This window comes from Anolis sagrei, chromosome 2 (genome assembly GCF_037176765.1).
Source record: "Anolis sagrei isolate rAnoSag1 chromosome 2, rAnoSag1.mat, whole genome shotgun sequence".
NCBI lineage: Eukaryota > Metazoa > Chordata > Lepidosauria > Squamata > Dactyloidae > Anolis > Anolis sagrei.
The window spans coordinates 111493125-111637303 of NC_090022.1; the positions used below are offsets into that span (position 1 = coordinate 111493125).

At 41.3% G+C, this 144179-nt stretch overlaps 5 protein-coding genes across 12 annotated transcripts in view; 3 read left to right on the forward strand and 2 right to left on the reverse strand.

Moving 5' to 3' along the window:
• The first annotated feature begins 22664 nt into the window (after positions 1 to 22664).
• On the forward strand, positions 22665 to 59775 carry PWWP2A (PWWP domain containing 2A). 5 transcript variants are annotated; one of them, XM_060764946.2, is made up of 3 exons: positions 22665 to 23566; positions 44061 to 45025; positions 52109 to 52275. In XM_060764946.2, the coding sequence occupies exons 1-3, from the start codon at positions 22794 to 22796 to the stop codon at positions 52234 to 52236; spliced, it is 1866 nt and encodes a 621-aa protein (XP_060620929.2). In that variant the 5' UTR covers positions 22665 to 22793; the 3' UTR covers positions 52237 to 52275. The 5 variants fall into 5 exon arrangements, with proteins under 5 accessions (XP_060620929.2, XP_060620931.2, XP_060620928.2 ...); XM_060764948.2 differs by lacking the exon at positions 52109 to 52275 and adding an exon at positions 57318 to 59775 and having other exon boundaries at positions 22666 to 23566; XM_060764945.2 differs by lacking the exon at positions 52109 to 52275 and adding an exon at positions 57318 to 59775 and having other exon boundaries at positions 22668 to 23566; positions 44061 to 45764.
• Positions 59776 to 61337: 1562 nt separating this feature from the next.
• On the reverse strand, positions 61338 to 77653 carry TTC1 (tetratricopeptide repeat domain 1). Of its 4 annotated transcripts, none has more exons than XM_060764952.2 (8): positions 77570 to 77653; positions 75266 to 75603; positions 71299 to 71359; positions 69477 to 69589; positions 68440 to 68476; positions 66787 to 66935; positions 64080 to 64134; positions 61338 to 61882 (listed from the first exon to the last, which is right to left on the reverse strand). In XM_060764952.2, the coding sequence occupies exons 2-8, from the start codon at positions 75575 to 75577 to the stop codon at positions 61746 to 61748; spliced, it is 864 nt and encodes a 287-aa protein (XP_060620935.2). In that variant the 5' UTR covers positions 75578 to 75603; positions 77570 to 77653; the 3' UTR covers positions 61338 to 61745. The 4 variants fall into 4 exon arrangements, with proteins under 4 accessions (XP_060620935.2, XP_060620937.2, XP_060620934.2 ...); XM_060764954.2 differs by lacking the exon at positions 77570 to 77653 and adding an exon at positions 77537 to 77565; XM_060764951.2 differs by lacking the exon at positions 77570 to 77653 and adding an exon at positions 77305 to 77328.
• A 14738-nt stretch (positions 77654 to 92391) lies between these two features.
• On the forward strand, positions 92392 to 115386 carry RTBDN (retbindin). Its single transcript, XM_060764943.2, has 6 exons — positions 92392 to 92792; positions 104444 to 104606; positions 106382 to 106466; positions 107987 to 108115; positions 110282 to 110390; positions 113693 to 115386. Exons 2-6 carry the CDS (start codon positions 104450 to 104452, stop codon positions 113993 to 113995), a joined length of 783 nt encoding a protein of 260 aa, XP_060620926.2. The 5' UTR covers positions 92392 to 92792; positions 104444 to 104449; the 3' UTR covers positions 113996 to 115386.
• Positions 115387 to 117833: 2447 nt separating this feature from the next.
• Positions 117834 to 127330, reverse strand: RNASEH2A (ribonuclease H2 subunit A). Its single transcript, XM_060764942.2, has 8 exons — positions 127046 to 127330; positions 125207 to 125278; positions 124908 to 125034; positions 122727 to 122814; positions 122505 to 122642; positions 121971 to 122058; positions 120389 to 120512; positions 117834 to 118220 (listed from the first exon to the last, which is right to left on the reverse strand). Exons 1-8 carry the CDS (start codon positions 127170 to 127172, stop codon positions 118082 to 118084), a joined length of 903 nt encoding a protein of 300 aa, XP_060620925.2. The 5' UTR covers positions 127173 to 127330; the 3' UTR covers positions 117834 to 118081.
• A 5584-nt stretch (positions 127331 to 132914) lies between these two features.
• PRDX2 (peroxiredoxin 2) overlaps positions 132915 to 144179 on the forward strand; it is a 14337-nt gene continuing 3072 nt past the window's right edge. The window contains exons 1-5 of the mRNA XM_060764941.2: positions 132915 to 133027; positions 139145 to 139250; positions 140855 to 141008; positions 142683 to 142805; positions 143961 to 144091. Coding sequence (XP_060620924.1) covers positions 139148 to 139250; positions 140855 to 141008; positions 142683 to 142805; positions 143961 to 144091 — 511 coding nt within the window. The 5' untranslated portion in view covers positions 132915 to 133027; positions 139145 to 139147. The remainder of the gene's footprint in view (positions 133028 to 139144; positions 139251 to 140854; positions 141009 to 142682; positions 142806 to 143960; positions 144092 to 144179) is intronic.

Consider the following 144179-nt stretch of genomic DNA (forward strand, 5'->3'; position numbering starts at 1 on the left):
TTCGCAATGAGCAATGCGGCCACACGGAGCCGCTTTTAAAGGGCTTGGGAGCGCCGGATTGGCTCCCGGCGCACCCAGCATCCTCCATCCCTAAAACGTCATTTCCGAAACGGGCGGAAGCTCGTAAAAAAGATGGAGGATGCCGTTTAGATATTTAAAAACACTTCCGGGTTTGAAAATAAGTTTTGTAATCGTTTTGTAATTGTTAAAAATAACGAATATTTAACTAATTACAAAATTAACGAACGAAACCGCCCAGGCCTAGTAGCAATGTCTCATTTCCTTCTTAGCAATGTTGTCTCCCATGATAGTGATATTGAAATAAGGATGGAAATGCATTGCTTCTCATAGTGACTTGACCAACTTTTCATGTTAAAAGCACTAAAACTTATGGAACTCCTTAAAGGCTAGAACATTTTATTTGGCAAAAACTTTCAGGGATTCTAGCCCATTTCACCAGATCCATGAAAGCTTATGCCAAATAAGGTAAAGGTTTCCCCTGACATTAAGTCTAGTCGTGCCCGACTCTGGGGGGTGGTGCTCACCTCCATTTCTAAGCTGAAGAGCTGGCGTTGTCCGTAGACGCCTCCAAGGTCATGTGACCAGCATGACTGCATTAAGTGCTATTACTTTCCTACAGAAGTGGTACCTATTGATCTACTCACATTTGCATGTTTTCAAACTGCTATGTTGGCAGAAACTGGGGCTAACAGCGGGAGCTCACCCCACTCCCCGGATTCCAACCGCCAACCTTTTGGTCAGCAAGTTCAGCAGCTCAGTGGTTTAACCCGCTGTACCACCATGCCAAATAAATGGTGTTAATATTTATGTTGCCACACGACTCTTTGTTGTTTTCAATGCAATGGAAGAACAAAGATACCCCTGGTAAATTTATGATTAAGTAGACACCTGGATTTTGTACTTGATTCGTTTTTAAAAAATGTTTACTTGAGCTTGACCATTACTAATGCTGCATCACTTTGAGACACTGTGACCTACATATCCAAGCTAACCTCTCATTTTGCTCTTAATTTTTCATACAGCAGTGGTGCGTAAAGTAATTTCATTTCTTCTATAGCCTCCAGTTTTGCTCTGCTGGTGGGAACTCAGAAAAATAAACATGTGGGAATAAAAGCAACTTGAGAAATAAAAGTAGAACAATAAAAAAAATCAGTTGATCCTTTTGCATAAGAGAGAAACTCTGGTTGGCTGTTACAGAGAAAACTGGAAAATCGTATATCTCCCTGTACAGAAATGCAGCATACATGAACTGGAACACATTGGTGCACAAAGAGATTATGCAGGATGTTCAAGAACAGCCAGTAGACAGTATTTGGGCCAGCTGGACTGGAAAATGAAAGAAATCATGGTTAAAACTTGTTTCTCTGGCTTGCTAGAAGAGAAACAAGCCAGAGGAGTGATTGCATCAGCTTTGGACAGTAGCGGGGAAAAAGCAGATAGAAGTCTGTGTTGTTTGAAGAATATATGAGTTTGTCCTAATCTGATATTCTGCTTAACTGCAGGTTCTCATAACAACCAAACTTGGACTCCTAGACTGGGATGGATTTCATAAAACAAGAACATTGTTGTGCTGTTTAAACTCATTTCATCTTTATACATCACAATTCAAGAACTGAAATAAATAATCATGCAAATATGGGGCTGGGGATAAACCATCTTCTCTCCTTCCTCTTTTAAAATACAGTATTGGGTTCATGCAACTGTTACAGACACTACACCTCTGTCAGGGATGGGCAAGAATGACTGAACCATGTTTGCCTCCCTTATCATGCAAATCAGACCACAGTGCAGGAAACAAAGGAGAACTGTAAACACAATAACTGCAAAGAGGAACTGTTCCTGCCATGTGCATTGGCTACCTGGGAGTGGAAGAAAGTTCTTATGAAGATATTATCTGCACGCCCAACAGATTTTCGGGATTCCTTCCTCTATCATGATTACACAATATAAATACAGCTGTTGACAAAGTAATTGTAAGGTCAATAACATGAGATCCAAAATATTGTTATTAGGATTACAACTATAGTTTTATATTTCTCATTCCTTCCAAACATTTCTTGGACATCTGTCATGTCAGTCTGCTCCCAGCACCTACTGGCAGCTTAAAAATAAGCCATCTTTATTTCTAAGTCTAATTTGGATCTCCTCTCCACTTTGCCACATGAATCCCCCAGTAGCCCATGCTAACTAGGGAATTTGGAGAGGCTTAGTCCCAAAAAGAGCTTTATGTCTGTCTATTTCTCATTGCCTACCATCCCCTAGAGAAATTTCTTCTGCTGTCTTCCTCCTATTCAGCCAGAGCCAATTCGCAGTTACACGTAGGGACTGTGTTAGCCTTTTTCTAGCATGGATCTCATGACTTAAATAACAACATTGCTGGAGGAAATCCAGCATATAGATTTCCCACCCCATCCTCAATCATGCCACCTGCATGCAGGGAGAACTTTCATTTGCTGTATTTCTATTTCTTGTGGGCTTTTTCTGGTTACGACATTCATTTTCACTCTCATCAGGCACTCCATCCTTCTGAGTAATACTGCTTAAGACCTTCTCCTGCTCAGCAGATGGTTCTGGCTCCAATCATGTTGGTACACTGTGCCAGGTGTCCTTTCACACAATGCAGTTAAATCATTATTGTCCCACTTCAACCGCTATGGTTCCATCCAATGGTATCCTACAATTTTCAATTTTGGAAGGAATATTTCAAATTCTCTGACACAGACCTGATGCCTCTGACTAAAGTACAAATCCAAGGATTCCATAGGAAGCAGCCTATGTCGATTAAAGCAGAATCACAGTACTGTAACTGGGCAATGGGAAAGGGCTCCAGCAGCCATCACAGAAATAAGATCCTCAGAGTTTGCAGATTTTGTGAGCTTCCTCTCATCACTACTACACAACCCTGGAAAACCTGCAGTGGATTCACAGGACTGAGGTGCTTTATGTTCCAGTTTAACAGATTTCTTTGTAATGGGTCTGAGCTTTGCTTAAAAACACCTGGAACTCCATGGTTTCCAAGAGCCATGGATTAGTGGGAGAGCCTTATCTACTCTGTAGCAGGTCCAGACTCCCAATTTGCCTTTCAAAGTCCCAGTTTCCTTTGTTGAACACCACCCCGCCCCCCGCCCCACCTTTCTTCCAAACCAGTACTACTAAAAGTGGTGTTCCCTGGCAAACATCAGTCCCTGAGTCGTTGGCTGGCAAGTCACTGGCAAGTTAACAGGAAAGAAAAATACAGTCATGCACAATGGACACAAATTTAGTGCTGGTTCCTGGCACATTGGAAAGCAATCATAGTTATCCCCCATTTTCACATAGCCTGATAAAACTCTGCTCCAAACAGTAAGCTGCTAATTACTTTGCACTGAATTTGCCCGGCAGGCGGCAGCTTGCCTTCCTGCTTTTGCCCAGCAGAAAGGGTGGAGTCTTGGTTTTCTCAGGAGAAGATTTTACAGAGACTCAGAGAGGTTGGCTTCAGCTTGTCTGAATACAACAGGAGTTATTTGTTGTTTGTTTTTAGAACCTGATCTTGTTGTTTTGGGGGGAGGACACCCTACACCATCACACTTCTTTTTCAATTGACCAGTACAAATCTCCTATAAGAGAACACAGACTTGGTTCAAAATAAAGGCTCTTTGACCATGAAACATTCCATCTAAACAGTCCATCTTCCTAGTCCAAGGTCTACTGTTAATCTCTTCTTTTTCTTTGTTTGTTGATGTTTGTTCTCTTTTCTTGTTATTTGCTAGCGGTTTGTGTCAAGTTCATAAATGCTATAAACGTCCAATGTATTATTACTACCCTACATGAACTAAGGCATTTTTCAATAAAGATTTTAAAAGAGAATCTTGTTTCTCTCCCAGCAATTTTCATTAACAGTGTAATCGTACATGTTGATGTTAATTGTGGTCAACTCAACTTTTAATCATAGCAACCTGAACAATGAGAGACCTCCAAGATGCCCTGTTATCAAGAGCCCTGCTCAGGTCCTGCGAGCTGCCTTGACTGAGCCTCACCCTGTTATACAGTCTCCCTTTTTTCCTACCACTTCCCATTTTAACAAGCATGGCATTTTTTCTAATAGGTCAAGTAGTTTTCTTAAACAATAGAGTCTCGCTTATCCAACATAAATGGGCCAGCAGAACATTGGATAAATGAAAATGTGGCCGTTGTGACAAGGTCCTTACTCCTGTGCAGAGGGCTGTAGTCTGAGTGGGGCATTCTAAAAGGCTATTGGAATGCATTATAACAATATTTTTTCCAGTCATATTTTAAAAAATAATAATTTAATTTATCCCCAAGAACTAAAAGTGTTGTATACCCTCATGTTTATCCCAATAAAAACCCTGCAAAGGCCGTTTGATCAGAAGTGGCTTGGTTCAAAGCAACCACAGGACGATGGTTGAAAGTGTGAACATAACGCTGTAACTGGAGGTCAGCTGTTACCAACAGTAGTGTGGAATTTGAAGAGGCACAAATAGAGGGCAAAAGGTAGAAATGTGCTAAGGCGTGTGAAGCTAACCCTTGTCAGGACCACCTTCCATCTGGAAATTGATGTCCTCACTGCAAAATATCATGCAGATCAAGAATAGGTCTCTACAATCACCTACGGACACACCGCCAAGACCCTACACTTGGAAGGCAGTAATACTTGGCCATAAGAGATAACCTATGGTGATGATGACAGTGAACTAGGACTGGAAAATATGCTGTAATTTTAGGCAGGGGATTTTGAATTTGCAATAATGTATTAACAATAACTATAGTGTTATACATCATAAGATAAAGGTAAAGTTTCTCCAGACACTAAGTCTAGTCATGTCCGACTCTAGGGGGTGGTGCTCATCTCCATTTCTAAGCTGAAGAGCCGGCGTTGTCCGTAGACACCTCCAAGGTCATGGGGCCTGACTGCATGGAGCACCATTACCTTCCCACAGAAGCGGTACCTATTGATCTACTCACACTTGCATGTTTTCGAACTGCTAGGTTGGCAGAAGTTGGAGCTAACAGTGGGAGCTCACCCTGCTATTTGACTTAGAAATGGAGATGAGCACTAACCTCCAAAGTTGGACACGGCTGGACTTAATGTCAGGGGAAAACTTTTACCTTATCAATATTAATATTAAGTCAGCACAGAGTTTATGGGATGTATGGAGTATTCGTGAGGCTTATTTTAAAAGTAATCCTCATGGGTACTAGTTAACTGAGGCCCCATCTGCACTGCCAAATAATGCAGTTTGCACTGCCTGATATGATCAGTATAGACCATGTGATGCAATGATATTACAGTGTAGATCCAATTGGAGAGTCTACTGTTTTGCTTTCTCTCTTTCACTCTCTTTGGCTGCTTTGTGGATCTAAAGAGAGAAACCTGGTGGCTTTGTGCCTCCCCTGTCTGTCTGACACCCCTTGCCAGGAGTACATTGCTCAGCAATTAGCCCAGAGGAGAGTAAACATTTCAGCATTACAATGGAGAGAACCGGAAATTTGCAGGAGAAAAGGGGAGGCCAGGGAGTGGTTAAGAGCACCATGGCAACCCTACAGGCTTAGGGCCTTTTTGTGCTTGGGAGCCCCTTTGCAAATGATCCTCTGCCTAGCTCTCTCTCTTGCTCTCAAGCCCATTTCTGATTTCGCTGACATTTCCATACCTGAAAAGCTGCATTCTTCCTCTTACTGGGCCCAGCCTGGAATGCCCTCCACATCAGAAATAGAGATTTAAGTCACCAGCAGTGCTCTCTTCAATGCCATTTACTAAAAAATGTTGTCATCCATTCTACAATATTTGGAATATTTTTCCCAGTTTTTTTGCATACACTAATCTTGCAGCTGTTGTTATTAAGCATATGGAAATCCTGTATTCTATTTCTTATTTTCCAGTAAGAGGAACAACTCCAATCTAAATGTTTATTTCTATTTGGGAAATCTTCTGCACCATTGCACTCCTTGTTAACCAAAAATTTCTTGGTTTTTTACAGGTCCACAAGTGGTAGAAGGACCCAATATGTTGCACTTCCAGCACTTGTTATACACTCCTCTGTCTGTCTGTCTGTCTGTCTGTCTCTCTCTCTCTTTCTCTCTCTCTCTCTCTCTATATATATATATATACAGTGAGTGTGTGTGTGTGTGTGTGAGAGAGAGAGAGAGAGAGCAAATTTATCAGAGACCACCTGTGCATCATTTTGTTTAAAAAATCATTTAAGATTATTATTATTATTATTATTATTATTGTCACTCTCTCTGTATTTAAAAATTAATCCTTCCCTTAAGAGTCTCAAGTAGTGTGCAACAGAAATATTCTAAAGTGAAAATACATGAGTCACAAGTGCTTTATTATGAACAATGCTCTTGCATTTTTCATTTCTCCATCACATTGCAGATATGTTCATATCAAGTAGAAATCAGGGTTTAACTGCTATGTGTGATTCTAGGTCTGATTCCAACAAAAAATAAATTTTCAGAGCTCTGGAAAGATAGGCAGAAAGAAACCTGCCTTGTTTAATCTAAGGCTGGATCTACACTGCATTATATGGAGGCCTAACCTCGGTTCTTGTGTTTCAAAGCACCATATTTACTCAATTCTAATGCTCACCTTTTTTTTTTTACTAAATTGCCTTCCCAAAATTTAGGGTGTGCATTAGTCACGTAAGGGTAAATACTTTTTTGGGTTTCAGGGTTTTTAAAATTGAGGTGCACATTAGATTTGATGGCACATTTGACTCGAGTAAATACGGGTAAATAGCATTGCATGAAAACATGCCTCCCAGTCAGTAGTACAGAAGTATACAAACAACAGGTAGACAAAGAATGCACATTCCCTTAGAATAACAAAAATACTTGTAAGGCCACAAAATTTGATTATAGCACATGCTTTTTGTGGCATTAAGCCCACTTGACGAGATGCATGAAATTTAATTCTCAGTTATCAGTTATTCACAAGTACCAATATTATATACATGAATATATGTGAATACATCTATGTGCCCCAAAACCTTGGAGAATGGTGGACAGTCAGAATTTTACTAGTACTAGGATCGATGGTCTGAATCAATATACGGCAGCTTCCTCTTTGATTATCCTTCACTGAAGCATTGCAGTGGAAGAACGTATAGAGGGAGGGGGCGGTATGTAGACTCAGAGTCTTTGAAATATCTGTAAACAAAGGTTGGATGGGCATCTCTATGGAGTGCTTCAGTTATGTACTTCTGCATGGCAAGTGATTGGATTAGATGGCTTTTGTGGGCTCTTCTATGAACCTTTCTTAAGTGAAACTCAAGAAACACAAGTATGAACTATGATATACCAGGTCCATGATAACCCTCATACTTGTTTCACTTCCAGAATCCAGATGGACAAGGGTGCAGATCTATTGATTCCCCTTAGCAGGCTGCTATATGTAGTTGTCCTGGTCTGTTTTAACAGCAGAGAAGCCCCAGGGGGGCTGACACTGGTATCCTAGGGCCTTATCTTTTATGGAACGGGCCAACTGCTTGGTGCCTCTAACAGACATTATCTTTGTCTTTGATTTACAAAATGTTCTGCCCTCCAAGCTAAAGAGATGTTATCTAGCGTTTGAAATTTATTTTTGCAAATTTTATTTAGATCAAAATCTTGCTATGCCAGCTGATGAGAAGATTTTAAATTAATCTTTTAATGAGGCCTGCTCCTGTGCATTTAACCACAGCAACATATAGAAATCAGCAAAGTTCGCAGTATATCTGCCATCGAATACAAACAAACATGTCCTGTGTCAAGCTGCTGTTTAAAGCACTGTCACAATGTCTAGCTGGAAAACTGGCAACCTGATTTGCATCCAAAGAGACTAAATAAGCGTCCAAATCTATTTCTCAAGGTGCTTATTCACTGCAAGAGACAGGCCTTTCTGCTCTGGCCATATAATAGAAAAAGCTTCAGGGTTTGTAACTGGCACATAGAGTAAAAACTTGTGGTGAAAAAGAGTCAAATAATAGAAGTATGTATTTATCTTTTTGTCTGCTCGGCCATTCATCCAGCTCTTTACCCACCTATCATTCTTTATAATCAGGGTTCTTATTAAATGGTGCAGGAAATGTGATGATACGCAACCATGTATAAATTATGTTTTATGTGGTGGTTTGTTTCTTCTGAAATTATACATGGTTGAAATCTCCATACTATAAATAAGAGTTTCTCAGTAGAAGGGAACACATTTTGGGCTGGATCTACAGTGCCACATAATCTCTGTTGTCAAAGGTTTTCATGGCCAGAGTTTCTCAAATCGCTGACATTTTTAAAAATGGCCAGAATCACTGGGTTGCTATAAGTTTTCCAGGCTGTATGGCCATGTCCTAGAAGCATTCTCTCCTGATGTTTTGCCCATATTTGGGTCACTGTAAACCCATATAATGCAGATTCAAACTGCACTATATGGCAGTGTAAATCCAATCTTGGTCTGAGTGAATTAACCTCTCTCTGCTATTCTATAGACCCTAATATCTTTTGCAAAGTAATGGAATCCCACTCTTTGTTGTTTATATGATACATCACTAGTTCCACAGCACTGCCCGTTAATCGTAAAATATTCTTCTGTACTACATACAACACTCTGAAGAGCTAAACAAGCTAAACAATGATCCCAAAGGACACAGGAAGCATCTTACATATGTATCAGAAATAATAATGTGAGACCTTATCACCATTGAGTTATATTACTCTTGTCGATGAAAAGAGTTACAAAATGGTTTTTTATTATTTATCGTTTGCATACTATTTTATTCTTGTTTCACTGCTATTGATAAGAAACCATAAACTGGTTTAGACATCTAATTTCAACACTTCTAAACAAATTCTAAAGCATGCCACAAGTTCTTTATCTTTCTCTTCTGTCACCCTTTCTCAATCTCCAGATTTCCTTTCACATGATTTAGTATGTTGACAAGGGAGGAACTATAGTCAATACTACTGCCAAAACATGACTTAAAGCAGAGGTGGTGAACTGCAGCTTTCCAGAGGCTTTTAGCATAGCAGCTCCAGCCTGAGAGGAGAGGAGAGAAGTGTAATCTTACCCTTTCCAGGAGCTCAGGTAAAAACAAAATGCTGCATGGGCTCCTAGTTTGTGCACTCCTCTTCATACCTTTTGTCATACTGACCACATTCTTCATCACACGTGTCCTCATTTTCACTTGTAAAATGTTGGAGAGGATGATACATCGGACCTCAGCTGTCATTCAAACATGTCAATATTAGTCCATTTGAATCTAACAAAATCAAGCAATGACATGGCAACAGCTGGCCCAATGAGCTAAACACAATCTCAGTATAGTGGCAAATACCAAACATTAATTATCTAAAAATAACCTCATTAAAAATCAGTTTTTAACTGAAGATAGATGCAAGTTTTTTTTAGCAGGGAGAGGGAAATAAACTGTGATGCTGAAGGCACACAAACAAATAACATGGATTTGACATTTATATATTTTTCTTCTTGAAATAAGATAAGTCATTTCAGTTCATATCAGGTGTTGACTTTAGACTGAAATTCACACCATGCCTTCCATTCATGCTTACTGGAAACAAAAGCCAGAATCCAAACAGCTATTTTAAGTAAGACCAAATTTTTGTTTTGCTTTGTTTTGAAAACATAGACAGTAAGTCTTTAAAAGTATTTTTTTCACCACAAACCCTTTGGACTTCCCCCCCCCCCAAAAAAAAAAGTCATAGTCTGCCAGGTGGCACAGAGGGCTGATGTTTTAAGAAACAAATGTTTTTTTTTTCTCTTTACTTACTTACTTAGGTGATCCCTTGTTGTCCGAGTTTGATGGCCTTCCAAGTGCGGTATCTTGGAAGTGAGTACATAGGTGACTGTGGTGCCCTATTCTTGACCCGTATGTTATTCCACAGTGAGGACATCGGTTTCCAGGTGGATGGTGGTCCTGGTCAGTGTTTCTCTTTATGGTAAAGAGGAGAAGGACATTTATCTAGAATTTTGGCTTCCTGGAATCTTGAGAACAAGACTGAGTAGAACATAAATAAACTGTTATAATAGACGAAACAGAATACAGAACTAACTACTTCTACACTTTGCTGGATGCTGGCTGTATCCATTTAATGATTCACAACTTTTCATATTGAGTTGAATTCTCAACACATGCTGATGACTGCAAGGCTAAATTATACAGATACTTTAAAGACTAACATATAATTTTAGCAAAACAAAATATTTATTTACAAATTCTGCAATACCAAATCTGACATACAATTAGCTCTCTAGGATTCCGCTTCCACAGACTCAACCACAACTTGAAAACATTTTTTAATCCCAAAAGCGACCCTTATTTTTGCCATTTTATATAAGGAACATCATTTTAGTACAACTTTGTATATAATGGGATGATTTTTGGTATTCATGGGGATCCTAGAACCAAACCTCAGTTAATACCAAGGCCACAACGAATCGATCTGCTTATTGCAAAGTGAAGCAAATATTTAGCAGCAGTCTTATTTAGTTCATTTTTAGACCAAAAAATCCACAATACTCATAGTGTTTAAATCAGTTTTATCTTATAGTTTTGATAGTTACTTGACAGTGGCCTAAATATAGCATCAGCCCAACACCTGTGGTCCTCAAGAACTAAAATATGGTCCACGGCCTCACCGTTACTACACCATCGAAACGAGAGCAACTGGTCTCATGAAACCTCCTCATTGTGCCAAAGCAACAGGGATGTTGGGAGGGGAGAGGTTGACTACCAATGAAAGGTGCGACAAGCCTCCTGATCGCCCCTTCTCCTCCACCTCTCTCTTCCTGCGCCTTTCTCCGGAGCTGTTCCATGTGGTGCTCGGAAACGGGGGCCGCTTGGTATCTTCCTTTATAGGCCTGTTCCTGGGGTTATTTGGGATGCTGATCCAGAAAATTGCATTGGATAGACCACATCATCTCTAGATTATTAATATGGTTTTCTGTGGGCGAGCAGATGGCAACTACTGGATGGCATATGTTCTATATCAAAAACTAGAGCTGATGTGGTCTATCCAGTGCAATTTTCTGAATCAGCTGCAAAGAACAATTTTAAGTTTCAAAAAGTCAATACTTTTGCAAGTGCAGGACTCTGCTTAATAGTGGAGGATACATTTTCTGGTACTAAAATAAGTGAGCTATCATAATGCAATGTTTTGTGTATTGGACTGGGACTACAGGAAACTAGGGTTCAAATCCCCACTTGGCTGTGGCATTCTATTGGGTGTCCTTGGGCAAGTCATGCATGCTCAACCTTGTGGGTGACAATGGCAAACTACTCTGAACAAATCTTGTCAAGTTAGAAATAAATTGGAGAGGCACAATGAAAATATGCATAAGCAATTTCTAGTGCCCTCAAAAGTAATCTCCCTTACTTTCTGTGTGGGAATCACTCTTAGGAAAGCATGCCTGGGATGTGTAGCCTTCCACATAAGAGAACTGTAACCTTGAAAGAAAAACATCCAGTACTCATGCAAAACAGATTGAAAATTGTGTAATTACTGAGCAAAAACAAAAACAAACCTCCAACGTACAAGGACCTTGATACATCTTGGCCCTTATTCTGTCATACTGACGTACTCCTGTTCTCACTGGAATTGAAATAACAGTAAGCTCAGTAAGTAAGATTTTCCTCAATACAAACACACACACACACACACACACACACACACAATTGGCAATTAAGCCACCCAAATGTAAAGGATATCACTTTTGTCGAAGGCTTTCATGGCTGGTATACACAAAATAAACCAAACGTTTTAGTAGCCCAAAAGAAAGCATACAACTTGCAGATCTGCGGGACATGAATAGTTTTGTGTTCACTCTCATGTACTGCAAAAGAAGTAAAGACTGGTGCGAAAGGGAGCATACTGAGTGAAGCCAAGGGAGCACCACATCCATTAGCTCAGTAGCTGAAAGAAGCCTTTTTCTAATTGACAGATTCTTGTAGGCTCAAAATTGATGGCCTCCCTCAGTAGCTTATGGAAGCAATTCCCCCCAAGCACTCCTGCCACATTACTAAACAATTTGAAATACATTGTTATTGAGTGTCCATCTTCTCAGATAGCTCAAATGGGGGGAAGCTTCACCACTGTGGACACTCCTGACATTCAGAGTGAGGCTAAAGTGACTTTAAAATAATAATAATAATAATAATAATAATAATAATAATAATAATTTATTTTTAACCCGCCCTCTCCCCCCGAAGGGACTCAGGGAGTGAATACAGCTTTGCAAATACATTTGCACACATTACTACTCTTTCAGGGTTTTGTTTTTTTTAAAAAAATGTCTGCCTATCCACCAATGCAATGGGGGCAGAAGGCAGGGAATCCCTAAAACTCAGGGTTTTTTTCTAAGATTTTGGAAAAATCATATAAAATAGATTGGATAGATTATTCAGATGATAGATGAAATTAACTAGATATATAATTTGGATATTATTTCAATTATGGTTTTAAGAACATATCTAAACGACTGTTTAGGACACAATAAAATCTAAAAGCATGGACTCCTCTAATACTACCATTTTAATTATGTGTATAAATTGTTCTAGGTTTAGGCAGATACTTTAATGTTTTTTGTTGTATCATTTTTGTATCAAAAATTGTTATTGTAGTTTGCATGTGGATGTCTATGTATGGCTGTGTTTATCTCTGATTTAGTTTTGTAGTTAGTTTTGTAGTTTTACACATTGTAGTTTTACTCTTAGGAGGGCAAGTTATAAATAAAGTGTTATTGTTATAATTTTGTTGTTCATTTGTTCAGTCGTTTCCGACTCTTCATGACCTCATGGAATAGCCCACGCCAGAGCTCCCTGTCGCCCGTCACCACCCCCAGCTCCTTCAAGGTCAGTCCAGTCACTTCAAGGATGCCATCCAACCATTTTGCCCTTGGTCGGCCCTCTTCCTTTTTCCTTTTTCCTTCCATTTTCCCCAGCATAATTGTTATAATAATAGTATTATTTATTATTATATATTATATAAATTTGGGTTTGTTTGTTTTTTACTATATTTTCATTTCTTCTGAATAAACATAAACACTTAATTATAAAAAAGAGCAACATTTTAATTTCAGTGCTAAGGAGTTTTTCTCAGCTCCCTGCTCAACATCTTTTTGGAAGAACAAAGGGTTTTGCAATTGAAGATGGACACCTTCACTCCTCTCTTCATACATATGCTTACGCTTAGATGTAATGGCACACACACAGCCCCATTCTTCTCCAAACACATAGAGTCTTAGTTTGTGTTGAGTTTCACTCCAAGATCAATGTGATCTCAGTACTAAGATGATTCATGAATAATTATGTCCATTTGGACCATCTATGTCAGGAGTGGGAATCACTTGGCCTGTAGGTCAAACATGCAACTCCCCACTCATTTCACTGAAAGTGCAGAGGCAAAAAGGGGTGCTCCTTCTGAAAGGCACCAGAAATGCTGGTTCCCCCCCCCCCTTTTTTTTTAAAGTGCCATCACATAAGCTCATGTTTGCCTTCTCCTCTGCCCCAAAACCATTTTACAAAACAAGAGGTATGGTTATGACTTTATCTAGATTTGTTTTGAGTGGAATACAGAAGAGAAGCACTGGGGCCCTTTTTACATTGCCATATAAAATCCAGATTATCTGCTTTGAACTGGATTATATGACAGCATGGACTAATATAATCCAGTTCAAAGCAGATCATGTGGATTATCTGGCAGTGTAGAACAGGCCTAAACACACTAGGGGAGCAGGCGGTGGCATTACCTGCCCTAAACTGCTATATACCTATACAGGAAATTAAGATGTACAAGAGGTTTTCCAGGGTACATAGCATGCAATTGAGGCAGATTTAACAACAGAGCTCTGACTTCTGAACAAATACAGAATTCCTCTCCCATGCCAGTGTAGGGGGGGGTGGGGGGGGGGTGCTAAGAGGTTTTTTAAAAAAAACCTGACTTCAATTCTAAAAAAAAACCCACTATACTTCTTTGGCCCCATCTGCGCTGCCATATAAAATCCAGATTACCTGCTTTGAACTGGATTATATGGCAATGTAGTCTCATATAATCCAGTTCAAAGTAGATTGTCTGGATTACCTACTTTGATAATCTGGACTATATGGCAGTGTAGATGCAGCCTGTGTTCTCCTGTCTCTATTCAGTTTCACTGAAATTTGATACAGTGTTTCTTTATCTTCCACAGCCTTAATATGTGTCCTTTCTTCTATTAAGCTGTGTGTAGGCCTCTCCACTTGGTGTTCAAAATTAGAACCGGCTGGCTGTCCATTTGGACAAGCAATTGTTATTTTTAAAAAATCCTTACCTTCATTTCTAAAGGACTTAACCAGCAGCATTACTGCTTTCTGAAAGTGAGCCCAGCAAAATATCTTTAGAGTAGGAGCATGTATGTATATCTGTTAGAAATGCTCTCTTGAGCAGATTTCCTCTAGAAAACATTCATAAATACAGTCATCATCATACCAGATCTAGATTTCTTATCATCTGTCACCCACAGACTATGATTGTATCCTTCAAGGATGTACTTATCTGAGCAGGCATGGCAACTGCAGGAAGGACAGCAGTCGACTGGAAATGCTGGATTAGTCATTCATGTGATTCTGATTTGGTGATTAAAAGGCTGATCCAGTAATTAAAAAAATACGAACAAAAATTAGTAGCCAATCAGAGACATAAGTTGAAATCTGACTTTTGTTTTTGGAGTAATCAAAAGATACCTCTAACCAAAACAAAACCTACTCTCCTAGATGTCTTTATACATTCCACTCCATTCCTTTGGCTCTGAAATATACTATGGCCACAATATTCAAATAATGATCTTGGACATATACCATGTTTTTATGCATGCAAGTTGGAAGCTATGGCCTAAATCCAAGTCCTAGCTATACGAGACCACATAGTCAATGGAATTTACAGAAGTGTTGATTTAGCAATTGAGTCCATCAGAATTTGTTTGGAACTAACAATATTGATTTAGACCAGTGGTTCCCAACCTGTGGTCCCTGATCCACCAGTTGTCCACAAGAATGACAATATGGTCTGCGTAGTCACCATTACTACACCATTGCCTCAAAACCACACAGCAATAAGCAACTAGTCACATGAAACCTTCTTATAGTGCCGAGACAACAGGAATGTTGGGAGGAGAGAAGCTGACTACCCATGAAAGATTACAACTACCACATCAGCTCTAGATTATTAAATATGTTTTTTTGTGGGATGACTACTACTGGATGTCATATGTTCTGTATCGGAAACTAGAGCTGATGTGATCTATCCAATGCAATTTTCTGAATCAGCACCCTAAACAACCAAACCAAATCTAAAGTTGACCAAAAACTGATTCATAACTCTTTTGGTACTAATATTGGAGAGTGGTCCCTAGTCAAAGTGATCCCTGGTCAAAGTGGTCTTTGCTCAAGTGGTCCCTGGTTAAAAAAAAAAAGGATGGGAACCACTGCTTTAGACCCATGAGACTTACTGGGGCTATGTTCACATTTATTATTTAATACATAGTATTAAATAATACATAGTATTAAAGGAAAGGAAAGGCATGACCTTTGAGAGATCATAATCTTTTGGAAAAACAGAATCTCCATAGTCTTATGGAGAAAAATGGCATTCACAACCATATGAAAATCATAACCTTTTGTTAAAGTATAATCTTCCAGAGAAGAGCCAAAAACTAATTTGTGTAAAATCTTCTCTTCAGTGTTATATAATCACATGCACTTATGCAAGGCAATTTAGTTTTCAGTTGTTAGACTGACAACCAAGTTGTCTCTGATCTGTTAGGAACAGAGATTATGTCAATGTGCAAGATACAGCCATACTTCAGAAGTGTTCTTTTCAATGCCCCAAAACACCTACTCTTCCATAAAATATCTTGTTTCTATATCATGCTCTCAAGAGACAAAAATAAAGTAGACTTTGTTAAAAGTAAGATATCTGGTTTACTCACAACCTTCATGTATTCAGCATACAGGTACATAACTTGTCAATCCAATTACAGATAAGTTTAGAAGTAGTTTCTCTGTGCAGATAACATGGGGCATCTTTCTTATCATCAACAGTCCAAAGTCTAAAGCATCTCTTTGGAGTCTGTGCTCTAATGGAGTCTCAGTCTGAATAGTCCCAGATCTAGTCACATGGTCTGCAGTCTCTCGCACGACCTCAAACAACATACAGTTAAGGGGAGAGCTGCATATCAATATATACATACAATATAGTAAGCAATCACAATTATATACATAACAAATAACTAGTATAGGAGGCTTGTAAAAGGTTGCCATTTCCAATATCAGTTGCAGAATGCTTTTTAATTTTTTATTTCAAAATTACACAATCTATTTCTATTTAATATTATATAGATTGATACCCCTTCTCTGGAAATCCAAATTTCTCAAAAATTGTTCACATGAGTGGCTGAGATAGTAACACCTTTGCTTTCTGATAGTTCAATGCACAAAACTTTGTTTTATGAACAAAATTATTAAATCAATTGCATATAAAATTACCTTGAGGCAATGTATATAGGGCATATATGAAACATACCCCATATTCTCCTGTATAAGTCTAAAATGTTAGTGAAAAAATATTGACACAAACAACCTGGATCAACTTATCTACAGGTCAATGTTTGGCCTTTTTTAATGCTTGGGTAGGAAAATGGCAGCAGACAGAGGTTGTCTTCTCTCTGAAGAACAGCCCTCAACTAATGTATATGTTGTGTTGACAGTTATGCCTATGTTTTTGTTTTATATTGTATGTTTTTGTATTATTTTGCATCTGTTGAAACCACTCTGTCCCCTAGGGGAGATAGGGCGGTATATAAATAAAGTTTTATTTATTATTTATAACTTGTCCACAGATCACATCAGAATCCACAATTTTGGCCCCAAACCTGTCCTCGATTTGTATATACCAGTAGGTATATATAACAAATGAAATTTGTTTTTAGACTTGGGTCCCATCTCCAAAATATCTCTTTATGTACATGCAAATATTTAAAAAAACCAAAATACTTATCCCAAACATTTCCGGTAAGAGATGCTTGACCTGTAATACAATCTTGATTCATCAAACCTAGGTATAACTACACATTTGAAGCCAGTCTTAATACAGACTGTGTTCTAGTGATCATTCAGAGAAAGAGCAAAGGGTGAAAACATTGTGTCTTCTTCATCGTCTCCCAAGTTGGTGCTCTCCAGCTTGCAGGGCCACTTGCCCCATTGACTGAGAATCGAGAGGAATGGAATGATCCGCTGGAAATGGCCCCTGCTTAGTGTTATAGCATAACTTACAAGACGATATCAATATCAATTTCCTGGGCAGGGCAGCCCAAGAATCTTTTATATTTAAAGTCACAAGACAACATCCATCTGCAAAGCATATTGCAGCAAAGATCTGTTATTTCAAGGGAAAAACAGCTAATGATGGGCTGAATGTTTTTTCCTCGCTTTTCTCCCATACATACTGTTGGAATTCACTGCCCAAGTCTCAAGTCCTCAATGAGGTACAGTTTAGTTAGCTTAGAATAGTCTAAGGATTTCCATGTCTTCTGTATGACAGATGCAAATGTATCTTTTTCTTCTCTCTTTCTGCTCTCATTCTGATTGTGTAGAATTGATATTTTTCTACTGCAAGCCTTTACTTCTGTTTTCTTACATCTGAGTATGTGTTATGTACTTTGAGATCTCTCTCTGTTTGTGTGTCAAGAGACATGTAGTGATAGGTGTTTTTTCCCTCTCTTGAAACTTTAGAAGAGATGGGTGTTGTAGACTTACTTACTTAGAGATCCCTCGTTGTCCGAGTAAAATTGTCCTCCAAGGTCGGTGTTCTGGCGGTGGGTATGTAGGTGACTGTGGAGCCCTCTTCTTGACCTGTATGTTCTCCCGCAGTGAGGGCATCGGTTTCCAGGTGGAAGGCGGTTCCGGTTGGGGTTGGCTTGACACACCTTCCTCTTGGCATGTTTCTCTCTTTTGCCCTCCATCCATGCCTCTTCAAATTCTACAACACTGCTCGTCACAGCTGACTTCCAGCTGGAGTGCTCAAGGGCCAGGGCTTCCCATTTCAGAGTGTTAGAGTATCTCAGACCCAGTTCTTTACCATGAAGAAATGCAGTTATTTATTATTGTAAACAAACCTTTTGTGAATTTTTAAGATTGGACTCTGCATCTTTGCCTGCCTAAGCTCTAAATTCTTTACAGCCACATCACATTGCTTTCTGCTGCCCTGGAGACTAGGACGTGGAACAATGGCTTCAAACTACAAGAAAAACGATTCCATCTGAACATTAGGAAGAACTTCCTAACTGTGAGAGCGGTTCAGCAGTGGAACTCTCTGCCCTGGAGTGTGGTGGAGGTTCCTTCTTTGGAGGCTTTTAAGCAGAGGCTGGATGACCATCTGTTGGGAGTGCTTTGAATGCAATTTTCCTGCTTCTTGGCAGGGGATTGGACTGGATGGCCCACGAAGTCTTTTCCAACTCTGATTCTACATGGCACTTCACATAAATGAGCAGATGGTCAACATTTTGTATCCTGTTTGATTTTTGGATGCTCTTCTATATTTTAGGGTAGTTTTCCCTAACGCATATAATATTCTAATCAGAATTAATTTATTAATGCAAGCTCTGTGACATTTGATTAATTTTGTTATGGGTGGGTATTATTAGCAGAGTGCATGCTCCTAATTTTCAACACTCAACCTGTACTGGAAAAAATGAAAATGTTTACATCTTGAAAATAAAACAACAGGGGAGGAGTGGAGAGAAGGAGACTATGAACAAAGCAAGTTGGCTCATAAAAAGCAAAGGCAGACAAATGAGGCCAGGAGAGAAAGAAAAACAAATCTACATTTGGGGAATCGCTTTATTAGAGCCAACAAATATTTAACAATATGAAGCAGGTAAGCTTTTAAGTCCTCCAGAACTCTCCATCAAGGTGGGAGATACAAACAGCAGTGGAAGAAACAATCAATCAAAAAACAGGCCCAATACTGTTGCTATGAGCAAAATGGAGACTGAATCCGTCACTGGGAAAGTGCTGCAGGCATCAGATTACACCTAGGATCTGAGACAAAGAAGCCATGGATGAGCCGCCTTAACAGCAACAAGCGATGAATATAGGCAAATGGGAAACTAATCTGTAAGGCTCGGGATAGAATTGTTTCTGTGAGGCAACGCATCTGTCCCCTTCTACAAATGCAGAAGCAGGCACCATGTTTAGATGGATTTGCACACCATTCTGCCTGCCTCTGTGATCTTGATCCCTTTTTCAGGCTGCTAAAGGTTGTTTCCAAACTTTCAGCAGCTGTGGTCTGAGCAGATCCAGCTCTTCTGCATTTTTAGGTGGATAAAGAAGAACATCATTTTTTAAAAAAATAAATAAAGCTCAGTTCACAATGCTGCTGCTATACAATTTAGACTTAGCATTGGCAGGTTTGACTTTTGTGGAGTTGATTATTCCCATATTTGAGAATCCTATCTCTAGGATTCTCTAGATCAGGCGTGAACAACCTTTGGCCCTCCAGGCGTTTGGGACTTCAACTCCCACCATTCCTAACAGCCCCAGGCCCCTTTCTTTTCCACATCAGCTGCTTAAGTGGGAAAAGGATGAGGCCTGAGGCTGTTAGGGATGGTGGGAGTTGAAGTGCCAAAAACCTAGAGGGCCAAAGGTTGCCCAGGCCTGCTGTAGAATGAATGTATCCTGACAATTATGGCTCAAGGCTATGGAATCCTGGGAGTTGTAGTTTTACAAGGCCTTTGGCCTTCTCTGCCTAAGAGGGCTGCCCCAGCAAACTATCAAATCTAATGATTTTATAGCACTGAGAAAAGGCAGTTGAAGTAGTGTCAAACTGCATTCATCCTACAGCGTAGATATGTACAAGGGGTTCGAAAGCTTCTATAATTTTATTTCACAAACTGAAGCATAATCCAGACAAGACAGCCACAAGGCTGATTGGAGCATAGGGTGGCAACCTGTGCTCAATGGGGTTACACTCCTTGAGGACACAGATCCGCAGTCTGGGAGTCCTCTTGGACTCAGCGCTGATGCTTGAGGCTCGGGTGTCGGTGGTGGCCGGGAGGGCCTTAGCACAGTTAAAACTTGTGCGCCAGTTGCAACCATACCTTGGGAAGCATGACTTGCCCACGGTAGTCCATGCCTTAGGTAAATCCTGGTTGGATTACTGCAATACACTCTAAGTGGGGCTGCCTTTGAAGACGGCCCAGCAACTGCAACTGGTGCGAAGGTTGCTAACTGGAGCCAATTATAGGGAGCGGACGGCCCTATTAAAACTGCTCCACTGGTTGCTCATAAGTTCCCGGTCCCAATTCAAAGTACAGGTCATCATTCAAAGCCATAAGCAACTCAGGCCCTGCCTATCTTTGTGATCACATCCCCCCTATGTTCCTGCACATGCATTAATAATAATAATAATCATCATCATCTTTATTTATACCCCGCCACCATCTCCCTGAAGGAGACTTGGGGCGGCTAACATGAGGCCAAGCCCAAAATTACAACAAAATACAATACAAGTACAGAAAAATAAAATACAAAAATAAAAAATACAATCAAAATAAATACATAACATAACAAAATAAAATAAACAATGTATTGTCGAAGGCTTTCATGGCCGGAATCACTGGGTTGAAGAACTCACAACCTCTGAGGATGCTTGCCATAGATGCAGGCAAAACGTCAGGATAGAATGGCTCTAGAACATGGCCATATAGCCCGAAAAAACCTACAACCCATAAAATAAACAGTTCCAAAAAGACATGATAGAATAATGGGACACAGTGGGTGAGTCAAATGTACTAGAAGTAAAATTGATGCTTGTCATAGATGCAGAATAAATTCTCATCCAGAATTGATAAGACCCTGGATAAGATAACTAGAATGTGTTTCTGAGGGAGAGTGTGTTTCTGAGGGGGGAACTCAAAGATCTGCCAGGGAGGCCTTCCTCATAGTCCAGCCACCCACCATCGCAAGCGTGGTTGGTGGGGCTGAGGGAGAGGGCCTTCTCTGTGGCGGCCCCCCAGCTTTGGAACGCCCTCCCCTGGGAGATTAGGCAGGCCCACACACTCTCCTCCTTCTGGAAGAAATGGAAGACTTGGATGTTTAGGCAAGCCTTTGAGAATGTCTCCTCCCGATGGTCTGCAATTTAATGCCACAGCACTGCACTTTCATCCCATGCCTCAGTTCATTAGCTAACATTTGCACTGTTTACAGTTGGCTATGTTTTACAACAGTTCTTATCATAGGTTATGGGGCACTGTTTTGAGCTTAAACTTTGCTTTATTTGCTTTTGGTTTTATCTTGTATTGTATTGTGTGCACATTTTATGTGTTGTTTCAGTCACATTGTGCCATATGTAAGCTGTCCTGAGTCCCTTCAGGGAGATGGAGGCGGGGTACAAAAATAAAGTTATATTATTATTGTTATTTGAAACACAAGGTGAGTCCGCAGCAAATAAGATCACTCTGCTGGCTGTTGTGTTGGATCACACGTTGGACCCTTCCTAGGACTGTGTGATGTATTGGTGAATAATGTGTGCAGATCCCAGTAAGGTGGCCTTCTGCAGCTGGCAGATGGTAATTTTGTTAGCGCCGATTGTGCTTAAGTGCAGGCCAAGGTCTTTAGGCACTGCACCCAGTGTGCCGATCACCCCTGGGACCACCTTGACTGGCTTGTGCCAGATCCTCATATTGTGTCAGCTTTTCCAGTTGTTTCTCTTCAATTCTGTTGCCTGAGATTGCAACATACTTTATTATTATTATTATTATTATTATTATTGTTGTTCATTCGTTCAGTCGTCTCCGACTCTTCGTGACCTCATGGACCAGCCCACGCCAGCGCTCCCTGTCGGCCGTCACCACCCCCAACTCCTTCAAGGTCATTCCAGTCACTTCAAGGATGCTGTCCATCCATCTTGCCCTTGGTCGGCCCCTCTTCCTTTTGCCTTCCACTTTCCCCAGCATATTATTATTATATTATTATTATTATTATTATTATTATTATATATTTATTATTATTACTATCTATTCAGTCAATAAAAATTGGCAGACCCTATATAGCACAGGCATGGGCAAACTTCAGTCCTTCGGATGTTTTGGACCCTGCCATGCAGGAAAGGCACCATCAAAGCACCCCTGTAACTATGGAAAATCCCACGTGCTACTTTGTATGCCTCATCTTCATGGTTTTGGGGTTTTCCTGCTCCCTTTCCGCCGGAGCGCGTATTGGCTCTCCCAGTTGGGCTTTCCACTTATCCGCCTGCCTCTTCCCAAGACCCCTCTCCTCTCCTCTCCTCTCCCCTCCCCTCGAGGCGCGCCGTGCAAAGGACCGGCTCCACATCGCGGCGGTCTCCCCATGGCTGCTCTCAAGCCCGCCTTTCGAGAGACACCGCACCCGACCAATCAGCAGCCGAAGCGAGGTGGGCGGGGCCAGCGTCCCCGCCCTTCCCCGAATGGGAGGCGAGCCGCTTCTTGAACCTGCCCCCTTTTGATCTTTCTCGACACAGATACCGGAGGCCCCGCCCCTCCTTTCCTTTCCACTTCCTGCCCTCGAGACCCAACGTTTCCTCCCTCAGCCAATGAGAAGTTGTTATCCGCCTTGACGGACGTGCCTGGCTGCCAATCGCGGCTTAAGAAGCGGAAAGGTAGTGGCCTTGGCCCCCTCCCCTTCCCAGGCAGGAGAGGAAGGCCGTGGTGATCGATCCCGCTGCTGAGGAGGGAGAGGGAGGAGGAGGAGGAGCGGGAAGCAACAGCAGAGAAAATGGCGGCCGTGGCTGCGACTGCGGCGGCGGCGGGGCCGGGCGAGGGGTCCGCCGGCGAGGCCGAGCCCACCCCGGGCAGTGAGGCGGGCGCAGACCCGCTCCCGGCCGGCAGCCAGGCCGCGGTGGAGCCGGCGGCGCCGGAGGCCAGGGAGGAGCCCGAGCCGGCGCCCGGGGGAGCGCTTCAGGAGGAGCCGCCCGCGCCCACGCCGCCCAGCAGCCCCGCCGACGAGGGGGAGGAGGAGGAGGAGGAGGAAGAGGCCGCCACGCAGGGCCCGGGCAGGCCGCCGCAGCAGCAGCAGCCACAGCGCCCCCCCGAGGGACTCCCCCCGTCCCCGCCGCCGCCACTGCTTCCTCAGGCCGCAGAGGAAGGGCACGGCGCCCAGGAGGAGCCGCCTTTGCCCTCGCCTTTGCCTTCGGCTGAGGGCCCCTCGGAGCCGCCCCGCACGGAGGAGGAGGAGGAAGAGCCGGGTGCTGCTGCTGCCGCCGCCGCCGCTGCTGCCAGCCTCGCTGCTGCCGCCGCCGAGACGCCGCCGCCGGAGGAAGAGGAGGAGGAGGAACAGGTCGCTGTCCCGGCGCCTGCGGGGCCCGAGGGAAGAGGAGGAGGAGGAGCCGAGGAGGAAGAGGAAGAGGCCGCGGAGGCGCCGTCGCTGCTGCTGGTGCCGGGCTCCGAGGTGCGGGTCACCCTGGACCACATCATCGAGGACGCGCTAGTGGTGTCTTTCCGCTTCGGGGAGAAGCTCTTCTCCGGGGTCCTCATGGACCTCTCCAAAAGGTGAGCGGGCCCTCCTCGGGGGAGAGAGAGAGAGACCCCTTTAGACAGGAAGGCAGGCAGGCAGGCAGGCACCCACCTCTGCTTACAAACCCTCAGGTCTATAGATAATTTGTAGGAAACCATCAGGGCCAGCTAACACCGCCCAACAAAGGATTCCCCCCTGGCAGGAAGCAGCCAGGCTTTGAAGCTGCAAGGCTACTCAGTGCTAATCAAGGTGGCCAGTTGCAACATTCACACTTGCCTCAAGCAGACAAGAGTTCTTTCTCTCACCCTGAACATTACTCCACAGATATATAAACCTCACTTGCCTAGTTTCCAACTCACTTCACTATCTCTGGGGATGCCTGCTATAGATGTGGGCAAAATGTCAGGAGATAATGCTTCTGGAAAATGGCCATATAGTCCGGAAAACTCACAGCAACCCAACTGCAACATTTACACTTGCCTCAAGCAGACAAGAGTTCTTTCTTCTGCCCTGGACATTATTCCACAGATATATTTAAACATTTCCACAGATATATAAACCTAGACATTTCACAAATAGATAAACACCACATGTCTAGTTTCCAACAGATCTCTCAAGGAAGCCTGCCATAGATGTAGATTCAGGAGAGAATGCTTCTGGAACATGGCCAGACGCCTGGAAAACTCACAGCAACCCAATGGCAACATTCACACTTGCTTCAAGCAGAGAAGAGTTCTTTCTCCCACCCTGGACATTATTCCACAAATATATAAACCTCACTTGCCTAGTTTCCAACAGACCCCTCAACCTCTGAAGATGCCTGCCATAGATGTGGGCGAAATCAGGAGAGAATGCTTCTTAAGTATAGTCAGACAACCCAGAACACTCACGGCAACCCAACTGCAACATTCACACTTGCCTCAGGCAGACAAGAGTTCGTTCTCCCACCCTGGGGAGGCTCCATCAAACTCTAGACCAGATCCTCAAATTACAGTCCTCCAGCTGTTTGGGCCTCCAACTCCCAGAAGCCCTAACGAGCTTGTTCGATTGTCAGGAATTCTGGGAATTGAAGGCCCAAACAGCTGGATGGCCGCAGTTTGAGGATGCCTATTCTAGACATTATAGAATAGGCATGGGCAAACTCCAGCCCTCCAGGGATTTTAGAGGATTTCAACTGCTATAGATTGTGGCAGGTGAAGTCCAAAACACCTGGGGGAGGGGCGGAGTTTGCCCGTGCCTGTTAGAGAAGCACAAAACACAAACCCTGTTCTCTGCTTCTCTGGGGACTAGGACACAATGGAGCAATGGGTTCAAATTGCAGGAAAAGAGATGTCACCTAAACATTAGGAAGAACTAAGGAAGAGAAGAGCTGTTCAAGAGTGTTGTGGAGGCTCCACCTTTGTCTGGATGGCCATCTGTCAGGGATGCTTTGATTGAGTGTCCCTGCCTGGCAGAATGGCTTGCATTAGATTTAATGTATTTATTTAGTTAGTTCACTTGCATACCGCTTTTCTCACTTCCTGTTGAAATACTAATAAGTTTATATTTGTTAAAAATTATTCTTCATTTTAATTATTGTATTGTTTTTAAGTGTGTTTTTTTTGCGCTACAAATAAGATATGTGCAGTGTGCCTAGGAATTCATTCATGTTTATTTGCAAATTATAATCCAGTCCTCCAACAGTTTGAAGGACTGTGACCTGGGCCTCTGTTTAAAATGTTTGAGGACCCCTGTATTAGATCATAAAAATGTAACAACATGTAACATAAAAATGTAACAAAATGTAACAAAAATGTAACAACATAAAAATGTAACAACATTTTTAGACAGTTAAAACATGGAGTTAAAAAAATAATATAAATGTTAAAATAACATAATGGTCCAAGCCCATTCCAAGGATGGCCCTTGTGGTCTCTTCCATCTCTGATCCAGTCCACCCCCATTTTGCCATGTAGGAACACAAAAAGTACTCCCGGCAGATGGCCATCCAGCCTCCTAGCCCACTTCCAGGGAAGCTGGCTCTAACCTACTCTGAGGCAAGCGGCATATGCCACTTTCAAACAGGTCTTACTATCAGGAAGTTCTTCCTAATGTTTAGGTGGAGTCTCTCTTTCTGCCATCTGAATCCATTGCTTCACTGTGGCCTAGAGCAGCAGAACACAATGTGACATCTTTTCAGATGTTAAACATAGCTATCGTGTCCCCTTTCAACCTTCTCTCCCTAAGCTTTCAAACCTTTAACCCTTTTGTCCACACTCCAACTTATCAGCATCGTTTTTGGATTGTAGTGCCCAGAAGTGGACATAGTCTTACAGGTGAGGTCTGTCCAAAGTGGAATGGAGTGGGACTGTGACTTCCTTCCCTTGATCAGAGAGTATCAGCCTCTCCTGGCCCACATTCTTTTTCTTCAGCAGTTCAGCTCCAGGGCTCCACCAAGAGGGCCAGGAGAGTGGCCTATTGCAAACTAGCCTTGTGGTCCACTACTTACAGTTTCCTCATCTCCTTTTGCTCAGCCTCTTGACTTCTGATCACTGCCTGCTTTTTGGCCTTTGCTTGGTTTTGGCTCTTTCCTACATTTGGGAAGGGAGCTCATTGCAGGATGGGTAGAGCAAATGCCTGAAACCCTAGTCAGATCTTGGGAGGTCTTGTCTAACATTGGGGAAGGGGGGCACCAATCGCTAAATGGATAGCAAAAAGCTGGGCCACAACTATCACCACTGCTTCTTTAGAAAGGCACATCATGATTATGTTATGACTAATTAGGAAGGAAACACACTCATGGTCTCTAATCTGCATAAGTTAATCTTGTCCTTTCTTTTACCTGAGGACTTTGACTGCTCTACACATTATTGCCTCTTCCTCACAACCATGGTTTCTCTTTCCCCTTTTGCTCAGCCTCCTTTTCTTCTGGCCACCACATATTTCAGAGCCTTTGCTTGGTTTTGGTTCTTCCTACATTGAGTGAAGGGAGCTCAGAGTAGGCTGAGTGGTGCAAATGCCAGAAAGTTGTAATATAACATTGCCTTCTCAGCCAAAGAGTGCTGGTGCCTCACCAAACTTCAAGTCCCAGGATTCCAAAGCGTTGAGCTATGGCAGTTCAAGTACTGTCAAACTGCATTAATTAGGTATCCTCAAACTGCGTCCTTAAATAATAATAATAATAAAACTTTATTTATACCTCGCCACCATCTCCCCAAGGGGACCCAGAGTGGCTTACATGAGACCAAGCCCGACAACACATCAATAAAACAAAAAGCAATAAGCGAAAAAAACAACAATACAATTAATATAACTCACATATAAACAATAACACGCAAGGATTTTAAAAAACCTATGGCCTTCCAGCTGTTTGAGGTCCAGCTCCTAGGAGCCCTAGCCAGCTTGTTTGATGGTCAGGAATTCTGGGAGTCGGAGGCCCAAATAATAAGAGGGCTGCAGTTTGAGGAGGCCTGGTGTAGATGCATCTGGTTGTATCATAGTGTGTGGAAATTTATTTATTTACGATATTTCTATCCTGCCTTTCTCAAGCCCTAAGGCGACTCACAGTGGCTTACAAATTGGCAGCCATCTGATGCCATAACAACCCACAATATACAATTAAAACATTCAAAAACAACATTATAAAATCAATACAAAAACCATTAAAACTATATAATAATGTCTTCCTGTTAATCTCATTTTCCAGTAGCATCGTCTAAACTGTTCCGTGTTTCAACTTACATAATTCCGTGTTTGTCTATTGCACTGCATTTCCAAAGGCTTGTTCAAAAAGCCAGGTTTTTACTTTTTTTCAGAAGGTCAAGAGGGAGGGGGCCGATCTAATATCCCTAGGGAGGGAGCACCACAGCCGAGGGGCCATCACTGAGTAGGCCCTGTCTCTCGTCCTCACCAGACATGCCTGCGAAGAAGGCGAGATCGAGAGCAGGGCCTCCCCAGACGATCTTAAATACATTGGGACAGGTAAGCTGAGCTAAGGGGTGCATCTATAGTGTAGGATTAACACGGTTTGGGCACAACTTTAACTGCCATGAATGCAAGTTCTGGAATTGTGAGTGATGTAGTTTTCCAAAACCTTTAGCTTTCTCTGCCAAAGAGAAAGCTTTCTCTGCCAAAGCTTGTGCCTCACATAACTGCAACTCTTGGATCCATAGCGTTAACCTATGAAAGTGAAAGTGGTGTCACTGTATTAATTCTGCCATGTAAATCAGTGGTTCTCAACCTGTAGGTCCCCAGATGTTTTGGCTTTCAGCTCCCAGAAATCCTAACAGCTGGTAAATTGGCTGGGATTTCTGGGAGCTGTAGGCTAAAACACCTGGGGACCCACAGGTTGAGAACCACTGATGTAGAAGCACCCTAGGTCTGTTGTAAAATTGGGGAGGCGCCTCTCTGGAGGTAAAAGCTGGGTCATAACTACCACTTAGAAATGCACATGATTACATTATGAAAAAATATGGCACACAAATTATTCTAATTTGTGTGCATAAGTTAATCTTGTTCTTTCTGTTACCAGAGGTCTTTGACTTCTCCTACACATGGTTGCTACTTCCTCTCTGGAGAAAGCAACCTCTTTACCAACAACAGTTGTGTGAGTGTGTCTTTGCTTCAAGTATATGTCCAAGGAAGTTACTGTGCACACAGACTTCCCAGTACATACATCATGCAAATAATATCTTAAATGGTAAGGTACATTATTTCTCTGCTTAAAAAAAAGATCATATAGAGCAGGATTTCTCGAGTTGTCTGATATGAGAAACCGACAAATATTTGTCTCCAGTGTATTGGGGACAGACATAATATTTGTGTCTATGAGGTACAGTTGTTTCTTTCCTGGAAACACTATGTACGCCAGGAGATGGGAGACTATTATTTATTTATTTATTTACAGTTCTTATATTCCGCCCTTCTCACCCCGCAGGGGACTCAGGGCGGATTACAGTAACCACATATATGGCAAACATTCAATGCCAGTTTGACAAACAACATTTAACAGACAAAGGCTATTTAACTTTTTTCTGGCCGCCAGGGGAGCTGCTGCTTTTCATCGTCCATCAACGACACCGATGAAGTTCTTCCGCATTCCACATTCCCCGGAGTCTTCTTTCTTTATGGCCTCATAAATTAGTTAAATTTAGCCTCCCACACAAGGTGGTCCCTTATTTTCCTACTTGACAGATGCAACTGTCTTTCGGGTTGCAAAGGTCGACAACGGGCTACACAATGGCTGGACACCCACTCCAGCCCGGGCTGGCTTTGAACTCATGACCTTTTGGTCAGAGTGATCTTAATGCAGCTGACACTCAGCCAGCTGCGCCACAATCCCGGTGCTTTACCACTTTAGTGTTGACACAGAGAACATTTTTTTAGGGCGTATACTTCAGAGTGGCTTTATTATGGTTGCAGTGGGGAGAGATTTCCAGTGCTACAATATCTAGGTAGACTTCCTATTTAAAATACACCTACTTGTCTTCTCCACTGCACATTTGTTCATATGGATGCAGCCATACATATACATATAATAATGCTCAAAGTTTTGCCATGATTTCAAAGATGCAGCATAAAACATGTGTAGAAAAACCATTTTTCAGGTATATTCTCAGATCCTGGTCTGGGCATCAAGAATGTTTTTAGTAAAAGTTCTAAGAATTTTGCCTCAATTGTTAATTTAAAAAAAACAGGATGGGTGGGCCTTCTCAAGGTTGCAGGACTAATTCTTGTGCATTCTTTGTAGATGAAGTGCCTCTAGGCACATTTGATGCCTGTCATAATGGCCCACATTTATGATTAAGGTTTAATCAGCATAGGCCCTCATAGAGTCAGCAGGCCCTCAAGGCTGCACAGCATAAACATTGGAAGGGAGACTTGAATCATAGCACTGCCAATTACCAGAGTGAATAAAGCATATGGCTTGTTGTAAATCTCCCATGATTCCATAACATTGACCTGTGCATCTATACTTCAACAGTATAGATGCACCCTCAGTTAAATCTGGGCTGAAATTTTAACTCCTTCCACACCAGTTATCCATTTCCTTAAACCAGAGAGTGACATTCAGTGTTGGTCAAACAGATCCCATCTTTCCTGGGAAGCACTTACAGTCCTCCTTCTGTAGTATTTTTGGGACTTACATTATGGACAGACAAGCACTCTTTTATGACACACTCTTTCTGGTAAAAAAATAAAGCTAGGTGAGGCCTAAATACTCTAAAGGCACCAACCAGATCCTATCTAATCTTGGAAGTTACACAGGGTCATGCATGGTTAGCACTTGAATGGGAATCTACCAACAAACATCAATTGTTGTAGGGTATGTTTCAGAGGAAGTAGTTGGCAAGACGGCAAGACAACCTCTAAGTATTCTTTGTCTAAGAAAACCCAATGGAATGTTTGAGGTTGCCATCAATCGATAGACTAATTGAAAGCACACATGTACATGCACACACAAACCATTAACTCTTAACTAGATATAAACAATTGGCTCAAAGATGTAGTTGAATAGATCTGACATGGAGCATTATACAGGACTTTGGGTAGTAATATAATATTTCTGTGGGTTTGTAGAAGTTTTGCTGCTGTTCTCCCAGCAAATTTCATCCTAATTTCCATGCTCATTTTTTATAATTATACCAAAGGAACAGTATTGGAAACACTGCTCTTTATTGTATTCTGTAACCTTTTAACTATTGGGAGATGGGGCATATTGCCCATAACATCCAGTAATGAAGTTTAATGATTTTCCTTTCTTCTGTGTACATTTCCAGTACTTCACAAATGATTTTAAAATAGCTATACCAAAATTGCCGTACCTTCCTAAAGATTACAGTAGTGTTTGTATGGTTTTCTTTAGTCCATTGTGAAATTTCCATGTGCTTGCAAACAGTCAGATTCATCTAGTCTACTTTTATATGTGTTATGTAATTATTCATAAGGAATAGGCTGAAAGTGTCCATTTTTTAGATTTTTTTAATTCATGGACCTCAGGGGTTTGTCTTATCTTACATTTTCTTTTGCAGGTATGAAGTCCAGATATCAGGAAGAGTCAAGTAGGTCTTGAAAATAAAGTTTATGTGGAAAAAGCAAAACCAGGTCTATAAAAGCAAGAAATAACATAGGAGGTTTTTCTCAGTCTTTGAACATCAAACATGATGTACACAATACAGTCACGTTTACACAGCATTGTGTTGCCAACTTGCATTTCTCCAACTGCCACTTACATTTTTCATCTCTTAACAAAGATGAAAAAACTTTGCATTGTTTTCTTCATTTACTTATATAAACCACTTGAAGTGGGAAACACTGCTCTTTCGTCTCTTTCAGAGAATACTACAGTATTCTCTGAGCAGTAGTACAGGTGGGTAGAAGGTACTTTGGAATTAGATCTTTAAGGAGTCTAAGGACCCTTCCACGCAGTCATGTAACACAGAGTATCAAGGCAGATAATCTACAATATCTGTTTTGAACTGAGTTATCTGAATCCACGCTGGCATATAATCCAGTTCAATGTGGATATTATACAGCTGTGTGAAAAGGGCCTACAATAGATTGGCAAACATTTCCTATATTTTCTCATGTAGGGCTTGGTGTAATCTGGATTGGATTTTTGCTTGAACAGATTGTAAACTTTATTAATTTGGGTACATAGGTTCCTGGGCTCAGAACCTGTAATTCTGAGCCTCTTATGGGATATCTTGTAGTCCTAGAGTCCTTCCATACAGCCATATAACCCAGAATATCAGGGCAGAAAATCCCACAATAGCTGCTTTGAAGTGGGTTATATGAGTTCATACTGCCACATATTCCAGTTCAAAACAGATAATGTGGGATTTTATTCAGTTGTGTGGAAGTGGCCCTAGGGTCCTTCCACACAGCCACATAACCCAGAATATCAAGGCAGAAAACAATATCTGCTTAGAACTGGGTTATCTGAGTCCACACTGCCATATATTCCAGTTCAAAGTAGAAATTGTGGGATTTTATTCAGCTGTGTGGAAGGGCCTTAGTGAACTACAAAGTAGGATTTTAGAAGCTTCAAGTCTCTCCATGAGAAAGAAAGCTACAGAGTAAATATGTGTTGTATAATAGGCCTTTGCAAATCTTTAAAAATATCTGATTGCAAAACAGCACAAAACTATAGACGATGTGATGGAACATATAAACTCTACATGTAACCTAATACAATAACGAAAGAAATTGTAACAAAACTCTGGGAGCTACTTATAAAATTATGGTTGTTTTTCTTACTCATCAGTCCTGGATGTTTTTCATAAGTCATACTAATATTGATAATCTATAGTAGTTATCCAAATACATACATTATTAGGCATTATCATATTCCATTAAAAGGTTGGTTCTTTAATTTAAAAAATCATCTTATTTGATCTGGTATTGTGTTGTTTTCCTAGGATTGAGAGCGTAGCAACCGCACAGTTCTTTAAATGTCTATTAAAATTCATTTTTGTGTTTCTGAAGCCATTTTGAGAAATTGGCTTTGCAATTACCCTTCCCTTACAATTTAAAAGGTACACAAAACCACATACAGAGAAACTAAAGGTGTTAACATGCCTTCAAAAATGATGTTGCAGTGTCTCCATGTTGGCCAGGTTCAGCTTTCATCTTTATTACAGTTAAGATTTCAGGGTTTTGATTCCCTCTTGCTTCAACTTTAGCTTGGGTTGGACTGGATGGCCCATGAGGTCTCTTCCAATGCTATGATTCTAGGATTCTAAATCTGTAATAGGAAACAGGATTTCTGTTAAGTTGGAGAATAAGTTCCACCATCTTATCCAAGAAATAATATGTAAAATATTTTGTGTGGATCTGCAAATAACAATTTTCTGATCACAGATAGCTGATCATGTCAGCACTATTAGCCTTTTACGACATCTTTGGTTTTCATGGAGAATACCAAAAGTACACTTTGTAACTGTGGACATTGCAAATGTATTCCTCTGCTTTAAGAAGTAGAATGTTCCCTGTTGGACTGGTACAGTTCAGGCGTCCCTTGGTTAACAAGTCCTCTGACAAAGAAACTCCTTTTAAAACCTATTTTTACACTTACCCAGTTCCCACTTTTGGCTTCTTATCCTCTGTCTAGGTGGATTTTTTTGTATTAGTTTTGGTACAAGGAGGAGGATGATGAAGGGCTGAAGTAACAGTTTTGTTCTCAAGTTGCAGCATTGGTACAAGGAGGATGATGACGAAGGGCTGAAGTAACAGTTTTGTTCTCAAGTTGCAGCATTGTGTCTAAATGCAATAAGGTTTGAGCTAGGAAAGAAAAATACTCTATTTTAACCAATCCTACTGGAGTTGTATGGCCCTGCCTACAACAGGCAAGGGAAACACTAGATGCTATGCTAAGCTTGTACGAATGACATAACAAAGAGCAGGGGAAAGACTAGGTGTCTTGCCAGCTATCCAGCATTTTAAAAAGAATTGATTGGAGCCATGAGGAAAACCATGAGGAAAATGGAGACTGGTAAAAGGGGGTACGTTTTAGAAAAGACTTTCAGGTTATTTCTAGGAAGTTAAGATTGTAGTTTTTATGTTGTTCACTTATGCAAGAGTTACCTGACCTGATTGTTTCAGTTCACTTGTGCATATTGTTCAATTCCTTATACCAATTTTTCCATAATATTTATTCATCTGGTACCAAATTTTCTGTTAAAGACGTAATGCTCAGGAATACACCTACTTAATTAACCGAAGTATACTTGTACACAATCTTTTCAAAGTCTCCTTGTCATTTGTAAATGTGCTGTAGATCTTCTGTCCCATATGCTGTGACTTTTTCCTACAATCACTTTTCCTGATTTATTTATTTATTTATTTGGTGCATTTATACCCCGTCCTTCTCATCTCTGGGGAGGCACTCAGGACGGCTTACAACAGGCAACCCACGGTGCCGATACAATACATTAAAAATCACAATACAGTTAAACACAGTAACGCCATTATAAAACAATCACTTTAAAACAGTTCATTAAAAACAATTTGCCGATTTAAAACATCGTCCGGGTCTATAGATGTACCATCTATATCTTAAGTAATAGTCTACTTAAGTTTGGATATAGTTTTGCTTGTCTTGGGAATTAGGTGACCAATGTGTTAGGGATGTTCTGTGTTAACTCATGGGCAAGTGCAGTATACAGAACAGCTTTCCAATATTGTCTTCCTGAAGTAGGATGTGCTTGGCAGCTTCTAATCTATAGCATTTGTCTTTGTTCTCTCTTTTCTATGTTGTGGCTTAGCTGCTACCTGAAGCTTTAAAGCTGTAGGCAGAAGGCCTCTTTGGAGCAAGATGCTTTTATAAAGCTGGGAGCAGGCTGTAGGCTATTAATAAACCTTGGACTCTTTGGTTCACTGTCTTTTTTAGTGCGTTCACTTTCTAGCACTGACAGGACGCAGGTGTTTGTCGTGTACTGTTTTAAAGCTCTCATCTTGCTGCATAGCCTTTTCTGGAGATCACATATGAATTGAAGCCAAATATAATGTACTGTACTGCTGTTTCCCATGTTTCTCACAGTGGTCCTGATGAATATTTTTCTTTATTAATGTTAGCCCACAAAATCTATAGATGCCTGCATGTATTTGGCTCTTTCCAAGGCAAATTGTGTCCAGTTTATTTAACCTTTTATTTGAGCACATTATTTGTTCTTCACTGAAGCCTTTTTACAAGTATGGGGAGACACAATGTTGTTCAGAAAGACTTTAGATCAAAAACATATCTTAGAAGGGTAGATAAGTGCCAGACTTTTGCTCATGCCCCTTTAGGAAGTTTAAAAACTTGAGTCAGAAACTTCCTGTTTCCTGCATTTTCATATTGGGCTTATGATTTTCGGTCATCAGGTATTGCTACCAGTAACTGAACTGTAACAAACATACTAATTGCAGTGAGTCACACAAATTTTAGGGCTTAAAGACTCTGAAAGCATCAGTTCTCATTTGATCTTGGAAGCTATGCCAAATAGGTTCAAAGTAGTACTTGGATGAGAGACTGCCAAAGAATACCAGGTACTGTTTGTTATCTTTCAGAAGGAGGAACTGACAAAATTTCCTCTGAGACTTCCTGACCTAAAAAAAACCCCTAAGAGTCATGGGGTTGCCATAAGTCAACATGTGGCTTGAAGACACAGACCCACGTGTGTGTGCAAACACATTCACACATACTTGCATACCTTGAAGACTGTCAGCTTTTGTAACAGCCTGGGGACTCAGTAATGGTGCTGGAGTAATGTGTCTAAACCTTTGTATTGGAGAACTTAATTCCAGTGAGAAGTAAAAAATAGTTGTGCCAAAACGTTGTGACACAAGTATTTTAATCTGAAAAAGTTTGGGTATTATCTTATAATTAGTATCCATTTCAGCTTTTAAAATAATTTTGTGAATGTGCTGGAAATCTTTAGGGCACTGCTATTGTGGCAATGTGCTTAGGAACATTTTGTCAGGACTTCAGACATTTAATTAACACACAGTGATCTTCTCTGTAGCACCAGTGCCATGAAGTATTCTTCTGTAGTATGACTTCAGCAGCACAGGGAAGTATAAAATTATCTGCCCTCCCTACTGAACTAAGATCAGCCACCTCGCTAATGGCATTTCGGAAGAAACTAAAAACTTGGATGTTTGTGCAAGTCTTCAATTGATTTTTGATGTGATGTTGTTTGACCATGGACTAGCAATCAAGGATAACGAATTGGACTACGATTTAAACGATGAGATGTCTCGATCTGTATTGGTGGCCCAATACTATGTATGTTTTGTATGTTTTCTTAATTTTAATCTATATGTTTAAAGTGAATTGTATATTTTAACATGTTGTAAACCGCAATGAGTCGCCGCATAGGCTGAGATATTGGCGGTATACAAGCGTACCAAATAAATAAATAAATAAATAAATATATAAGAGAATCCAAAACACAAAGGGGTATAGCAGAGTGACTCCCATTAGTTACAATATGCTGTCTATATATCAAACTTGAGGCTGGATCTAAACTTCTAAATATCCCAGGATCTGATCCCAGATTATCTTCTTGAACCAGATTATATGACTCTACACTGCCAGATAATCTGGAATAATCAGATAATCTGGGCTCAGATTCTGGGATATAGGGCAGTGTAGATCCAGTCTGAGCCAGTTGCTTCTCGTGTGAAAATTGGCCATCTGCAAGGATGTTGCCCTGGGGACGCTCTGATGTTTTACCATTCTGTGGGGGTTTCTCTCATCCCCACATGGGAAGCTGGAGCTGACAGCCCCATGATGGGAAAAAAAACAACTTTTCAATAGTGTAGCGGTTTTTAAATGTATTTTTGGGTGCTGTAAAGCACAATAAAAATGGCATGCCACACACAGTCCTTTCAGAAATGTCATTGCATCCCTTATCAGGAATTCAAAAATCCAGAGTTGTCCGCATGGATAGCCAATATAATGACATCTTTTGAGGGTTCAGAGTACACACACTTAGTTCTGTGCACACAATTATTGCAAATATTGTATAAAATCACCCTCATGTTATAGGATGAACTTTATACAATATTTGCAATAATTTGGAATGAATTTCATTTTTAGACTTGTTCCCCATCTACAAAACATCTCATTATATTAATCTATGCAAATACTGATTATTCAAAATCTGAAAAAAAAGCCAAAATATTTCTGGCCCCAAGCATTTTGGATATTGGATGGTCAACCTGTACTAATTTCAATACTAATTTCATTCAGTCACATCTTACAACATAGAGATGTCAAAACAAGTTGTGAAAAAACTGCATGATGGAGCAAATCTGAAGTAATGTTTGGATTTGGAATATCAGATTCCTATAAAATTAATATACATTTTAAAAATTGTTTTTATGAGCTTCAATTTTGCTGTCCTGTATTACCATTGAACATGTTAGATAGAGAGTATTAAGACAAATAACCATATCAGAATTCCCACTAGGCTTATAGGAACTACAGTAAATTTTAACATATTTTTTTCACCTGGCTCAAACCAGGGACTTGTTACTGCTGTGGCCAGCTAAATACTTCAAGGAATCCCACAAGTAGGGACCAAAAACAACATCTTCCCCCTGCTTTTCAAAAACAGGCTGCTTCTGAACAGTGAGGTTTAATTTACCTGTCCTGGCTGTTAGTAGGCCTATCTCCTATGAACCTGCTGCTGTTGTCGTTTAAAGCTGTGAACATCATCACATCTTGTACAATGAATTAATAAACCAGTGGCCTAATTCTAAATCTTTTCCCAATCAAATTAGTTGGCTTGCTATCACTTTTTAGATAAGTGTCCTTGTTCCCAAAATATGTCCCATACTGGTAAATATTTATACAATTTTGTCTTTATTTTTTCTAATATACAGATCTTTATACACTTAACTCATCCTTGTAGGAATGTTTGCAACTCTTTAATAATGTTGATAACCTTATTTCTGTTCATATTCTTATATACTGGGCATGTATATATATAAGGAAAACTACGATATTTTGCTTATTGCCATGTAACCTAGTGTAGGTTCGTTAAATGGGACATTATTGTGCCAAACAGTGACCTGTTTTGCAAGCAGCTTTTATAAACATATTTGATCATTTTTGGTTGTAGCCTGAAACAGGCCCAAAAGGATCAATCAGTGAATTGTGCTATGACCACCACAGTTGTCAGGCAAAGTTCAAACTGTCCCCGGTGCCTTACTGGGTGAGTTTGCAAAAGTAATGTAAAGTTTGCAAGATGTAATGTCAGATGCAGACAGAATTAAATCTATGTAGTGGATCCCAAATAATTCTGTTTCCATAATAAACTTTAGTTATTCAAGACTTTTCTCTCTCTTCAACCTTGCATTGTTTGAAGAAGTTGGAAAAGGTGTGGCTGGAGCTAGGCTTTCATTTTCATGTCCTCAGTGGTGGTAATACAGTTTCTGAATTTCTCTGAAATATTCAGTCAGGCTAGAGATAAATTGTCTATTCACAATAGGAGCAAAGGAAACATCATATGGGCACTTGGTGTTAGAGGGCAAACATGAGAGTTACCATCTTGCCTTTGTAGGATTGTGTACTTCCACTCTGGATCTATCTTTAGGATAAAATCAATAGGATTCAATTGTGGACACTATTCACGTTGGAAGCAGCATGTCTTCTCTCATTTTCCACTCTGCAACTGGGGATGCCTCCACTGGCATGTGTAGAATGCAAAATGTGGCATGGTGACACATATATACAGTTGAAGCAGTGTCATAGTGTCAGAGAGTGTTCAGTAAGTCTTAAATCCGTTAGGTCTGCTCATGAACTGCAAAATGGCCATGCACTTAGGTCGAAGGGAAATATAGTTGGCTGGTGAAGTGTTTCTCAAATTGTTTTGTACCTTCTGTAAGTATTGGAATCATAGAGTTGGAAGAGACCTCATGGGCCATCCAGTCCAACCCCCTGCCGAGAAGCAGGAATATTGCATGCAAAGCACCCCCTGACAGATGGCTATTACCAAAGGACTAATTAATTAAGATTTTAAATTGATAGAAAGAGCTAGTTGGCACAGCTTTTTCAAATGAAGGCCGTGTGTCATGTTGTAGGGACATTTGTTCTCTAAAGAAGAGATTTAAATCTTCACACTGCTAATAAAAATAATGTAATTTGATAATTGTACTTCTGATTTCTGAAAATCTAGAATATCAATTCCTGCTTTCAGTATAGCAGTAGCCAGGGTTTAGCAGAGGTCTAAGGGTATTTTTTAAAATGTTATCATGTACTATAGTAAATTCATCAAAGGACTTTTTCATCCCAGTGCATGATGCTTTATCACCGAGCCTTGTTTCCACAACAAATCACATTTTTAAAAATCAAATTATCACAGGGACAGAAAGTTAGGTGAAATCTTCTGAACAGGGACACAGATAGCAAAGCAAACACCAGGGGTGTTGAACCTTCCCTTTGTGTGTGTTTGTGTGTGTGTTCGGCTAATGTTACACTTTAATATGTACCTTATCCAACTTACAAAGAAATTCAACTTAAGAACAAACCTACAGAATCTATCTTGTTTGTAACTTGGGGGCTGCCTGTATTGTGTGTGTCTGTGTGACTAGGTTTTTCAGTATACTGTATGTCTGTCTGTAAAAGCGAATCGGGTCAGTATTATTGGATCCTCAATACCTTTTTTTGTAGACTGCTAATCCAAGGTTCCCTATAGTCACTGGTCTTGACTTTTTTGGTCAGTGGTATTCCTGAACAAACATGAAGATGGTAGAGACCACAATGACCATCCAGTCCAAACTCATTCCTCCATGCAGTAATGCACAACCAACGCGCCCCCAACAGATGGCCACCCAGCTTCCACTTAAAAACTTTCAGAGGAGGAGATTCTACCATTCTCTTGAGGCAGTATATTCCACTGCCAAACAGTTCTTGCAATCAGGAAGTTTCTTTTTATTTATATCATTCATCTTACCTTAGAATGTACATGCATAGGAACTTTCTATTGAATTACTTTCAGCACATCAGTCAGTTGTGATGCCACAACTTTCACCACATCAGTCAGTCTTATAAATTGCCTTACTGCATAATGTTGTTGAACATTTACCTTAAAAAGAGTACATTTGGTCCCTGATTATTGCTTCTGCTGATTTAAAGACCGAACAAGTGTGCCGGAACCATGCTTTGAGACATTGTTCACATAATTGGTATAAGGTGAATAAGAGAACCTGGATGTGAGGTTGTGCTACTTGTGAGCTTTTCTTTTATCCCCCCTGTAATCTTCTGTGCCAATCCAAAACACACTTGGGATATTTTTCTAGCTTTCCAGAAAAGATTTTTAGGGTTTAAGGCAAAGTGTGGCTTCCATTTTGTTTTGTGAACAGACCTGCGTCCACAGGCAGAAGTATGTTTTCACAGCATATCAAACACCCTCCACCAAGCATAGGAAAGCTTAGATTAGTCATAAATACAGAAAATATTGACACAATAGTTCTCCACATTTCTATACTGACACTTAAAATTCATTGTAGATACATCTATTCTGATGGGCATGGTACAATTCTAGTGAAGACTTGGTCCACATTATATTGTGTAATGCTACCTTAGAATGCTACACATAAGCAAACAGCTGTAATTAGAATGCTGAAATGTACTGTAATTTTGAAATACTCAAAATATTTTCCTTTTTGACAGCAACAATAGGGCTCCATAAGGAATGGGTCATATTGAAGTACTAAATTTATTACTGAATAGCCAGAATATCCAGATATATAATACAATGAAGTAGACATAGAGCTTGGGTATGTGTGTTTCTAAGTCCTGTAAACACATTTATTTATTTACATTATTTATATACCGCTTTTCTCAGCCCTCGGACTCTTTCATCTTGTATATGAAAGAGTTAAATTGAGGCATGTCATATGTTTAGGTTAAAACATTGGGTAAAATAAGTCAGCTTTGAAATTGTTCAGAATTTTGAATGATGCATATGCTTCCCTCTTCATATTTGGTTTCTCTAATTCAAGATTTAAACAGGTGTTTTTTCTTGTTGTGTTTTGCTAGATGTTATACAGCTAGTATAGGATGCCAATTTGGAAATGTTTATTTTGTTGTCAGCACCCTAAAGCACATAGAGAGTTGTATCTAGCTGTTCATAACCTCAGACTGCTGATATCTTTGTAAATATGTTAATGTCACCCACAGCTTCTTTTCTTCCTTTAATCTATACAAGTTATAGAAAGCTTTCCCTGTTTTAGAAAATTACAAAGATTGTTATATTTGAAATGCATTACATATTTTATCACAAGGCAAATGTGTTATTGTATTATACAAACCATGTCTGGTGGTATAGTGTTTAGGTATCCCTGTATACTGAATGAATACAATTCAGGTAGAAAGTTTGGATATTTTATTGTTGGCAAATGTTGTGATTATTTTTGTTGGGGGTTGGCAGGGGGGAATCATGTTTGCTGACTGAGCCGGCATGGTCTGCATGTTGGACTGAAACTCAGGAGACCAGGATTCAAAGCCCTGCTTGGTCATGGAAACCCATTGGGTAACCTTGGGCAGGTCACACTTTCTCAGCCTCAAAGGAAGGCAATGATGAACATCCTCTGAATGAATCTTGCCAAGAAAATCTTGTGATCATTTCTCAGTAGGGTTGAACTGGCTAAACAAAATGAATACATTGATTGAATAAAACATTAAATTAGTAGAATTTGTAAATCACACGGAAGATCTGTAGTCTTAGAGGGGACAGTCTTGGTAGAATGAAGCACTTGTTCACTTCAACAGTGGGAACATTAAGCAGATTTGCCATTGCAATCAGTGGTACTCAAGGTACTTGGAGAGAGCCCAGAGGGCTTAGTGTAGTTCTTAGAGATTATTGTACTTTTGAAATACTCCAAATCATCAACAGTTTCATATTGGTGCTGGAGCATGGCTGCATTCTTCTTAACACAGTTAAGGCACTGTTTCATCAATTTTGTTCTTTAGGTCTACATTTGAATATTTTTGCACAAACCAAAACGTTTTGTTAGTGTTTACATTTTGAGAAGTTAGGAAATGGGGAGAACCAGGGCCAAAGATCACTTAGTAAGTTCACACTATGAATGGCATCAAAACACACCTGCCAGAAGAGAATGAAACAATACTAGCACTTTGAAAGCACAGCTACATATGTTTTAAGAACTAAGGGTGCATCTATCTATACTATAAAATAAATGCAATTCAACACATCTTTCACTTCCATGGCTCAATTCTATGGAATCCTGAGGGATGTGGTTTCACAAGGTCTTCAGTCTTCTCTTCCAAATAATATTGGTGCCTTATCAAACTACATTAATTCTATATTTTAGGAGTACCCCAAATCCCACTGAGTTCAATGGAGTTTACTCCTAGTTACATAGGCATAGAATTGCAGTCTTAGTAGCTATAACAAGGTGCCCTTATTTTTTTATAGAATTGCCTTGTAAGTAATCAGTAAACAGGTTAAAATATGAGAGCTATGCATGTCTAAGGCGCAAAAGCTTGAATGTGTCCAAATTATGGTTTAAAATCTAAATTGTGCAGTATTCCAGTATTTTAACAATGCATGCATTGCATAATAGTGTTTGCAAAAGATAATACTTCAGAAAATCACTGTAATGGAATGAATTGCCTCAGTGGAGAATAATAGAACACTTCTCTGGTTTGTTTTTGTTTTTTGAGAAAACAAGATATGTATTTACTAAACTTTTATCCCACTTCCATCATAAAGAAATGGTGCTCAGGCAGCTACTAGCTATAAAATAAATCTCAAAACATACCAATAAACAGAAACCACAGAAGAAATAGGAAGAACTCATTTAGTTAAAAACACAGATCAACTTACTTACTAACTATCTGTCTGAATAAAAATATCTTTATCTGTTCCTGTCCTGGTATGAGCATTACGTCAGTCTTGTATGCTTGATCAGGAAGTAAATGAACCTGAATGACTTATCCACTCACAATATTTAAAACAGTGATTCTCAACCTGTGGGTCTTCAGATGTTTTGGCCTTCAACTCCCAGAAATCCCAACAGCTGGTAAACTGACTGAGATTTCTGGGAGTTGTAGGCCAAAACACCTGGGGACCCACAGGTTGGGAACCACTGATTTAAAATGTCCATGTTTTGTGTAACTGCAGTTCCATTGACCTGTAGACACAGTTTTCATCTGTTTACTCAACAGTGTGCAAAGTAAATAGTACATGCCCATCTAAAAAGAGCATTTAGTTACGGTGCTTCTAGCAAAATTGGCTCAGTATTTTCTGGTCATTCCTCAGTTTCCCCTGCTTCCACATACTTCTCCTGGCTGTTGGAACACACAAGTGAGTGGGTTAAAAACAAAGGTTATGAAAAAGCTTTTAAATAGTGTGGATAGGGTTCAGACAAAGAAGAGAAATGGTATTTCTAGTGTTGCCAGGACTCTTGTTGTATGTTGGATTGCATAGTATTTTGAAAGAAGTAGATGATTAAAATTTTATAACAGCGAATAAGAATAAAATTGTCCAAAGCTACTGAAAGAAAAAGTAGACACAAAATGTTTAAATGAGGTAATTGAGCAGGGTCCCACAGTGGTCTGCAGAATATTAGATTTCGTCCAAGTAAGACAACAATCCCTTCCTCCTCATATCCCCTAAATCCTTTTCTGCAGAGGCAAGAAACTGCTTCTCAGGTTGCATGGAAAGTTGCGGAGCAAAGGGGAAGATGTTTCCAAAGATCGCATGAGGGAAATATTAGACATAACTGCCTGATTAGAGAAAGGCAGTAACTAAGACATTGTACTGATAGTTCTATCTCTAGAACAGCATAAGTAGATACACTATGTTTAGAATATCTTACATTTGTAAGACTTCTGTTGAGCATCATAATTCCTCTTTACCTTTGTGCTTTAAGGGATAGAGAAGCAAGATATCTTAAGGGAGGAGTTAGTAATGTATTCATTACTGTTTTTGAAATATTATCACAGATTTGACTTCAAGTGGTGAATTCTATCCAAATAGCCACAGTCCTATAAATCAGACACAGTCTTGCCTCTCTGTATGTTAGCCTTCCTGGGGCATTGGTTCGCACATTGTTTCCAAAGAAACATGGCATTGCTCAACGGAAAAACCAGTAATAATCGAGTGTTTTTTAAAAAGACAGCTTGCCCATCTGTTTCCTTGTAGTGCACCCTTAGTTCACATGGCAACCATGAAACCTGATATGGCCTAATCACTGATCATACTGATAATGGAGTGTGTTCCCAGAACTGTGTGAGGTATGTGGGAATTCAACAGCAGGACAGTTAATGTCATTGCTTCAAAGCGGAAAGGATTTAAACCTCTGTGTGCGTGTGCGTGTCTGTGTCCATGCTTTCAAATTGCGACCCCATTTGTTTCATAGGGTATTCTTAGACAAGGAATACAGGGAGGTGATTCTAACAGTTTCTTCCTGGTTGTGTGTGTGTGTATGTGTCAGGAGTGACTTCAAAAACTGAAAGTTGCTTCTGGTGTGAGTGAATTGGCAGTGTGCAAAAACTTTGCCCAGGAACGCCCAGCTGTTTTACCATCCTTGTGGGAGGCTTCTCTCATATCCCCACATGAGAAGCTAGAGCTGACAGATGAGAGCTCACCTCGCTCCCCAGATTTGAACCACCTACCTTTCGGTCAGCAGTCCTGCTGGTACAAGGGTTTGGCCCATTGCGCCTGTGAAATACACCTTAAAGCATTGTATTTTTGTCTATGTTCTCTAAGTTTGCCTTGCTTAGTTATAAGGTCAGACAAAATCTGGTGCCTTTAAGATATTTAGGCCCTACGTTGCTTTACTTTTTTTCCTGCTAGCAAAAAAGACAGCACACAAGAGAGTAGAACTTCCCCCAAATATTTAGGGAACTTTCTGATCAAGAGTATAGATTCCTAAGTTGGTACAAGATACTTGTATCCTGAAATAAAAGCCTTTCATGAACTAGGCTGTATAATATTGTGATAGTCGTACATGTCCTTTTGTAGAGTACTTAAAAGATGAATGGTGTGGAGATCGGCTGTTAATTATGTTTTATGTTTCTTTCTCGTTAAGGTTTGGACCCCATGGAATCCCTGTGACCATATTTCCCAAAAGGGAGTACAAGGATAAACCTGAAGCGATGCAGCTTCAGAGTAAACCATTCCAAGACGAGATGCCGGTGAAGTGTGAAGCCAATGGTGTTGTCACGGACTCTTCTCCCACGCAGCCATCAGAACCCAGCTTGGCTAAAAGCCTATGGACTTCCAAGCCACCTCCCCTCTTCCATGAAGGAGCGCCGTATCCTCCTCCTTTGTTTATCAGGGACACATATAACCAGTCAATACCTCAACCTCCGCCTCGGAAAATTAAACGACCCAAGCGGAAAATGTACAGGGAGGAACCCACTTCTATTATGAATGCTATCAAGCTACGACCCAGACAGGTCTTGTGTGACAAATGTAAAAACAGCATTGTTGCAGAAAAAAAGGAAATTAAGAAGGGCAGCAATGTAAGTGACTCCCCAAGGTATGAGGATAGTAGAAAGCGAAGAAACGAAAGCATAACTACTGTGAATAAAAAAATTAAAACTGATCATAAAGTTGATGGGAAAAGCCAAAATGAAAGCCAGAAAAAGAATTCTGTGGTCAAAGTGGCAAATATTGCCCACAGCAGAAGCAAAGTAGTTAAAGTCCCCACTCAAGCAAATACATCAAAAACGCAGTTAAACACTAAAAAGGTTCTCCAGAGTAAAAACATGGATCATGCAAAAGCTCGAGAAGTGTTGAAAATAGCCAAAGAGAAGGCACAAAAGAAACAGAGTGCAACCTCTACTTCCAAAAATGCACATTCAAAGGTCCACTTCACGCGGCGTCTTCAAAACACCAGCTCAGGTTCCCTGCCCCCCCGATTGCGCCTGAAGCCCCAAAGGTACCGAAATGAAGAAAACGACTCTTCTCTCAAGACGGGGCTTGAGAAGTTGCAGAGTGGCAAGATGGCAGCTAAGCCCCAGTCTCGCTGCTCCTCTACCCGCTCAGCAGGTGAGGCCCCTTCAGAAAACCAGAGCCCCTCAGAAGTCCCCGAAGAGGCCCACAGTGAGGTTCAGGACACCAGTGAAGTGCATGTACCTGTTGATCAGGATGAACAGCAAACCCTGGGCAAGAGAGGCAGCAAAAGCAATATAACGGTTTACATGACCCTTAATAAAACGAAATCTGACTCTTCCAGTGCATCAGTTTGTAGTAGTGATAGCACAGATGACTTGAAGTCCACCAACTCTGAGTGTAGCACTACTGAAAGTTTTGATTTTCCTCCAGGCAGCATGCATGCACCTTCTTCCTCTTCCTCCTCCTCCTCGTCCTCTTCAAAGGAAGAGAAAAAGCTCAGTAATTCCTTGAAAATGAAAGTCTTTTCAAAAAATGTCTCTAAATGTGTCACACCAGATGGCAGGACCATATGTGTAGGAGACATTGTTTGGGCCAAGATCTATGGCTTCCCATGGTGGCCAGCCCGTATTCTTACTATAACTGTGAGCCGGAAAGATAACGGCCTTTTAGTCCGACAGGAAGCTCGTATTTCATGGTTTGGGTCCCCAACAACATCTTTCCTTGCTCTTTCACAGCTCTCCCCTTTTTTAGAAAACTTTCAGTCGCGATTTAATAAGAAGAGAAAAGGTCTTTACCGCAAGGCCATTACAGAAGCAGCCAAAGCTGCTAAGCAGCTAACTCCTGAAGTTCGGGCCCTGCTGACACAGTTTGAAACATGAACATGAGAAGTAAGGTAGGCAAGAAATCTGGAGGCTCCTTGAAATGTCTAGCCTAGTTAAATACCATGAAGGACTTGGCCAATTAAATACAAGAATTGCACTCAGTTGGCTGCTTTTTTATACTGAAATTTCCATTTGTAGCAATGTCTTGACTGAAAGTTATACTTAACAAAATGTACATGCAATTAGAATTGACCCAAAATGAGATCTCAGTATTTTTCAAAAGGACTCTGACATTTTTTTTTTTTTGTAAAAGTTAAAATTCCTCTGACCACCCCCTCATGCAAGGAGCCATAACCTCAGCTGAAGAGCAGTTTATTTGCAGGGAATTTTTACTAGTTTCTACCCACTGTATATACCATGTCAGTGTGTGGAAAGATGGAAGGGGGTGGGGGGAGGGGTGGTTAACCCATGAAATAGAAGTTGTAGACAGCACCTAGATGATCCACCTCGAATGCAGGGCCCTGGGCCTCCTGTTGAAGCCTTGAGTGTTTATTTCTGTTTTTACAGAATTTTTTACCCCAGCTAATTCTAAGAGCATGAGTGGGCCCAAAGAGTCAGTGTGTGGCTAAAAATACTCCCATTCCCACTGGTCACTTTATGCCCCTTTTAGAAACCAGTTTAATTTGCAACCAGCGAGCTATGTTTAATCATTAGTAAATGGGTCTTGGTGGCTGCCTCTCTCCAAACACTCAGTTATGCTATGCACCCAAGGACAGAAGTAGGAACGTCAGGTTTTGGCAAGTTAAGAGGACGCCGGTTGCTCACAGGCAGGTCTCAATAGTCCCTCCATGTTTAGGATCAAGGGCTGTTAATGCTGCATTAAGTGTGAACCATACCTTCGTATCTGAGGGTGGGTGGGGTGCTCCGAGGACAGTATTGTCCTGTGGGTTTCGCTTGAAAGATTTTGTGTTCTGTAAATAATTCAGTCAGATTTTTCCCACTGACTACTTGTTCTTAAATTCTTAGGATACGTCCTAGTAAATTACACTTTGTGAACTGTCAGATGTGTAATTGTTGCATTTGGATGTACCGAACTGCATATTTTTTTTAAATATTTCCATTGAAGGTATCTGTTTGCAGGTCAGAAAATATGGAAATGTAATTGTGTAATGCTCTGAAATGTACAAAAATTGTAAATAAAATTGACTAAATCTAATTATTTGTGTGTGTTTCTCAAAAAGCTTTGAAAGAAATCAGGAAACAAGAATGTTTTCTGTATACACAATATTTAGAGAGTTAAATGTATAGTTTCTCCACTCAGTAATGTCCAGTGTAGTTTCACAAACAACATATAAAATGTTATTGGTGCTTAAATTTTTTAAGGTTCTAATTTTTATATAAATTCAACTCAATAAGTAATTGTTTGTGTTCTACAAAAACACACTTTCATGAGGAGAATTTTTTCCCAATGTGTGATGTTATCTAAATCCCACCTTGCTGTTAGATAGTCTGCCTGTTTCCTCCCTTGTGCTAGGCATTTTAATGCAGTTGGTTCACGCAGATCAGAGATTATGTAATGAACTTTTTATTTTGTATATGCTCTCACTTTATACTGATGTAAAAAGTGCCTGTTCCCACCCCCCAAAATATACATTACAGTTTTATGAGTAAGAATTAGGGAGAAAAGAAAAGAAAAAGGAAGAAAAAATACCTAAAACTGATCTAAACTCAAATTTGTTTTATTTTAAATTCAAGGGCTCTTAACAGTTTAATACTAAGGTATGTTTTTTTCAATAATATTCAAATGTGTGATTCATTTTATTCTAAAACATTAAAAGCTAAATATCCAGTGTTAGTACTGCCCATTGAAATCAATGAAATTCATTAGTTGAGAGTAATGTCACATTCATTTTACTCGTTCTGCATTAAATTGGATTTAGTTCTCAAATTTTAGTCTGGTTCTTGGATATAGTGAGCACATACTTTCAAAACCTGTTCCAACTAGTTTTTCTACTCTTCAAGACTTCTTTGTGATAGTGCTTCACAAACTTGCAAATCTCATTTAAACTTGCATTCAGTCAATGCTTTTTGAAATTAGAAAACACACAAAATTGATAGCATGCAACCCTGGTTTGCTCCTGTACTATGTATTCTCTTTCCTGCAAACAGAAACAAATGCAGTACGTAAATGAAGAAAAATGTAGTGAATCATATTTTTAAGGTAGGGTGTGTTCAGCATTTTTGGGGGGTTTTTAAAATGCACAATGTAGCAGATAGGTTTTAGTGTTTGCTGCAGTTTTTAAAAGGTAGTTCCATTTAGGGCAATTGAACACACATTGTGAAATGGGTAGTGCGGGGGGGGGGGGTACATTCTGACTTTATTATGGATGATGAGCCCTCACGGGGGAGCAAGGAATTTTTAAAAAATAAGCTTAGTACTTGATTATACAAATCCTCAAGAATTGTATATTTTGATTTGTTGCAGCCTTTTTACACTAAAGTAGTACTGAGACTATAATTTGGTATAGAAGGCTTCTTTTAGTGAAAAAACGATGATAATAAATCGGACCAGTTCCTTAGGTCAATTAAATCCTGCACTCTGCTTATAGGTTGAATTCTGGCATATTATACACTTGTCTTGTAGGAAGGAGGAGAAATTACACTCACTGTCAATTTCATGCTTCTCTCAAACTTAATCTCTTGGTTTGGGACCCTTTTGGGAAATGCTTATTTGTTTTGATCTGTTTTAATTTTGGAATTTTTAGTAACATTTTGGTGCCACCAGTGATGACATAATGACCTGAATCCTATTGATTAGTCCCAACTGGAGTAGACCCAGTACATTAATTGTTGAATTCCATTGATTCAGTGGGTAGACTCTGATTGAGGATTAATCAAGAGATTCATGCCAAGGTCATTTCGCAAATCTTGATACCTGCCATGCAACTTGTAATGGATATCAAAAAGTTTACAGTGAAGATTTACGCCAGGATCATTGTGACACTTTCCAGGCTTCTAGGTGGAAGCCACTCTTCAAGAAGAAATTCCAAAGTACAAAACAAATACTGGCTTGCATTTGAGATCCATAATGTGAGGGTGGAAAATATTTGAACTCTGTTCATGGAGAGGGCAGTTGCTGGTTTTCATTTGCCTACAGTTTTTTAGGGAATGGCATGGGGATCGTGGCAGGAGAGGATGTGAAAGAATTTCAAGATGCACATAGAGAGACTACAAAAGCTGTAGGCAAACGGTTGAGGTTGGGATAAGATATACAAATTGGGTGAAAAATCTACCTATGGCTGCACCATGACTGTGCAGCCTCGCTGTTTGTGTACTCTGTTTTTTACATAAACAGCCCAGATTTTTTCATGTTCCCCCTTGATAACCACAACCAAAAGTAAAACAGGACAATAGTTTATTGAGCAGCAGAATGAAATTAGTGAGAGAATGAATTGCTTAATCCTGTAGGCAAATCAACTGCAAGCCATTGACAGCTAATGAAGTCCTTACACCACCTTGAAACCTTAGCGAGTTTCTTTATTTGTTGGAACCCTATAATGACAATCAAATACAAGTTGTGTGCTCACATTTTAGCGGGACTCAGATACCCAGAACTTATGACAGACCTGTACCACCTGTGGTCCTCCAAATTTTGGGGACTCCCAACTCCCAGAAGCCCTATCCAGCTTGTCCAATGGCCAGGAATTCAGGAATGGCCAGGAGTCCAAAACACTTGGAGGGCCACAGGTGGGGCAGGCCTGCCCTATAGGATTGGAGATTTGGAACCCAAGTAGGCCTAAGCACCAAATCCAAGATAACCAATCACTGTGTGAGGTTTTTTTAAAAATTAATTTTGCACCTTTCTGAAGTTACAAATAACCGCAGTAGTTCTGAAGGGAGAAGAACATTTTCTGTGGACATACCCATTGCAGCTAAGACGATCTCAATAGAGTCTGCAAACCCTTCTCAGATAGGATAACGTCTTGTAAGACATTATAATGTCTTGTAACATGTATTAAAACTACTAGACATAGTCATCTTGGTTGTTGCAGAAAACAATAATAAATAGTCTTAAAGCCCCAGTAAATATGATAAGCTTTTATGAGCTAGAAGTTGATATTGAAGGTGTTGCTACACAAGGTTTAGATTTAATGACTGGAGAAAAGGGTGGAACGCATTTGATTAACTTCAGTCTGCAGTTCTAATTATTAGTCAACTTCATCTAATATAACTTTTTTCAGCATTGCTCAAATCCAGTGTTAATATTACCAGATGGTTGTGTACAGTTGAGGAGCCTCTGGTGGCGCAGTGGGTTAAAGTGCTGAGCTGCTGAACTTGTTGACCGTAAGGTCGGAGGTTCGAATCTGGGGAGCAGCGTGAGCTCCCGCCGTTAGCCCCAGCTTCAGCCAACCTAGCAGTTCGAAAACATGCAAATGTGATTAGATCAATAGGTACCACTCTGACAGGAAGGTAACAGTGCTCCATGCAGTCATTCCAGCCACATTACCTTGGAGGTGTCTATGGACAGCACCAACTCTTCGGCTTAGAAATGGAGATGAGCACCAACCCCCAGAGTCAGACACAACTGGACTTAATGTCAGGGGGAAACCTTTACCTTTTACTATGTACAGCTATATTATTCAGCCTTCATAACTGTTGTAAAATGTAACCAATGAAAAGATTCAGAACAAACTGGGGGATAACAAAAAGAAGTGATTTTCGAATACATGTATATGTTTAGCAAGGATCAACTAGCGTGATTATTTCAGCATCCTCTTTAGCATGAGTTAATCTGTTCTGTAGACAAAGTCTGCCACAGCTTGGTAATGGAACAAATAAATGCTTAAGAAAAGTCAGCAGCACACAAAGAGACCGTTTTAAATAGTGCATCGTTTCATTTGTTTATATATGAGAAATCTTGACTATTTTGGTCTTATAAGTCAGTTAAAAAGAAGTAATATATTACAGATAAATGAAATACAGTAGCAAACAAAACTGAGTTTACATTCTAGGTTAACTAGACACTATACAAAATATATTCTTGGATAATTGAAAGAGAGGAAACCAGCTGTTAGGAATTGTGGGAGTTGGAAGTAAAAAATATCTGGAGGATCAGAGTTTGAGAAAGACTGGTCTATACAATGAGATATATTTTATGCTCGAAGAGAGAGAGAGATCCAATATAGTCACTTATTTTGAGAGAAGGCAAACATGGGAAGATGTAGCAGTAGATTGGATCACATCCATGTCCAACATGGTGCAAGAATTAAGAGCCATCCAATGAAACCAAACTAAAGGAGATTTGGGACATATAAAAGGGTGTATTCCTTAATAGAAAACATAGAAAAACTTGAATTTGTTTCTGCAAAGCATGTTTATACCAACTTGCATTGCTCCAAAAGGGGATTAGATAGATCCTTGGAGAAGAAAGACTGTGGCTACCGATCGTGGCCGTTTTCAGTAGCAAACAAAATATGCCTCAGAATGGCAGTGGGTGAGGAAGAAGGCATGAGGATTTGGCTGCATTCAGTTAACCACTGTGCAACAAATTGATAGGCTGAGTAGGTCAGCAGTAGTTATAACTAAGAATCTCTGAAAGCAATGCAATACAAATCCATCACATTGGTCTTCATAGGTTTTAATTGCGATTCATATTTCCTGGGTCTTGCCAGGTTTAGGTCTATCCTTTTGTGTCTTGAGCTGTGGCAGATTTGATGGACATTATCCATGATTTGTCAACAGTAGCCAGTCAGGATTAGGTTTATATTGCCTTGAAAGGACGATGCTAAATCTTCCCTAGACCATTTCTTAAATCTTCCCCAGACAAGTTACATCCCAGCTGCTTTAAATGGCCTGAGCAAGCAGGACAGGTACAATATGGATAACTTGGTCTTCCTCTCTGCAGTCAATCCCACTTTCCAAAACCCAAACCTGGCCTAAATTTATGTGCAAACACAACCTACTTTTCAGCCAAAAAGAAATACGTATTTCATTTCTAATTAGTTTAACTTAAAAGCACACAGCAAATACTCCAGCTCAGGGGCTTTTTATCTAAAATGATATTCTTCTGTTGCTTTTTAGCACAACCTTAATGAGACTACACTGTGTCATGAGAAGAGAGGCTGAAAGGAGGGGGGCAAATGATTGCTTTGGTGTTTCTTTATTGTAAATTGCTTTTGCGAGCAAGTTTATAAATGGCCCCCTTAAACTGTAGTCCTGTGCACATTTTCCTAGCATTAAGCACTTGCTTTTGACTAAACCTGTATAAGATTTGCATTCAGTGACTTTAAGTCATTAAACTGAAGATGCTGATAATACAACAATCTGCATTTCTACAAAAATGAGTGTAACTGAATTTAGTGAGACCTACTTTCAGTATTGCTGCTTGAAACATGTGTCCTTTTCTTTCTTTCAGATCGGCTCAGGTTCGAATTCTTTGGCCAATCAGATTCTTTTAAATGCAAGTTCCATAATCTCTTTTATCATTTGCCAAAACATACATCTCTCCAAAGTTACCCACTCCTTGTCTACAAACTGCATTGAAATCAACATTTTGGTCCCTCTTGCTTTAAAAAATATTCCCAAAGACAATATGAGGACTCTCATTACAATTAGTTTGAATCAGAGGAGCCTACGATGCCTACTATTTACTTACTTACTTACTTACTTACTTTATTTATATACTGCTTTTCTCAGCCCTCAGGCGACTCAAAGTGGTAAACAACATTGATACAAAACATCACGAGACAAGTATAGGGCAATTAAAAACAATTGTAACATAAATCATTAAACATCAGTATAACAATCATTAGCACCTCAACAGTAAAATCAGAATCCAGTCTGATTTTACTAGACTTCTTTGAAGTGAAAACAGTAATCGGATGAACCTTATATTAAAGATACGATTTTTAAAAGAAAAGAAGAAAAAGTAAATACCCTCTTCTAAAAAAAGATGTGGTGGAAATCTATGAATCAAACTAAAATCAGAAGTTGGAAGATATGTGTTAAAAGGCATAGAAGGACTTGTTAGCATCTTTCAGAAATGACTCCTTTACTCATTTCTAGACAGAAATTTGAACTGACTCAAGAGGGAAATCCTCCACGCTGTCATTTCATTACTTTTTGTTGCGGAGGCCATTCTGTTGAATTCCAGGCCTTCTTAGCATTTTGTTTTGTTTTGTTTTTGCCATAGAGGCATGTCTTCCAATGGGCTGTATTGTGATTCAGAGACTCAGATCCTGTTTGCAGCTTGTTGAGAATAAAGTTCTGCCACTTCTTATGCCAACCTTGGAGATGAATAGGGCCAACTGGACAGTGGTGACATAAGGCCGCCAGGAGCTGGAGTTGGACAAGCACGGTTTGGCTGCAGTCATGCAGCCTAACACAACCTTTCACAATGTCAGAAAAAATAGTTCTGCCACTCTAACTAGCATAACTGAGTGGGCTCTGGTCTAGAGTCACGTCATTTTCTCACTTCCTGCCTTGAGCTCATTTGAAGGCATGAAATTTGTGATGCCATGTGCTTTCCATTCATGGTGGCTTGTGTTTCCAAATGATTAAAACATATAGCAGTCACTCGAGCCCCCGGTGACACAATGGGTTAAACCCTTGTGCCAGCAGGATTGCTGACCAACAGGTCAGTGGTTCGAATCTGGGGAGAGCGGGTTGAGCTCCCTCTGTCAGCTCCAGCTCCCCATACAGGAACATGAGAGAAGCCTCCCACAAGGATGGTAAAACATCAAAACATCCTGGACAACATGCTTGCAGACAGCCAATTCTCTCACACCAGAAGTGACTTGCAGTTTCTCAAGTCTTTCCTGACACGAAAAAACAAAACTGGACCTAGAAGTAATGGGGAGCAAGGTAGAAAGCTATCTCTCTCCTGTTGATCAGCATGAGATGGCATTGTACTGTCAACTTGTGATAGGATTACTAGAAGATGTTTTTTTGCTCTTGGTCATAACATATTAAATAGTTCTTTGCACAGCCTGCTCTCCCAAGATAAGACTCTCAGCAGTTTCCCTCTTAAAATGTGAGGGTTCTCCTCCCGCAGTCAACTGGTCTTTTAGCTTGGTACTTAGTAGCCTGTGGCTCACTGTGAATGTAGAAGGTTATGAGATCTTGCTGCTGTGTGCTGCATGTCTCAAAGTCAGGGATCATGAGATCTGTCCCAGGACTACTGCTGGCCCTATCACAAGGCCTGTGTGACAGCAAAAATGTGCTCAGCACTGGGAATATGCCAATGTCACAGGAATGTCATGATAGCATTCCATGCTCAGGTAAACCTAGAAACAGATAGTGTTGTCCTATCAAATGCTGATGTTGGAATAAATGTAAGTCTCCTGTGAACTCTTTGGTATACAGGATTGGAGCCAAAGAGGTGCAGGGCTGCTCCCAAAGTTGGCTGCCCTCCCCCCTCCAAGTCTACTCCAGGAGTGTGTGGCATAAGTAGAGCACAAGGGAGTAAGCAGTGAGGTGTGTGTGTGTGATGGGGGGATTGGCCACATCAAGAGGTAGGAATCAGCAGAATTTAGGAGAGATGTCTCTCAAATGGATGTGCTTTTCTGTCTTATAACAGCTACGTTTTGGTCCCACAATTGTGAGGACACTCATTGGCCAAGTATGGAGTTCTGTGAAACATAACTTGTGCAAAACCTTTCCCTAGAGATGGGTTAATTGCAAGAGTTTATTATGAGGGCCTCCCTCTCTGTTATTTGTGCACATTTCCCCAAAGCACTGTATTTTCACTTCATTATTTTGTGTGATCTTGCACTCCACTTGCTTTTCTTTGGTTTCTGTTTACATCTGAAGCCATGAGCTCTGGTCACTACCTGTGGCACCGTTGACAGTGGCTCTGTGTTTTTAAAACCCTTTCAAGCAGGGAATTGGGCTCCTTTAGTTCTTGCAGTTTTTTGGTAACAAACTGAACTTTGGGAAGCTTTATCTTTATTGGGTTCTAAATTATTGCTATACTCCAAACACTGTGGAAAATACGTCTGTTCGCAGGAATGTTAAGAGCTGGGCTGAATCAGACAAAAAGCCTTTTTAGTCCAGCATTCTGATCCTGCCAAACAGATGCCGATTGGGAGCCAACAAGCAGACCATGAATGTGATACCAGCACCTTTTTCTTCTGTCCCACCCCAGCAGCTTCCATTCAAAAGCTTGATGTCTCTGGTACATTATGACTAGTAGCTACCAGTAACCTTCCCTTGAATGAGCCTGTCTTACCCTTTTATAGGCCATTCAAGTTGGTGGCCATTATTGTCTCTTGTTGTAGTGAATTCTGTCTGTCTTTTGTGTAGTATTTATTTTAGTATGTCTTGAATCTGGAACAATTCTAGTTCTCCTGAAACCTCATTCTTTTTCTCTCTCCCACATAGTTGTTCCCCCTGCCTAGTAAAAGGTAATAACTGGGCATTGCAATGTTTTTAAAAAAGCATATGCATGCCTAACACATTACACAGACACTGTTCCAGCATTAATCTTCCAAACGGCCCTATAGGCTTCATAATTCTATTAGTAATATACTCCATAATTTTCCCAAAAGAGATATTAAACTAACCACCAGCCTGTCCTTTTTCTTTATTCCATTCCCTTTTTTCGTTTCAGTGGCAGTGTATTGGCCACTCTCCAGTTCTCTGGTACAGATGCTGAACCAAGGGACACACTGTGTATTTTGTCAGATCAGCCATTTCATATTGGAGTTCTTTAAGATCTTTCAAATGGATGCCATGTGGAGCAAATAGTTTCAGGCCTGGAACTTGTCCTTTTTGTCACTACTCTTTTGCCTCATCTTTTCAGATTTCTTTCAATATATTGTAGAAGTATCTTTCCACATCTTCTCCAGTGAAGCCAAATGGGGAAAAAACCACTCAACTTTTGTATTATTTTGTCTTCCAATAGTAGCTAGTTTCTAGCTTCTAATGTCTTTAAATAATTCTTTTAATGATCAAGTGCTACATTTCTCAAAATGGGGGGTGGGGTAAAGGGCATCATTTGTGTGGTGTTGTGATTTGAGCGTTGTGCTATGATAGGAAACCAGGAATTGAATCTCTGCTTGGCCCAGAAGACCCATTGGGCGATCCTCAGGAAGTTACGCACTCTCAGTCCCAGAAAATTTGGCTCACTTTATTTATTTATTTATTATTTGCGATCTTTGTATACCGCCCTTCTCAACCCCGAAGGGGACTCAGGGCAGTTCACAATGTTGGCAACAATTCAATGCCATCGATTAAACAGTATAAACCATTAAAATTGACCCCCTCCCCTAATAAAACATTAAACATTATTAAACACGTCACATAAAATAACATCACCTATCACACAGAGACATAGCAGTTGTCGTAAAGAGTCCTGGGTCATTGCATATTCAACTTTAGGGCCACCATGTCAGAATCCACATGAAGGCACACAATAACAACCCTTTAGCAAGGAAATGGGAAAGGTGATACCTGTGGATCACGTGCACCCCTTCTTGTGGCCTTCCCAAACCACTAGACTAATTTATTTTACTGCCAAAAGGCACAGAACTCCTTAATTGTAGTGGTGTTGCTAGTTTCACTTTATATGCTACCAAAAATAGGCCAAAGGCAAAACTTAGAAGTGATGGCACACTACTTCCAGGTTGCCAGAAGCATGCCCATGTGGCCCAGAAAGGGTAAAACTGGACCCTGATCCCAGTCCAGTTGCTCACACTGTGCTTTAATATTGGTTTGCATTTCTTTTGTGCGAGCATCCAGGCCTCCCTTTTTTCTTCTCATTTACCACTTCCTCATAAAGGTTATCTTGACATTGCTTCTTAATCAAGTTGGTAAACTTGTGGACAGTGTGATACCTTTTGTGGCCCTCGGCTTCTTTTCTAGCTGAGCTTGCGTGATCCCCAAACTTTCTGGAGGATATGGCTGTCTTAACTCCATTTCTACCAGTTTCCTTGTTTTGATTACTCTCTCTATAGATATGTTTCCTCTTTTGAGGTTGACTGTTGTATTTCCTTGGCAACTTTTGATTTACATATAAATTAAATTTGACAATTTGGCAATGTATCCAGTTAGCACAATTGTATGAAAATATTAGCAATTATATAACTGGTCAAAATCTGCAACTCCAACCGAACACTCCAGTGTACTGTTTATGTAAATATTTCTGGGATGAGTTTGGTATCTTTTATACATACTTTTAAAGTGTAGTTTTTTGAGCTAAACGAATAAGTTGTGGTAGTACAGACACTTATATATATAAAAAAATAGGCACTAATTGTAAGCAGTTGGTTAGTGAGTCCAAGCTATAAATTAGAAGTTCCTGATTCAAATAAAACTTGTACTATGAACTTATGAGATGATCTTTGCCAAGACATTATTTGAAATATGGGGATTTTACTGAGTATCCTTGCAGTATAGTTGAAGGATGACAACATTTTAAAGGGGAGGAATGTGCTGCTGAGGGCACTCTTGTTTGTTAATGATCACATTTATTTGTAAGGTCCTGGTAAAAGACCTCTCCAGTTACTTCAGTGGAAAAAAGAAGTATGTACCTTATAAAAATATTAATTTTCCTGATATGAAAATACAAAAGTACAATAAGTTTGTACTCCTAACTCATATTTCTTTTTTTCTCTTCTTTCCAGCTCAGAGACATTAGTTAGCTGCTGTATTTGAAATTCTCGACACTGGCATGAAAAGGATCTGCTCACCAGAAGTGACATGGAACTCTGCTTTCCTCTCAAATGTAGGTCATGGTGTACACTAGGAGGACCTTTTCAAAATAAACCCAGCCCTTTTCCAGGACGTGTATACCTATTGTAAATTCACTTTGGAAGCTGAGATGTCAGAACATATTTTATAAACTTTTTTTTTTTGCAATAAATAAGGCATGAGCCAAGGAGCCTGTTGAAAAATGAACATGCAAGGAACCACTTGAATTACTAGTATGAAGACTCACAAACTGTATTCGTACTCTTCAAATGTGATTGCGTAAATAGGATGGAGTCAAGACACCTGGAAAGTTGGCTGTAAACTTCTGAACATTTACTTTTGTTCTTAGCATAGGTTGTGTTTTACATCTTAACAAATTTAGTCTATAGGTGTTAGCAGAGCTGTAACCTTCTTACTGGAAACATTTCCAAATGCAGCTGTGGTGACAAGGACTGACAGGCATGTTTGGAGACCAAGGTTTCCACAGAGATGGTGGCAATAGTGAATTCTATATAACTTTACGTGGCTATAAAGCAAAGATCCTCCCATGTGAAGACTGTTTCTTTGAGAGCAAGAATATAGAATATTTTGTAAAAATATAGTGGAAGAGTCTGGAATGCACATGAATTGTATTTGCTTGTGAATAACAATATCGACTGTCAAAAGCAGGGTTTTCTAAAATTGGGTTCTAGCAGATATCTAAAGTCATGACATTCTCTTTCAAGCACAGTGATATTGCACATTACATTGTCATGACTTTGTCATAATTAACCTGTTCCACCAGGACGTACTTACAATCAGTTTCAGCTTGGCGTGATTTTAGTCCAGTATTTCCAATGTTAAGATGGTTTACATTGACCCAAAGCCCTCATTTCCCATCAAAGAAGTATCCGATCTTTTGGACTTTAGTATTTATCTGTGAAATGGTTCTGCATTTCAAGGGTATACCTGACCTTCAGGATTTAGCACCCACTGTCAATAGTCTTCTAATCTTAATTTCAAGGTAGGCACACTTTCCTAATTTGCATTTAATTTTCTCAACAGCAGAGCAGGATTCACCAGGTAGATAGGACAGGGTGATATGTCAAAATGAATGCACAATCCAAAGATGGATGCAAATATCAAGATACCATGAAAATACAATGATGCCTTCTAAGCACAGACTGGTCAGTCTTGCACGGCATTAGGATACCTGTTACCAGGTTAACAGAAAAGGTCTGTTTCCCAAAGTTACCTGTACCAGGCAACTACAAATTGAAGTGTAGGCTTTGTAATTTCGATGGATATTGTTGCAATCAGGAGTTTCCCTTGGCTTTATTTGGCAACAGATGTATATTTTTAAATAGCATTCTAAACCCAGGAAGTATATATTATGAATATATTACAATACAGTTCTATATTAAAGATTTCGTAAGAGTCTGTGAAAATGTGTAAAAAAAATATTTATAAAAAGACCACTTAACTTTTAAAAAAAATACCTGCCTTCAAAATGATTTAATACAATAGTAAGTTCAACTGTGCCACTTTTCATAAGAAACCATAGATGACTTTTAAAAGGATGACAAACAACTTCTTTGCAGTATTTCTACTGCAGTCAAAGCAAAGGAGAGAGAACATTTATTTTTCCCCACAAGTTGTCACAGAGTCAGATTAGAAATCAATTGGGGAAAGAGGACAAAAGATACAGCAGTGAATGGGCACTGTTTAGTTTGCCTGTAGAGACAAAATTCTGCTTTAGACCATCCTATATCTAAAAAGGAGTGTCTCTTCACAGGAGAAGACGCATATTTTGGAAGTAACTGTGGCACAAAGTGATAGCTTCTACTCAGGAAAACTGTCAGGCTACAAAAACAAGGGTACTTATCTGGATAGCGGAGAGCCGGTAGTGCCTACATCGACTACATCCAACTCTTAGCCAGTTTCCTAATTCCTTTTTCTTGAGCACCAACACTGCCCATTTTGCATCTCTAAGATAGTATGAGATGGAAGAGTTACAGGTTTTTATCTTATGGGTGGAAAAGGGAGGGTAGGTTTGTGGGGGGGGGGGGACGGGACAGATTGGTGACTAATTCATACTTGCTCATGAAGAATTGAGAAAATGCAATCGCCTTGTTGTTCACTTTGAAATATTGTCAGGGAATTTTAGTGGTAGAAGTAATGTGTTGCTTTTCACCTTTTTTTGCTTTCATTGCTTAATATTTAAGCTTTGCTCCATGCTACCTTTTATGTCTGTATACTGTGTCACTAGGCCGCTTTCATTTGGTAGACTTGAATAAGGAGAAATGATTCAACCTTTACAGTTTGCTTGGAATTAAATGTTCAAGAATGTTGTATGCCATCTATTCAAATAATAAAGCCTTGATTTTTTTTCTCTGCACTTTTAAAAAGTTATATACCAAGCAGTCTTTTTGTGTTTTCTTAATCTGGTTCTTTCACAGCAAAATTTGCCTAGGAACAAAATTTGCCTGGGAATAACCTCCAATATTGGGAGCTCCCAGTGGTACAGTGGATTAAACCACTGAGCTACTAAATTTGTTGACTGAAAGGTTGCAGGTTAGAATCTGGGGGCAGCATGAGCTTCCGCTGTCAGCCCTAGCTTCTGTCAACCTAGCAGTTTGAAAATATGCAAAAGTGAGTAGATCAATAGGTACCGCTCTGGCGGGAAGGTAACAGCGCTCCTTGCAGTCATACTGGCCACATGACCTTGGAGGTGTCTACGGACAATGACGGCTCTTTGGCTTAGAAATGGAGATGAGCACCAACCCTCCGAGTTGGACATGACTGGACTTAATGTCAGGGAGAAACCTTACCTTTACCTAACCTCCATGACACAAAAGGGACCACTGAGTGGACAAGCATAGTATTGCAACAGCATCAGTTGCCAATGGTGCAGCTCTTCAAGACTTCCTGCAACTACTGGCATAAGCAGAAGGGCTCCTGAGTGGGTGGCAAATGTCCTCTCTTCAACCAACACATTTGGTATTGATTTTGTCTTTGAAAGATCACGAGAAAATAATTCCCTTTCACTTCAGCAGTTTGGGGCTTCATAATACTGCTCACTGATTCAGGCTACAAGCATTTTGTTCCCACTATGATACAACACGATAGCCTGCCATTTCATTAACAACGTTCAAGGATACCAAAAATCAATGTTTACATGATGGAGAACTGAATGTTTAGCTTCCTCTCAGGACAGCCAGCTTAAGAGCCTTATTGAAATGGACTCTGTGAGATCAAAGTGTCTGGACTTGATTAGATGAGAACAGTGTGGGTACATCATCCTGCAGTTTCCGATCCTATTACCTAAATAATATAGTAGGGATAGAGAAACTGTGGCCCTGCAGATGGTGATGGAATCAGGTCAGGGCTAATAATACCTGCTAGCACAAAGGAGAGCAACTATGGGAGGCTACGTGGACATAAAAACCCATTGCCCAAAGCACCCACATCCTTTCTCTGCTTCACCCAAAAATGCCTCAAAATGTCAATGAACATCCTTTAGTGAGCATAGCAGACATTTCTACAATTTTTACAATAGGCAGTGATGCAGTAGTCACTTCTTGCTGTTGCCTTAAATGATTCAAAGGGGCAAAAAAAGAACAAAGATCGTCACCCTCACAAAAGGGTTTTTAAACCCAAGATTATTATGTAAATTCTTAGGGGATATATGTGATCTCCAGACTACACTTGCCCATTCCTGTGCTAGTGTACCTATATCCTATAAGGAAGGTAAATATATTAAAATATATGTTGTAATGTATTTGTTTATGTTGCGATAATTTGCTCATTGATTGACTGCACTCAAAATAATGCTAAGGGGTGTAATTTCAGGTTCTGCTACACCAGAACAATTCGAATCAATGTTGTTTTAGAATTAACTACTCATTTATATCATTTTATAGACCCCTGAAAAGCATTGTTGTCTTTGCATTAAAAAAAAGCGACACTGCAGCTGCCCACAATACCATCAGTGTTTTTATTACACTCAAGATATATTCTCAGAACAGAAAGATAAAACCTCTCTCGGTCACACAAATACACTTTCAAACCACAAAACACAAAATGTCTGTATTTTAATAACAGGCATGGATGCGTTCAATTTTTCTATTTAACAATGTCAAACTCCTCTTCCTTACTAGGGGTAATGCAAAGGTAACGTATATTACTGTAAAGGTCAGGTTACTTCCTTCATTTGTCCACACTTGGGAGTTCCCCACAGGAGAAAAATGCACAGGACTATGTTCAATTTGTTTTCCATTTCAGTAAAGATGTTAGACATTAGATGTTTATTCATCCATTTTTGCATTCCTCTCCGAAAACTCCAAAGCCAAACTTTTAACCAGCAAGAAGATGGGTTTATGTTATCGGTTGTTGTTATTTGGATTTTGAACAAAGTTAATAGAGTATGAGCCAGTTGATGAATCCTGCTTCACCTGGAAGTTCTCAGTTGAGAGGCCAAAAGGGCGCAGAACCAAATTGCCAAGATCTTTCAGTTTACCTGCAATACATAAAAGGCACACTTTCCATTATGTACAAGAAATTGCACAGAATCCCTATGACTGCAGGAATATGCTCGCTGCTGCATAGCTATCATTCAAAATTAAGATTTCTACAGAAAGAAACAAAACTCTGCTGTTCAGGAGCTGCTCATACAAGGGCAATTATATTCTGTATAGCAGCTCACATGAGATTCTGAGCAGCAATACTGCTATACAGAATATTGGTCATTTGGAGCCGATTTACAAGAAAACAGCCATGCAGAATGAGTACAAAGGCACCTGTAGTCAGCTCCCAAAGTGTATATAAGTCCCTCTCGCTCACTTTCCCTTACCCACAGATGTGGGTAGACAAACTACATCTAATATTAAGAGTAATACATAGCCATAATGCAAAGGGATCACTACGGAGCAATGGCTTCAAACTACAAGAAAGGAGATTCCATCTGAACATTAGGAAGAACTTTCTCACTGTGAGAGTTGTTCAGCAGTGGAACTCTCTGCCCTGGAGGTGGTGGAGGCTCCTTCTATTAAGGCTTTTAAACAGAGACTGAATGGCTATCTGTTGGGGTGCTTTGAATGCAATTTTCCTGCTTCTTGGCAGGGGGTTGGACTGGATGGCCCATGAGGTCTCTTCCAACTCTACGATTCAATGATCACATGCTTCAAGACTTGATTGGTTCTCTGCTATAAGAAACAAGCCTAACTGCTGAAATTGTAAATGCAGTACATGATATGCCCAACACATTTATTCTAAGCACAAGATTAGCTGTTTGAACACATTAGTATTTCGCCTGCACTTGCTATTTATAACTAAAATATTTACACTCAAGCCTGCATTACTTAGCAATGAATCTTGTTTCTTTAAGTGCCAGGAAGAAAGGATAGCACTCAAAAGTTTGTTTTCTTTATCCAGAAACTACACCAACAGTAAGAAAGCAAAAGCAATGCCATCCAAAAAAAAGCTTCCTCCAAGAGTTTAGAATAAAACTAAGCCCTTGGATAAGAGAGCAAAGTACAGTGGATAAGCATACCACACTCCACATTCTCAAACAATCCCAGCCTGTACGCACTGAGAACAATATTGGCCTGAGACCAGATGCTTAAGGAGCAGTTTGAAGGAATAGCTCTATCTGCTGCCAAAGCACAGTAGGCACAGAGTTTCAAGGGAAGAACTAAGGCAAAGCGACACTAAGTTAGATTTTTAAGACACTTTCAGATGTTGGCCTCATCCTCATCTCCCAACAAGAACCCAACTCTTTGCATTGTAAAGTTAGGATAACTGCTTACTAATACCAAGGATTTTATTAAAGAACACAATGCACGGTGATATAGTCAGCTCTCCACATTTGCAGGGGCTAATGGCACAGGACCCCTGCAAAAATGGGAAAACTTCAAACATTGTAAGCCCCTGCCCCCAAACATGCAGGCTACAGTCTCCCACTAACACCTCTGGCCCCTCTCTCAGATTTGAAACCCCTTTCTCTCCAATCCACCGCTTCATCAGCATCAGCTAGATTTTATATCTCTTCCTCACTCCCTTCCCACTCAAGGCAGTTAAGCAGCAAGTAAACAAACTCACAAATAAACAAATTTGTGATAGAGAAACTGACAACTGTGGGGGCTCAACTGTGTTATTCGAAACTATTCACAGAAACCTAAGGCAAGGATTTTGTTACATACTACAGCTAAGTATTATATCTGTGCTCACACTTGTTAAAAGTGCTGTAATGCAGAACTCGGAAGGAAAAACTAATTTATGTATTTGCATCATAATGGAGAAGAGCCAGCCATGGTACTGAGTGCTCTGCTTTTCATCAAATGCCTTCAATATCTTTGTACGGGAGGAGTGCAAGCCAAGGATGACTAGCCACCACAGCAATGGTGGGGAATACTAGGCATCACACTCCAACAGCTCCTTGCAAGCCACATGATCACTTCCCTTCATGTTAAATTGAGCCTTGAAGTGGTACTGAATGGCAGTCATTTGTCTTTTTACCTTCTCAAGCTGTTTTAAGCTTGAGGGGCCCTGAATAGAAAAGAAAATACTTCTTCAAAACATGCCAAAGGTCTCTAGCAATGCATGCGGGGACATTTTCCCAAAACAATATAAAAGGTTAGGGAACCTCAAAATGGGTCTGGTGGGGTGGGTCTGCTTGTAAAGGCACTGCAAACAAACTGGATAGCAAAGCAACTTACCCAACATCTCTTCCTTAAGTTTTTCATTACGTTCTTCTATTTGTCTTGGCAGTCGCTAAAAAAGCAAAGTCAAGACAGGGTCAATTTTACTGACAGTCTGGCAACACTCTTAAAGTTTCTTGATGCATTGAGTAGTGAGAAGAAGAAAAACCAAAATCATCATTAGTGCTAGCTTACTGCACAAAGAGTTGAAAGCACTACAACAGACATAGCAATGAAGTGAAATAGAAGGCCCCCACACACTGTGCATAGGTCTCTTCAGAGCAGCATAAAGATCTCCTTACAGGGATAAAATCCATAATAAAATTATGCAACCCCACCCCAGAAAGAAGTGCAGTGGAGCATAAAACAATCATGCCATACAGTTGGAGTCGAAGAGGAAGGTTATGTCCGCACAGTAGCCTTTCACCAGGAAACAATGTGCTAGCAAAACAGAATAGGGCACACCCATCAAAAAAAGAACACTCTTATATCATTATGACATCTTTGTGCTCAGAGAGCTCCACAGTGGCATTGTATGTTGGTGGTTGGTTTTCCAGATGCTATTCTCCTCTGTTGATGTGGTCTTTCATGGTCTGCTATACCACCTTTGTACACTGACATCGGACAACCATACCTTTAGTGCATCCATATGCACAATAATATGTGTGCAACTCCATTTCTACTGCCATCAAAACAATAAGCCCCTTGTACAATATCAAATATTTTGCCCCACAATTGTGTATGTCCACTAAGAGAATGACGCCCATAGTGTGATCCAGTAGCTCTGGATGTGACTTGGCAGTATACAGCTCAGAGTACTTGTGATTCACCTAGGAAATAGCCAGCCTATACCATATATGTTCGAGTATAAGCCAACCCAAATATAAGCCGAGGAACTTAATTTTACCACAAAAAACTGGGAAAACGTATTAATTTGTGTATAAGCCGAGGGTGGGAAATACAGCAGCTACTGATAAATTTCAAAATAAAAATAGATACCAATAAAATTACATTAATTGAGGCATCAGTAGGTTAAATGTTTTTGAATATTTACATAGAACTGTAATTTGAGATAAGACTGTCCAACTCTGATTAAACCATTATTATAACCTTTTCCAATGTAAATGTGCTTATGTATCCTTCCAATAATAATAGGGTAAAATAATAAATGTAATAAAAATAAAAGTAATAGAGTAAAATAATGGAAATGTAATAATAACAGTAATAATAGAGTAAAATAAATAATAGAATAAAATAATAAATGTAATAATAATAATAGACTAAAGTAATGTAAATATAATAACAATTAGAGTAAAATAATAAATGTAATAATAATAATAGTAATAACCCAGTAAAATAATAAATAACTTATTTTAAGTATAAGCTTAAAATATACTCAAGTTTAAGCTGAGGAGGGCTTTTTCAGCCTTATTATTGATTATATTTAGATATTATTCCATTTGTTATACTACATTTTATGAACAGGATAAAAAGTTTCACATATATTTTTAGATAACCAATAGTTAAATGATATGTGTATCACAAACTGGTAAGAAAAATAGTGTTACTTCAAGAAAATCCCTAATAAAAATCTTATTTTGGAGAGGTAATGATTGAGGATTTTTTTAAAAAAAAATAGCCTACATTTAAATAGTTATCTGGATCCAATTCTCTAAAAAGAAATCATGTCAGGAGTGACTTGAGAAACTGCAAGTCACTTCTGGTGTGAGAGAATTGGCTGCCTGCAAGGATGCTGCCCAGGGGACACCTGGATGTTTTTGATGTTTTAGCATCCTTGTGGGAGGATTCTCTCTTGTCCCTGTATAGGGAGCTGGAGCTGACAGAGGGAGCCCAACCCACTCTCCCACTTGTCCTGCCAGCACAAGGGTTTAACTCATTGCGCCATCAGGGGTTCCCAATTTCAAATGAAGAGCAAGATATGAAAGAAGCAGGGAGGAGGGGTAATAGAAAGACAACAAATTGCCTTTGCAAATTAAAATGCCAGTTCAACATATTTCACTTTCACAACTTTCATATCAATGAATGCTATAGGTTAATGTGGTTTTGTGGTTAGAGGAGCATTTTATTGAAAGTATACACCCAGGCCACACACTTTGAAGTTTCTAGATGTAAAAAGCCTTCAAAACCCACATAATAATGTAGAAGCCCAGGGCTGCTTTCTCTAGTTTGCTCAGTTCAGCAGAACCCTCCTACACTGCAGATTGCTGTACTTGTATCCCATAGCCATTCTTTGAGAAAAGGATACAAACATGTCCACCAGAGAAAGGAAAAACAGCTGCATATCATTAGCATTAATGCCTTGGTAGGCAAGGACTGCTGAAACAGCACAAAATCAGATGGAGATGTTGCAGAACACGTTATTTTGCACAGGGATTGGTCTCTCCAACCGACAGACACCACTCACGAAGGACTCTGTGCCCAACTCATCACCAAAGAAGGGTATTTTTCATCCTTCTGTTCTTAAGCGATATACTGAACTTCAACTGAGTTACTCCTTCAGTCTTCAGATGTTTGTCAGACTAGCCTCCTCATGAATCCTACAAGGGGCCTCTTCTGCTTAGACTAAATTAAGAATGAAATCACTTGATGTACAAAACCAGGGAGGACTGCTATCTTCGTCATTCATATCTAGGAAGTCTTTTTGTTATCCTTCTCTTTTCACCAGGTGCCCCCCACTGCTTCCTCCTCTCTTCCTAAAGCTTACCATACAGGCTTCTCTTGCTTGATGTATTGATGGATCTTTTTCAAACAGGTTTTTATAGTCTTCTAAGGCTTCATCGAGTTTGTCTGTTTTTTCATAGAGCTCTGCTCTCCTCAGTAGTGCTTTGATATAATTTGCATTCAATTCCAGGGCTAGAAAAGGAGGAATAAAGTAATAGTGGTATGAACACTCAAATAGGAAGCCTTTCACCTAGAGCATTTCTAGCATGTTCCTGCTGTGTTCCCTTTGCTTGAACACACCCAAGATATGAGACCGTCTTTTCACTAGCAGTGGGCCTGCTCACAAAGATTCAAATTTCCCACCTTCTAATGTTCACTCTGATGTAGTGAACATTAAAACGAATTAATATAAATGATATAACTAATATAAATGATAAAAGCACATAAGCTTGTATTTCTGCAACACCGTACAAAGAATGCACCTAGTGCAATATAGCAACAAGTCATACACCATCTTGGACATGATTTACTCTTGAGTAAATATGTGTAGGACTGCACCAATAACCTAACAGGCCGGCACTCACAATGAACATCTTTCATGACATCTTGTGTTTCTTTTGAAAGTAGCTGAAGTGCCAAATGAACACATGATTAGCAACTGACAATTTAAATTGAGGCTTTTCACTGCCGCTATCTTGATCCAAGGTCAATCCATCCTGAGCCAGAATAGTCAACCTATGAGGGAATCCCTCTGGGATTACACTCCAATCATTAGAGTCTAATCCACTGCACTGGTAGAAAAGCTGTCTCCGCAGACTTCTAGAAATGCCGTCTGTAAAATCCTCCATTATAACATTATGTGTTCAAGGTAAATTACTCCACCTCTAAGTTTTGGGCAAACAGATGTCATAGTTAACAAACATAGTCAATTTGGACCTGTTGCTGTTTATTATTCCACCAGTGCGGAGACTATCTGAGCTCAGCCAGACCATTTTTGGTCCATGACTTAACCAACCAACATGCATTGACTCTCAAACCAATCTTCCTCTGCAATCCCCTTTAAGAATAGACAACTGGTCCAGGTTTGTGTTACATCCTCACTGTACTTGCTCTCTTTTGAATCCTCAGCCACAGAAGCACTTGACAGAAAGCTTATCTCAAAAATTAAATTAGAACAAAATTCAGGGGTGGGACATAATCTCACTGGCTGGTCTGCACCCTGCAAAGTATAGATTCCATACACAGACAATGCTTGCCACTGTATCTATATTATCCTCCATATCTTGTGAACAGAACTGAACACAATACCTAGATCAAGGATGGGAAACTGCAGAAGGAGGAACCATACCTACTCATATCCATCCAACAGGCCACACCGGTGCCCTAGAAGTGACATGACATCACTTCATTCAGGTGGTTAATCTGATTCATAATTTGACTTTTTTCCCATTTGGGGTTCGGGGGTGGAAGGGTGTGGAAAAGCAAGCAAACTGTATTACATTTGTGGAGAGGACGTTGTGGGAGTTTTCAGGTGAAAACAACCCACAAATTGTCCCAAAAGAAATATTTTTGGGAAGGGCTTTGGAGAACTTTGGAAGCTGCATTTAGGGATACCAAAAGCTTCAGATGGTAGTCTTCCAAAGATCACAAGAACAGGAGCATGAGCACAAAGAACAAAAAAACAGGAAAATAGTACCTTTGCTGCAGTCACTTATGGCAGTGTCTTTCTTGTCCTAAGGAATAAACAGATTGCAGTGGAAATTAATACCAAAAACCATTTTCCTGGCATTCATAACAATATAAATCAGAGAAAATTCATCAAATTTTAAATTATGTTTGCAGCTCAAGGAAATAAAGCTGGCTAAAGCTGAACAGGTTATGCGTATAAAGTATATATGAAACAAATTCATTTTAGACTCTCAATATGTATAACGCTAATATACCAAAATCTGGGGTGGAAAAACATCCAAATACTGCTGGCTTCAAGTATTTCAGATGAGGGATTCTGAACCTGTCCGGGGAAAAAACCTCAGAGTATGGTAGTGTACTCCATTGTTCAAGGGAGGGCAACCCTGCCTAACTAAGGGTTTCCAATTTACAGGAAAACAAATGCAATCAAGCCATACTGAGCATAAGACATTGAGGCCAACCAATTATGGCTGAGAGAGGCAGCACTAACACTTCATCGCCCTCAGCAGTTAATTAGGGGTCTACAGTGTTTAACATCTAATCAGAAACTGATATCAGAGCCACTCTGTTGCTCAGGGGAGCTTTCTCACCATCACAATCAGACTCTTTCCTAAAGAAAAAGGTGGTGGGAAGGAGAGCAAATGTAGCTGCATGCCACTGCTTGAAAGGGATCCAAATACCTTCCGGCCATAGCATCAAGCACCATCCTGTTTGCCTTCCTCAAGAGAAGAGATAGCAGTGGGCATATAGCATATATGGATGGCAGCATTGAATTCTATCCTGCTGGTTCAGAGAAGTATCAGTTTCCATCTCCACACCAGTTTACTCAGGCATTGCAAAGGCTCTATCTCAGTTTTATTCCCAATTTTGTATTTTGAAAGTTGACAGAAATGTCCTGACAATCTCTAGTCATCTTTGAAACTTCAAAGAGAAAGGAAGGTTGCTCACTCATTACATAAATGCTGCCACATTCACCCTGGTGAACAGAATAGCAGTCACCACAGCAATTTTTAGCACTTCGGAGCCTTGGAAATGAGCCTTTACCTGTTTCATTCTTGCTGCAGCTCTGTTTGAATACAAAATAGATCTGTCAGTCTTACAACAGGCTGGACAAATCTGCAGGGCTTTTGCATAGGAATCTTCAGCTTCTTTATAGTCTAGAGTGTAAATAAAACATAATACCAGAGATGGTCATGCAGAAGAACTAATGCTTTGAAAGTACTTTATTAGTTCCTCATTCAGTATTAATTATTTCAGACAAATATTTTTGTTGAATCAATAAGCAATATAGAAATAATGCAGGCTCAACAGTCCCACTGCAGGTATTAATTTTTGCATTACAGGAGAGATGCCATCTTCTTTTGGAAATGGAAGCAAACTCTGACCTGTCTCAAAAGGATTTTAAAATGAGCCTAAAAAGCTGATGTATCTTTCTGATCCCTAAATAAAATCCTAATATGAAAAATCCTTATAAAACATGCACTGTATTGATGCCTAACAGGTGAAAATGTTGTGGATGGAATCTGGATTTATCAAATATTTTATTGGATATTCTAAACTCTCGACTTAGGTGCTCTGTTCATCAAAAGGCCAGCACAACCTTGGAAGAGACCTTTCACAGAGCTCTAATGTTACAATTTCTGTGAGGAACACAAGGATCTTATTGTCCAAATTTTTAAAGTTTTCCTGCAGTTGGAGCTGCCTTTTCCTACCACAAATAACATTGCATCTATTAGGAATGCTGGTGTTCTAGCTAAAGAGATGAAGTTACTGAATGTGAAACGGTTACATTTCCTGGAAAACACATTGTGCTAAATCCAGTACAGACTGTAACATGTTTAATTTCACCGATTTCAATTTCTTTAAGTAACATAATTGTTGTACTGCATCTACTGAATTCTACTCAGGGGGAAAGAGGCTTCTCAACTTCTGAACTGGTTAAATTTAAATATGACTCAGTCAACATGGGAAGTGTGAGACTGTCTGCTAGTTATTGTCCTTTGAATTTGTTTCCTGTGAGCATATATACAATTTTAGTTTATAAATAGAAGGTGACTCATGCCAAATCGCACAGTAATACAGAACTATGTAACATTCATTGAAAGCTTTCCTTTTCAACTATGCACTTTTATTCAAGCTGACCAAGCGTTCTCTAAACCACTGTAACCCCACCTTTTCTTCATGCCTCTGAGATTTTCTCAATAAATATCTGGATTTAGCTCATGTATGGCAAATGTGAAAAAGAAAGGCATGCCTGCTTCCCTTTTTATGTATTTCCCATTCAGCTTCTGGAACATACGTATTTTGTGGAGAACGAAAAGTTCTGAAGCTGAAAATACTCAGCATCCTTCAGTTATACACAGTATTATTTGCTTAAGAAATGGGCACTATGTTTTATTCCTAAAGATAAGCAGTCAAAAATGAGTCAAGGCTACAAATTTCACTGTACTACACTGATGTCCAACTCGGCTGTGATTCTATTCCCTTTCTTAACTGGACATGCTGGCTGGCTAGAAGCTGTATACCATCAACAACTGGGCCCAAGGTTACAGTCACTTGAAAGGACTTATCTTAGGACTATATCAGACTAGCCTTTTAAAGCAGGCACCCCACCCCCTCCATTCGTAGCACCTTCTGCTTCCTGCAGAACTCTGGGAAATGTAGTTTGGGAAGGCAAGGACCTCTCTAGCTGAGAATTCTGAAAGCAGCGCCCTAAACTACATTTCCCAGAGTTCTACAGGAGGCAAAATATGCCAAGAATGCAAGAGTGCATTCTTTAAAATGCTAGTCTGATGAGGCTGCTAGACTTGATGGCTGATGACAACTAAGTGCTGTCTATACATTTTAGACAAAATAGTTCACTCACCTCCTTTTTTAAATTGTTCATTTCCTTCTTCTTTTAGTTTTATGCTCTCGTTTCTTCTTTCCTATAATGCACAAAAGATCACAGAATACAATGCTTATGTAAAGTAATAAAATGCAGTTTATAGTTAGTTTAATACTACTAAAATTGCAAGTTAGACTTAAATGTAATCATAAACACAGAAACTACCAAAAACATATTTAATATTTTCCTCCCTTCACTAAAAATAGTTTTAAACTTTTTAATTTCTGAAGCAGAGCTATGTTCCAAAATTTGCCCCCTTTTTATTCAGACAGGCTTTCAAAGGTGAAAGCTTTTAAGATCAATTCAGAGGGTACTGTGGTTTTTAACTGAGAAGTTTTTAATACTGTTTACATTTAATCCTATTTTAATGTTTGTATATTTGTATATTTGAAATAGTTATGCTGATGCTTTTATGTTAAGACACTTTGAGTCCCCTTCGGGGGAGATAAATAAATATAACAACAACAACAACAACAACAACTGATGGGATCACAAGCCTGAAAAAGTTACAAAAAGTGAACATGTCAAACTACTCTGGGACTTCCAAATTCAGACTGACAGAGTTTTGGAGCACAATACTCCTGACCTCACGATCATGGGAAAAAAACAAAGTGTGGATCGTCAATGTTGCAATCCCAGGCGACAGCAGGATTGATTAGAAGCAACTGGAAAAGCTTACACAATACGAGGATTTTAAGATCGACTCTGGCACAAGCCATTAAAGGTGGTCCCAGTGGTGATCGGCACATTGGGTGCAGTGCCTAAAGACTCTGGCCTGCATTTAAAAACAATCGGCGCTGACAAATCACCATCTGTCAGGTGCAAAAGGCCACCTTACTCGGATCTACACCCACTATTCGCCGATACATCACACAGTCCTAGACATTTGGAAAGTGTCCAATGTGTCATTCAATACAAAAGCCAGCATAGTGATCTTTGTTGCCTTGTACCAATCATGTTGTGTATCAAATAACAACAACAACAATAATTCACAGCAGTTAACAGATCTGGGGATTTAGGCATTCCCTAATGCTAACTATAAACAACCTAGAACTAGAGATTTCTTTAAATAGAAGATTCTGCATTCTTTAGACAGATGTATCTGTTAATTTATGAAAACTTTATGTCAATACCTTTATAGATGTTTTATTTTCTGGCTCTTAATATGCATTTGGTCACCTAATTTATAGACAAAGCTATGGAGGGTAACATACACTGACATCGTCAAAGACAACAATTATGTGCTTTCAGCTTTGACTTGTTGATCTAAGCCTAAAACCACAAAGACTCTTAAGGACCCTCAATAGAACAAACTGCAGTAGATGTAATCATATAAGGAAAACATTTTAAAGTAAATTTCCACAATTTAGAGCTGGGGCAGGGGGAGAAGAAGTCAATGTTTGTGGAAAAAATAAACTGCAAGAGTATATTCTTCTAGTTCTGTTCAGTTATCACCAATGCAATAAGGTCTTAAAAAACCACTGAACATTTTGTCCTCTGGGCTACTCTTCAAAAGTGTGCCTGTTGAATCTATGGGTTGGAGAAAGGACTGCAAATACAATGATATTCTGTTACCAACACCTGTTATCCATTTTCCTACTTTCTGAATTTCTCTTAAGACTCAAACTCTTTTCCTTTCCTTTCCTTTCCTTCCATTTATGCTATTTCCTTATTCTTCTTAGTATCAACTTCCAATTCCCCTCTCTTCTCTACCACACTCAGCTCCCAAATGCCCTCCAAGGATCATTTACCCTCACTTCCATGACAGCCAGGCTCCTCAGCTTCCTGACACTTGGATGTCTACTCTGCCTCCTAGTTCAAGACCAGTGACATCATAAAAGTTCAACCAATAGATACAGGACTCACAACATCACAGACTTACATTTGACCTAAGAATGGGCATATGCAAAATTAAAGAGTCTTTTTTCAATTCAAATGTTTTACTTTCACACAACACAACTTACAAGCAAATAACCTTGAACAACTCAGTCCTAAGACTGAGTTTGCCAGCAATCATAACAAGCCCATTTAAAATATCTTAAAACCTTTTATTTACTAAGATGGTTCATGGATTCTGAATGTGGAAAAACTGTATTTTCAAAACATCTAGCAATGCGGCCTAGAACATGTTATATAACCAGACTAAATACAGCTACCGCAATGCAACCCATATATTATCGCAATAAATATTTAGGTTCTTTTTACAGACACAAAGACCAATACTGTATTTTCCATATCTAACCTTCCACAGCACAAAATAATGACTAACAGATGTAAATCATGCATATTTTATCAAAACTGAAACAAAGCATAAGGCAGGAAAGGTATTTCAGATTTAGGAATAGCCAATGTGGTAAGAGTATATTTCCTGAGGTACATTATGATGTCATTTACCAGGACTGCAAGCAAAAAAGGCACAGTATACAGAGTACAGTCAGCCTTCCATATCCACAGATTCAACTATCCACAACTTGAAAATATTTTTAAAACATTCTCAAAAAGCAAACCTCAATTTTGCCATTTTATGCAAGAGACAGCACTGTATGTAGTGGGATTTGAACATCTACACATTTTGACATCCATGGAGGTCCTAGAACCAAACCCCAGTGGATACCAAGGACCCACTGTATATATTAAAGCATCCTGCATAATTCCTATCATTAATTAGTTAAAGCAAAAACTAATCCCTTCGCCCTGAGTCTCTTCAATCTGCCTTGAGTCCCTTCAGGAAGATAGGAAGGAATACAAATAAATTATTATTATTATTATTATTATTATTATTATTATTATTATTATTATTATACACACTTCTGCATTTTAAACATTTTTCAAGTCAAGATGCAAGCTGCATGTTATCTTGGGAGAAAAGCTTATTTGCTTTTCAAATGCAAAAACACGCCTTGCTGAGTCACTGTCGTACTTGCCTTCTTCTACATGATTATATAGAAAGAGAGGAAGCGTCTATACACAAGGAGACTGAACATGTCCAGAAATAGGAATGCCAAAAACTGCTATGAATAATTATTATAACCTTGAAATCCTTTTTCCCTTTATAGCAGCAAATTCAAAACTGCTCGACATAAATACTGATGCTTTTGTTTAATATTCATTTTAATTGAAATGAATAGTCTTGATACTAAGTAAATAATTAGGTCTTTTAAAAAAGCCCTCTTACAGTCAGATCCTGTGTATGGTTCCTTAGAACTACTTGCAAAAGCCACCCCCTTCCTCAACTCTAGACAGTTAAGCTCCACAATAGAAAATCATGCTTCTGGCAAACAGCTGCATAAACACTTTGACCATTGGAGTCAATCTCATCATAAAAGTGGCTCACCAAACAGCCAAACTTTAGCGTTCAGTTGCTACCTTATGTAAATCTTATTTTGAACTGACATTAGACTACTTGCAGATAAGCTGCTCCAAAACGGATTTAACATCTTGAAGCCTCAAGTACTGAGGATTCAGAAAAAGTACAGAATGACTGCAACTGTCTGACACTGTCTTATTTCTAATTCAGTCTGGTAAGTGCAGAAGAATAATGTGGTCAAGTTGAAACAGAACAAACAAAGGGGGGGGGGGGGGAAACCAAGGATCTGCAAGTGTGGCAGACACAAATGCTTAAGAAAGAGCCACTAATATCATTGTTTACAACTGCGTACAATAAAACTATATATGTCTCTGCAGATTCCTTTTACTAACAAATATCAACAAATTGAGGAGCTGGAAAAAGAGGACTTTAACCACTCCCAAGAGTTAGTTCTAAGGAACCATACACAGGATCTGACTGTAAGAGGGCTTTTTTAAAAGACCTAATTATTGGGAGAACTTTAACACTACCTATACTACTTGAAACATCATTTATTGAAATAAACAGGATTCCCTTCCAAGTATAGTTAGAAGTGAAGCATTGGTTAACACATAAATGTAGTTTTTAATCAAAACATACCTGTTTTTCTTCCTCTGACATATATTTCTCCAGTTCTAGTAAATCTTTTTCATCTGGTTCTGCTTGAATCTCTGAGTTATCTTCCTTGTCATTGTGATTTTCCTCTACCACTTCTGATACAAAGGAGTCATTACAGTCATGGAAGAGGTCCTCATCTTCTCTGGTCTCTGAGTCAGAAAACTGATTCATTCCTTCTTTTGCAAATTTGTGGTTATGTACATCATTGCAACTGGCCTGTTGACTGTTACTTTCTTCTGAAAGTGTCAAATTTTCAACTAATTTTTCAGGAGGAACAGCATCTTCAGACTCCATGTTGGGCCTCCTATGGTGATTTTTCACTTGAAGTAAAGCAATATAAGTTAGATACAGCAGTGACTTTTGTAAATAAATTAGACAAGTCTTGAACACCTGAAAATGAATAACTCTATTTAGCAATGTTTCCCCACAACTGCCTCCTCCAGCTTCCAATTAAAGTATACAACTAGTATTCCCCACTATAATAATAAAAGCAGGTTTGGCCATTACTATAAGATTTCTATCAAAATGGCTCCACGTTATGTTTAGTGAACACTTGAAATTCATCCTAAAAGAGTGGATTTTTTTTCATTTAAATCAAAATAAAAAATCTTCACTTTACTCCTAGTGGCAGGCTTTCTGACTAAACTTTAGGAGATACGTGCCTTCAATTGAATGTTTCAAAATGCTCAGAAACAGAACAAGTTGCTGTCAGCAACACCTTCCTATCACATTACTAATCACAATAAAAATCAGAAATTCTAGTACAGAAAAACAAGAATCTTGCTTCATACCATGTCAGACAATTGTTTCACTTCAACTTCTACTATTTATTTTGACTAACAGCAGTTCTGCAAGGGTCACAAAGTGGAGTCCACAACATGCACGTGTGGAGAAGAGCAAACTACGGATCACCTATTCCAATGCAATCTCATTGTGCCACAAGCACAAAAGAGGACCTCTTTATAGCAATATCAGAGGCACTCCAAGTGGTTAGCTACTGTTCAAAGGACATTTAATATAATGCCAAGTTTTTTAACTTTGTAGTTTTTTTAAATACATTACAACTGTACCCTTGCTTTTGATACAATAAATAAAAATAGGGATAAGGGTTTTACCAGCTTTTTTCACCCCATCTGAAGACACCAGATATTAAACCGAAAACCTAGCATGCAATGCTTTTGCTCTATTGAAGGCTTTATGGTCTTTCACACACATTACCTTTCATTTGATATACTTAAGCCCCACATTTCAGGAGCTAACACCAAACAAGAGAGAGAGAGAGAGAGAGCACCATCTTTTTCCCAGAACATAATTTTCTATGATTCTAAAAATTGCCCTACAAACACAACTAGAGGGGCACAGTTACTTTTAGTCTCTTGAAACCTAGCAACAGGCTGATTAAAAAAGCAGATGGCTGGCAGCATATTGGTCTAAAAGGCATGAGCCCACAATTTCTTGCACTAGAAGAAAGGTCCTTATTTATAGACCAGCACAACTCATATGATACAGTGCATGGGAAATCCCTCCTCACAAATCACCTACTAAGTGCATCAAATATCCCTGGGCCAGGAATGAGAGCCATTCCTTCCCAAACTGTGGATGCATCTACATCAATCCAAACACCTTTGACTCTCCAGGTATTCTGGACTTCAACTCCCACATTTCCTACCTGCTTCAGGCCACTTCCTTCCTTAAAACAGCTAAGGGGGGAAAGGAAAGGGTCTGGGGCTATTAGGAATGGTGGGAGTTGAAGTCCAAAATACCTGGAGGGCCCAAATCTTCCCATGCCTGATCTACACTGTGGAATTAATGCAGTGTGACACCACTTGATCTGCCATGGCTTCGGACTTGTCTGCCAAATAAGCCAAACCACAACTCCCAGGATTCCACAGCATTGATCCTGCAGTGTGGGCACAAGCCTGTGGTCCTCCGGGTGTTTTGTACTTCAACTGTCAGAAATTCTGGAAGTTGGAAGTCCAAAACACCTGGAAGACCAAAGTCTGGGATGTATTATTATTTACTTTTCGGCTACTGCTGCTGAGAGGGAGCAGGTTACCCAGAACGCCTCCTCTAAACCCGTCAGTTCAGCCCCAGGGCACTCTCTCTCTCTCTCTCCCTCGGGAGGCCAGCGCGCCTTCCAGGGCTCCACAAGCAAGGCCTGCTCGGCTGCGACCACCATTCTCCCTCCCTCTCCTCCTGTTTCCCAGGCCCCCACCAGCCCCCTCCTTTTCGGCCGGGCAACCCCAGGCCTACCACGGCCCAAACCCCGACTCCGCTCCACTTTACCTCCACTCCTTCCTGCTCCTGCATCGTACTTCCGGTCCTCTTCCCCGAGCCAATCGTCAGGCTTCAGCGGCCCGAGCAGCGGTGACGTCACACGCCTGAACGCACCAATTGGATTGGCGAAGGCGGGGCGAGAAGCGCGCAGGCGCACGGCGCAGTGACTTCTGGGAATTGCAGTTCCACGAGTTGAGGCTGGGAGAGCGACTGTTTAGAGCCGTCGCAAACTAGGTTCCTGCGGGAGAAAACCTTGCTAGCATGTCCCTGACGTCATGAGCCTGCGCCTCTCGCCCCGCCCCTTTCTCCGCCCCTTTCTCTTTGCCAGCGTGGTTTTTCCTTTGCTAGGGCAGCATTGCCCGCATTTTCTCTCAGTTGGCAGAATTCAACTGAGAGAATACGCTGGCAATGCTGCCCTAGCAAAGGAAAAACCACGCTGGCAAAGAGAAAGGGGCGGGGAGAGAGGCGCAGGCTCATGACGTCAGGGACATGCTAGCAAGGTTTTCTCCCGCAGGAACCTAGTTTGCGACGGGAGTACTCCGATGCCTGTTTCCTCAGGACCAGGCGTGCCTCTCTGGTCTCTACGCTTTAGAATTGAATGCAGTTTGACACCGCTTTAACTGGCATGGCTCAGTGCAGGCATGTAGCCGGGGGGGGGGGCTCGGGGGGCTTCAGCCCCCCCCGAAATTCTCATGGTGGTTCGCGAAAAGGCCTTACTGGTGCATTTTTTAAACTGTTATGTTTATTCATATCATGATCTGATCACCATACTCAATATATCCCATATGCATGGGGGTATTGGGGTAATGATACAAGACGTTTGCTAGGCTAGACCCTCTTTCACTCAGACTCAGCCCCCCCCCCAAACTCAGCCCCCCCCTGAAAATTTTTTAGCCCCCCCCCCCCCGAAACGAAATCCTGGCTACGGGCCTGGCTCAGTGCTATGGAACCCTGAGAGTTGTGATTGGGTGAGGCGCCAGCGCTCTTTGGCAGAGGAGGCTGAAGGCTTTGTAAAACTACAACTCCCAGGCCAGATAACACCTCCCAACAAAGGATTTCCTGGGCAGGAAGTAGCCAGGCTTTGAAGCTGCAAGGACATTCAATCCTAACCAAGGTTGCCAATTGCAACATTCACACTTGCCTCCAGCAGACAAGAGTTTTTTCTCCCACCCTGGACAGATATATAAACCTCACTTGCCTAGTTTCCAACAGACCCTCAACCTCTGAGGATGCCTGCCATAGATGGGGGCAAAACGTCAGGAGAGAATGCTTCTGGAACATGGTCACACAGCCTGGAAAACTCACAGCGACCCAGTGATTCAAGCCACAAAAGCCTTCAACAACACAACTCCCAGAATACCATAGCACTGAGCCATGACAGTTAAAGTGGTATCAAACTGCATTCATTCTACAGTGTAGATCCACCCTATGTACTGAGAGTATACAGCCCTGAACTAGGATTGTTGATTGCGTGATTTTAACATTTATATTAATATGTTTTTAACTCCACATTTTAATATTTAAATGTCATTGTGTTTTTATGATTTAATTGATAGCTGTATGTTATTATTATTTTATGTTAGGGTTTTAGGTATGTGAGGCATTGAATTTTGCTGTTTATATGTTGGAAACCGCTTTGAGTCATCGTCTCCCCCCCCCCCCCCCCCCGGGTGAGAAAAGCAGTATACAAATGAAATAAATAAATATCAAATAAATGTATAGAAAAGTCACAAAATGAACTAAAATGTGTCCAGCTCCATTAATATTGCATTATTATTTGTATTATTATTATTATTGCCACAACTGGAACATTTTTTTAAAAAACAGGGCCCCTATAGACTCCACTAGAGGGCTCAAATGCTTTAAATACATGGCAGCTGCATCTGTTATTGCACTTTAGGAAGACCTAAAGCTGCTTAGAAGTATGTCAGCATATATGGATAAGCTTTTAAAAACAGAAATGTGGGAAATAAATCTGACAGGGCATCCAGAAAGCTGTCTTCTAAATAAGCCTCCCATTTCCTTGAAAAATTGAGTACTTTGTGATATAACAGGCTATAACTCTTATTCTGACATTGAACACAGTTTTAAATCTCTTGGATGTAAAAGGAACATATTTTCAAATAAGCCTTCTCAAACCAGCTTACGAAGAAGAAAGTTCCCATGAATAAGGAATAGGTTTAGGTTCAGGGTGAACATTTCTCAAGACGGCGAGTAAAGTCTGTAAAGCTGTGAGATTTTTATTTTATTTTTGTCAGGAGCAACTTGAAAAACTTCTGGTGTGAGAGAATTGGCCATCTGCAAGGACGTTGCCCAGGGGATGCCCGGATGTTTTGATGTTTTGCCATCCTTGTAGGAGGCTTCTCTCATGTCCCCGCATGGGGAGCTGGAGCTGACAGAGGGAGCTCATCCACACTCTCCCCGGATTCAAACCTCCGACCTATCGGTTTTCAGTCCTGCCAACACGAGGGTTTAACCCACTGCACCACCGGGGACTCCTAGCTGTGAGATGATGCTACACAAGTCATTCATTCCCTATTAGTTAACTTTCACTGTGTACTGTATAGCATAGTGTTGGACTGTGACTCAAATCCCAGTAGAGCTATGGAAACCCAGTGGGTAATTCAGGATGAGCCACACACTCTCAGGCTCAGAGGAAAGCAAAGATGCCCCCTCTTTGAACGGATCCTTCCAAGAAAAATCCATGATAGGGTTGCTGTAGGATTACCATAAATCAGAAACAGCTTAAAGGCACACAACACAGACAGACCCTCTGTCTTCAAGATCCTCTGAAGATGCCAGCCACAGATGCAGGCAAAATGTCAGGAGAAAATGCTGCTAGAACACAATCATAAGCAGTCCAGTGATTCCAGCTGTAAAAGCCTTCGATAAGACCTACATTGGTCCATAGTAATATCGTTGATCTGTATGAATATGAGTCTTGAGCATCCCTAGCACCTTTAAGTGTTTCTGCATGGCAGGGGATTTGCCTACAATGTTATGAGTCTGTGATGTAAATCAGTCTCACAATGCCTCTTATAGAAAGGAAGGAACTATTTTGCTCAAGACAACTCTTGCAGGTATTGGTTCAGGGAAGGTTAGCAATGACACCACACTTTCATCAAATGGCATTTATTCCACACCTCTGGTAGGACTACGATTCCGGGAGTTTGGGTTGTAAATCCCTGCTCTGTCATGGAAACTCACTCGATAACCCTAGAAAAGTCACAGTCTCTCGGTGTGAGAAAAAAAAGCAATGGAGAAATCGTGCTGAAAAATCTTGTACTAGGTTCACCTCAGGATGCCCATCAGTAGGAAGCACACCACAATACGTTAAATTTCTAGCACAATCTATCTAGTTAACAGAGATAGATGTAAGATATGAGTAGGGTGCCACACAGTTAAATCAATGCCCACTTGGGGGGCGGGAGCGGCAATGAGTTCACACACACCTAGCTGTCTTCATGTGATTCCCATGGGTGAAAAGGAAGTTAGATGAAAGACAGGTCAATCTGATGGATGTCTTGAGGATTAGCCAGCAGCAGCTCAGTTAACAAGCTTGTCTCTTGCGCTGTCTTTTCAGCTATTAAAAGCACTGTAAACATCATCATCAATGTGACAGAGGAGAGCCTGGATCTGCCACTTTCTGCTCTAATGTCCCAAATATAGAAAATATGCTATCTCTGGCCCCTTCTATGCTCCCATATAAAATCCTGCTTTGAACTGGATTATATAGCAGTTTAGATTTATATAATACAGTTCAAAGAAGATAATGTTGATTATCTGGCAGTGTAGGAGGGGCCTCAGTTTAGGAAGGAGTATGAAGTGCATTCACATGTCAAATGCCAATGAAGATCATCAGGGCTTCATTTCTGGAGGAAAGACAGGGAGAGAACAGAGCCCTATGCAGTGGTTTGCCAACTCTCAGGAGTCATCTGCTAGGATACATAGTCCAAATGCAGAATACTAAATAGGAGGTCTTGGCTCTTCAGCAACACCTGCACATTTATTTATTTATTTATTTATTTATTTATTTGCTTTGCTTGTATACCGCAATTTCTCAGCCTTGTAGGCAACTCAACGCGGTTTACAACAAGAGCAAAAGTCAATCCAGTCTCCTCTCTGAAATCTCTGAAATCTCCTCTCTGAAATGCAAAGTCTCCTCTCTGAAATCAACACCGTGTGCCAGCCAACAAAGTATCACTGAACAGTTTCCTTACGTCTTTGTGAGTCTGAGGCACACAACAGTTTCATGATGCCGTAGGTTGGATTATGGATCAAATCCTGTGTTCCAAGCTAATTCTGGGGCTTTGAGCACTCTCTGGCTCTCAGCATCTCTCTCACCTCCTTGGCACCAGCCTGGATCTTGATGTCTGCTGTTGTTTGGCTTCCAAGCAAGTGTACCTTGAACTCCAATGTGATGAGAAAAGTAATATATCCTTGTGGTAGTAGAAGACCATCTGGAACCCATGAAAACATGCAGGTTTACTGAGTTATTAGTCCACGAGGATATCTAGATACGTATATACCAATACTCTGATCATGTTGGCTGAGTTGAATTGTGAGAGACAACAATTACATCATTTGCAAAAAAAAAAAAAAAAGGCTCAGCATACTTCAAACTTCCAGATTAGGGATTTTATTGCACAAGGAGGCAAACAGGCACTAAAGCAGGCCTATAACCTATGGCCCAATACTGTGCCCATTCTGTTGCCTACTCCTCATGAAAAACCTGTCCCTCACTACTCATGATCAAAATCTGTTAATAGCTCCCAATCCTACCATGTTCCCATCACCTACCTGAAGTAAGGATTCTCCTCCTCTTCTACTCCCTCTCAAGCTATTCCAGAGGTGTGTTTTTAGATAAATGTCAGAGGTTTTTAAATCAACGACTGCTGTAACTGCGTAATTGCTAATAATAATAATAATAATAATAATAATAATAATAATAATATGGAGCAGCCGAAGTGTGGGAAGGTAGGATTATGAGAAGTATACAGAAGTATGACTGCAGGATCACAGATCAGTGAATCATCATTACTGCATTAATGGAGAGAGGTACATAATTAGGGTGCTCATGCCGGTATATACCTGCTATCACTGCTTGTTCAACTGTCATTAAATAGCAGCTTAATTTAATTAAATTCTAGTCCTATCTGTAGAAGGACGTGGAAACCATGTAGTCCTCCAAACAATGTCGGAGTGCAACTTCCAATAATCTTAAACATAGCCAAAAGCAAGCCTGTAGCCAAGGGGGCGGTTTAGGAGTTCAAACCACCCCTGAAATTTTTCACGTTAAAAAAACCTTAACTTATTCATGAATTTTAACTGGTTGACCAAATCCCCCTTGCTAATTTATGGGAAGCAAAAATTAGAGTCCCTCCAGAACTACATGCACTGTTCATCCAAATTTTGACTATTCGCACTATCATTGCCTACCTTCTTACCAATTTACATTGCAATAACTGACATAGTGGAAGCAACCATAGTGGAAGTTGCCAAAATATGGTAGCCAGCAGGCAAAACCTAAGGTACGGGACAGGACAGCCAAGGGGAGGGAAAGGGATTTGATCTGGATTGCAGGTGAAAACTGAGGAAACTATGGAAACTGAGGTGTCTACCACTGGTTCATCTAATTGAAGCCTTGCCAAAGAAACATAGAACAGTAGCAAAGAGAAGAAGCTGTGTCATTGTCAGGCCTTGGACTTTATATGAGCAAGACTGTGTCTGATGGCCAAGTGAAAACTCAATGAGTGCAAAATCCACAGACTTCGTTGCCAGATTATGTATTTCCTGTGGATAAAAAGAGGCATCTAAGATTTCAACCCAAATAATTCAGCAGATTTCCCTGGTTAGGCTACTCATTTCATGTACAAGGTGCACGCTGTAAATATGGTATGGTGTTTGGAGAAGTTGGTGGCAAAGGTGGTAATCAGTGGCTTGGTGCATTGGTTACTAAACCATTTGTGCAATGGAAAATGCAATAGAAGTCTTCAATAGACACTAAAAAACAGTACTATCGGAACAACTTATGCTTGGCTGAAAACTTCTTGCTAATTCACAGTGGAAAATGTCTTGATGTAACCTGTCATCATGATAAAGGAAATAAGAAAGCAGAAGAAAACAAAAGGAAAGCAGAAGGAACTTTTGTCAGTTGTAGAAACTATTGTCCTTTGTGGCTGAAAAGAACTGTCTTAAGAGGGAGCAATAATTCAGGACCTATTACCTGTGAAGAACCTGTGAAGAAGCTTCTGCTCTAAAAGCTAAAATGCAAGGGGCAGCAATAATCAAGATCTTGAATGAGAAAAATAAAGTCTCTTTTCCCCATTCCCCTCTTCCTTTCTGTAGTGACACCTGCCATCCTGTTAAAGATTATGGGGACACCATATCATCCATTCCAATTCAAAGTACCTCAGTTGTTTACCAGCTCTTCTAATCTCTTACTGTGTATGAGAACCACTCTCCATTTTTCCTGCCTTCCCAAAGTGCTGAAAGAGAGAAGCAGCAGAATCTTTGCTTCCTGCCCCTTGCTTTTAGGATTTCTACACTTCTAAAGATATGCAGTCCTTTCTCCTTTTTAAAAAAAATCTGTTCAGTTCAACAATGCAATAAGAAACCCTTGCACTGTATTCATCTGTTATTTTTAGAAGTGGCTTCATATGGCTTAGAGCAGGTTTTTGCACGTGGCACAGAGGACAGAAAGGTTGGCCTGCATCCTTTGCCTGTCTTTTGTTTGAGGAGGGTTGCCTTGTTGTTGTTGTTGTTTTTGTTTTTTGCCCCTGTCATTTCCTTGGTCCCAGGGAAAAGCGCTCTTTGCAACTCAAAGTCAAAAGTAATAAGATGCTATCACCCCAGGCAAGGAGAAAGCAGGGATGGCAGTAGCACAATAGGCATTGCTAAAGATAGTAGAAGAAGAAGCACAGGGATGTCTTCACTACAGTATAGTAAGTGAAAGAAGGAAGTGGATTTAATGGGATTAATCAAATCCCATTAAATTTCCTCAGTCCCATAAGGCTTGAGCTGCAATATCACCCGCCAATAGGTTTAAAAATATTCTTAAGTCTATTTATATCATGTTTGCCTCTTCAAATGTTTTAGCCTACAGCTCTCATCAGCTCTACACAATAGGATACTATAGGTATTATATTCCGAAGGGCCAAAGCTTTCACATCCCCAATGATATCACACTTCCTAAAATCCTGGCTCTTTACCATATATTGTTTCCCAATAACCCTGTGAGGTGGCCTGCAGTTATTAAAAAATATGGATGAGATGACAAGTTAGATGCCACAGGGTAAGCTTCAATGGAAGTAGAACTTGAACCAGTGCTCCCCATAGTCAAATGGGTGTTGTTGTCCTTTGAGTCACACTATTCCCAATTTATTTTGTTGTAAGTATGATGTGATATTTAATTACACATTAGGTGACCTCTAATTTGTTATGACAAATGTGCCCTCCAATTGCCAGCACCTTGAAAATGCTGCTTAACTATACAAAGCTCTGGTGATGGGTGAGTCTTAGCTGAACTAGAAATCCATGCCAAAATTTTCAAGAAGCTCATTTTACCAAAGAGACTATAAGAACATAAAAGGGGGAAGGATGTAGGGGAAAGGAATGAATTTCTTTATGCATCCTTTTGCATTTTCTGGATCATTTCGCATTCTAGCCCAAACCCACAACTGTGTAAATATGGTTTATATCCTGAAGCTGGATATAATGCAATACTGCATCTGAAGAAGTGAGTTTATATCCATGAACCCTCATACTAAAATAAAACAAGTTAGTCGTAAAGGGGAAGGCAATGGCAAACCACTCCAGTATCCTTGCCAAGAAAACTAAATGGAACAGTACAACCAGAGATATGTCGGTATGCCATTGGAAGATGGGACTCCCAGGTCGGAAGATGGCCAAAATGCTACTGGGGAGGAGCAGAGGATAAGTTCAACTAGCCCCAGATGTGATGACGCAGCTAGCTCAAAGCCGAAAGGAAGGCTAGCGGCCGACGGTACTGGAGGTGAACGACAAATCCGATGCTCTAAAGATCAACACACCATAGGAACCTGGAATGTAAGATCTATGAGCCAGGGCAAATTGGATGTTGTTATTGGTGAGATGTCAAGACTAAAGATAGACATTCTGGGGGTCAGCGAACTGAAATGGACTGGAATGGGCCACTTCACATCAGATGACCACCAGATCTACTACTGCGGACAAGAGGAACATCGAAGAAATGGAGTAGCCTTCATAATTAATAATAAATTCGCTAAAGCGGTGCTTGGATACAACCCAAAAAATGACAGAATGATCTCAATTCGAGTGCAAGGAAAGCCTTTCAACATTACAGTGATCCAAATATACGCCCCAACCACAGCTGCTGAAGAAGCAGAAGTAGATCAGTTCTATGAGGATCTGCAGGACCTACTGGATAATACACCAAAAAGAGACATTATTTTCATTACAGGAGACTGGAATGCCAAGGTGGGAAGTCAAATGACAACTGGGATCACAGGCAAGCATGGTCTGGGAGAACAAAATGAAGCAGGACGCAGGCTGGTAGAATTCTGCCAGGAAAACTCGCTGTGTATAACAAACACTCTCTTCCAACAACCTAAAAGACGGCTTTACACATGGACTTCACCAGATGGTCAGCACCGAAATCAGATTGACTACATCCTTTGCAGCCAAAGGTGGCGGACATCCATCCAGTCGGTGAAAACAAGACCTGGGGCTGACTGTAGCTCAGATCACGAACTTCTTATTGCTCAATTTAAAATAAAACTAAAGAGATCAGGGAAAACACACAGACCAGTTAGATATGATCTCACTAACATTCCTAGCGAATATACAGTGGAAGTGAAGAACAGATTTGAAGGACTAGATTTAGTAAACAGAGTCCCAGAAGAACTATGGACAGAAGTCCGCAACATTGTTCAGGAGACGGCAACAAAGTACGTTCCAAAGAAAAAGAAAACCAAGAAGGCAAAATGGTTGTCTGCTGAGACACTGGAAGTAGCCCAAGAAAGGAGGAAAGCAAAAGGAAACAGTGATAATAAGGGGAGATATGCCCAGTTAAATGCGCAATTCCAGAGGCTAGCCAGAAGAGATAAGGAACTATTTTTAAATAAGCAATGCATGGAAGTGGAAGAAGACAACAGAATAGGAAGGACAAGAGACCTCTTCCAGAAAATTAGAAACATTGGAGGTAAATTTCAGGCAAAAATTGGTATGATAAGAAACAAAGATGGCAGGGACCTAACAGAAGCTGAAGAGATCAAGAGAAGGTGGCAAGACTATACAGAAGATCTGTATAGGAAGGATAATAATATTGAGGATAGTTATGATGGTGTGGTGAATGAATTAGAACCAGACATCCTGAGGAGTGAGGTTGAATGGGCCTTAAGAAGCATTGCTAACAACAAGGCAGAAGGAGACGACGGGATCCCAGCTGAACTGTTTAAAATCTTAAAAGATGATGCTGTCAAGGTGATGCATGCCATTTGCCAGCAAATATGGAAAACACAAGAATGGCCATCAGACTGGAAAAAATCAACTTATATCCCCATACCAAAAAAGGGAAATGTGAAAGACTGCTCCAATTTCCGTACAGTGGCCCTTATTTCTCATGCCAGTAAGGTAATGCTCAAGATCCTGCAAGCAAGACTCCAGCAATACATGGAGCGAGAGTTGCCAGATGTTCAAGCTGGGTTTAGAAAAGGCAGAGGAACGAGAGACCAGATTGCCAATATCCGCTGGATAATGGAGAAAGGCAGGGAGTTTCAGAAAAACATCTACTTCTGCTTCATTGACTACTCTAAAGCCTTTGACTGTGTGGATCATAATAAATTGTGGCAAGTTCTTAGTGGGATGGGCATCCCAAGCCACCTTGTCTCTCTCCTGAGGAATCTGTACAAGGACCAAGTAGCAACAGTAAGAACTGACCACGGAACAACAGACTGGTTCAAGATTGGGAAAGGCGTACGGCAAGGCTGCATCCTCTCACCCAACCTTTTTAACTTGTATGCAGAACACATCATGCGATGTGCGGGGCTGGATGAATGCAAAGCTGGGGTGAAAATTGCTGGAAGAAACATTAACAACCTCAGATATGCAGATGACACCACCCTGATGGCCGAAAGCGAGGAGGAGCTGAGGAGCCTTCTAATCAAGGTGAAAGAAGAAAGCGCAAAAGCCGGGTTGCAGCTAAACGTCAAAAAAACCAAGATTATGGCAACAAGAATGATTGACAACTGGAAAATAGAGGGAGAAACCGTGGAGGCTGTGACAGACTTTGTATTTCTAGGTGCAAAGATTACTGCAGATGCAGACTGTAGCCAGGAAATCAGAAGACGCTTACTTCTTGGGAGGAGAGCAATGTCCAGTCTCGATAAAATAGTGAAGAGTAGAGACATCAGAGTGGCAACAAAGATCCGCCTAGTCAAAGCCATGGTATTCCCTGTAGTAACCTACGGATGTGAGAGCTGGACCTTAGGGAAGGCCGAGCGAAGGAAGATCGATGCTTTTGAGCTGTGGTGTTGGAGGAAAGTTCTGAGAGTGCCTTGGACTGCGAGAAGATCCAACCAGTCCATCCTCCAGGAAATAAAGCCCGACTGCTCATTGGAGGGAAGGATACTAGAGACAAAGTTGAAGTACTTTGGCCACATCATGAGGAGACAGGAAAGCCTAGAGAAGACAATTATGCTGGGGAAAGTGGAAGGCAAAAGGAAGAGGGGCCGACCAAGGGCAAGATGGATGGATGGTATCCTTGAAGTGACTGGACTGACCTTGAGGGAGCTGGGGGTGGTAACGGCCGACAGGGAGCTCTGGCGTGGGCTGGTCCATGAGGTCACGAAGAGTCGGAGACGACTGAACGAATGAACAACAACAGTCGTAAAGGTGTTATGACATTCCCCTTTGCCCTCCCATTCTCTTGCTCATTTTTAATATGTAAGACTTTTTTGAAAACTGTAAGAACATGAAAACAGTCATATTGACTCAGAGCTATCTGGACTAAGATTTTATTACCACAGTAGCCAATGAGAACCTTATGGAAAACCCATAAATAGGACATGAAAAAATAGTAACACAGTTACTATTTTTTCCTATTATGTATGTATTGGTTGTTGTATTCAGGCATTGAATGCTTTTCTTTTGTGATTGGAATGCGCCCCGAGTCCCTTTAAGGAGATAGGGCGAAATATAAATAAAGATTATTATTGTTGTTGTTATTTATTCATTCAGTCACTTCCGACTCTTCGTGACCTCATGGACCAGCTCATGCCGGAGCTCCCTGTTGGCTGTCACCACCCCCAGCTCCTTCAGAGTCAATCCAGTCACTTCAAGGATACCATCCATCCATCTTGCCCTTGGTCAGCCCCTCTTCCTTTTTCACTTCACTTCACTTCACTTTATTTCTTCAATTTCCCCCAGCATCACTGTCTTATCCAAGCTTTCCTGTCTTCTCATTATGTGGCCAAAGTACTTCATATTTGCCACTAATATCCTTCCCTCCAGTGAGCAGTCAGGCTTTATATCCTGGAGTATGGACTGGTTTGATCTTCTTGCAGTCCAAGGCACTCTCAGAACTTTCCTCCAACACCACAGTTCAAAAGTGTCTACCTTCCTTCGCTCAGCCTTCCTTATGGTCCAGCTCTCACATCCATAGATTACTACAGAGAATACCATTGCTTTGACTATGCAGATCTTTGTTGCCAGTGTGATGTCTCTACTCTTTACTATTTTATTGAGATTGGTCTTCTGATTTCCTGGCTGCAGTCTGCGTCTGCAGTAATCTTCGTTCCCAGAAATACAAAGTCTGTCACTGCCTCCACGTTTTCTCCCTCTAATTGCCAGTTATCAATCAGTCTTGTTGCCATAATCTTGGGGTTTTTTTATGTTTAACTGCAACCCAGCTTTTGCACTTTTTTCTTTCCCCTTGGTTAGAAGGCTCCTCGGCTCCTCCTCACTTTTGGCCATCAAAGTGGTATCATCTGCATATCTAAGGTTGTTAATGTTTCTTCCAGCAATTTTAACTCCAGCCTTGGATTCATCAAACCCCGCACATCACATGATGTGTTCTGCATACAAGTTGAATAGGTTGGGAGAGAGTATACAGCCCTGCCGTACACCTTTCCCAATCTTGAACCAATCTGTTGCTATAGTATATACTATAGTTGCTATAGTATAGTCCTTATACAGATTCCTCAGGAGAGAGACAAGGTGGCTTGGTATCCCCATATCACTAAGAACTTGCCACAATTTATTATGATCCACACAGTCAAAGGCTTTAGAGTAGTCAATAAAACAGAAATAGATGTTTTACTGAAACTCCCTGCCTTTCTCCATTATCCAGCGGATATTGGCAATTTTATTATTATTGACACAAAAATACAGTATGTCACAGCAAACGAGATATATATGCTGGATTTCATATCACAAAATCACAAATCGAACACTTCCCAAGCATCTATTATTATTATTATTAATAATAATAATAATAATAATAATAATAATGCTATACTCTCACTGCTGTTCCTTAGCAAATGGTATTCAGAAGTATCTTTCTTCATATCCATGAGGAAACATGAAACTACAGACAACAGAAAACTCTATTGAAATGAATGACTTCTGCCAAAGGCATGCCATATAATTGCACTGGGAGACCTAAAATGCTGAGAGGCAACACCAATAAGCATTTTGCTGTCGCATTTGTGGCAGCATTATAGGAGAGATAATATCAAGAGAGATCCTTTCTGGAGAAAGAAAAGTATGGCTTTATTTCAAGCTGGGACCCTGGAGTGGAGCTGTGTTCAAAAGCAGCCAGAGTGACGATAAAGGCATTGACTGTGGCTTTTATAACTCTACAAATGCAGGCAAACAAAGAAACCTGCTTCTACATACATTGACATCATTCACTACGTCACTTTAGCATAATCGAAATATCAAATTCTATCTTCCAACATGCGAGGCATACCTCTGCATTTCTTTCTAAAGAGCAGCTTACAGCTTGCATCAATGATCAATCCATCCATTAAGGGGCCTACTTTGACCTGTCAGGAGGGAGAGAGATAGGCTCCGTACTTAGAAGGAAGACGCTGGGCTATGTTGTACCAGACTCTCTGGAATGTATAGGTAACAGGTCCCCCTTCTCTTCCCCCTTTCAACATTCCTTCTCTGTCCTGCTGGCTTTCTTACACAGAGAGAACCTGACTTTTCTATACATTTCAGTTCTGGTAAAGTACACACAATATATGCATAAATAAATATCTATTTTTCCAATATCTCCCCATCACATTTAGTATTTCCAGGTCCTCCAGCACAACACTATGCATACCATAGCTAGCATTACAGTGAAGGACCTAGAAAATGCCTACAGAAAGCACATTTTTTCCCCAATGTGGGTAAATGAATCCATGGGTACTGGCCTCACAGGTACAGTGGTTGCATTGTAATTGCTAGATCTCATGATCAGTAGTCACTGCTAGCTTTATCCCTCATTAATTTGTCTAATCTTCTTCTAAAGCCATTCAGGTGATTATTACCACATTTCACTGTTTGACTACGCACAAGGAAAATAAATAATTCTTCATAATTTGGCTCAATCAGATGCAGCATGTGGCAGAAAACACAGCCTTTCAGGACAGATATTCTGGGCACATTGTCACTGGGAAGGAAATGCCCCAATACGTACGAAGCACCTGTATGTTCCAAATGTGGGGAAATCCTCCTGATCTTATTTCCTAAAGGGCTTGCCCAGAGAGGTTCACTGCTCTTCCTGTGGATGCTGTGTGTCTATTACAGAAGCTGGTTTAGCATCAGTATTGTCACATGAAAACTATGGGAATCATGCCATCATCCTGATATTGCTGAGCTACAGCTCTCATCACCCCTAGACAACATACCTGATAGTGCAGGACACATTAGACAAGAAGTGAGAAAACTGTAGCCTTCTATAGGTTTTTAAATGGAAACTTCTGTACATATCAATATTTGCTATGGTGGCCCAAAGCATTTGGAGCAGTATACCAAAAATAATTAAATAAATCTGCAAACTTTTTTGTCCATAAGGAATAGTAATGTGGACTGAAATGGACTGATAGAATCAATGGATAGACCTTGGAATAATAATAATAATAATAATAATAATAATAATAACAATAATAATCTTTATTTATACCCCGCCAGCATCTCCCCAAAGGGGACTCGGGGCGACTAACACAAGGCCAAGCCCAAAGATACAATACAGCAAAATAAAATACAAAATGCAGACAACAAAAATTACATCAGAATAAAATACAAACAGTAGCAAAATAAATTAAATAAAGCAAATTGACATAATATTTAAAAACCTCATATAATAAAATACTCTAACCAGTTAAATGACATACATTATATTAATGGACAAATAACAAATCTTAAGCGAGAGATCCAAAATGTCTTATTAAAGAGTAATACTGCAACCCTGCTATCCGTGCCCTGCAATTGAAGGGAGATGTCAACAACATGGAATGTGTCCATAGGCGGGCGACTAAAATGATGGTTAGCATTTAATGGCCTGGCAGTTTCAAGGTCTGGCTTCTTACTATCTTGGGGAAATTCTTTATTGGGAGGTGATTAGCTGGCCCTGGTTGTTTCTGGTCAGGAATTCTCTTGTTTTTGAGAGTTCTTTCTCCACGTTTCCAACAGAGCTCACAACCTCCGAGGATGCCTGCCATAGATGTGGGTGAAACGCCAGGAGAGAATGCTTCTGGAACATGGCCCTACAGCCTGAAAAACTCCCAACAACCCAGTCACCTTTCTGACTCCGGAGCCCCTCTCGCCTGATCAGACTCCTGATCCCAAGATGTTCTGCCGGCGATTAGCCCCACGGACTTCGAAAAGGCCGATTAGGCAGATCAGGGCAGCGGGAAGGAAACACGCGTGACCGAGGGAGCGGGGAAGAAAGCGGAGCCTCCTTCCTCGGGGGCAGTGGACCAGGGGGGAGAGAGAGAGAGAGGGAGGGAGAGGGAGAGAGAGCGGCGTCATCTCTGGGTGAGCCTGTCTTCTCTCCTCCTTTGAAGCGCAAGCATCCCGCCGCAGCAAAGCCGAGCCCCGGGGTCCTTGGGCGCGGAGTGAGGAGGGAAGAAGGGCTGCCAGTGCCTGCCTTCCACTCAGCCCAGGCACACGGGCTCGGACCCTCTTCCCAAACTCGGAGCAGAGGCGTCAGTCAGCGCCGGAGCCGCCAAAGGAGCCTCAGGTAGGGCGCCCAGGTCTCCCCATTGGGGAGCAGGCCGGCAGGAAGGACATACATGGGGTGCGTGTGCGTGTTGGTTTTCCCAATGGGGGAGTCAGGAGAAAGGTTCTGCGCCTTGTGTGTTGGGAAGGGGTACCTTTGGGCTTTTCTCAAGCAAGGGATAATACAACCAGAGACGGTTTTGCCAGTTCTTTCCCCTGAAATTTAGCCTGGCAGTCTTACATCCAAGTTCTAGCCAGGACTGGCCCTGCTTAGCTTCCAAGGCCAGGCAAGACCTAGTGCCATGATTAGGGTAAGAATCTACAGATCGGCCAGTTTGATCGTCATGCTGTCAGCATCACTGTAAACGTTTCAGGTCCCCAGCAGGCGGGATCTGGTGCCTTTAAAGCAGGCCTGGGCAAACTTGGGCCCTCCCTCAGGTGTTTTGGACTTCAACTCCCACCATTCCTAACAGCCTCGGGACCTTTCTTTTTTTTCCCCCTCAGCCGCTTGGATCCAACTTAACATAATGTAACACAGTTTCACAGCTTAAAAAAAATCAAAACTATTATTTCTTCAATTTTTCAGTCGGTTGCTTGAGAGTTCCAGTTAACCGAGAGTCTACTGCATTAAGAGCTAGACCAGGCATGGGTAAACTTGGGCCCTCCCTCCAGGTGTTTTGGACTTCAACTCCCACCATTCCTCACAGCCTCAGGCCCCTTCCTTTTCCCCCTCAGCCGCTTAAGCTGAGAAAGTAAAGGGCCTGAGGCTGTTTGAAATTGTGGGAGCTGAAGTCCAAAACACATGGAGGGTTGAAGTTTGCCCATGCCTGCAATAGTAGGATTAATGTGTGAAGGCTGCAGCAAAGTGGCTCAGCCCAGTTTGTAGGTACCTGAAGGAGGGCTCGATCTATTATTGTTTCTCGGGCTTCAACTTTTCCCTTAATTGCTTGGGAACTTCTGATAAATTAAAAAAAATGTTCCAAAAATATAAATATAAATGAATCAAATGTTTATTTTAAAAATATGAATGGCAAGCAGCAGGGGGGAAGAGTCCATTCACTTTTTCTGAAATGATGCCTCATCCTTCCCAAACCAAAGGGAACCTTCTCTCTTGCTTCAAAATTACTATGCTGATATTTAGATGAGCCAAGATTCAATGTATTACAAAAGTAAAACTGTTGTAATTGATTTTTTTCATGACAGGAGCTACTTGAGAAATTACAAGTTGCTTCTGGTGTAAGAGAATTGGAATTGGCCGTCTGCAAGGACGTTGCCCAGATTTGCTAGTGGGGAACACACAGCATACAGTACTATTGTTATTTGCCAGAAAGTTGACTTTGACTTCCCTATGAATGAGAAACATGCTAACTCCCTATATACTGCCTTGCTCAGGTCTTGTGTTTTGAAGGTCTTTGGTGACTCCTCTGACATCTCCTCACAACCTTCACAGGGGCCCCGACCCCCAGGTTGAGAAACGTTCCCTTAGATGGACCTGACTAAAGCACCCGTCATGCTTAGCTATTGTCCATGCAGGCTAGGATTAATGGGAAGCACAGCCAAGCCAATCTGGAAGGGTCCATGTTCGTCAGCTATAAAGACTGAGTGCCTGGCTGATGAGTCCCTTATAGGAGAGAAGGATGTGGTTTTGAAAGTGATAAACAATAAATACAAGGATGAGGCAACAAGGTTTCAAGAAAGCAGCAACCTTTGAGACAATAACAAGGAAAGGGTCTGTCGAGCAGAACCAGGCCTGTAGCGAGGGGGTGGTTTTAGGGGTTCAAACCCTCCCCGAAATGTTTCAGATTTTTTAAAAACCCCTGGTTTACTCATGAATTTTAACTGATTAACCAAAACCCCATGCTAAGTCTATGAGATGCAAAAATCCCTCCAGAACTGCAAGCCCTATCTCAAGCAAATATTGACAATTTATTCACACTGTCATTACTTGTAGCAATAGCCGATGTAGTGAAGCAACCAAGTTGTGTGTGTGTGTGTTGAATGCTCTCATTAAGGAGGCCAGACTTGGTGGAGGTGGTTGACAGGGGCGGAGCTGCAGGCTATTGAAGGTTGCTCTACTCCCTGCTGTGCTCTTTGCTTCAGCGTGAGCTAGGAGGAAGGTTTCAACACCCCCCCCCCCTGCCGAAATTTTCAACCCTCCCCAAAATTTTCAACCCCCCCCCCCCCGAAATTGTCAACCCTCCCCGAAATTTTTTTCTGGCTACGGCCCTGAGCAGAACAACAGATTTTAAGTGACAGGTGGAATATCATTCTGCAGGTCTATTTGTATTTGAGAGGAATTCATATCTTCCATTTTATGTTTGGTCAAGGGTGCTAGTGTGCACTTCAGTTGCAGTGACGATGACGATTGGAAGACTAATTGTGACAGGGAGGAAGGAGGGATGACAGGAAACTGGCTTCTTTGAGGCTTGTCCCTAATCTTTTCTGGGATTGAGGCCACAAATATTTTCCATGCTCCTTGCCAAAGATAAGAGGGATGAATCAGAGTGAGGCCATCAGAGAGAGAGAGAGAGGGAGGCAGTTCAATGTTAGACAAGAAAGAGAGGGTTAATCCTCTAGCTACAATGTTATGCTCCAAAGATGGAAGAGTGCAAAACAATTATGCACCATATTGTGCAATGTGTGTTTGTGTTGGAATAGAAATCAGGGATTTGAAACTCTGGGTCAAAGTGGAGAACATGTGGGCTTCCATGTGCCACTAACATCAACCCTAGTCATTATGGCCAACATTTGGAGATTATGGGTGTGGTAATCTGGTAGCATCTTGTTATCTTGTCGGTAAACATACAGAGCATTATAGATGCCTCTGGAAAGAGAGGTGGCTCATGAAGCCATTTGCCAGGCCTCTCCTGGCTGTAAGCCACCCACGTGTAGAATATATATATTTTTTAAAAACTCAAAATTCAATACTTAAACTTACCTACTTGAGAAAAGAAGCAGGAAACTAAATTGACTCTCCCCCAACCCTCTCTTTTCCCTCCAAACTTTTGATCAGCAGAGATTTTCTTTCCACTGGGATTTTGCTTTTCATTGCCTTTTTGCATTTCCATTTACATACCTTCTTACAACACATCTCCGCCCACAATATTTGCTTCTTTCCTTCACTCAAAGCACAAATACACAAATAAAACATAAAATAAAACAATGAGATTTTAAAAAAAGTTTTAGGGGTTTAAAAAAAATATTTTATTAATTATTTGTCACAAACAAGCTAATATACAACCAGAAAAAATACATTCAAAATAATGAAACATGTCTAGGTCTGTATTCAAATGGCAACTTGTGCAAAATAAGTATAACATACTTTACCATTCACTCAAATTGAAGACATTTTAAAAGCAAAATCTGTGCAAACTATTCTTATTGGTTACTACGTTTTAGGAAAAACCGTTTCCATCTGATTAATAGCAATAGTGCCACCAGCTACTCCCCCCCCCCCCCCCCCCAAATCATATGTAAAAGTCCTAATGTACATTTTAAAAAGAAACTCCTTGCAGGGCAGGGAATATATTTTCACCATCAAGAGAAATGGGTTGGACTGGATGGCCCATGAGGTCTCTTCCAACTCTATGATTCTGTGTCTACACACATCTTGATTTCACATTAATAAAAAAAAAATAACCCCACAAGAATGGTAATAGGCAGTAAAGCATTTTCTTGTGATTTGAGCTTTTTGACTGTTTTACGTACACAAGTATGGATACCTTAAAAAAAACAAACCCCAATTTGCATAAATTGAAAGATGTTTAAAATCATAAGTGTTTCATTAACATTACTCCATCATATTTAACCTTTTCTGGAATCACATATTTCTAATTTTGTAACATTCCAACTTGTCCAAATAGGATTACGTATTTCTTTTTCTTTAAATATTTTCCATTTTTCTTTTCTTTTCTTTTTTTTTCCCTGACAACCATATGTAATACCTTTTCCAAACATAAACTTAATGTTCACATCTCAAGAGTTCTGCCATAATACTGATACTATGGAAAAGAAAGTCATATCAAATAGCTCCAAAGGATTCTTCATCATGTCTTTCTTCAGATGTTCAACACAACACCTCAGCCCATAATATTTGCCTTTTTTCTTCACTTAAATTGTGTTTTTAATGCTAAAGCACAAACGCACACTTAAAACACAAAATAAACAAGACGTGGCTTTTTGAACAAGCGTTTGCAAATGCAAAGTAACTGACATAGGAAAATGGAATGACTAGACAATAAGTTTGGACGTTTTTAATAAGGAGACACTATGAATTTATATTTTATTGATTTGTTTAGTTTTTATTATATGTTATGTTTTTAATTCTATTTATGACATTGTAAGCATTGAATTTTGCCCTGTTAACCACCTTGAATTGCCTACGGGCTGAGAAAGGCGGCATACAAAGACAGTAAATAAATAAATAAATAAATAAATAAATAAAACAATTAGATTTTTTTTACTCTTTGACTTTTGCCTGAGATTACTGTTGCTGGCACATAAACCACCTGCTTTTGCCTTTATTATGAATATGGGCATTGTGGAATGAGAAGTTGTTGCTGTTATATGCCTTCTGTCTCACGGAAAGCCTCTCCATGGAGCTGAGAGCATGTGGCTTGCCCAAGGTCACCTAGTGGAGTTCTGTGGCTTCCCAGGGTCAAGTGTTGGGTTCAACACTGAAACCATCATCTCATGCTAGTGTTTTAAGTTGAGTGTCGTCTGGGACTCGAGAGCTGAACACTGCTAATTGCAGATGCTTCCCCAAAAAAGTGACAACCAATAGTATTAAAGTGATATTAGAATCTGTTTCGGTAGAGAAGATTTCCTTTCAGGAGCTCAGAACAGCTTGAGAGCGCACCAACACTGTCTGATGTTATTATTGTTGTTGTTGTTGTTGTTGTTGTTATAGCAGCAACAAGAATAAGAACTTTATATTGCATGTATTCCCCTGGAATTCAAGGCAGCTTACAAATCACAACAGATACACTACATTTAAAATATATCAAAGGTACATGTAATCCCTTTCCACATCAGGGAAGGAGAATGCAATGACCCTCCAGATAATGTTGGTCCATAACTCCCATCACCCTTTGCCACAAGCTATGGAAGCTAAGGCGGAAAGTCCAGACACACTGAGAGCGTTACACATTCTCTACCAATATCCTACATGCACCAAAATAGTGACTGTGAAGTGAGAAGATGGGCAAGTATTGACTGAAACAGCCAATCACTGCTCAGGGGTGGTTTTCTTCAGGGGACAGACGGTAGGTGCATCACTGTAGAGCTAATGTTTGACACCACTTTAATTGCCATGATCTAAAGCTACAGAATCCCGGAATCATATAATTATAGAGTTAGAAGAGACCTCATGGGCCATCCAGTCCAACCCTCTGCCAAGAAGCAGGAAAAATTGCATTCAAAGCACCCAGTTGTAGTTTTATAAGATGTATAGCCTTCTTTGCCAAAGAAGGCTGGTGCCCCATGAAATTACAACTCCCAGGACTCTATAGCTTTCAGCCACGGCAGGTAAATTGGTATCAAAATTCTACAGTGTAGATATCCCTGGGATCTCGCCTAGGGGCTCCCTAATTAAGCTTTTAGGGCCCATCAGAATGAGTACAAAAATTGTTATGTAGCCACGGATTTGTAAGATCTAAATAGGGGGTTTGGGAACTGAGAAGGTGAAGGAATTCAGGGAGAAATGTTTTGTCAGAAGCAGTTATTGTGTACTGGCTATGGAAACAGTCTATGTGTTTATTTTATATGTTATATCATAAATATTTACTTGTTTTCTTTTATTTTCTGCAACTGGCCACATTTTTTCACACTGATAAACACACTCTCTTGTCTGGTTTAGCAGTCACCTGGAGTCCTTAGTACCAGATCCAGGGAGAGATAGTCAGAGTAAGGTGAGTGACAGGAGCATTAGCTGGAACTGTCAGACAGTGGCATTAAAGCAGCTAGCTGTGTTGACTGGTCTTGAATTGCCTTTGAGAGGAGCAAATGAGGAGTCAAGGAAACTCCATCTCAAGCTGCTCTTATTGCAAGATACAGTAATTTGTATGTTGAACCTTTTCACCAACCCAGGGACAGAAAAAGAAAGTATTGCAGGGAGAGGGGAGGAGGTTGCCTTGCCCTGAAAATCCTTGTGGTGGTGAGGCTTTGCCCTCTGGCACACTTTGCTCAAAGACACAGCAGTGAAAGTCTGAAAGCTGCACTGGGTCTGGTTCAAATATATTTCTCACTCTTGCTTGAAAGGAAAACCACTATCGTTTTTTGCGCTGCTGGAGGGAAGGGAGGGTGGGGAAACAGCAGGGAATGTTTGCACCCACAGTGAGGATGAAGAATTAAAGTCTTCCCTTCTCTAGAGGGAACTCAATCCTCTTTCAAGGCAACATTTAGGAGATCTGAAGAGAGGATGGGATTGTTACCTCCGACTGTTCCAATTTGGCAGGGACAGATTCATCCTGTTGACTCCCACTTTTTCAGCTGCTTTTAAAATGCCACTGTTTCTCCTCCTCCTTTCTCCTCTCTCCTAAGTGTAAAATGCAAAAGTCCTTTGTACTCCATAGCAGTTGGGAAGGAGGAAGCAGAATCTTGCAATTTCCAGTAGGCTCGGGCAACATCCAAATGCTGTACTCGCCTATCTAATGTGTTCATTAATAACATTTGCCACATCTTGTGTTGCTGTACCACATGTGTTCCAGTTTTCATATGTGGAAGGTATGGGGCTGTTCCAGAAGCCGTATCTGAAAGGGGCCGTGGTAGCCTGTAGTAGGGAGCTGTAAAACAATGCCAATGGTCTCTAGGTGCAGCCATTCAGGCCACTTCTTCTCTATGCTTCTGTCAGACTACAAAACAGAGCAGATTCAGTGTGTCATAGCAAACCTACAAACTGTGGTGGTAAACAGAGATATACGGTAATTGGTTCAGAGACTTGTCAACAGTCAGAAACATAGTGAGCCACAGGAGGCAGGCTGTCTGTATGAGCAATGCTGCTATAAGCTATCTGTTGCAATCCAGAGCAGGGAACGAGGCCCTAAGATAACTATCCACCACACTTGACTGTGAAAAACAATCCTTTTTTATTGAAGAAAAATGGTTACAAAATAAAGGAAAAATGCAAGTCAAAAGCCACAGCAAAATCAGCAAACATGAATTTAAATGGACAAAGCAAAACCAAAAGCGTCACTGTGAAATACTGGAACCTGTTAGCAATCCACTAACCGTACTTGATATCCTAGAAATCTTCCCAAACTATGGCCAGGGAACCGGGAGAACTGCCAAGGTCTTCATCAATTCTGAAACGATACCTGAACTGAGACAGTCAGCCCGGCGTAAGGCAATTAAAGCTCAAGAATTGGTTCCGTGAACCGCCCTTCTTCTTTGAAGCCAATGTTTTTAATTCTTGAATTCGGGAGGATCGACGCAAACTGAGTGATTTACTTCTGTCTTCCCAAATTTGGCCCCTTCTGTTGTCATTACAGTTAACAGGTGCAGAAGGGAGGGAAAGGTCAAGGCTTCCCTCTGAAACATTCTCATGAACACTGGTACTTTCATTTTCCAAATCTACAGAAGTTCCTTCCTCACTAATTTCAGGAACATTGGCATTTTCCAAACCTACAGCAGTTTCTTCCTCACTAATTTCAGGAGCATTGGCATCAAAAGGTACATTTCCATTAGCATCAGTAAATATATTTTCATTAGCATCAGGAGGAACAAACAGAGAATCAGGTTCAAGTTCAAACTCAGGCTGAACCCCAACAGTATCCCAGTGGTTTTCATCTCCTTCCACCTCTCTATTGAGCTGCTGACATTCTTGCTGTTGGAGCTTACAAGTTGTTGAGCTACACAAAGTCATCCTGCAGAATGGAAAAGGCTATGGTAATACATTTGGTGGGGAGGGGGCAGGAAGAACAGAAGCACAAGAGATGTCATGTGCTTGGAGCTGCCAGTGTTTAAGTGATCTCCTGTAGCTTTATCTTAGAGCCAGCCTGATGTAGATTCTGCTATTAATATGTACTGGAATGCCATGTCTGTTTCCTGCCTTAAAAGTCTCCCTCTCAAGGCATAAGTTCTTACTGAGTATCTCTTTTCTCATTCAAATTGTTCATAAGTGGAAGTTTCTCTTCTCTATAGAAACCTGACATTCAGAAAGGAGTAAATGTAGAGATGAAATAATCTACACATACACCTTGGATGACATTCTGTAAGTCAGGAGCCCCAGGTGGCACAATGGGTTAAACCCTTGCACTGGCAGGGCTGAAGAGCAACAGGTTGGAGGTTTGAATCTGGGGACAGCATGGATGAGCTCCCTCTGTCAGCTCCAGCTCCCTATACGGGGACAAGAGAGAATCCTCCCACAAGGATGGTAAAACATCAAAAACATCCAGGTGTCCCCTGGGCAATGTTCTTGCAGATGGCCAATTCTCTCACACCAGAAGCAACTTGTAGTTTCTCAAGTTGCTCCTGACATGAAAAAAATCCTGTAAGTTACATATGCAAGTGTTGTTCAGTGCGCTATTGTGTATGATTAATTGTTATTGTTGTGTGGGAGGGGGATGTTATTGTGGAGGTTCCTCCCTCTGCAATGACCAAATTCCTACCCTCATGGGAGGGGAACTGCTACAGTTCCCCTCTCATGGCTATTAAAGTGGCTGGCAAAGAGCAAGGAGGATGAGAGAAGCATTTGGCTATGTCTCTTTTGCAAGGTGTAGAGCAGGGGTCCACAAACTTTTTAAACAGAGGGCCAGGTCACAGTTCCTCAAACTGTTGGAGGGCCGGATTATAATTTGAAAAAAACATGAATGAATTCCTATGCATATCACATATCTTATTTGTAGTGCAAAAATCACTTAAAACAATACAATAATTAAAATGAAGAACAATTTAACAAATATAAACTTATTAGTATCTCAATGGGAAGTGTGGGCCTGCTTTTGGCTCATGAGATAGGATTGTTGTCGTTGTTGTTGTGTGCTTTCAAGTCGTTTCAGATTTAGGTTGACCCTGAGCGAGGGCTGGGTAAATTATCTAGGAGGGCCGCATCCGGCCCCCGGGCCTTAGTTTGAGGACCCCTGGTGTAGAATGATAATGTTATCGGCTAAGAACTCCAGAGAGCCTCAGGAGGATCTCAGGGAATTATGTCCTCTAGCTATGTATGGCTTTGGGGACATAGCTAGACATTTCTCTAATCCCTTCTAGTCTTTATCAACCACTGAATGGCCATAAGAGCAACTGCAAGGTGTGAGTTGGCATGAGCAGAACAGAAGTAACAGAGTTCTAGCTATGGAAGTTCTGCATTACACTCTGCCATCAGGCCCCGATACCTTTAAGGTTGCTTAAAATCTGAATCTGTGTTCTCTGTTCATGAATTGCATTATATGTGTCCATTTGGAGAGCATGCCATAGTGGCTTGAGTGTTGGTCTGTGATCTAGAGTCCAGGATTCAAATCCTGTTTGGCCATGAAAACCAACTGAATGACCTCAGGCAAGTCAAACCCTTTCAGTCTCAGAGGAAACCAATGAACAAATTTTGCCAAGAAAACAAAATAATAGAATCGCCTTAGGGTTGCCATCAGCCAGAAAAGATTTGAAGGAGCACCACCATATGTCCATTTGTCTCCACCAAGTGTCCTAAACTGAGATTGGGTTTCATATGAATCCACAGTTCTTAATTTAACATCATCTTGCCCTTTCTGCCTGCTGCTTGTCCCCAGAGGTAGTTTATAGTAAGTAACATCATTTTGAGCACTCAGGAGGGAGTGATTTTCAACAGAAAACCTCTGCAATAAATAATAAAAATCACCTAAGGGTTTTGTCCCTTAACCCAGGGATGCGAATCATGCAATCCTTGTGATATTGTTTGGACTGCAGTTTCCACCAATCTGACCCAGCATAATTCATAATGTGGAATAGTGATGTCTACAGTGTAATAACATTTGTAAGGCTGCATGATTCCCACCACTCTTTAAACAGAGGCTTGTTATACAGCAGTGGTTCCCAACCTTTTTTTTACTAGGGGCCACTGGACCAGCGACCACTTTGACAACATTAGTTCCAAAAGGGTTACAAATCGGTTTTGGTCAACTTTAGATTCGGTTTGGTTATTTGGGGTGCTGAGTCAGAAAATTGCATTGGATAGACCACATCAGCTCTAGTTTCTGATACAGAACATATGTCTTGCTTCCAGGAGCCGCGTGGAATAGCTCTGGTGGGTAGTCACCTCTTCCCTCTCGACATCCCCATTGCCTTGGCACTATAAGAGGGTTTCGTGAGACTAGTAGCTCTCATTGCAACTGTGATGTCTCGGCCTTGTATTATTTCCCTGGAGTTAGACTGTTCCATTCTACTAGAGTTTTAGAGTAGGAGTTTAGGATCCCCCTAGAGGCCGAGCTCAGTTGGTTCAGCCCATTCTGGCTCAGAGCTTGGCAGAAAGACTTTTTATTCCATTCTTCGTTAGTCTTAGCTTGTTGACAGTTGCCAGATAGTATCTGGTCTGGCCTAGCAATTTGAACAGGCCGTCCTAATCACGTATTTGCCATAGAATAATATGTATTTGCCTTATAGAAAGTTTATAGTTATACATTCCCCTATAGTTAATAGTTGTATTTGCCATGTTTCATAGATAATACATGTAATAAAGAATAGTTATATTTGCTTTATAGATTATAGATCAGAATATACTTGTCATAGTTTATAGAATACCTCATAGAAATAGTAGGTTTTTTTACCTCATAATCAATCTACACCTTTGTACATTGTTGTAATTTACCTTGATTATTTAGTAAACAATTGTTGAACTTAATCTTGGTTATAGAGTTTTATTTTGGGGAAATTATAGTAATTAGGGCATACCGATGGTCACTGGGAAAATAGCCAGACACATTTAGGTTTCTCTTTAGATTTTCCTGGTGTGTCATCATAGCAACGGTATTTTAGTTCTTGGGGACCACTGGTGGCTCATAGGCCACAGGTTGGGAACCACAGATATACAGCCATTTATGTATCCATCCATTGGTCACAACATAGAGATTATTACCAGTTGAATCCTTTACTGTACAATTGCTTCATTGTACAATTACTTTACCTTGTTCACAGACCTCTATGAGGGATTGCAATGACATTACCTTCCACTTGCACCTCTCTTGTATCTTCCCACCTCCTTCTTCCATTTTTGTTCTTATTAGAGAAATGAAAAGCCATCAAGAAGGGAAAGATGGTTTGTTTATTTTGTATGTGTTGAACATGGATTGGTTGGATCATGGATTTTATTGACAAAACATCTTTCACTTTGACTGGGGAATGTAGTGGAACTCTTGATGTGAGTCCAACCAACCGGCCCATATCAGGGTGTTGAGAAGAGCTGCCCTCTGCAATGAGTATGCCTTGAGTTACCTGGGGGAAGAAACATCAGCTTCAGCAAGCTTTTCAGCCAGAAGTCAAGCAGTGCATGATGGGAAGAACTATAGGAAGGACTCTAGAGTGGATTATGCAAATATGGAAGGAAGATGAGGAAGTTGAAAAAATGTAACAGAGATTAAAGCATTTTGTATCTTGGTGGAGGTTAGGGCAAGAGGAAAATACATCTTGTGTCATTATCAAGTTGGCATGCTTGAAGAGGGAGCTATTCTATCCAAAACTGATTTAATGATCCCTCTCTCTCATTCTCAGGTAGCCATGAGTGGTAGCATTTGGACCATGGGCATGGCATGGGCGCTGTTGCTGCTGGGGGCCACTGCTGGGGGCCTGGAGGATCGCTGCTTGCCTGGAGGGAAGCACAAGCTCAGTCCAAGCCCAGAAGAACAGCTGGGCGTCTGTCAGATCTATGCGGAGAGTGAGTATTGTGGGGGGTTCTGGTGGCAGTGCGTGGCAGAGTAAGGGGGCAGGTGGGTATGAAACTCTCAGAGCTGAAAGGCTTGAGGGAAACTGAGCACTGAATGCCACACTTTTCTATGACCCCCACAGACGTGTTGTCATAAAGAAGAGGTGGTAAAACAAATGCACCTATTCTGGATGAAATGTAAATAAAACCTCCTCACACACGTGCCAAAGCACTTTCTTCTACTCCACTGTTTAGCCATTCCCAACCATGATTCCCAAATGTTTGAGTATACTTCCCATCACTCACAACTGCCATAAGATTGTCATATCAGGATGGTGTCAGGTCATGAGGTTTCAGAGTCAAAACCTTGCACCTAGGGATGATCTCTTGCTAAATTTTCAGTAGCAGGAACCTTCCTGTGACCTACATCAAGGCCTCCTGTGACATAGATGATGTTATGAGGGGCAGATCTTGGTGATAGCATTAAGTATTGCATGTTAAGCATCAACCACAGTTACACAAATGTGCTAGTTAAATATTTTAAATATCAGCCAAATATATTTATGTATGCATACATTCTTTACTTGTGGTTCTATTCCATGAATACTGGCTTGACCCCTCACAACCCCTTTTACCAGGCAGTAGCTACTGCAATTGATGGGGCCCGTTTCTGTCACCGATTAAGTAGCTACCTGCTTTATTTTTCTATCCCGCCTCCATCTCCCCAAAGAGACTTGGGGGGGCTTACATGGGGCCAAGCCCAGGCAACATACAATTAAAAGCAGAGCAATAACAAATTACAATTTAAATAGAATAAAACAGCATAACAGTAATAGACAACCATCAAGCAACAAAAGACTAATTTTGAGGTGGGGGGGGAGGCCAATATACGAGCTGATTAAAGGATAATTGGTTCGATAAGGTGGAAGAAAACGTATAATAGCATAGGAAATATCATGAAAACAGATAAATTCAACAGGATCAGACTCAATTCAACAGGATCAGAATCAATACATACTTGTGACTGTTACGTATTCACAATCCCCACATAGGGGCAATGTAAGGACTGTGAATACGTAACTGTCACAAGTATGTAACTCCAGGTTGCACAGTCATAACTGCCATATAGGATTGCAGCCCCCAAATCCAGCAAATGATGAAAACATAGATACACACACCTTCCAAGGCATTGCTCTCACTCAGAGATTCTTTTTCCTTACTCTGAGACCTGGCAACCCAAGCCATGACCAACAGATGGGTGATGGGAAGTGCAATCCAACAACACCAGCGTCCTGAAGTCAGGAAAGCCTACTGATTAGATGTATTCCTTTTTCACATGCACGATTATGGCTACACGGGAAAGCCCACTTCCTTAGAACACTTGGAGGAAACTACACAGGTTAAAACTGTGCAAATGATGGGAACAAGGGATGTTTAAACAGCAGAACTTTCTTTCTTGCTGACAATGCAGATCTCCAAGACAGTGTGCCAGCAGAACATTACACCCTCCCAGTGTCAAAGAGGATCTCAACCCCTGTGTCTGACTTCTGTTAAGGAACAGGGTCAGCAAAATAGCTGACAAACGTATGATACAGAGTGGGAAAATGAGGCCAAACTGGGACCTCCTGTATTGCAGAGTGCTATAAAGGAGTTCACTAGCTAGCTTGCATTTCCAAGCCTTCATATTAAGACCTAACAGTTACACATAGAGCTATTGTGTCCGTGAAATAAAAGGATGAGAAATACATTCAAAAATGGATCTGCTGACAGAAGGATTCTTTCCACAGATGCATGTTGCTCACCAGACATAATCCAGGACCTTTCCAAAGCCAATGACATCTACTGGAACCGCTGTGGACACCTCAGCAACAGGTCAGATGCAGTAAAAGACAACCATGCCTGTAATAGCCATATAGATCTGTTTTCCTATAGGACTGTGAAATTGAGTATGGCTAGCCAGTTTTGCTTTTGAACTCCTCCATCACCAGTCTTGAAGATGGCCAAACAAGAGGAAGCTAGCCTGGCCTGTGGCATTTTGTTGCCTGAGGTGGAGCAGACAATGATGTTCTCTAGCTACCAAACTCTAAATCAGGGGTCCTCAAACTAAGGCCCAGCCTTCCAAGGTAATTTACCCGGCCCTCACTCAGGGTCAACCTAAATCTGAAATGACCTGAAAGCACACAACAACAACAATCCTATCTCATCAGCCATAATCCGGCCTTCCAACAGGTTGAGGGACTGTGATCCAGCCCTCTGTTTAAAAAGTTTGAGGACCCCTGCTCTAAATGAATAGTACCCAAGGCCAACCAAATTATTTGGGCACTTGAGCAGAAAACAAGTTCCTCTCTTCAACTCTGTCAGGGAAAATATGGCAATAAGAAATTATATTTGCAATTGTTTACAGCCATTACATGATACCCAAAATATGTTGCCTTGAGCACCTGTGGCACAGCAGGTTAAACCGCTGAGCTTTTGAACTTGCTGACCGAAAGGTTGGCAGTTCGTATTCAGGGAGCGGGGTGAGCTCCTGCTATTAGGCCCAACTTCTTCCAACCTAGCAGTTAGAAAACATGCAAATGTGAGTAGATCAATAGGTACCACCTCTGCAGGAAGGTAATGACACTCCATGCTGTCATGCTGGCCACATGACCTTGGAGGTGTCGACAGGCAATGCTGGCTCTTCAGCTTAGAAATAGAGATGAGCACCACCCCAAAGAGTCGGACATGATGAGACTTAATGTCAGAGGAAACCTTTACCTTTACCCACCTACATCACTTTGCCTAATCATAAAGCTGGTCCCAGATAAACAGTTCTGCTTCTTACTGATTTTTTTTCTCTTTGTTCAATCTTTAAAAAAAAAAGTACTGTTAGGATTTCTGTACTGTAGACATGGCTCTCGTCTTTTTAAAAAATAAAACCTTCTGCCCTCCTAGTGTCAATATTGCCCAAATCCTATTGGTAACTTGTGCTCACATTGCACAAAGAGGTACCTTATTTAAACACCAGCCATACAATTATTAATCAGACTGTTGAGTTGCACTCTTTGCTACTTACTGGCTGCAGGGCATTATCCAGCTGCAGCTGATTATATACCTGAAAAAATAGAAGCAGACATTGTCCTTGTCCAGAATGTATGTGCGAAGGCTGTTCTTTCTTTGCTCGCTGTACAATGGCAGAGCATCAGCACCCACATTCATAGCCACAGCTAACCAATAGCTGAGGAGTTGAGCTTTGCCTGGGCATTATTTAGCTACTGTTAGAAACTGGTAATAAAGGAGCCTATTTTGTTCCTGGAGCCATCAAAGTCAGGGCACGGGCAGTTTTACACTGTGCCACCAACCCTATAGGCCATTTACTCCCACTGCTGCTACTCTTTCCTTCCCCTCAGCAGATGTGAGAAGTATCTGGAGCAAGTGGAATGTTTCTACCGCTGTTCGCCCATTGCTGCTCAGTGGCCTCACCCTCAAAGACCCACGGCATTGCTGGCAGTGCCCCTCTGCCAGAGTTTCTGTGATAGATGGTGAGTAAAGCCTCTTTGTGTGGAAAAAGGGCAATGGGTAGAAGAAATATGGAAAGCTACCATCTCCTAGAGGCAGCAGAACTGAGGACTGTCAGTTGCATTCTATTTATGTAAGTTCAGGTGAAGAAAGATATAAGGACTCATTCAACTAGGTGTGTGTTTTTGCATCTTCTTCCATGGGAAGTAAGTTATACTGAAAAAAGTGGGACTCACTTCTGGATAATCATGCATTGGATTGTGTTACAGAACAAATGCAGTTTTTAAAATCTAAAAAGAGTGAAAGGCATACAAAAGTGCCCCTTACATGCCTGCTCCTTAAAAAGGCTCATTATAAATTCAGAAGAACCAATGTCATCTTCCATATCACTTCAATGCTTTAGCTAGAGCAGTGGTTCCCAACCTTTTTTTTATTACCAGGGACCACTTTGACTACTTTGACTAATTTGGTACATTTAGTACCAAAAGGGTTACGAATCAGTTTTTGGTCAACTTTAGATTTGGTCTGATTATTTGGGGTGCAGATTCAGAAAATTGCATTGGATAGACCACATCAGCTGTAGTTTCTGATACAGAACATATGTCATCCAGTAGTCACCATCTGCTCACCCACATAAAATCATATTTAATCATCTAGAGCTAATGTGGTATTAATCTTTAGTGGGTAGTCAGCCTCTCCCCTCCTGACATCTCTGTTGCCTCATCACTATAAGAGGGTTTTGTGAGACCAGTCGCTCTCATTGCCGTGTGCTTTTGAGGCAACAATATAGTAACGATGAGGCCGCAGACCATATTTTCGTTCTTGTGGACCACTGGTGGTCCATGGACCACAGGTTGGGAACAACGGTGTAGTAATTGTGAGGCTGCGGACCATATTTTCATTATTGTGGACCACTGGTGCTCCACAGACCACAGTTTGGGAACTACTGAGCTAGAGAAACAATCTTCACCATTGTATTATCTTTATGAACATTCTGGAACACATACATAAACCGTATGTGGAGAAGTCTATTGTAGAGTTCAGAAGCTGGCCTTGCCTATAAGATTTCTGAAAAATATTATTATCTCTCAAAACCAACCCCTCCACCTGTCTGCTAGAATAAGCAAAATGCTGCTTCTGGTAAAAGCAAAAGAGATCATCATATCAGCAACTAGTGTAAGAAAATATAAACGGCAGGGGTAAAGAAGTGATATCATATAGTGTATAGAGAGCTGAGACCCTCTCATTGACTGCAAAGGTTTTTTTGATGAGGGAGGAGGTGCAACTCTTCACATAAGCCTTATTTAGGTGTTCTGAAAGTGAAATGAATTAAATAAATATGAGTAAGGTAACCCTGCATTATCTCAAAGAATTCCCATTGCCCATGAGAGAGCACAGGATAGCATGTTTCCCACGTACTCATAGAGCAAGGATGGGTTGCAGTTGTGGATATTTTAAAAAAGTATTACTGCCCCCAAATATACCCAAATGCCTTCTAGAAACATTTTTGTCACATTAGGCACACGTGGAGATGTTGCTCCCTGTACCCCCAGAACAGTAGTGTCAAACTTGCGGGCTCGCCAGGTGTTTTGGACTTTGTCTCCCAGAACTCCTGGCTAGGGCCTCTGGAAGTTGGAGGCCCAAACATCCAGAGGGTTACAAGTTTGACACTTCCACCCTATATGATGTTTAGAGGGTTTGGTGATTTTAAAAAATATGTGAAGGAAATGCAATAGGGATATTACTTTCCAGTATTTACAGTTGCTCACACCCAATATACAGGGTCATTTCTGATGTGGAGAGCTTTCTGTGTCAATTGAGGCTATCTCTCTGGTTTTCAAGACAAAGTTCAAAGCATTCCAAATTGTATTGAGAGCCTTTGTGGATATGTCAAGAAGTTCAGCCTTCATATGAACAGAGTAAAAGAATTTGAGACAAAGGTGTTGAATTGTATATGTTCCTCCTCCACACATCTCTATTTTTCTCACTTTCAGAATGCCCGAAAAGGGCTTACCAATACAACTCACTGTGTGGCCTTGGGCCAGATGCTGCTGCCCAGCCTGACCTACTTGAGACAGTTGTAGGAGGCAACCAACTTAAGTTCTCTGGAGGAAAGACAGGATATAAATGTGATAATACAATGATAATTCGGGTGTCTACATTATTGCCCCTTCTTATCATTTCCTCAGGTATGATGCTTGCAAAGATGACCTTACCTGTGCTCGGAACTGGCTTACAGATTGGCACTGGGGTCCTGATGGAAATAACTGCAGTCAAGACTGTATCTCCTATGGCCAGGTGAGGGTAGGATCAAGGGAAGCTGATGGTTCATAGTGTTTCAAGCTCTTGTTCACAAGGAATGGTGGTAGAGGTTGGATTCCTACAGGATTATGCCCATCATTATAACTTTTGTTTTTATTGCCACTTGTGTTATGCATCATAGTTTCTCTTCAGTTTGCCCAACAGGCTATCCCATCTCTTCAGTTGATATGGCAGACAATTGGCATTAAGTTTTGAAGAACATGCAGTATGTACCTTCAGGTCACTTGTTGAATTACTGCAGCCAAATGGAGCTGCAGTGGCGCAATGATATGAAGGTCAGGGGTTCAAATCCCCGAGACTGGGTGAGCTCCCATCTGTCAGCCCCAGCTTCCCATGCAGAGACATGAGAGAAGCCTCCCACAGGACTGGTAACACATTCATGTTTTCCCCTGGCAACGTCTCTGTAGACGGCTGATTCTCTCACACCAGAAAGCTTGCAGTATATTCTCAATTTGCTTCTGATGAAAGAATTATTATTATTATTATTATTATTATTATTATTATTATTATTATTATTTCACAGGGTTTTCTTCTGTGGTGGTTTTGTCAATTCCCTCCTTTGAAATCTAACCCACAGTAGATGGTATTCGTTGGCATTCCCACATCCAAGTACTAACCAGGGTCGACCCTGCTTAGTTTCCAAGATTAAACAGGTTCAGTGCTTTTAGGATATTTAGGCGCAGGGTAGAATATACCATACATGTATGGATTGAACTTTATCCTGTTAGCATAATTTTAGAAATTTGAAGTTTCCAAACATTTAATGACATTGAATGGTCTTGTAAATCTGAGGATCAGAGGGAAACAGTGAGGGTTTGAAGGCAGAACACAGTGTTCTCAGCGTTTTCGCTCTGATCAGCAGAACTACACTTCAAAGGTCTAAAGTTATGCTGACAGAATAAAGATCAAACCATACATAATGTCTAAAATTTACTGAAAAAATAACCACATGCAAATACTTCCTCTCTTGTGTTGTTTATATGAAAACATTTGTTCTGTAGCTTTTCTTAAATGGTTCTCTCTGAACGAATCGCATTGATGCCAGATTAGGGTTTATGCTATCATGCTCAATCCCTGTAATTGTTCAGAATATTATTTGCAGACACTGTTGTTTAAAATGCAGTGAATTGATTTATAGAAAGGAGGTGAGGAATCTCTGGCCATCAGAGATGATATCTGAATGGTCCATATGTGGTCCTCAAGAGAATGATGAAAGAAGCCTATGTGGGGAAGGACAGATATATATAAGTGGAAGAAGAGGCCACCATAATGTAAAGTTGTCGATCACATAAAAATCCTCTCTCAAAAAGGTTCTTTGACAAGAATTCCCATCAATTCCAGTCACTGACTGTGTATCTTGGACTTAGGAGAATCAGTTCTTCAGTATCCGAAGGCCACAAGTTTCCCATCTGATTGGTATAAATGAGTACTGGTACGTCACTTTTTAGCCCACACACAAAAGATGAGGCTGACGAGACTATCTCCTACAACCGCCACTTTGCTGCCCCAGTGCTCAGCTTGGTGCTATGTATAGCCATGACGTGAGTCGCCCACGCTCTGGATGAGGAACCTGCTGTGACTTCTGTTTAAATGTTACAGGTGACATCACCCTTGAGTACTGTCTGTTGGCAGCCTTGCTGAGTTAAGAGTCTTAGGCTGTGATTCTCTCCTGATCTCTTGTCTTACAAACAGAAATAACCAGTTGCGTGCTTTGTCCCCAGGGTTAGGAGAGATGGCAGTCTCCCATATTATGTAATTTGACATGGCACGCCTCGGCCTCTTCCATTAGAGGACAGGCAAATTCTCCCTGAATGCTGTTGGCTTGGCGCTGAGTCAGTCTGCTTGCCCCTTGGGCAGCTCATTTGGTTAACGTCCAGAAAAACAACAATGCAAATATGCAGACAGCAACAGTTGGGCTGAGAGCTTGTGAAAAGAAAAAAATGACAGCATACACAGTTGTCATTGTCAAACAGGCCTGAGACTATGTGCAAGTCTCAGGCCTGTTTGTACATCAAGGTAAATGTTTCCCATGACATTAAATCTAGTCATGTACAACTCTGGAGGATGGTGTACATCTCCATTTCTAAGTCGAAGAGCCAGCATTGTCAGTAGACGCCTCCAAGGTCATGTGACCAGCATGACTGCATGGAGTGCCGTTACCTTCCTGCCAAAATTGTACCTATTGATCTACTCACTCTTCCATGTTTTTGAACTGCTAGGTTGGCAGAAGCTGGGCTTAACAACAGGAGCTCACCTCGCTCCCTGAATTCGAACTGCCAACTCTTCAGTCAGCAAGTTCAGCAGCTCAGCGGTTTAACCCACTGCACCATTGTACATTACTTGACTTTTTTTTTACTGTGAATGACAGCAAGGTTTACTGGAAGTATGTTATGACTAATAGTGTTTTCAGTTGGTAGTGCTATCAATTTTCATCCCTTCCCTTCTTTTTGACACCACAATTTATAAAACGGGGAAGACCATTAATCTTGAGTAAAGTACCACAGCATTCTTACAGAAACATATAAAAGATTTCCTTCCTGTACATCAATTGGTGGGGGTATGGTAAGAGGGTACAGGCTGAAAATCTCCTATCTGAAATGCTTGGGACCAGAACATGCTTTGGATTGAGTTGCTGTAAGTCTTACGGGTTGTATGGCCATGTTCCAGAAGCATTCTCTCCTGAAGTTTCATCTGGATCTATGGCAGGCATCCTCAGAGGCTGTGAGGTCAACCTTTGAGGATGCCTGCCATAGATGCAGGCAAAATGTCAGGAGTGAATGCTTCTGGAATGTAGCTCTACAGCCGGGAAGACTTACAGCAACCCAGTGAAAACCTTCGACAATATAGTGGTTTGGGTTTTTTCAAAATGTTGGAATACCTGCATACATAATGACAAAATATCTTTATTGATTGGGTGGAAGAGGGCATTCCAGAAGGTGTTGCTCCTCACACAACCAGCTAACTAACAACACCTGCTGAAATTTCCTCTTCCACACAACCAGTAAAGATATAGGAGCCCTCTCCAGTTTTCACTCTTGACAACCCTACAGTCCACTTATGACACAGCTCTCTTCTCCCAACACATTGCCTGCAAATGCCTACAGCAGGACCAGCCCACGGAAGGCTTTAACTGGAGGTAGGAAATAACCATTCTGTGGACTCAGCTCTTTAAGCCATCAGAACCTACACTGTCATGCAAAGTTTGACACGTCCGTTCTCATTCTGTCCCAGGGAAGACGGACTTACTACAGTAACACGCACTCTCTCACTTTTTACAGATGTACCAGAATGGGAAGGAGTTGTGTGAGACCATCTGGGATGATACTTTCACTGTCAGCACAGATCCCTGTGAGTGCTTGACGCTGACTGCCTCTGATACAGTCTTCTCAGCTTCTTATCCGCACCTCAAGGACAACACAGAGGAGTCTGAGATCGCCAAGGCAAAAGGGAGCCAAAAGGAAGGCCGCCTTGGCCCCGGCAGGCTCTGCACAGGCAACCGGCTGCTCCAGCGCCTGCGGAGGAACATGCAGAAGCGCTCCGTCTTCATGGAGGATGTGGAGGGGAGCGGGAGTGGGTTCTGACCAAAGATAGCCATCCTTCCAGGGAAAAAATGACCCCCTTCCCTGTCATCACCCGGGGCCTGTGGGGGGATCGCTTGTGATCTATGCAAATCCACCATGTCTCATGTTACCAGCTTTTCATTGTATAGCTCTGTGCAACTTGGTGTGGCCATGTCCTAGGAAGCTGACCAGGCACCTTAGCAGGGCTCTTGAGTCTGATGCCTTTAGCAATAGAGTTTCCCTCCACCAGGACACCCCCTTTTCCTTTGGAAACCAGCTCAGGGTCACTGCTTTCCTAAAGCTTTGTAGAAGTGAAACAATACATGGTTAGAGATCAGTTAGTGGTGACAACTCCACCCCTTGCTCCTTTCCAGCTGCTCCTCTCCCTACAAACCTGCTGCCATGCCTCTGAGAGGTCACCTAACGGGAGCATCTACTAGTTCCCCTCTAACAAAGAAACAGCCATGGAGATGGTTATGCTCCAAAGGAACTTTCAAGAGTGGAAACCTGGGTTGAAATGAAATGATGAATTCAGACAATAGCTATGGCTACAGACATGATTGCTAGCATGACTGAACTAAAATGGTTGGGCTGCCACTGGTAAACGGGGGCAGGAGGCACCAGAAAAAAACCACTAGTCACTAGGTTGGGTTAGACTGGCGCAGTTATGGGTGGCACCCAACAATGCTGTGGTTACTTGGCAAAGAATAGCTGCTATACTATTGAATTTCATTTTTATGCAATCTAGTAGGGGCCAGGGACAGTGGAAAACCGATGGAGTGATAGTATGAAGAGAGACTGCACGTAATTTTAATAATGCAGTATATATATTTCTTATTCAGCTAAGCATCTAATTTTGGTGAGAGGGAGTGAGAGAATTCGAGTCCTCATGTCTGTGCTGTCTATCCCAGGAATGGGCAAACTTTGGCCCTCCAGATGTTTTGGACTTCCAACTCCCACAGTTCCTAATAGCAGGTAAGCTGGCTGGGATTTCTGGGAGTTGAAATCCAAAGTACCTGGAGAGTCAAAGTTTGCCCATGTCTGGTCTATATCTTTATGTAGCACAGTGGTTCTCAACCTGTGGGTCCCCAGATGTTTTGGCCTTCAACTCCCAGAAATCCTAACAGCTGATAAACTGGCTGGGATTTCTGAGAGTTGTAGGCCAAAACACCTGGGGACCCACAGGTTGAGAACCACTGGGCTAGCACTTCTTGACAAAAGAAATCTTCCCCAGGTATTCCAGTGTAGTCACTGATCATTCTCTCCAAAACAAACACACATTCCCTGCTTTCTCAGATGCCTTTTTATGCCCTTGCTTTTTCACCATGTTCACATGAAATAGCACATTACGCTCTGTTTCAAACCTACCTGTACTTGTGAGAAAAATAAAAAATGTGTGCGTGTTAAAAGAATTTGTAAGTAAATCAGTAGACTGGTGTGATCCCCTTTCGTCAGTTTGCAGAAACAGCAGCTGTTCATCCAAAGGCTCCTTTTCCCACCTTTATACATTCTGGACAGAATGGCAAAACAGATTTATTACTGATGGTTTTTCTATTCATAGTGCAAAAGATTGGTTCTTAAATATTAATGTGATATTCCAAATGATATAAAAGTATTTGGGATCAATTAGGACCTCACTACCTCTGAGGATGCTTGCCATAGATGCAGGCGAAACATCAGGAGAGAATGCCTCTAGAACATGGCCTTATAGCCCGAAAAAACCTACAACAAAATCTCAAAATCGTCTCCTTAGCCACTGTTTCATTTCATTCCTCTTTTCCCAACCCAGCCTGCTCTTGGCCATGTCTGCATTATAAATGCAACCAGCCCATTGTAGCTGCTGAAGAAGTAGATCATTTTCTAACCCTACCAAATAGTAGTATTGCCTGATAGGGCTTCTGCTTAAAGAGAAGAAGTATGGAATGGGTCTGTGGAAAGAGACAGGCAGTTCAAGCAGATGGAAAAAGTGAGGAGTGGGCAGAGAACAAACAGAAAAGAGTCGTGTTTAGCCGATTCAAGAGAAGCATTGATAAGGAAGGTCTGAAAGCAGCCTTGGGCCGTGTGCTCTTCTCCAGATAGTGTTGGAATGCAACTCCTCTCCACTTTAATTGGCAAAAACAGTAACAAGGGTTGGGAGGAGTCCAACAACATTTGGAGCACTGCACTTTGCCCAACTCTATCTTAAAGGAAAACAAGTGGTTTGAAAGAGAAGGGCTGGGGGAGGCCCTGTCAAGCAGAGAGGAAGAGAGAAACAGAAGGAGGTGGACTGAGTGCAAAAGAGTAGACCCAAAACCAAGGAAATTAGAAGGGATGAGATGGAACTTGTAAATGGAAAAGAGATTACTGGCCAGAGATATAAATTAGTCATCTGAGAAGTAGAAGTGAGGGGACTCCCCACCACAGAGGCAATTTAACCTAACTTCCACATAGAAGTGTTAACCAGCTCTCAGGATTTATACATTGCTTCAGATTATTCAAGCTGTTTTACTTACTCTTTTAACTCATTGTGCCAGCTGGACTGCTGACCAAAAGGTTGGCATTCGAATCTGGGGAGCAGGGTGAGCTCTCATCTGTTAGCTCCAGCTTCTCCTTCAGGGACATAAGAGAAGCCTCCCACAGGATGGTAAGACGCCTGGGCGTCTCCTGGGCAACGTCCTTGTAGATGGCCAATTCTCTCACACCAGAAGCAACTTGCTGTTTCTCAAGTCGCTTCTGACATTAAAAAAAATCTCAGAAACTCCTAGGTACACTTCACCCCCCACAAACTGATTTTCAGAAGCTATTTAACAGATCAATTCTAAAACGAGATTTCAAGAGGACTTTCCAATTCACCCTTTTGGCCAGTGCACTGGACTGGTATTTTACAGCATCAGGACATATACGAAAGAGGTTGGATGACATTTCTTCCTTTCATTTGGAAGCATCAGACACAGTTCAAGATAGAACACTTGGCAGAGATTAATGGTAGCATAGAAACAATAAACCATTCTTAACAGAAGAGGCTTTGTTATCGGCACTTTCACTGGCAGCCTCAAAAACACAGACATTCAGGTCATAGCTATTTCCAAGCCAAGAATACGACAGAGGTTCCATGTTGTGCGTACGGTGAATCTTCTAACCACATTGGGGCAAATAGAAAACCCTTTTCCTCAGGCAAAACCACCTCTGTGTCTCCCTTATCCAAGAAAACTCTATGAAATTCATGAGTCACTGTAAGTCAATAGGCAATTTGAAAGCATAAACACACTTTAGAATTGTGCGTAAAGCACTTCTCCCTATTTAAGATATTATTTCATTTGAATAAACATGTAATCCTTCACTTATGGCGTATATACCTTCTGCCATCAATTCTTGTGACCACAAACCTTTGAATATTTAACTTTTTTTCAATATACAGAATCACAATTTGTGGAAATATTATTAATAATAATAATAATACTTTTTAATAACTCACTCTATCTCCCTGAGTTTCCATCAATGTAACAAACAATGCCAAAACAAGCAAGTATTAAATAAATCAAATACAATAAGACAACCTAAAACTATGTAAGACTGGCCAAAGAGTAACAAATTAAAACATAGAAAAACATAATATATCAAAGCTCCAGGGTATGTGATTCTCTCTTATGATGAGGTCTGGCCTACAAACACACTTTGTTTTGCCCCATCAAGGGCTTGTTCTTAAAATCCAGCCATTTCTGGTTGTACAGGATGTGCATGTTGACTATGGTCTAGGAATGGACCTTCTGGCTTTGTTCACACCAACTTACAGATCTGCATGGCCTTCCCGTGCCTCAGCCCTTTTGACCAGAATTTGTTATGCACCAGTAATATTAGCAGCTAATTTATACACTCTCAGTTGTTGGTGTTTTTAAATTTTTACTAAAAAGAAGTAAAAAAAAAAAAAAAAAGTACAAAGGCCTCCAGAAAGAGAAAAGCTCGACCAGTCCATTTCTGTCTATTGATGCCACCACACACAGGTTCCCTGCATAGTCCTAGCTCAAGGAATTTACAGCCTCCAGTTAAAAACACAGGGACAATCCAGAAAGTTTCCTGTGCAATCCAAGAAAGATGATGCCAACATGAAGGGAATCAAGCTGCTGCCCCCTACAGGCTAGTCACGGTCTCCAGCTTGCGTTCATAAAAGAAGCGGTGGGCAGGGCGCTGGGTGGGAGTGTCCTTCCGGGCAAAGTAGCTCAGCAGGGACTTAGCATTCTTCTGGGATGGGTCGTCTTCAGTATCATCCCTGGAGAAAGAGAGCCAAAAACATGGGGAGAAATGAAGATTTAGATGGGGAAGCTTAAATCAGAACTTTCCATAATTCAGGTTGCTGTGAGTGTTCCAAGCTGTTATGGCCTTGTTCCAGAAACATTCTCTCCTGATGTTTCGCCCACATCTATGGCAGGCATCCTCAGAGATTAAGGGGTCTGTTGGAAACTAGGCAAGTGGGCGTTATATATCTATGGAATGTCCAAGGTGGGAGGAAAAACTCATCTGCTTGAGGAAGGTGTGAATGTTGCAATTGGCCACCTTGATTAGCATTGAATGGCCTTGCAGTTTCAAAGCCTTGCTGGTTGCTGCCTGGGGGAATCCTTTGTTGGGAGGTGTTAGCTGGCCCTGATTGATTCTTGTCTGGAATTCCTCTGCTTTTTGAGTGTTGCTCTTTATTTACTGTCCCAATTTTAGAGGATTTTAAAAAAATACTGACAGCCAGATTTTGTTCATTTTGAGCGAAACGTCAGGAGAGAATGCTTCTGGAATATGGCCATACAGCCCAGAAAACTCACAGCAACCTAGTGATTCCAGCCATGAAAGCCTTTGACAACACATTTTCCACAATTCCTTTTTTTGGACTGCAAATGGCTGCTAGGCATGTTGGCAAGGCATTTCAAAAGTCGCTTTTCTAATCTCTGCAATTTCTCCCACCCTGCCCTGCATCTTGACTCTTTCAGAGTTACATCCATAGTCTTGAGCTCTACTCTTCTCTAATTGTTGCAATCACTGGCCTTCACTACATTCTAACAGCCCAGATAGAAAATTTGCTACGGAGGTTTGCTTCTCTTAACAAGATAGTACAGAAAAGCTTTTCACATCTAAATAGGACAGAGGTCACGGGCTACATCTCCAGCTCCTCCTGTGGCATCCTGCCTGTCTGCAGAAGTCAGTTTGAGAAGTAAGGCAACAAGAACACTGGCAGTTTGGGACTGAATGGGGCACCGGGCTACTCATTTGAATCCCCAGAATCAACAAGGGGAGTCACAGCCATCCTTTGATGCCAGCGCTTTCTGCTGGAACACTGCAGTGCTTTGCACAGTCCACATCCACAATGAATAAAGCATGGAGGGGTTAAAAGAAAAAGAAGCCCCAAAGGGATAGTTTGGGGAGAAACCAATTTTCTAGCTCAGAGCTGATACAAAAATGAAAGAAAACAGCCCTGCAAACACTTGACAGATCCAAGCACCTCAAATAACCCTTCACCAGGCTCCAGATTTTAGAAAAGTCATTATTTTGGTTGGAAACTCTCAGAATGTTGTGGAAGGTTTTCGTGGACGGAATCACCGGTTTGCTGTGTGTTTTCCAGGCTGCATGGCTATGTTCCAGAAGCATTCTCTCCTGATGTTTCACCCACATCTATGGCAGGCATCCTCAGAAGTTGTGAGGTCTATTGGAAACTAGGCAAGTGGGGTTTATATATTTGTGGGATGTCCAGGGTGGGAGAAAGAACTCTTGTCTGCTGGAGGCAGGCGTGAGTGTTGAAATTGGCCACCTTGGTTAGCATTCAGCTTCAAGATCTGGCTGTTTAGTGCCTGGGGGAAACCTTTGTTGGGAGGTGTTAGCTGGCCCAACAAAGGATTCCCCCAGGCAGTAAACAGCCAGATCTTGAAGCTACAAGGCCAATCAACGCTAATCAAGGTGGCCAACTGAAACATTCACACCTGTCTCAAGCAGACAAGTGTTCTTTCTCCCACCCTGGTCAACCCACAGGTATATAAATCCCATTTTCCTAGTTTCCAACATTCCTCACAACCTCTGAGGATGCCTGCTGTAGATGCAAGCAAAACGTCAGGAGAAAATGCTTATGGAGCATGGCATGCAGCCCGGAAAACTCACAGCAACCCAACTCTCAGAGGACCTAAGCCATCATGGCCAGTAGGTATTTCTGCTGCCAATATACTCAGTACCCTGCCTCACTGTTAAAAGTATTGTGCTGTGTTTTCCATGCCATCCACAGCCTCAATTGCTGCTTAATGAAGTCTGTTCCCTTCTGTGCACCCAAAACTCCCAAAGGCAAGCCCGGCTGATCATGGTTTGAAGCAGCTGCTTCCTTGTCAGTTCCGAATTCCCTTGATTTCCCACTCCAAGCAATCTCTCTCCACCATCCCATGATCTGGCAGCTCTTCCCTTTCCACTCACCAGCGAACAGCCACGGCTTTGTTCTCCAGGATGACCTGAGCTGTACTCCAACTGAATCGCACAAACTGGGGGAAGCCAAATACAGGGTCCAAAATTTGTGTGAGCCACTCTTTAGTCTTGGGGTCTGGAGAAGCAATAAGGGGGAAAAATGACAGATGGCAAAAAAAAAAAAAACCCTTAGGATTAGTTTTTGCAGTTGTCCCTATTTCTAAGGTGGAATCTCTGCTTAGATTCCAATGTTGTTCTGATAGCTCTGCAAGAACAGAGGTCATGGCAAATAAGAGAATGGAATTTAAAATGCCTCCAAGTTCTAGTTGTGTCTGCTCCTGTATTCACAATTTCTTCAATTCTTCATGATCTTGGAGGAATCTGATTATATGGATCTGGAGCAGTCTGGCTTCAGGCCGGGTCATGGAACTGAAACAGCCTTGGTTGCCTTAGTAGATGATCTGTGTAGGGAACTGGACAGGGGGAGTGTGCCCCTGTTGGTTCTCCTGGACATCTCAGCAGCCTTTGATACCCCATCTCGAAAGTTAAGATTATCCAGGGAGGCCCTGCTCTCGGTCCCACCTCCTTTGTAAGTGCGACTGTTGGTGACGAGAGAGAGGGCCTTCTCAGTGGTGGCCCTTGGCTCTGGAACTCCCTCCCCAACGAAATTAGATCAGCACCCTCCCTCTTGGCCTTCAGAAAGAGAGCAAAAACACAGATGTGGGACCAAGCATTTGTGCAGTAGGCAATACAAGGAACAAACAGGGATTATGTGCAATTGATATTTGATATTGATATAGCCTTGGACCATGATTTTTGGATTATGTGATTTTAGTGTGTTGATGTTTACATATTGTTACGTTTTTATGATCTAATCAATAGTTCTATGTTAGGTTTTCATATGATTGTGAGGCATTAAATTTTGCAGTGAATATGTTGGAAACCGCTTTGAGTCTCCCCTGGGGTGAGGAAAGCAGTATACAAATGAGGTAAGTAAATAAATAAATATGTCACTTTACAAGTGAATTGCAGAAGCAAGAACTTCAGGCCTAGGAGTGAACCCATGGCATCTATGGAATAAGAATTGGTCTGGCTCTTACAGTTGGGGATATCCTATGGGGAAAAGTCTATGTCAGCTATTGTTCCCCAGCAGCTGATAGTCAGTGGTATGTTACACCTAGAATTCTGCTTCTGCTTAAATTGATCTTCTAATGTCAGCATTCCCCAAACTGGTACTTTCTGACTACTGTGTGGCCAGAGCCCCCAAAATTCACAGTCAGAACTCCAAGTGTGGAGTATTAGGTGGCCAAAATCCACATCCACACACAAGAGGGAATTGGGTGAGAAAACCCTAAGAGGAGAACGAGGTAACCTAAAAACTCAGTAAACACTGAAAGTGTCCAATGGAGGAAGACAGAGGGATAGAATGGGCTATACCAGAAAGGGATATGCTAGTCTGACTAGAAGTCTGAATAAGACCTTTCCATATCTTCTAAATGTTTGTCCAATTGTCTTTTGAAGTTCTCTATACTAGAAGTTATAACCATATCTGTGGCTGTTCTCAAGATAGGCAGAAAAAGAGGTTGAAACATACCATTGGGATAGCCTGAGCCATAGTCCGAGTCCACATTCTCCAGAGCTTCAACAAATTTCCAGTTTTTCACAACCCGATCCCTGGCTACCTGGAGAACACAAGAGAAAATGAAGAACACAGATTTTGCCTTCCTGCACTGGACCGAAGTTGTATAACACTCGATCTCCAATGGTGTTCAGCTTGTTATTTGAGAAAGGCAGACAATGACAGCAATAGCAGTCTCTTTTTGCTTGGTTTCCACATGTCTGGTAATCAGAAGGTATTGTACTTTTACACATGGAAGCAACACTTTCCTCAGGCATGGAGAACCTTTTGCCCTCCAGAAACTGATGGGCAACTGCTTTCACCAGGCCTCACTGCAAGCCAGAGTGGCGAGGACTACTGGGGACTGCAGCTCAACAAAACTGGAGGGACTCAAGGATGTCAGCTATGATTTGGTCGATGGAGTAATTAGAGGTTCACAACGCGATAGTGCATCTCTCCAAACACAAGAGAAGCTATTGAAGGTGAAGGGATCTTATGGCTAATATTTACCTTGGCACAGATACTGGCTGCACTGACAACAGGAAAGAGGGAGTCTGCCTTTGGCTTCACGGTAACCTCCAGTCCTGGAAACTGTTGCTTTAGCTTCTCTTGGTACTTCTCTGCTGGGCCCACAGTGTCCACAAAGACCTGAAGGAAGGAGAAGCCACAATGGATGTAAGAGGCAGCCTTTTGTGCTATTTCCCACAAGCGTGGAGAGATGAAGTGGCTCACCTCTGCAACCTGCACTCCAGAGTCTAACGCATGCTGGATGAGCCCAATGGCTGTATCATGAGAAAGTGCATTTAGGTTGTACTTTGCTCTGCAACAAAAAAGAATCCATGTTGATTCAATGACATAATGTTGGCTCTAACCCAGAGAGAAAGGCAAGTTTAAAAAGTGTCATGGCTGGATCTTTTACTAGAACCAACTAGGTATCAGAGGAGGAAAGAGTAGATGAATACAGCAAGGGAGAGCACAGCTTCAACACAGGAAGTCCCAGCTGCAACCCCCTGTATCTCTGGTCAGAACTAGTAAAGGATCTTGACTGAAACATGGCAGAGATGCTGCCACTTGATGCAGACAAGGAGTGCCCGCACATTTTGGTTGAGGCTTCTGGGAGTTGAAGAAGTACCAAAGTAGTGCCAAAGACTCTTCACTCTAGTGCAGATGATATTGGTCTAAATAAAAGGGTTGCCGCCAAAAAATTGTATCCCGTTTTTCAGTCTTTCCTTGAACAACTCTTGCAGATTACGCTAACCATTATGTAATTTCTAACTTAAATAACTCACATGTTCTGTAGTTATGTACTTTTGAAACATTTCCAATTTATGATGACTATATAATGGGGTTTTCTTGGCAAGATTTCTTTATGGGGTGCCTTTGCCTTCCTCTAAGGTTGAGAGTGTGGCTTGACCAAGGTCACCCAATACGTTTCTATGGTTGAGCATATATTTAAACCCTGTTTTCCAGTCTTAGTCCAATGCTCAAACCAGCACACCACACTGGCTCTCGTGTAATTCATAGGTCACATTACATTAAACATTTTTATTATATTGTTTTAAAGTACAACAATGCATTTTTGTAAAAATACACAAATACCAAAATGCACTTTTATCAAGAACTTTAGTATTAGCTTGTTTGAACACTACTAAAAAGAAAAAAAATGTTTTGACACTACATTAAAAATTACACCACAGTGGAACAGTAAATATAAAAATCCCTAATGACTGACAACCATATAACATTTTAGTTCTTTTTTGGTGCTCTACGTTTCTTTTGCACAAGTAAAAAAGAGATATCTATGCTCAACTGTACGTAATAAGTTAGAAATTAAAAATAAAACTTTTTGAAATAGGTTTTCTTTTTTCTAGTGTAGTATTGCATAGAAGGTCTATTTTTTTAATTAATATCATTTTGTACTAATTTTTTGTGTCAGGAGTGACGAGAAATTGCGAGTCATTTCTGGTGTGAGAACTGGCCATCTGCAAGGACACTACCTAGGGGATGCCCAGATGTTTTACCATCCTATGAAAAGCTTCTCTCATGTCCCCACATGGGAAGCTGGAGTTGACAGGCAGGAGCTCACTCTGCTTCCCAGATTCAAACCACTGAGCTTTTAGTCAGCAGTCCTGTCGGCACAAGAATTTAATCCATTTAGCCACATTTTTGTAGTTGAGAGTATAATAATATTATGGCATGACTCATCTTTAAAAATCTGTATAGAAGAAGAATACTACTTGGCTAACTACTATACTATAATTGACTGACTTCTGATAAATTCTCATATCTTTAAATGGATCAAAACTGATTTTGATTTGTTGAACAAACAAATTATCCAGTTACAAAAAGCCAGTCAGCTTTTACATAATGAAACAATGCTATCACGGAGCAGATCATTTTATTCCATTAATAGTCACAATAAAAGTTTGAAAATAACTTTTTCAAAATCAGTTATCTATAATTATGGACAATGTGTAGCACGGCGTCTTATTTGCATTATCCTGCTTCTCTACCAACAGTCTCACTTGAATATAATACAGCTTTCTATGTTCAAACATGTTAATGGCATCCAAAACAGAAAGACATTTGTCACCAGAGACTGCACTGCCCACAGAGCAGGCATGAATGCAAATGCCATATCCTTAACAATGCCATATTTAAGTAAGGTGGTGTGGTATTGTTGCTGATGCTATTATTATTATTATTATTATTATTATTATTATTATTATTATTTTGTGGTTCTTGTGAGACACTGCTTATAGACTCTTGTCCACATGGTACCTAAGCTCCATTTCCAATCAGTTCTAAGAGAGGCAAAACAGCGACCTTGAGGAAACCATGTCATCTTTCCAAAAACTAATGGTATTTTAATCCACTTATCAGCAACATGGCCATGCTCTGCATGCTGCTCACCGCCTCTGCATGCTAGTTGAGATGAAGTTGGGCGAGAGGATGTGCAGGGCCCAACCCACAAAATCCTTGGCTGCATCCAACTTCTCAAAGAGCTGCTCCCGCTGAGCTTCTGTTAGAGTCTTTGAATCTAAAAGCAAGTGGGAAGAAGGGAACAAGCTGAAAGCGATGGGCACTAGGAGGAATGCAAACATCTCTCCAGAAAAACAACAGACAGGGTGCTTCCTTTTCTTTTCTGGTTTGCATCCCATTTCATATTCTACAGTTTCCACCTCTACTCAGGCAAGTCCTCCTATTTTTACCTGCCACCTTGATCGCCTCCAGATCTCCTTGCCGGGCCACAGGGCAATAACAGATTCCATAAACCATGGGGCCTGGAAGGGAAGCAGAAGCCAGAATAAGTGATCCAATGCAACATCAGTGTTTTAGCTACAATATAAAAAAACAGTGGTCTACCTTTCAGGGTTATTGTAAGACTTAGAATAACATATGTGCGTTTTTTAAAAATCTACATACTCCAGTACTGCAAGATTAGGGGTGATATGGCCTTTCAGGCCCCACCCACACAGCTGAATAAAATCCCACTTAACTGCTTTGAACTGGGTTATATGGCAGTGTGGACTCGGTGCCCTTCCAGACAGCCATATAACAAAGAATATAAAGTCGGAAAATCCGAAAATATTTGCTTTGAACTGGATTATCCGAGTCCACGCTGACATATATTCCAGTTCAAAACAGAAAATGTGGGATTTTATTCAGCTGTGTGGAAGGGGCCCCAGATAACCCAGTTCAAAACATATGTGGGATTTTCTGCCTTGATATTCTGGAACATAGGGCTGTGTGGAAGGGCCCTCAGTTAATCTTAGACGGTAAGATTAATCATTCCTAACAGCTTTCAGCAGGAAATACAGTCCCTTCTCTCTCCAATGCTGCTATAATAAGTATAGCTACAAAGCCAAACTGGGGTTGTCCTGGGTGGTCCTTGTGGTCTCTTCCAATTCTATGATTTTATGGGACCCTTCCACACAGCCCTATATCCCAGAATATCAAGGCAGAAAATCCCACATTATCTGCTTTGAACTGGAATATATGGCAATGTGGACTCTGATAACCCAGACCAAAGCAGATATTGTGGGATTTTCTGCCTTGATAGTCTAAGATATAGGGCTGTGTGGAAGGGCCCTATGACAGACAACATGGATACTTCTGCATTGGTTTCTCCAAAAGTAACCATCATTCCACGTTTATAGGTGTGATATTGCAGCTAACAACAACAACAAAAAGCAGAAGGTCTCCATTTGGGTCTCAAGCAAGACATAGAATACACCTACACTGCTTTTAAAAAATGTTTTGTGTATATTGTTTATTGTATATGTTATTTTATTGTAATTTATTGTTTGGGCTTGGCCTTATGTAAGCCGCCCTGAGTCCCTGTTGGGGGAGATGGTGGCGGGGTATAAATAAAGTTGTTTATTATTATTGTTGTTGTTGTTGTTCATTTGTTCAGTCATTTCTGACTTCGTGACTTCATGGACCAGTCCACACCAGAGCTCTCTGTCGGTTGTCACCACCCGCAGCTCCTTCAGGGTCAATCCAGTGACTTCAAGGATGCCATCCATCCATCTTGCCCTTGGTCAGCCCCTCTTCCTTTTTCCTTCCATTTCCCCAGCATCATTGTCTTCTCCAAGCTTTCCTGTCTTCTCATTATGTGGCCAAAGTACTTCATCTTGGCCTCTACTATTCTTCCCTCCAATGAGCAGTCAGGCTTTGTTTCCTGAAGTATGGACTGGTTGGATCCATGCATTATCTCTACAGCAATAATTATTATTATTATTATTATTATTATTATTATTATTGTAGAGATAATGCAGTTTGATCCCACTTTGACTACCATGGCTCAGTGCTATGGAATCCTGGGAGATGTAGTTTAGTGAGGCACCAGCACTTTTTGGAAATGAAGGCTACAGATTGTAAAACCACAACTCCCTTGATTTTACATCATGAAGCCACGGCAGTGAAAGTGGGGTCCAATGCATGACTTGTACAGTGCAGATGCGCCCGAAGACCTGCCTGCCTCCTTGTTCGTGCATTTCTTTGCTGGACCAAAACATTCCCTCCCTGGGCTGCAAGGCTCCCCTTACCGAGCACGGGCCCCCTCCCGGCCTCATCGATGCCCAGGCAGCAGGGCTGGGCGCGGCAGGCGGCGGGCGCAGAGGAGCCCAGCAGGCAGCTCACCGCGTTGTCCTCCTCGAAGGCGCCCAGGTCCATCTTCCGAGCCGCGCGCCAAGGAAACGCCGAGGGGGAACCTGCACCGGAAACGGAGAGGCAGGAGCGCAGGCAGCGCACAGCCTTCTGGGAGTCGTAGTTCGTGGAGCAAAGATGCTGCGCCACCTAAGTGCGGTCCAGCCAGTGCAGAAGCAGAGATGCTGTTCGGGTCCTGTAGAACAGGCATAGGCAAACTTGGGCCCTCCCTCCAGGTGTTTCGGACTTCAACTCCCACAATTTGTAACAGCCTACCAGCTGTTAGGAACACTGGGAGCTAAGTCCAAAGCACCCGGAGGGAGGGCCCAAGTTGGCCCAGGCCTGGTTTAGTCTGCCTGGTTGTCTACAGTAGGAAGTAGCTGACCAATTATAGATAAAGAGGCGCAGATATTACACAGACAATCTACAGGAAAAGAGAATAATGGATCATAATTGAAACTAAAGGCAGGTCAGGCAAAGGAAGAAATTAGATTTGGATAAAAGCAGGCTGTTAATGCTGGAAGAATTGAAGGTTGCCAAAATTTGCTACTTCACCAAAAATGTCTTGTCCAGAGTTTTATTAATCATAGGCTCAGAGGGGTCATTTCTAACACTGGCTACTATTGAAATGGAGTTACAGGCCCCTTCCACGCAGCTGAATAAAATCCCACACTATCTGCTTTGAACTGGGTTATGAGTCCACACTGCCATATATTCCAGTTCAAAGCAGAAAATGTGGGATTTTTCTGCCTTGATATTCTGGGTTTTATGGCTGTGTGGAAGGGCCCTAAGGCCCCTTCTACACTGCCAGAAAATCCAGATTATCACAGCAGAAAATCCACATTATCTGATCTGGATTTTATACACCTATGTAGAAGGGGCCTAAATAATCCAGTTCCAATTAGATAATGTGCATTTTCTGCTTTGATCACCTGGATTATCTGGCAGTGTAGATGAGACCAGGGTCAGACTGAAGCTGAGTTTCCAAGGGGAATATGATGCGATTCCATAGACCCAATTCAAATCCCAATCACCTGACCTGCCCTTTTGACTAAAGCCCCTTCCACACAGAAGAAGAAGAACTTTATTTTTCTACCCCACCTCCATCTCCCCGAAGGGACTCGTGGCGCCTTACATGGGCCCAAGCCCAAAAAACATACAATTAAAACAAGGCAAATAAAAATTAAAAGCGTGTGCAACGAACATCGTAAGCAATAATAAACAGACATCATAAGCAACAACCAGAAATACTTCTAGTCTCGGGGGGGGGGGGGGGGGGGGGGGAGCTGGTGTACAAAGAAGTTGGAGAATAGGCTGGTCAAAAAGATGGATAGAACATATCACAGCATAGGAATACAGCAGTTGTAATAGGATCATTTCAGCTTAAAAATACATTAATCAAATACAGGAACTTCTTTTCAGGCCATCTGTCAAAGGGATCATTTGTCAAAGAGATTGTCAATCGAATGCACAACGGAACATCCGTGTTTTTAGTTTCTTACAAAATGTGGATAGGGAGGGTGCTAACCTGATCCCCCTGGGGAGGGAATTCCAGAAACGAGGGGCCACCATCAAAAATGCCCTTTCTCTCATCCCCACCAACCATGTCTGAGACAGAGGTGGGAGTGAGAGAAGAGCCTCCCCAGAAGACCTTAGAGACCACGTGGGCTCGTAGGGGAAGATAAGGTCATGAAGATAGACAGATCCCACATTATTTGCTTTAAACTGGAATATATGACAGTGTAGACTCAACCCAGGGCCCTTCCACACAGCCCTATAACCAAGATTATCAAAGTAGGAAATCCTACAATATCTGCTTCCACACTCAAAGCAGATCTTGTGGGATTTTCTGCCTTGATATTCTGGTATATAGGGTTGTGTGGAAGGCCCTTATAGAGATCAACACAGTCAATGGCACTGCAAACCAAGAGTTTTAACAGTACCAACTAAACCACACTCCCCCATATGTATCACATTAATCCAACAAGGCATCAAAGCCATCTCTCTCCCACAGCTGGGCCTGAAACCAAACTGAATTGGATCTAGATAACATGCCTCATCTGTGTTGTCTCTGACAAGTCTCATCTGTGATGATGCTATGAAGCTGTTAGACCAAGCATGAAACCTACTCTGGCTGGTAGAAGCTCTTTTTGGCCCTGTTCCCCTGAGATCCTATTAGGTTTTAGAGGCAAGAAATGCTCTGAACTGAGATTTTCTCAATACAAGGCAGATTATTAACTACTGAAGCATGTTTTTCTTTTGCTACCCTACCCTGCACCCACAGCATTGTTTTAAAATTCACAACATAAAAATGATGGCGGTAATTTTTCACAAAGCAACTGAATAAATCTTGCCACATAAATGCTATATTAGGGTTGTCACAAGTCAGGCTCAACTTGAAGGCACATACCAACAACAAATCCATGGGAGAGAACTCAAGAAAGGTGTTACCCCCATACATTTCTTGCATGCATGGAATTTCAGAGGTATGAATGACTCTCTGTGTAAGGTTCCTTTCTTTGTTTTTCCTGGCTAGTCTCTTATACTTTTGTTCAAACGAAATCCAGCTGATGAAGTTTTCTGAGCATACCGAGCAGACATTCGCCTAAATGCTATTGTTAGTGTCAACAAGTGTAGATCCATTGAGGCCCCTTCTACACGGCCATATAATCCAGATTAACTGCTTTGAACTGGATTATATGGCAGTTCAAAGCAGATAGTGTGGATTATCTGCTTTGATAATCTGGATTATATGGCAGTGAAGAAGGGGCCTTAATCAGCGGGGTTCCTCTGGTCCCTTCCACACAGCTGAATAAAATCCCACATTTTCTGTTTTGAACTGGGATATGTGGTAGTGTGGACTCAGATATATAACTCAATTCAATGCAGATACTGTAGATTATATGCCTCGATATTCTGTGTGGAAGGGCTGTCAGTTGACTCACTGCTCTACTAATTATTCAATGGTTCTGAGTTCCTTGTAGAAGTACCGTAAAGATGACTGTCATCTTGTGGTGACCCCATGGATTTCACAGGGTTTTCTTAGGCAAGAGATACTTAGGGCCCTTCCACACAGCCATATAATCCAGAATATCAAGGCAGATGATCCACAATATCTGCTTTGAACTGGACTATCTGAGTCCACACTGCCATATAATTCAGTTCAATGTGGATTTTATACAGCTGTGTGGAAGGGGCTTTTGTAAAGAGTACCTAGTAGCATTTGGGTCAAGATGTACAAGGCATCCGTAACCAGAGGTGATGGATGAGGCTGCCATTGTTTCTAGAAGGAAATTTAGCATCATGGGCTAAAGTCCAACACTTCAGCTTAGACATGTAAAGTGATGCTGAGTTTGACCTGTTGAATGCCTTTCATTATCGCAATACAGTTTGGGTTAGTAGAAACTAACCTAACCCTTCCACACAGCTGAATAAAATCTCACATTATCTGCTTTGAACGGGGATATATGGCAGCATGGACTCAGGGCCCTTCCAGACAGGCCTTATATTCCAGGACCTATCCTAAATTTTCTGTTTATCCCAGATTATATGGCAGTGGGGACTCATATAATCCAGTTTAATGCAGAAAACCTGGGATCAGATCCTGGGATAGAGGGCCTGTCTGGAAGGGTTCTCAGATAACCCCGTTCAAAGCAGATATTGTGGGTTATTCTGCCTTGTTATTCTGGGCGCCCTTCCACATAGCCCTGTATTCCAGAATATCAAGGCAGAAAATCCCCCAATATCTGCTTTGAACTGGGTTATCTGAGTCCACACTGTCACACTTTATATTCTTTGTTATATGGCTGTGTGGAAGGGCTCCAAGTCCACACTGCCATATAACCCAGGTCAAAGCAGATAGTGTGGGTTTTTCTTCAGCTGTGTGGAAGAGGCCTTAGGGCTCTTTCACATAGCCATACAAAACAGAAGATCAAGGCAGAAAATCTCACAATATCTGCTTTCAACTCGGTTATCTGAATCCACACCGCCATATATTCCAGTTCAAAGCAGATGTGGGATTTTCTGCCTTGATATTCATGGATAATAGGCTGTGTGGAAGGGTCCTTAGTAATATGGTTGTGTGAAAGGGCCTTAGGGGTGCTTTTATCCTGTTGAATGGATGCAGCTTGACACCACTTTCACTGCAAGGACTCCATGCCATGTAATTCTGGGATTTGTAGCTTGGTGAGGTACCAGCATTCTTTAGCAGAGACCTTGTAAAATGACATATTCCAGGGCCCTTCCAAACAGCCCTATATCCCATAATATCAAGGCAGGAAACCCCACAATATCTGATTTGAACTGGGTTATCTGAGTGTGGACTCAGATAACCCAGTTCAAAGCAGATATTGTGGGATTTCCTGCCTTGATATTATGGGATATAGGGCTGTGTGGAAGGGCCCAAAGTAGAACTTGTGGGCATGTCTCTCACAGCATCTCAAGCCTATATAAACATTCAAATGTAATGAACCATAGTCCTGAATCGTTCAAGGTCCTAGTTCTAGAGGTGGTTACATCCTCCTCAAACACAGATTTATCTACTAGACTACAACAATGTGAAGCCTTCTGGATTTTTACTCTTAAAACTGTGCATCCTAAGGGACTAAACGATTCCATTTCATTTCAGTGTTTTATGTGAACCGGTGCATGCCTCTTTAAACAGGTTTTTTCTTATGAGTAACTTACTGTTGATGACTGGGATACATCCACACTGATAGCTATACCAGGCCCTTTTAAATTTCTCTTCATATACTTTAAGTTTCTCTATATATCCTGGAGTTTCTACCTGTTTCTCCTGGGCTTGCCATAGAATCATATTAATAGCAGAGCACTTTTGTAGGAGAACTTATGTGAATATTTTTTGTTCCTGTTCTGTATGCTTTCACAACATTTGGTAATTGCTCTCGTATACTATGTGTTTTAGCCACTCATATTTGTTCACTTTAGGACCACATCATTATTGACATTAATATACTGACTCTACTTGAAGAATTCTCCACTTGGTAAAACTGACTATTTGTGGATTTCTACGTGTATCAACTATCACCTGACGAAGATTTCACGTAGTCAAAACCGGTTGTGGTTTATAAACTGTGGATTCCAAAAGGACTGATAAACTTTGATTTGCTGTTGACAAACTTTGGTTAAAGAAGGACTAACAAACTTGTTCATTCTGCTGTAGGAATCAGCTGTTTACTCACATCAAGAAGTTCTGGATTAAGAGACTTGCAAAAAAGACTTGCAAACTTTGATTTGTTATTGAGAAGTGTATTGTAGGTCCTTTTTGGTTTTCAAAAGGACTGATAAACTTTGATTTGCTGTTGACAAACTTTGGTTTCAAAAAGAACCTACAAACTTGTTCATTTTGCTGTAAGAATTAGTTGTTTATCCCACATAAGGAATTTTTTTGGTTTATAGAATTACATGAAGTATACTTTGTACGAGATGCTAGTACATTTAATGTTATAGTACTATAAGCATAGATATGATATACATTATTCTGATTATATATAACTGCATTACTTTTTGGTGTATAGTGGCCTTCTGCCCTTGTATTTCGGGGAATCCTTGCTCTCCACTGTGTGGAAGGGTCCCCAGGATGCTATAGAATTGAGCCCTGGCGGTGCACAAATTGCATTCATGCTACAGTGCTGCACCCTGGGTGCAATTCCACAGGTGCTGCTGGCTTTGTCCCCCAAGGATCCCAACCCATCCCTTGGGTCGCGTGCGCCGCGTGAAGGGGCCTGGCTCAGGCCCCGCCCACCGGCCCCAAGCCCCGCCCACCCCCTGCCATCCCGCTTGCTATAAAAGGGCCGCCGCCTCCTCCTGCGCCAGGAGTGGTCCAGGTTCGCCGGGTGTCTTTTGAAGTCGGCTTGAGTGAGGTAAGGCGTGGATGGGCGGTTGCTCCAGTGCAGGGGCTTGGCTGCAGGTACATTGTTCCGAGGTGCGAGGCGTCCCCTCCGAGAGGCCTGGCGGTGGGCCTGTGAAGGGCCTTCCTTTGCCATCCGCCTTCTTCTCCCGACTTTGCTGGGTCTTCGTTTCCCGCGTGGACCGGCCTTTCAGTTCCAGCGCGTGACGCCAGAATGGGCTGCTGCTGCTGCTCCTCCTGGCAGCCAGGCCTCGTACGCCTTTGTCTCAAAGAGGAGACAGAGGAGGAGGAGGAAGAGGGGGGGCTTTCGGAGGCGGCCCTCCTTTTGCAAAAAAGCGAGGCTGGTGGTGCTCCTTTTGTAGCCCTCCTTTCGTTTCGAGGAGGAGGCGGGGAAGGCCTCCTTGCTGCTAAGCTGTCTTACTAAGGGTCCTCCTTTTATAGCTCCTTTCTCTCCAACGCCCAGGCCGCACGTGCAAAAGCTCTCTTGTAGGGTGCATCCACACAGCCGAATTAATGCAGTTTGATCACCCTTTGGACTGCCAAGACTCCATGCTATGGAATCCTGGGATTTGTGCTTTGGTGATGCAGCCAGACCTTGTGAAAGTGCAACACCTATAGCTTTTGAGTCAAACTGCATCTATTCCACAGTGTAGATCAGACATGGGCAAACTTGGATCCTCCAGGTGTTTTGGACAGCCTATTAGGAATTGTGGGAGTTGAAGTCCAAAGCACCTGGAGGGCCCAAGTTTGCCCATATCTAGTGTAGAAGGACTCCTAATCTGAATCCCTCATTGAATACTGCTCCTACGAATAAGCTACTCCCCTTGGGGCTCCAGGCAAGGTGTCTAAGCTCTTAAGCTCATTGAAAAGGCCCTGAAACAGAGCTTTGAGAGAATGATTGAATTCTTGCATTCTTTTTAACTGAAAGTGCAGAACAAAAATTTCAGGTGTGCAGTTGGGTTAGGGACACTTTCAAGTACTATTGAAAGAGATGAATGGAAATGGGGCCCCTTTGGGACTCTTTATCTCAAATGGGTTAGATCGGGCAAGGGCAAACTTGGGCCCTCCAGGTGTTTTGGACTTCAACTCCGACAATTCCTAGCAGAAGATCGGGCCCTTTCCTTTAAGCAGCTGAGGGGGGAAAGAAAAGGGGCCCAAGGCTGCTAGGAATTGTGGGAGTTGAAGTCAGAAACACCTAAAAGGCCAAAGTTTGCCTATGCCTGGGTTAGATGGTGGAGTAGTTGGACAAAGGCATCAAGTGTGGGTTGATGTCTGGGATTGCATCTACACCATGGCGTTAATATAGTTCAATACCACTTTAATTGCCAAGGCTCAATGCCATGGAATCATAGTTTATTTCAAGGAGAAGTATAAAGACCTTGTAAAACCACGACTCCTGTAATATTGAGCCATGGCACTTAAAGTGGGGCCAATTTATATTAATGTAACTGTAGAACAGGCATGGGCAAACTTTGGCCCTCCAGGTATTTGGACTTCAACTCCCACAATTCTTAACAGCAAGTAGGTTGTTAGGAATGGTGGGAGTTGTAGTCCAAAATACTCAGAGGACCAGAGTTTGCCCATGCCTGGTGTAGAATGAGGTTATGCATTGTTACAGCTTTGAGTCCCCCCAGGGGTGAGAAAGGTGGTATATAAATACTGTAAATAAATAAATAAGAAAATCACCCCTGGATTTTTTATCTCCTTATCCTTCAGGCTCAAAACTAGAGTCACAATTCAGTGAAATCTCCCCATTTCTTGCCTTGTTCACACTGGCTGTGCCAGTAGCTGCAGATCGGATTAAGCACACAATGGCGTTGCCTTGTCTTCCTCCAGACTTCACCCATTTAAGCCGGTAGGGGCTGTTAGATTACTCTGCAAAGCCTCCTCCTTGATCTGGAGGACTCTGATAAAGGCTTTTGCAACACCCCTCTCCCCATCTTGAGATTACTTGTTTGTTATCTAAGGCTGTCAAAATACCTTTCTCTTTAAGGGATTTAAAGAGCAGGGGCCTGCCACTCACTGATGAGGCCTAGGTTGTTGCACTTAAGCCTTAGATAGGGTTGCACCACAGCTTAGTTTCATAGCACACTGCACTGTTGTTGCACTAATTTAACTGCTGCGACAGCATCTTGTGGAATCCTAGGATTTGCAGTTGGTAGGCATTTACAGCCCAGAAAGTTATTGGACCCCATTAAACTATAAACCCCAGACTTCCTCGAGATGTTACCTTGGTAGTTAAAATTGAATATACTGCTATAATAGTGTATTGTGATAAAGACTTTAGCTCTGAAATGTGTTGGATATTTTGAGACAAGACTAAACTATGGGCCACATGTCCAGCACCCAAACCACCTGCTACAGAGGAGAGGATTGTGGAAGAAAGAGTCTTGGATGTTGGTCTAGTTCTGACTTTGGGATGCCCAACCAAAGTCACTTTGGGTGTATCTAGACTATAGAATTAATGCAGTTTGACACCACTACAACTGGCTCAGTACTCTAAAACCCTGGGATTTGTTGTTTGTTGAGTCATCAGCACTTTTGACAGAGAAGGCTAAAAGCCTTGAGAAACTACAGCTCTCCATAGCATTGAGCCATTGCGGTATATAAGTAAGGTAAATAAATAAATAAATAAATAAATAAATAAATTGCAGTTAAAGAGGCCTGCATCAATAGGAGTCTAGTGTCTAGATTCAGGGGAGTCATGCTACACTTCTGTTCTGCCTTGGTCACACCACATCTGGAATACTGCGTCCAATTCTGGGCACTACAATTGAAGGAGATGTTGACAAGCTGGAATGTGTCCAGAGGAGGGCGACTAAAATGATCAAGGGTGTGGAGAACAAGCCCTATGAGGAGCAGTTTAAAGAGCTGGGCATGTGTAGCCTTCAGAAGAGAAGGCTGAGAGGAGATATGATTGCCATGTCTAAATATGTGAGTGGAAGTCATAGAGAGGAGGTAGCAAGCTTGTTTTCTGCTGCCTTGGAGACTAGGACGCGGAGTAATGGCTTCAAATTACAGGAAAGGAGATTCCACCTGAACATGAGCAAGAACTTCTAACTGTGAGAGCTGTTCAGCAGTGGAACACTCTGCCCCGGAGTGTGGCAGAAGCTCTTTCTATGGAGGATTTTAAATAGAGGCTGAATGGCCATCTGTTGGGGGTGCTTTAAATGCAATTTTCCTGCTTCTTGGCAGAATGAGGTTGGACTGAATGGCCCACGAGGTCTCTTCCAACTCTAGGATTCTATAGGTATCAAACTACATTAATTTTACAGTGTCAAGGCACCCTCTTTGTCTATTAGTTCTTTCTCATCAGTGCAGTTTCTCAAAGCGCTTTCCAGCATAACGATTCCTGGTGGTGATAATGTTCCTTTTTCTTCTGTCCCAAGTTGCTAACACGGTGGGAAATCTTTTCCCAACACGAGTGAAGTGAAAAGTCAACAAACTAGTCCTAGCGGTTCCTGTCTCCACCACAAGTAGGCCTTTTGCAAGGCTGGGGAATATTTAATGCCCATTCAACATCATACTCCAGAATAATTTGCTTTGGAGCAATAGGGCTTCCAATATAGATGCTGGGGTTGCTTAATATGCATAACGGAGCTGGACCTCTTTCTGAAGTTGCCAAAATACTGAATGAGTCACGATTCTTTGGAGAATTTTGCAAGCAGCTTGAGCTAAACTATATAGAAATCTCTGCTCATGCAAGTTATGCCAAGAGAAATGAGAGGAGAATGCAAAGTGTGAATAATAAGGCATAAATGTCCAGGGAAATATATCCTTAAATTTGAGTTGTGAACTACTTTGAAGGCCAATCTTTTAAGGGTATAAATACATTAGACTTTCCAGTGGAGAAATATCTTGATCTGGAGGAATTAGAATAAGTTACTTGTCTGCTCTTGATGCTTGTGTCCTTTGGGCCTAGTTTGGATTTATTCTATGTTGAAATAGGAGTTCTGTGGTGCTGTCTGTAGAAAACAAGTTACATTTGTCTTAAGCATAGCTTGAGAGGACTGCTTATTATATTAATGAGTTAGTTAGTGCCTGTCTGCCATCTGTTAGCCAGAAACGGCAGTATTGTGGAAGATGTGGTTGTGTGAGTAAGTTCTTGCTGCTGTTGCTTTCAGTATCTCATCTTCCTCTTCATGTTCCTACATGCTGATTGGAAGGAGCAGGGGTTTATCTTGTTGAAAGCTGCATTTACATTGCTGTGCTCATGCATTCAGCCCTAATATTGCAAAAAGCAAGGAGAAACGTGAGAAGGTGAAGGAATGGGGCTTGGCCTACATGAAAAGTTGTGAAACCCAAGCAGATATTGAAGTCACAGAGAGAAACTCTGCTAACAGTATAAAGCAGTGATTCTCAACCTGTGGGTCCCCAGATGTTTTGGCCTTCAACTCCCAGAAATCCTAACAGCTGTTAAAGTGGCTGGGATTTGTGGGAGTTGTAGGCCAAAACACCTGGGGACCCACAGGTTGAGAACCACTGGTATAAAGGAGCTTTAGACTCATAGAATGATGGAGTTGGAAGAGACCCCAAGAGGCATCCAGTCCAACCTCCTGCCATGCAGGAGCGCACAATCAAAACACCCCTGACAGATGGCCATCCAACTTCTGCTTTGGGGATGAAATTGTGAGGACAACCTTAATTGGATCTCAGCACAAATCAAATGTACCACAAAAGAGTGCATAGACTTTTCTGCAACTTCCTTTGCTAGATATTGGGTAGCAGTGCTCAAAGAGACAGACTTTCTGTAACAGATAAATTTGAAATCCACGTATCAGTGACAGGTACACCACTGATGACTCTTCAGCTAACTGGGCTAGGTTTTAGAGAAGTCACTGGAACATTTGCTAGCTAACTTCGCCTTACTAGCGCGTGCCCATGCCAGGGTTTCTCTAGAACTTCAAAGCTTTTTTGTTGTTGTTGTGTCAGGAGCGACTCGAGAAACTGCAAGTCGCTTCTGGTGTGAGAGAATTGGCCGTCTGCAAGGACGTTGCCCAGGGGACTCCTGGATGGTTTGATGTTTTATCATCCTTGTGGGAGGCTTCTCTCATGTCTCAAAGCTGAAAAGTGGCTATTTGAACCAGAAACCACTCGCATTTTCCCCCTCAGAGGAAGGCTGTCTGATTGTCTCATGCCTCAGGGATTGCCTTGAGTTGAAAAACTTCAGCTAGCAAACACTGTCTTTCTTTGTCTGGGGTTTGATACACTAAATGATTAGAACACCTCCCAACAAAGGATTCCCACAGGCAGGAAGCAGCCAGGCTTTGCAGCTGCAAGGCTATTCAGTGCTAATCAAGCTGGCCAATTTCCACATTCACACTCCTCCACCCTGGACATTCCATAGATACATAAACCCCACTTACCTCACAACCTTTGAGGATGCCTGCCATAAATGCGGGTGAAACACAGGAGAGAATGATTCTGTAACATGGCCATGCAGCCCAGAAAACTCACAGCAACCCATTAGAAGAGATGTTTTTTCTCTCAAGTCAGAGATTGGCTAGAAGCTAGGGATATAATTTAGGTAGTAAGAAGAATGGTAAAGTCTGCCTAAAACCCCCCACTAGCACCAGATTATGTCCGATTTCACAAGCTAAACAGGCTCAGGCCTGCATACTGGAAGGGAGACTGCCTGCCCGCCCGGGAATACCAGGTAGTTTAGACTGTGCTTCAGAGGAAGGCAATGGCAAACCATCTCTGAACAACCTTGTAAAATGACAGACTCTGATACATGGTTAACTCATACTCTGAAACACTTTATGTTCCTCTTGCAGCAATTTTGAAGTTCCCAAGGTTTGGGAATTCCAGCTCCCAGAATAATCTCAGTTAGCTGGGCCAACACAGTAAGGGATTCTGGGAGCTGAAGTCCCAAACCGCTGGAGGACCATAGTTGGGAACCACTGCAGTAGTTGAATGTGGGAGAGGTTAGATGATCAATTATGTGGACTTTGATAACCACAGTGGCTGGATAATAGTGCCCCTCCATCCCTTTCTGGCTCTGGAAGTTTGATGGGAAGGGCATGAATGGCTTTTTAATTCTCCTTGTACCTGTTCTGTATCAAGTCTCATGTTTCCAGGGGCTGCTCAGTAGCCACTCCTATAGCTTTATACCTTTCTGTCATTTCAGAAAATGTCTACCGGCAATGTCCAGATTGGGAAGTCAGTTCCAGACTTTCAGGCCACAGCAGTGGTAGATGGAGCCATCAAGGAATTAAAAATGTCAGACTACAAAGGTAAGAGAGATTGTTGATTCCACCTTTTTGTGGCTATTTTCACTCAGTTTATTAGTTTCTGGGTTTACAAAAAGCTTAGAATATGTGTGCAAAAAAGGAAAGAATTCCCAAGGCTGGACCAAGTCAAGAGATTCAGAGCAAAACAGCTAAAATCTTCTATCCAGCTATGCTCTGGAGCACATGAGCATCAAGGCAGAAAGAGCCTTTATTCTAGATCTCCCTCAAGGAAAAACAAACACCAGCCACTGAAGCAGAGCTTAGAAAAATTGCTTTTTTGGAGGCTACACTGCGACCGTACCTCGAGAAGCCAGACAGTGGTCCATGCCTTAGTTACATCAAAATTGGATTACTATAATGCACTCTGTGTGGGGCTGCCTTTGAAGACTGCTCGGAAACTGCAATTGTGCAAAGATCAGCAGCCAGGCTACTAACCGGAGCAAGCTATAAAGAGCACGCAATGCCCCTACTAAAGCAGCTCCACTGGCAACCAATAAGTTTCTGATCCCAATTCAAAGTGCTAGTTATCACTCGGGTCCTGTCTATCTTTGTGACTGTACCCCCCCCCCCCCCCAAATAAACCAGCATGGGCTCTAAGATCTGCCAGGGAAGCCCTTCTCTCAGCCCTGCTACCAACACAAGTGTGGTTTGTGGGGACAAGAGAGAGGGCCTGCTCAGTGGTGGCCCCATGACTTTGGAGATTAGACAGGCACCCTTACTGTCCTCCTTTTGTAGGGACTTGAAGACATGGCTTTTCAGTCAAGCCTTTGAAAATGTTTAGTCCCTAGTTGTCCTGCGTAGTAGTCACATATCCTGCACTTTATCCCATGCCCTCTCTCCATTAGTGCAGCTGGCACTTATTTTATGCCTAATGTTTACCTCTTGGCCATGTTTACAGCAATTTACTGCCAGGGTTAGAGGACCGCAGTTTGATTGAATCTGATGTGATGTTTTTATATGTGCATGCGTTTTGTTTTGTTTTATTTTATATTGTGCTCACTTTTATGTTTTGTTTTAGGCACTTTGTGCCATCTGTAATCCGGTCCGAGTCCTTTTGGGAGAGATGGTGGCAGGATATAAGAATAAAGTTGTTGTTATTACACCTCCCAAGGGTCTCAGAGAGTTTTCATCCCAAAGACTGAATTCTCCAAGCTTTGCTCTGAATCACCCTTGAGTCTAGTAGCTCTGGAATAGATAGTAGCTTGCTCAGGCATGGGCAAACTTGGACCCTCCAGGTGTTTTGGACTCCAGCTCCCACAATTCCTAACAGCCGGAATTGTGGGAGTTGGAGTCCAAAACACCTGGAGGTCCCAAGCTTGCCCAAGCCTGAGCTAGATTCGTGATGTTGTTATCTAGATTTTCTTCTGAGGTTTAAAAAAAAAAAACATAAAAAGAAGCAGTGGGTATTCATGGCAATGGTGCAAAGTGAGTCTTAATTATCCTATGTATCATGATTCCTTAATTTATGCATATAAAACACATTCAATAACAAAGAGAATTTTCTGCCTCAGATAAGTTATGATCATGTTTTGTGGATTAAAAGACTATGTTTGTTGTTACTGATATGATTTTGCTAAGCAGTGCTCTCTTTATTTTCCCCCACAAAGGAAAATATGTAGTACTTTTTTTCTATCCGTTGGACTTCACCTTTGTGTGCCCTACGGAGATCATAGCTTTTAGCGACCGAGTTGAGGAGTTCCGCAAGATCAACTGCGAGGTTATTGCTGCCTCTGTTGACTCTCAGTTCACCCACTTGGCCTGGTGAGTCCCCTAGTTCTTGTACGCCCGTTTCTCATATTAAGAGGCAAGTATTATGCTAAAGGCTGACTTGTAGTTTCTAGCTTTGTCATAATGGGGCATAAATATGAATTAGGTGAAATGCTTGATGCTCAGGTTCTAGGAGCCATTTCAGTCCAGCTTCATGCTGTGTTCAGGAAAAGGAAATGGAGCTGAAACATCAGTCACAAGAATAATATTTGAGGCATACTGACTGGGAAGGGGTTAGGTATACGTTAACCGACTGAAGGGTGTGGAGGTCTATACCAGCCTTATCTTGGAAAACTTGGCTGTTTCTAGAACTTTATCACCCATCTCAGTAGACAGGCAGCAGTGGCTTTGATCACCAAATGGGTGTGGAGAACTATATACTGCCATAGAAGCAGACTTCAGCAAAATAGAGGGCTCCTCCAGTTGCAAGGCAAATTGCTACTCAACATTTTAACTATGAATGTTAAGGTCATGTCCTGTGTCTGCTGTAGTTTAATATTTGTTCTGTGTATTTTAATATGTGCAGAAATATATGTTAATATATGCATTTTACTTACTATTTTATGGTGATGTGTTTTTAACTATGTTGTGGCCTGCCTCAAGCTGCAAGTAGAGGCAGGTAAGAAATAAAATTATTATTATTATTACATTCCTGTTAAAAAAATATGACTGCATATAAATACTAAATAACTAGATGTGCAGGTTATTTATTTATAATGTCAGAAGCAAATTGAGGGTGCAGTTATAATGTATTTAAAAACACAAAGATGAAAATGATAACTTTATTTTTATACCCCGCCTCTATCTCCCTGAAGGGACTCAGGGCGGTTTACATGGGGACAAGCCCAAAACAAACATGATTAAAATATATCACACTAAAAAATAAAAACAGAATAAAAAGACATTACAACAGAATATAAGAGCAACCATCAAACCAACAACCAATGAGCCTGTAACAATAAACAATTTCTGGGCACGGGTGGGCAAAGCAGTGCAACTCAATTGTAAGGATAGAGCTGGTGGGTACAGTGTGTAAGTCAAATGGCAACATTTGGGATATTGGACAGTATAAGATGGAACATTATGATTTTGGGTACAGAGCAGTAGTAAAGTGCAAGGAGGAGATTTGAGTCCTAGTTGGGACCAGGTTATCTGAGAGATTGTCTAATCGAAGGCCAGAAGTTGGCCACTTGTAGTGTCTCTGGTGTCACTGTGAGAAGGTCCTCCATTGTGCATGTGGCAGGGCTCAGGTTACATTGTACTGGGTGGTCTGTTGTTTGCTCTTCTCCACACTCACATGCCGTGGACTCCACTTTGTAGCCCCATTTCTTAAGGTTAGGTCTGCATCTTGTGGTGCCAGAGCGCCTTCCAAGTCACCCAATCTTCTGTGTGCCCAAGAGGGAGTTTCTCATCTGGTATCAGCCACTGATTGAGATTCCGGGTTTCAGCCTGCCACTTTTGGACTCTCGGTTGCTGAGGTGTTCCTGCGAGTATCTTTCTGAATGTTAGGAAGCTATTTCTTGATTTAAGGTGTTAGCTTGCTGGCTGATATCCAGAGGATGGGCCAGATTTAATGTAGCTAAATACGATTTATTATAGATTTGCAGGTGACATAATAGATTAAATAACACTGTAATGTTGCAAATACTAACATTATTTTCCTTGTAGGATTAATACCCCAAGAAAGGATGGTGGGTTGGGTTCCACAAACATCCCACTTGTGTCTGATGTCAGCCACAATATCTGCAAGAACTTCGGTGTGCTGAAGGAGGATGAGGGCATTGCATACAGGTACGGCGATGTCCAGAGGTAATTTGATTACTAAGTAAGCTTCAAAAGGCCTACGAGTGATGGAATCCTTACTCATTTTGGAAACATTTATTTTTGGCAAGTCACTTTGTGTACCAAGTTTGGGGGAAAGGCAGGGAATCAAGGAAATAATTTATACTGGGTTCGAGTTGTAAAGTTCTCCAGGATTGTTGACTTGCAACTCGCAGCAGTAAAGAATGCCAGGAATAAAAATATATCAACATCTGGAGGCCCACTCAGTTCTTATCCTTGACCTCATGCCATACTCCGTGGCTAGAAAACAGAGAGGGAAAAGGAAAGGCACACATTTTTCAAGTCCTTATAATGATCAGATTTAATGTAGCTAAACATTATTTATTGTTGTGTGCCTTCAAGCCACTTCTGATTTGTGGTGACCCTATCACAGGGTTTTCTTGGCAGTTTTTTTTTTGTTTTTGTGATAATTTGCTTTTATTTCCCTTTGGGGCTGAGAGAGTATTATTTGTTCAAAGTCACCCAGTTGGTTACCATAGCCGACAAGAGATTTGAATCCTGGTCTTCATGGTCCTCAAAATACTATACAAGTCTGGCTCTCAGGCTCTTGCTGGTCATACTGTGATCAATTAGAAAGCATTCAAAAGAAGAGGAGCCAAATGTACAAATCTAACAGCTGAACTGATAGGGCAACCTAGTTTTTCTCTCTCTCAGAATGGATGGTGGATGGTGAATGATAATTGCAGGAGAAGTGAAGGCCAACAGAAATCACTGGTCCTGGCTGCTTTTAGTAGCAAGACCTCTAAATGGCTGATTCAAAACTTCCATCCCACTTGACTCTAGAGCTGTGAGTCCCATTGAAGAGGATTTTCCCCCTGTTTCTGTGGCAAGATATTGTTCCTTTGCCATCAGCTCCCCTCGCCTTTAGGAGTATGTATCGAGCCAGGAAAATACTGAAATGCTTCCACACACTAATTGGGCTGTAGAACCTTACTCTTGGTTTGTATATACTGGTATGATCTCTGCCTTGACTAGAAATATATATGGTTTGGCGGACCAAGCATTGCATGCTTTAACCTCTTATGCCGGCAACAGTCCTGTCTCAGGCAGTCCCAAGCTTGAATCTTAAGTAAAAAAAATGTTGTTTTCCTTCTTCCGTATCAGAGGCCTGTTCATAATTGATGCTAAAGGCATTGTTCGGCAGATCACCATCAATGACCTCCCTGTGGGACGTTCTGTGGATGAGGCGTTGCGCCTGGTACAAGCCTTCCAGTTCACAGACCAACATGGTGAAGGTAAGCGCAAGGAGTTTGGGGGTGAGGGTGTGCACACAGAAGAGAAACAGAGACCACTCATGCTCTAGGAAATCAGTAACAGACATTT

What these genes read in the sequence shown, in the direction of transcription:
- PWWP2A (XM_060764945.2), top strand. Translation starts at nt 22,794, where the DNA reads ATGGCGGCCGTGGCTGCGACTGCGGCGGCGGCGGGGCCGGGCGAGGGG. An exon ending in CTCATGGACCTCTCCAAAAG is followed by an intron (nt 23,567 to 44,060) that starts GTGAGCGGGCCC and finishes TTTCTCGTTAAG; the next exon opens with GTTTGGACCCCATGGAATCC.
- TTC1 (XM_060764950.2), bottom strand. An exon ending in CATAAGTGACTGCAGCAAAG is followed by an intron (nt 66,936 to 68,439) that starts GTACTATTTTCC and finishes CTCCTTTTCTAG; the next exon opens with CCCTGGAATTGAATGCAAAT. An exon ending in AAGCAAGAGAAGCCTGTATG is followed by an intron (nt 64,135 to 66,786) that starts GTAAGCTTTAGG and finishes TTGCTTTTTTAG; the next exon opens with CGACTGCCAAGACAAATAGA.
- RTBDN (XM_060764943.2), top strand. Translation starts at nt 104,450, where the DNA reads ATGAGTGGTAGCATTTGGACCATGGGCATGGCATGGGCGCTGTTGCTG. An exon ending in CAGAGTTTCTGTGATAGATG is followed by an intron (nt 108,116 to 110,281) that starts GTGAGTAAAGCC and finishes TCATTTCCTCAG; the next exon opens with GTATGATGCTTGCAAAGATG. An exon ending in ACTGTATCTCCTATGGCCAG is followed by an intron (nt 110,391 to 113,692) that starts GTGAGGGTAGGA and finishes CACTTTTTACAG; the next exon opens with ATGTACCAGAATGGGAAGGA.
- RNASEH2A (XM_060764942.2), bottom strand. Translation starts at nt 127,172, where the DNA reads ATGGACCTGGGCGCCTTCGAGGAGGACAACGCGGTGAGCTGCCTGCTG. An exon ending in GGAGGCGATCAAGGTGGCAG is followed by an intron (nt 125,035 to 125,206) that starts GTAAAAATAGGA and finishes ACTTGCTTTTAG; the next exon opens with ATTCAAAGACTCTAACAGAA. An exon ending in AAAGCCGTGGCTGTTCGCTG is followed by an intron (nt 118,221 to 120,388) that starts GTGAGTGGAAAG and finishes CTCTTTCTCCAG; the next exon opens with GGATGATACTGAAGACGACC.